Genomic DNA, 144,179 nt, shown 5'->3' with positions numbered 1-144,179 from the left:
ATTGGCCCTAACTAACATGTGGTTGCAAACTTGCCCCATAATTGATGAGCACTAAAAAATATGAAGTGTAATCGTCTCATCATGTGCATCCAAGAGAAACATCCAAAGCCTGGTTACTTGAGGACTGCATTACCAGTCAAACATACCTTGTGGCCATGACACATTTATTGCACATAGGCCCAATGTACAGAGGGAAGGGCAGGGACTCCTGTAAGCCATCCTGTTGTTACAGTATAGTCAATTGATGTGGCCCAGCTATGGTGATTTGCACCAACCATGGAGATGTAAAGCCATGTGCATACACTTGGTGAGCCATCCATATTTGGATTGTGGCTCAACCAATTCCAACAAACATCTTACAATGTTAGCTGAGGGACCTTACACCTTTACACGATGTATTCAAATCATGAACTGACATTTATCCTAAAAGATTAAGAAACAGAATAATCCCACACATTCATAGTACTTCTGTGAACGCTTTCCTTCCACACTCACCAGACTCACATGAGACCAATGTTTGAGCCACTTTGCTATTATAAATTGTTGTGAAGGCAGCACTCATTTTCAGCATCATGTAGTGATTCTAAAGTCAGTCTAGCAATTGCTTCAACATAGTTGGCCTAAATGTTGGTACATCTGTACTTCTCTGTCAATAGTACCCTATATAGACATGATTGGCTCCTATTTTGTTAGCTGTGCTGACAGAAAGGCCGCACCAATTTCCTTCATGGTAAAGTTACCTGTAAGTTTGCTGAGCACGTGCTACCTGACACCTAGCAATTGTGATCCTTGCCATAGTGCATCAATGATCCCCTCATATGTCCCCAAAATTACACACAGTCATCAAGTTAGGTGGCAGACATTGCACTAATCCACTGATGTCACAACAGAGCATTCATTTTTGCACAATAGCAATAGTCGTACTCACCAACAGTGCCACCAATCATGATTCCCAGGTGGTCCAAGAGATCCTGCTCCCTGGTGATGAGGTCAGCTCACCGGTGCTTCAGCTGGTGGTCACTCCTCTGGCTGGCATACACACGCTGCAGGTGAAGCAGCACCTTTCCCCACTGGATTCTGCGTGCCTCTGTTCGGTAGCCCTGTCTGACCCTGCCCCCTGCCTGGATCATGAGCGGCAAGAAATGTGTAACCAGCCAGATGAAGCCCCCCAACTCCTCTTCCCCCATCCTGCCAAGACGTGGCCTACCAGACATACTTATAGAAGAAGATAAGGAATAGGGGTAAAAGAAAAAGAAAGGGGAAATGGGTGAAAGTAGGGGTAAAAAGACAGAAAAAAAGTAAACCTAAACACTAAAAGAGCCCAACTATCCCCAGATTAACACTACCCACAACAGACTCCCACAAGCAATAAATCGACAAGATAAATGGACAAATGTAGACAAAACACAGTACTACAGTATACACAAACAAAATTTATTTCACAAAAGGACTTTACAGATAGCACATAGGACAAATACAGCACAAAATCTCTGGACAACACTCTCTACACAGCCACACAGTCTAGAAGGATCATAGACTGCAAAGTGAAAGTGAAAGTACACCCACTGTACATGATCTGTTAACAGGATATCCTATTACATCACTTCCTGAATGAAAAGTCCCGCCTTTTTCGCGTTATGTGTCATTTTTTGTTGCACAAAACTGTATTTGCGTCATTTGTTTTGACGCACAGATGTGAATATTAACCCGCATCCATATAATGATACATGGACTGTACAAATATCTGGATGCGGGCTATATTTCAATCCTGTGCGTAAAAAAAAGACGCAAAAACAGTTTTGGGCAACAAAAAATGACGCACACCGCTAGGGACGTCAAAATCACAGTGCATTAACTGGTTTGGGGCATTTTTACATGTTTTTTGGTTATTTTACTTTTGGAACACATCAGAGATTGGCTAATTGAAGACAGTATGGTGTTGATGGTGTATGTTCACATGTGTGACATCATACTGCAGCATAACATCATCCACTACACCCTTCACAGTATGTTTATAGTTAGCTGACGTCATAGATGGTCATATGTGTGGCCCACATATATGTATGGCACAAATTGTGCATGTTTGACATAAGGAGAGGATATCAATGTGACGCACATATGTACAATACCTAATTGCCTTTGGCTCAAAGTGTGTGCTTTGACAACTAATTTGTTGGTTGACCAGGTGTGTGTGTACATCACATGAAGCATTATTGTACATTTGGTTGAATGAATGTGACGTCCATGTGTCCAACCCTAAGATGCAAGTAAATATTGTAATGAGCAAGGGCATGTGTTAGTCATACATGTAACAACACAGGTAAAGTATTCTTCCAAGTTTTAGGGTCACGTAGACACCACATGTGACATAGCATGCACCAGATGGATTGCAGACACATGTTCATGTCAAAGGTCCACAATTTCTACATCCTATGTCCTAGAGTATTGGTAAGAGCTTCCTAGGCACTAGTTGATGAATCCCCCAGTGAGTCATACACATGCATTGATGAAGTGGGTACCATGTTGTTTGCACAGACAGACAAGGGTCAATCTCATATGTATGATGACACCACAGTTGAGGTCATAGAAGTAAGCCCCAACTATCAAGTGGCTGTGGTGGACCAGCATACAAGACAGCACGTGTCCACATATTTCCAGTGTTCAATTGCACATAGGTGTCTTGTTCATGTGTGTGGTCCAATGATGATCCTGTAGATTTTTTGGGATGTAATTTGTCACAGTTCGGACCAGGACTCATCATGTGTCAGTGGCAGCTATTCCTGTAACTACTGAGTATCCTTTGTTGATCAATGTGAGTAGAGTAGATGTGGACATGTGAACCAACATGTGGATGGTCCCACCCTGTCACTAAAGACGTGTAATGAGACAGTGTAGTGCTTTCCTCTTATCTAGTTTCTAAGCACTAACATAACACAACAGAAATGCACTTCTGAGGTCAAAGAAGACTTTTATTGTTGTTAATTCTTCCCCAACCACAATATTTATGAATGACGAATTAGTAGCTTTCAAGTCCGCGTTAATCAAACAAAATATATCAGTTTGCAATATACACAGCAGGTTATATTTATAAGATATTGAATGCAAAGCAAAACAAATACTTCACCGTGTGGGAAACTATTTACAGCTTCATCTTTCTAAGGTCTGCAAGCTGATGACCCCTTGTCAGCTGCGAGAAAGAGATTCATCTACCCACACGGGATTGCTGGCAGCTGGCGCCAAGCTCCAGCACGAGGTCCGGCAGATTCGAATCTGACCCTCTGCAGCCTGTTACATTCGTTACAAAGGTGTGCCCCCTCCTCTCAGACCTGGGAAACTGAGCAAGCCTTTTGGAGACTGGCCAGGTCTCCAAGACTACTCCTGTTCCCAAGCTCAAGCGAAGAAAAACAACACCCATGTACTCTCTCTTATCATGTCTAGTCTACTGTGAGAAAAACATCTTGGTTCTCTGGTGCAAAAACACAGCTTGGAAAAATACAGCTTGGATTCTCAACTGCAATGTCTAACTCCACGTTAAAGGCAATGGGCAGCTAACCTAAATATCAAATGCAATGTCTAGTGTCATGTCAAAGCCAATAAGCATCTAAGCTGAATACAAAATGCAATGTATAATATCATGTCAAAGCCAATAGGCAGCTGAGCTGAATATAAAATGCAATGTATAATATCATGTCAAAGCCAATAGGCAGCTGAGCTGAATATAAAATGAAATGTATAATATCATGTCAAAGCCAATAGGCAGCGGAGCTGAATACAAAATGTAATGTATAATATCATGTCAAAGCCAATAGGCAGTTAAGCTGAATACAAAATGCAATATATAATATCATGTCAAAGCCCATAGGCAGAATATCTAATAGCATGTCAAAGTCAATAGGCAGCTAAATTGAATACATCATGTCAAAGCCAATAGGAATGCAATGTCAAAGCCAATAGGCTGCTAGACTGGATACAGCATGTCAAAGCCAATAGGCAGAATACAGAATGTAATGGCTAATGCAATGTCAAAGCCCATAGGCGGCTCAACTGAATACAGAAAGTAATGGCTAATGCCATGTCAAAGCCAATAGGCAGAATACAGAATGTAATGACTAATGCAATGTCAAAGCCCATAGGCGGCTAAACTGAACAAAACATACCATGTGCTACTGGTGAACATTGAGCAACTAATATGCGCAGTGGTGAAACACAAAGTCATTGGTCAAAACAAAATTTAACAAATGGCAGTACATTCCGCCCTTTGACCAATGAATTTTTGTTTCACATATCTCTTGTTTCAAACAAAAACAAAAAACATCAGCACAAAAAAAACAGTATCAGCAAATCAGATTTGAATGATCAAAGCAATCCCTGTAAAGCAATAGAAGTGAATTAACACATTGATCTCATAACCTTTTACATCAGATACATCTATACAGAAAAGACTGAGCAATTTGTACTCTGAATGAGTCTCTAATTCAACAGTGTTAGCAATTTGATGTGGCATGAGTTCTACTCATGTAAAGATGCACGGTCCACCTGAAAGGTTTTCTGGAAGGTAAGCAAAAGTCGGAGTTCCATATGAGAAGGGAAAAAAAAAAAAAACACAGCTTAGTTCCAGTGGAAGAATGCAATCAAACAAGTTGAACTTGAACTGAAGGCGCAGTTTGCGCAAAATGGATCCATGGTGCTGGCACTTTACTCAGCCAGGTTCAGGTTGGGGGTTCGGTCCCTTCCCCGACCCCACACGCACACACCGGAAGGGGGACCACACAGCACACTCAGGGACAGTGGCGAAACGTGGTAGGATCTGCAAAAGAAACAAGTATGACTTTTCTTGCAAATAACATTTTTCATTTAAACTGCACCCTTCCTCTTTCTTTCCCTGTTTTATAATCAGCAGGACGTTTTTGGGGCCCTTTGTTATAATTTCTGCAGGTTTTGGAGGATCACTTGGGGCTTCAGCCCACACATCAGCACTGAGGTTTTTATCTGCTGCACCACAGCTTCCCTTTTCTTGCACTGTCAGAAGGGCTGGGGCAGACTCCTTCTTTACCAAACCTCCATTCACTGCATTTTTGTCAATTTGGGCCATTCTGTCTCCAATTTGTATGAATGAATCAGATTCTTTTCTAGGTATCAGCATAATTTCGATTTTTCCTTGGTAATTTGCAGCAATCACTCTCCCTAAAACCTGATCACTTTGCCATTTCTGTTCTGGTAACTTTCCTCTCCCCAACTGCTCTGTGACTGCTTGCATGACAGGTTGCTTTTGTGCGTGCTGCACAGTTTTTATCAAATCTAGGGGAATGTGCATCTCTCTCATCTCTGCCCACCTGTAAGTGGCTTTTTCTCTCAGCTGTTCACATTTCTGGGGCACCCACTTAGCCATCCCCACTAAGGCAGAATTCTGGGTGAACACTTCTCTCTCTGCATTTTTCTCATTAACATCTGCAAGGTAATTGAACCAGTTAGGTGCTAAAACATTAGCAATGAACCAAAAATCAGTGTAAAAATGACACATCTCACGTAGCTCTTGCTTTAAAATCTGACACACATTATACAACGCTGTTCCTTCTACTGTGCCAGAAAGCAACATTTCAGTCAATGAATCATTAGTAAAACAAACATGCTTTTTATCTTCAGTGGACACGAGTTCAAATGGTGCACTCAACTTCATTGATAACTCTTTTACCTGTGGTACTCTAGCCCTGTCTTGCAAGTACCAGATCCATTGTATGATTCTAGCTAGGGGCACTATTTTCTTTCCTTGTTCTTGAGTTACATGTACATAAGTATTTCCTTCTTGCACTGCGCAAAAACCTAAAGTCTGCATTATTTCATTTGCCAAATCACAAGCGCGCAGCTGCCTATAATTTTTCACAGTGACCATATACAAAAGTGTTAGGATTTCACTCAAATGAGGGATATTCTTTTTCCAAAAATCAAACAAGCTAATGAAAGTCGGCTCTTGCTCTAAAATCTTTCGTTTTACTTGTGCATTTTGCAACGGTAACTCGTAAATCACATTCTGGTCTCTCTCGTCCATGTTATCAGTTAAGGAATGCATTTTGTCTGCCAAAAACCCTGGCTCACACGAAAACTCAGTGCAGCTCGGAGCTGTCTTAACCCCCTCATTACTGGAATGGGACAAGAAAGATTCTTCTAAAACAGCCTTTTTATAACTTTCAGTCGGGCTAATTTGCTCACGTAAATTCCTATTTTCATGTTCCAACTTCCTACATTTCTCCTGCATTTCTCTGTAAGCAGATAAAGGTATCCAGACCTTTCTGTCATCATTACTTCCAAAAGACACTTTTTCTACATATTTACAACAGAAATTATTTCTCAAAACACTATCAGGCATTTTGGCTACACATGCATTTTCAGACATGGTCTGTCGTGCTTCTGTAATTCCCCAAACAAAAAAACAATTTCTGTAATTCTCCAAACAACAAAAACAATTACACTTTTAAAGTGTGCACTTAGAAATCTACCAACTCGTCAACACCCTCTTAATCACCTCTTAATGACCGACCCCACTCCTGGTACCAATTGTAGTGCTTTCCTCTTATCTAGTTTCTAAGCACTAACATAACACAACAGAAATGCACTTCTGAGGTCAAAGAAGACTTTTATTGTTGTTAATTCTTCCCCAACCACAATATTTATGAATGACGAATTAGTAGCTTTCAAGTCCGCGTTAATCAAACAAAATATATCAGTTTGCAATATACACAGCAGGTTATATTTATAAGATATTGAATGCAAAGCAAAACAAATACTTCACCGTGTGGGAAACTATTTACAGCTTCATCTTTCTAAGGTCTGCAAGCTGATGACCCCTTGTCAGCTGCGAGAAAGAGATTCATCTACCCACACGGGATTGCTGGCAGCTGGCGCCAAGCTCCAGCACGAGGTCCGGCAGATTCGAATCTGACCCTCTGCAGCCTGTTACATTCGTTACAAAGGTGTGCCCCCTCCTCTCAGACCTGGGAAACTGAGCAAGCCTTTTGGAGACTGGCCAGGTCTCCAAGACTACTCCTGTTCCCAAGCTCAAGCGAAGAAAAACAACACCCATGTACTCTCTCTTATCATGTCTAGTCTACTGTGAGAAAAACATCTTGGTTCTCTGGTGCAAAAACACAGCTTGGAAAAATACAGCTTGGATTCTCAACTGCAATGTCTAACTCCACGTTAAAGGCAATGGGCAGCTAACCTAAATATCAAATGCAATGTCTAGTGTCATGTCAAAGCCAATAAGCATCTAAGCTGAATACAAAATGCAATGTATAATATCATGTCAAAGCCAATAGGCAGCTGAGCTGAATATAAAATGCAATGTATAATATCATGTCAAAGCCAATAGGCAGCTGAGCTGAATATAAAATGCAATGTATAATATCATGTCAAAGCCAATAGGCAGCGGAGCTGAATACAAAATGTAATGTATAATATCATGTCAAAGCCAATAGGCAGTTAAGCTGAATACAAAATGCAATATATAATATCATGTCAAAGCCCATAGGCAGAATATCTAATAGCATGTCAAAGTCAATAGGCAGCTAAATTGAATACATCATGTCAAAGCCAATAGGAATGCAATGTCAAAGCCAATAGGCGGCTAGACTGGATACAGCATGTCAAAGCCAATAGGCAGAATACAGAATGTAATGGCTAATGCAATGTCAAAGCCCATAGGCGGCTCAACTGAATACAGAAAGTAATGGCTATTGCCATGTCAAAGCCAATAGGCAGAATACAGAATGTGATGACTAATGCAATGTCAAAGCCCATAGGCGGCTAAACTGAACAAAACATACCATGTGCTACTGGTGAACATTGAGCAACTAATATGTGCAGTGGTGAAACACAAAGTCATTGGTCAAAACAAAATTTAACAAATGGCAGTACAGACAGTCAACAGGGCAACCTTGGTGTGCTGAGTGAGATAATGTCTCAATTGTCATGTTCCGGCAGGTGTCAATACAAAATTTGTACACAGGTTGGCCTCTGCATTTCCCACTGCATCTGGGAACATCATAGCCTCTGTGCTGTTTATTCTCGCAGCTATTCAGCACACACGGCCCATCACTATGTTGTGCGCACTGTGATGCTGTGTGTGAACTGTCATGGTCCTGACATTTGTGTATTAGTCATGTCCATTATCAGAGGTTGCTGGTTGTGCTGAAAGCCCCGTACCCAAGCCCTGCCTATGACCCTGGGACACTGTCACACTTTGTCATTCATGCATAAATGCAACCCAGAAAAGGGATGGGCCATGAATTTTGCATTTCCAAGAGGATTTAACTCAAATGGTACAGTTAAAAGGCAGATGATGCTATACAATGTATTTGTGTATGCATGGTAGAAGCCCATGCCCAATACCCCCTGATGAATGGCAGGTTTGACAACGCAAGTGTGGTACATATGTAGACACAGGGATACTTTAGTGTGACGCACTGACAGTTGCCAGTCAGGCTGACAGAATGCAAGATGATTCAGGAGCCAGCTACTGGACAAGTTACATAATCAGTGGTCTGATTGAAACTGTTTGGAGGACAAACTAGACAGTTGACATGTCCATCTGTGTATGTCCTGTGTTTTTGAAGGTGACAAATGAACCCAGTGGCTGTGTTACATGGCTTAATTACTATAAATGGTTGACGATGTATTCGAAAGCATTGGCTACTTCTATGCTGTTCCAGGCATCATCAGGGGCAGTGCTTTTTGTAATGGGTGGTGTGCATGGAGGTATTCACAGGTGTGGGCTGCATCTATTTCTCACCAGTCCTGTAGGTGAGACTTGCATTCTAAGGGCCAACAGACATTTTCACAAGGGGAAGCAATCTACATGTGCTAACAGTGCTTTGAAACTAGGAGACAGTGTATAAATTGACCTGACGTCCATGCAGTCAGATGTTCTTTGACTATGGCATACCTTAGGAAAGGGTGTAGCACACTGGTTTGCTAATCTTGGTCTGTGTTTGTAGAGGAGGTATTATCAGGGTACACATCTTAGTATTCCAGGGACCTCTTACGACAGGTGGGTTGTGACTAGGTGCATGGGTGTGTGATGAGTTAGGAAGTGGGCTGACATGTACATGGAATGTCATGTGTGCAATGCATGTCATATGTGTGGCACTTGTGCTGTCTATGTTCTGCTTCTATGGAACTCTAATCACAGATATTCCTTGCAAATATTGGATGCAGTTGGACTAACTGCTGTCAAGGGTCTTGTCAGACATTCCTGTTAGTGATGCCAAAGCACATTGACTGCCTCATGTATGAGGCTTGTTTCCCCTTATTGAGTGATGGTGTCATGGTTGTGTGCCATATGCTGCGTTGGACCTTGCTTTCAACATGCATGTGTGAAATAGTTGTGGTCCTCTGCTATAGGCCTTCAAAGGAGATATGTACATGATATATGTCATTAAGAGTGTGTGTGTAGGAGGCTGGACTGGCTTGTAGTGGGTACCAAGAGGTACTTACACTTTGCACCAGGCCCAGGTATCCCTTATTAGTGTAGAGGGGTGTCTAGCAGCTTAGGCTGATAGAAAAGGTAGCTTAGCAGAGCAGCTTAGGCTGAACTAGGAGACGAGGGAAGCTCCTACAGTACCACTAATGTCATATGCACAATATCATAAGAAAACCCAATACACAGATATACTAAAAATAAAGGTACTTTATTTTTATGACAATATGCCAAAGTATCTCAGTGAGTACCCTCAGTATGAGGATAGCAAATATACACAAGATATATGTACACAATACCAAAATATGCAGTAATAGCAATAGCAAACAGTGCAAACAATGTATAGTCACAAGAGAATGCAATGGGGACACATAGGGATAGGGGCAACACAAACCATATACTCTAGAAGTGGAATGCGAACCACGATGGGACCCCAAACCTATGTGACCTTGTAGAGGGTCGCTGGGACTGTAAGAAAACAGTGAGGGTTAGAAAAATAGCCCACCCCAAGACCCTGAAAAGTGGGTGCAAAGTGCACCTAAGTTCCCCAAAGAGCACAGAAGTCGTGATAGGGGAATTCTGCAAGGAAGACCAACACCAGCAATGCAACAATGATGGATTTCCTGATGAGAGTACCTGTGGAACAAGGGGACCAAGTCCAAGAGTCACGATCAAGTCGGAGTGGGCAGATGCCCAGGAAATGCCAGCTGTGGGTGCAAAGAAGCTGCCACTGGATGGTAGAAGCTGTGGATTCTGCAAGAACGACAAGGGCTAGAAACTTCCCCTTTAGAGGATGGATGTCCTACGTCGTGAAGAGTCGTGCAGAGGTGTTTCCGTGCAAAAAGACCACAAACAAGCCTTGCTAGCTGCAAGGGTCGTGGTTAGGGTTTTTGGATGCTGCTGTGGCCCAAGAGGGACCAGGATGTCGCCAATTACATGAGGGGACAGAGGGGGCATCCAGCAAGACAAAGAGCCCACTCAGAAGCAAGCAGCACCCGCAGAAGTGCCAGAACAGGCACTACAAAGTGGAGTGAACCAAAGCTCACCCGAAGTCACAAAGGAGGGTCCCACGACGCCGGAGGACAACTCAGGAGGTCGTGCACTGCAGGTTAGAGTGCCGGGGACCCAGGCTTGGCTGTGCACAAAGGAAATCCTGGAAGAGTGCACAGGAGCCGGAGTAGCTGCAAAACACGCGGTTCCCAGCAATGCAGTCTAGCGTGGGGAGGCAAGGACTTACCTCCACCAAACTTGGACTGAAGAGTCACTGGACTGTGGGAGTCACTTGGACAGAGTTGCTGAGTTCACGGGACCTCGCTCGTCGTGCTGAGAGGAGACCCAGAGGACCGATGATGCAGTTCTTTGGTGCCTGCGGTTGCAGGGGGAAGATTCCGTCGACCCACAGGATATTTCTTCAGAGCTTCTAGTGCAGAGAGGAGGCAGACTACCCCCACAGCATGCACCACCAGGAAAACAGTCGAGAAGGCGGCAGGATCAGCGTTACAAGGTCGCAGTAGTCGTCTTTGCTACTTTGTTGCAGCTTTGCAGGCTTCCAGCGCGGTCAGCAGTCGATTCCTTGGCAGAAGGTGAATAGAGAGATGCAGAGGAACTCTGATGAGCTCTTGCATTCGTTATCTAAGGAATTCCCCAAAGCAGAGACCCTAAATAGCCAGAAAAGGAGGTTTGGCTACCTAGGAGAGAGGATAGGCTAGTAACACCTGAAGGAGCCTATCAGAAGGAGTCTCTGACATCACCTGCTAGCACTGGCCACTCAGAGCAGTCCAGTGTGCCAGCAGCACCTCTGTTTCCAAGATGGCAGAGGTCTGGAGCACACTGGAGGAGCTCTGGGCACCTCCCAGGGGAGGTGCAGGTCAGGGGAGTGGTCACTCCCCTTTCCTTTGTCCAGTTTCGTGCCAGAGCAGGGCTGGGGGATCCCTGAACCGGTGTAGACTGGCTTATGCAGAAATGGGCACCATCTGTGCCCATGAAAGCATTTCCAGAGGCTGGGGGAGGCTACTCCTCCCCAGCCCTGACACCTTTTTCCAAAGGGAGAGGGTGTAACACCCTCTCTCTGAGGAAGTCCTTTGTTCTGCCTTCCTGGGCCAAGCCTGGCTGGACCCCAGGAGGGCAGAAACCTGTCTGAGGGGTTGGCAGCAGCAGCAGCTGCAGTGAAACCCCGGGAAAGGTAGTTTGGCAGTACCCGGGTCTGAGCTAGAGACTCTGGGGATCATGGAATTGTCTCCCCAATGCCAGAATGGCATTGGGGTGAAAATTCCATGATCTTAGACATGTTACATGGCCATGTTCGGCGTTACCATTGTGACGCTATACATATGTCGTGACATATGTATAGTGCACGCGTGTAATGGTGTCCCCGCACTCACAAAGTCCGGGGAATTTGCCCTGAACACTGTGGGAGCACCTTGGCTAGTGCCAGGGTGCCCACACACTAAGGCCCTGATTCTTACCTTGGCGGGCGGCGGAGGCCGCCCGCCAAAGTACCCCCGCCAGAACACCGCACCGCGGTCGTCAGACCGCTGCAGTGATTCTGGGATTTCCACTGGGCTGGCGGGCGACCGCCAAAAGGCCGCCCGCCAGCCCAGTGGAAATCAACCTTCCCACGAGGACGCCGGCTCTGAATGGAGCCGGCGGAGTGGGAAGGTGCGACGGGTGCTGTTGCACCCGTCGCGTATTTCAGTGTCTGCAAAGCAGACACTGAAATACAAAGTGGGGCCCTCTTACGGGGGCCCCTGCAGTGCCCATGCCATTGGCATGGGCACTGCAGGGGCCCCCAGGGGCCCCACGACACCCCATACCGCCATCCTGTTCCTGGCGCCAGAGCTGCCAGGAACAGGATGGCGGTATGGGGTGTCAGAATCCCCATGGCGGCGCAGCGAGCTGCGCCGCCATGGAGGATTCTTATGGGCAGCGGAAAACCGACGGGAGACCGCCGGTTTTCCTCTTCTGACCGCGGCCAAAGCGCCGCGGTCAGAATGCCCTGCGGGGCACCGCCAGCCTGTTGGCGGTGCTCCCGCCAACCCTGGCCCCGGCGGTCCATGACCGCCGGGGTCAGAATGACTCCCTAAGTAACTTAGCACCCAACCTTTACCAGGTAAAGGTTAGACATATGGGTGACTTATAAGTTACTTAAGTGCAGTGGTAAATGGCTGTGAAATAACGTGGATGTTATTTCACTCAGGCTGCACTGGCAGGCCTGTGTATGAATTGTCAGCTCTCCCTATGGGTGGCACAAGAAATGCTGCAGCCCATAGGGATCTCCTGGAACCCCAATACCCTGGGAACCTCAGTACCATATACTAGGGAATTATAAGGGTGTTCCAGTATGCCAATGTAAATTGGTAAAATTGGTCACTAGCCTGTTAGTGACAATTTGGAAAGAAATGAGAGAGCATAACCACTGAGGTTCTGGATAGCAGAGCCTCAGTGAGACAGTTAGTCATAACACAGGTAACACATACAGGGCACACTTATGAGCACTGGGGCCCAGTGACACATACAACTAAAACAACATATATACAGTGAAATGTGGGGGTAACATGCCAGGCAAGATGGTACTTTCCTACACAACCCCCCCCCCCAAACGAAGGACAATAAGACTAGCCATGACCTGATGAGTCTTCATTGTCTAAGTGGAAACATCTGGAGAGTCCATCTGCATTGGAGTGGGTACTCCCAGGTCTATGTTCCACTGTATAGTCCATTCCCTGTAGGGATATGGACCAACTCAACAATTTAGGGTTTTCACCTTTCATTTGTTTTAGCCAAAGTAGAGGTTTGTGGTCTGTCTGAACAATGAAGTGAGTGCCAAACAGGTATGGCCTCAACTTCTTCAGTGCGCAGACCACAGCAAAGGCCTCCCTCTCTATGGCAGACCAACGCTTTTCTCTAGGGGTCAACCTCCTGCTGATAAAAGCAACAGGTTGATCCTGGCCCTCAGAATTAAGTTGTGATAAGACTGTCCCTACCCCTAATTCAGATGCATCAGTTTGGACAATGAATTTTTTGGAGTAACAGGGGCTTTTCAGGACAGGTGCAGAGCACATGGCCTGCTTCAGCTCCTCAAAAGCTTTCTGACAGTTTGCTGTCCATAATACCTTTTTAGGCATTTTCTTAGATGTGAGGTCATTAAGATGGGCTGCAATGGAGCCATAGTTCTTTATGAACCTCCTGTAGTACCCAGTGAGGCCAAAAAAGGCTCTCACTTGAGTCTGAGTTGTAGGAGGAACCCAATCTATAATAGTTTGGATTTTCCCCTGAAGTGGTGCAATCTGTTCTCCACCTACCAGGTGTCCCAGATAAACCACTTTCCCCTGCCCTATCTGGCACTTTGAAGCCTTGATAGTGAGGCCTGCCTTTTGCAGGGCCTCCAAAACTTTCCATAGGTGGACCAGGTGATCAACCCAGCTGGAGCTAAAGACAGCTATATCATCTAGATATGCTGCACTAAAAGCTTCCAGCCCTTGCAGGACTGTGTTCACCAACCTTTGAAAAGTGGCAGGTGCATTTCTCAATCCAAAAGGCATTACTGTGAATTGGTAATGGCCTCCAATGGTTGAAAATGCAGTTTTTGCTTCTGCATCCTCTGATAACTTGATCTGCCAATACCCTGCAGTCAAATCAAAGGTGCTTAGATACTTGGCAGATGCCAGTGTATCTATTAGCTCATCTGCCCTGGGTATAGGGTGAGCATCAGTTTTCGTTACCTGGTTGAGACCTCTGTAGTCAACACAAAATCTCATTTCCCTTTTACCATCTTTGGAATGAGGTTTTGGTACAAGTACCACAGGAGAGGCCCATGGACTTTCAGAGTGCTCAACCACTCCCAGTTCAAGCATTTTCTGCACCTCTTGTTTTATGCAGTCTCTGACATGGTCAGGCTGCCTATAGATCTTAATATTGACAGGCAAGCTGTCTCCAGTATCTATAGTGTGCTCACACCAAGAAGTGGTGCCTGGCACAGTAGAAAAGAGTTCAGAAAACTGACCCAGGAGATTTATGCAGTGGTCTTTCTGCTCAGCAGTAAGACAATCTGCCAAAACTACACCTTCCACTAGAGCATCTTGTTCTGTGGAAGAGAAGAGATCAGGGAGAGGGTCACTCTCTTCTTCCTGTCCCTCATCTGTTGCCATGAGCAGGGTGAGATCAGCCCTGTCATAGTAGGGTTTTAGGCGATTGACATGGAGCACCCTAAGGGGACTCCTGGCAGTGCCTAAGTCAACTAAGTAGGTGACTTCACCCTTTTTTTCAACAATAATGTGGGGTCCACTCCATTTGTCTTGGAGTGCTCTTGGGGCCACAGGCTCCAAGACCCACACTTTCTGCCCTGGTTGGTACTGAACCAAAACAGCCTTCTGGGCATGCCATTGCTTTTGGAGCTCTTGGCTGGCCTGAAGGTTTTTACTGGCCTTTTTCATGTACTCAGCCATCCTAGATCTTAGGCCAAGTACATAGTCCACTATGTCTTGCTTTGGAGCTTTTAAAGGTTGTTCCCAACCCTCCTTTACAAGTGTTAGAGGACTTCTTACAGGGTGTCCAAATAGGAGTTCAAAGGGGCTGAAGCCCACTCCTTTTTGGGGTACCTCCCTGTAAGCAAAAAGGAGGCAAGGTAACAGGACATCCCATCTCCTGCGGAGTTTGTCAGGGAGTCCCATTATCATTCCTTTGAGAGTTTTATTAAACCTCTCAACCAGTCCATTTGTTTGTGGATGATAGGGTGTAGTGAACTTGTATGTCACACCACATTCCTTCCACATGGCCTTTAAGTAAGCAGACATGAAATTGCTTCCTCTGTCTGATACCACCTCTTTTGGGAAGCCCACCCTGGAAAAGATTCCCAGGAGGGCCTTTGCCACTGCAGGAGCTGTAGTGGTCCTTAGAGGAATTGCTTCAGGATATCTGGTGGCATGGTCCACTACCACCAAGATAAACCTATTGCCTGAAGCAGTAGGAGGGTCAAGGGGGGCAACTATGTCAACCCCTACCCTTTCAAAGGGAACCCCAACCACAGGCAGTGGAATAAGGGGTGCCTTTGGAGTGCCACCTGTCTTGCCACTGGCTTGACGGGTTTCACAGGACTTACAAAATTCCCTTGTGTCCTCTGACATTCTAGGCCAATGAAACAAGGGGGCAAGCCTGTCCCAAGTTTTCATTTGCCCCAAATGTCCAGCTAAGGGAATGTCGTGGGCTAGAGTTATGAGGAACTTTCTGTATTCCTGAGGAATCACCAATCTCCTAGCAGCTCCAGGTTTTGGATCCCTTGCTTCAGTATACAAAAAGTTGTCCTCGCAGTAAACTCTGTGAGAGTCACTGACATCCCCATTCGCTTGTTTGACAGCTTGCTGCCTTAGACCCACTAGGGTGGGACAGGTATGCTGTGCCACACTCAGCTCCTCCCTGGCAGGCCCCCCTTCACCCAAAAGCTCAGCAGTGTCTGCTTCCAGCTCCTCTGGTGTAGGTTCTGCACAGGGTGGAAATTCTCCTTCCTCAGAAGTTGAATCCACTGTAGAGGGAGGGATAGTAGGTAGTGTTTTACCTTTACTAACCCTAGCTTTAGGGAGTACTTGGTCCATTCTTCCAGGATCCAAGTCACCCTGTCCTTTTTGCTTTTTGGCCTGAGCCCTGGTCAAAGCAAAAATATGCCCTGGAATGCCCAGCATTGCTGCATGAGCCTCCAACTCCACTTCTGCCCAAGCTGATGTCTCTAAATTGTTCCCTAGTAGACAGTCTACAGGTAAATCTGAGGCAACCACAACTTTCTTTGGACCAGTAACCCCCCTCCCCAGTTGAGATTCACAACAGCCATGGGGTGGCTAAGAGTGTTGTTATGAGCATCGGTTACTTGGTACTGGTGACCAAGTAGGTGTTGTTCAGGGTGGACCAGTTTCTTTATTACCATTGTAACACTGGCACCTGTGTCCCTGTAGGCCTGAACCTCAACACCATTTATTAGGGGCAGTTGCTTGTACTTATCCATATTAAGGGGACAAGCAACCAAGGTGGCTAAATCAATAGCCCCCTTAGAGACTAACACAGCCTCTGTGGTCTCCCTAACAAGACCAACCCCAACTAAATTATCAAAAGTGAGCCCAGCTACTCCCTTGGATTGGCTATTAGTAGGTTTGCTCCCACCACCACTGCTATTACTAGGGGCACTAGGTGTAGCAGCAGGGGTTGTAGTGGTAGGAGGCTTGGTGCTTTTCTTTGGACAACTGTGTCAGGATACTTCAATTCGATTTCCTCAGAAGCAGAAGATAACTCCTCAGTCCCGACCCGAGATACTCACAATGAATATTAATCCTTTGTGCTGAGTACCCCGGAGGGGGAAAGGGGAATGGGATGGTAGACAGACTGCCACAGAGATGATGAACGCCAGTACTCAGTCTGCCTCTACACATCTAAGATTGGATACAGCACCTGCAAGAGTCACAGTCGCAATTACTAGGGACATACAACATCAGTTTTTCACTTTCTACTCTCAACACGTAATTCTCTTTAATTCTATTATTTCTTCACTCACCCTGAGTTCTCTGTAGCCTTGCTTCTCTCTATAAATGATAGCTCTTCTTAAAAAAATGCTTATTACTGATTCTGGAAGAACTTCTCAACCTTTGTTAGAGATTGGTTTTATGTTGCTATATATATATATATATATATATAGTTGGTGATAATGCGTTCTTCAAATCAGCTAATGATATTTAATTTCTCCTGCCTTATTGTGACTTCTGTCAATACTTGTATTTGTAAATGCTTGTTTATTAAAGTTCGTTTCTCCTTTCTTACTTCGACATTTGTTGCTACTTGTATTTGTAAATGCTTGTTTATTACAGTTAGTTTCTCCTTCCTTACTTCGACATCTGTCGATAACTTGTAGTTGTAAATGCTTGTTTATTTAAGTTTGTTTCTCTTTTAAACTCTATTTTGGTTTATTACCATTGAATTTGTAAGTGCTTATTTGTTAACAGTTCGTTTCTCCTTTAAACTTGGCCTTTGTTGATAACCTTGACATTTGTAGATACTTGCTCTTTTAAAGTTCGTTTTTTCTTTGACTTTAATATCTTAAACAAGAACCTTGTAAACATAAGGTTAATTCATACATTAACTCTGTAGCCTTGCCGACTTCCACGGGAACGGTCTACTATCAAACTCTTCGAATAAACCTTGACAATATTTATCCGTTTTCTGTAATATAATCTTCAAATGTAATTTTACCTCACAGGAGTTTCTGTTCTGAAGCACGCTCTCTCTCCACACAGCTGATTCCTGTCAGACCTCAGTTGAAGTGCAAGGCTTCCAGCTGGAGAGCTCGTAACCTAGCAACCAACCGATTGCAAGACTAGAACTGTAACTAACCTTCAGGGCTCACAGCGGCCATCTTGGATCTTCTCTTCTTGATTCTTCCTTTGAAATAAGCGAAAGATTACTTTGCAAACCTTCTTCCAGTTTGGGCTTTGCTGTCTCCACTGAGGATATCTCTTTGCTTTTCTCATGCACTTCTTTGATTTGACTTGGCAAGTTTGTGTGGTCATGACAAACTGGGATCTGTTGTCCAATGGCCTTTTATTTTACATAAATAGCACCATGGTTTCTTTTCTTTGTTTTGATTTGAAGAGGATTTGGGCCCACCACCCCCACCAGAGTGTTTTTGTGGGCCTGATGAAGACTCATTTTTAGATTTGTCCCCACCCTTGTCAGAAGACTTACCATCCTTCTTCTTGCCATCCTTGTCACCCCCTGTATGAACTTTTCTGTTCACCCTTGTTCTGACCCATTTGTCTGCCTTCTTTCCCAATTCTTGGGGAGAGGTCAGATCAGAGTCTACCAGGTACTGGTGTGACAAATCAGACAAACAATTATTAAGAATATGCTCTCTCAGGATTAAGTTATACAGGCTTTCATAGTCAGAAACTTTACTGCCATGTAACCACCCCTCCAAGGCCTTCACTGAATGGTCAAAAAAGTCTACCCAGTCTTGTGAAGACTCCTTTTTGGTTTCTCTGAACTTCATCCTGTACTGTTCAGTGGTTAAGCCATAACCATCAAGGAGTGCATTCTTAAGAACTGAACGATTATTGGCATCACTTTCTTTCACAGTAAGGAGCCTATCCCTACCCTTTCCACTGAAAGATAGCCATAGGATAGCAGCCCACTGCCTTTGAGGGACCTCCTGTACAACACAGGCCCTCTCAAGTGCAGCAAACCACTTGTTAATGTCATCCCCCTCCTTGTAAGGGGGAACTATCTTGTGCAGATTCCTAGAATCAGGCTCTTTTGCAGAATGACTATTTGGAATAGTGCTGCTGCCACCATGGGGTCCTAACCCCAACCTCTGTCTTTCTTTTTCTAAATCAAAGGCTTGCCTATCCAAATCCAGCTGTTGCTTCTTGAGCTTCAGCCTGGATTCTTCCACTCCCAATCTATTGAGCTCCCTTTCTAACACTCTGTCATCAGGGTGGGTGGGTTGGGCATGCCTTGACACAGAAGAATGGTGAGAATGAACAGAGGGAGACCTTTCCCTAACAGATGGCACTCTAACATTCTGGCCTACAGAAGTAACACTCCTACTATGATGGGAAGTAACACTCTTGCTGTGATGTGAATTCACATCAGTACCAGCTATGCTAGGTGGCCTGCTAAGGGTCAGGTTGGGAAGGTTCCCTTCCAAATCTTTCACTGGGGGTGCCCCAGAATCAGAGTGGGAACCATCAGCTAATTTTTCACCAGAAGTGCCAACTAAGGTCTTATCTTGTTCAATGAGCATATTAACTAACAGTTGTCTTGAGGGATTCTTCCCTACCCCTAAACCTCTATCTATGCAGAGACTCCTTGCTTCCTTCCAGCTAAGGTTGTCATAAGCTATGCTGGCCAGATCAAGAGTGTGGCCTGTACCAGACATGATAGACAAGAGTTTAAGGGACAGAAAAAGAAAGAAAAAGTTTCAGAACTTTTTAAAGAACAGAAAAAAAAACTTTTGAAACTTTTTAAGAACTTTTTGAAAGTTTAGAGGTACTTTTCAGCACTTAGAAAAAGAGTAAGGGAAGAAAAGCAAAATTTTTGGTTAGGTGTACATACACTGAACTTGTTTTGTATATTTTTCTCTTATGAAAAGTACAATATGACAAAGTGGTAATTAGTTGCAAGTACTTATCCCACTGCTGCACAACCAATTTAGGAGGCTGGACTGGCTTGTAGTGGGTACCAAGAGGTACTTACACCTTGCACCAGGCCCAGGTATCCCTTATTAGTGTAGAGGGGTGTCTAGCAGCTTAGGCTGATAGAAAAGGTAGCTTAGCAGAGCAGCTTAGGCTGAACTAGGAGACGAGTGAAGCTCCTACAGTACCACTAATGTCATATGCACAATATCAAAAGAAAACCCAATACACAGATATACTAAAAATAAAGGTACTTTATTTTTATGACAATATGCCAAAGTATCTCAGTGAGTACCCTCAGTATGAGGATAGCAAATATACACAAGATATATGTACACAATACCAAAATATGCAGTAATAGCAATAGCAAACAGTGCAAACAATGTATAGTCACAATAGAATGCAATGGTGACACATAGGGATAGGGGCAACACAAACCATATACTTTAGAAGTGGAATGCGAACCACGAATGGACCCCAAACCTATGTGACCTTGTAGAGGGTCGCTGGGACTGTAAGAAAACAGTGAGGGTTAGAAAAATAGCCCCCCCAAGACCCTGAAAAGTGGGTGCAAAGTGCACCTAAGTTCCCCAAAGAGCACAGAAGTCGTGATAGGGGAATTCTGCAAGGAAGACCAACACCAGCAATGCAACAACGATGGATTTCCTGACGAGAGTACCTGTGGAACAAGGGGACCAAGTCCAAGAGTCACAATCAAGTCAGGAGTGGGCAGATGCCCAGGAAATGCCAGCTGTGGGTGCAAAGAAGCTGCCACCGGATGGTAGAAGCTGTGGATTCTGCAAGAACGACAAGGGCTAGAAACTTCCCCTTTGGAGGATGGATGTCCTACGTCGTGAAGAGTTGTGCAGAGGTGTTTCCATGCAGAAAGACCGCAAACAAGCCTTGCTAGCTGCAAGGGTCGCGGTTAGGGTTTTTGGATGCTGCTGTGGCCCAGGAGGGACCAGGATGTCGCCAATTGCGTGAGGGGACAGAGGGGGCGTCCAGCAAGACAAAGAGCCCACTGAGAAGCAAGCAGCACCCGCAGAAGTGCCGGAACAGGCACTACAAAGTGGAGTGAACTGGAGCTCACCCGAAGTCACAAAGGAGGGTCCCACGACACCGGAGGACAACTCAGGAGGTCGTGCACTGCAGGTTAGAGGGCCGGGGACCCAGGCTTGGCTGTGCACAAAGGAAATCCTGGAAGAGTGCACAGGAGCCGGAGTAGCTGCAAAACACGCGGTTCCCAGCAATGCAGTCTAGCATGGGGAGGCAAGGACTTACCTCCACCAAACTTGGACTGAAGAATCACTGGACTGTGGGAGTCACTTGGACAGAGTTGCTGAGTTCAAGGGACCTAGCTCGTCGTGCTGAGAGGAGACCCAGAGGACCGGTGATGCAATTCTTTGGTGCCTGCGGTTGCAGGGGGAAGATTCAGTCGACCCACAGGAGATTTCTTCAGAGCTTCTAGTGCAGAGGGGAGGCAGACTACCCCCACAGCATGCACCACCAGGAAAACAGTCGAGAAGGTGGCAGGATCAGCACTACAAGGTCGCAGTAGTCGTCTTTGCTACTTTGTTGCAGTTTTGCAGGCTTCCAGCGCGGTCAGCAGTCGATTCCTTGGCAGAAGGTGAAGAGAGAGATGCAGAGGAACTCTGATGAGCTCTTGCATTCGTTATCTAAGGAATTCCCCAAAGCAGAGACAGAAAAGGAGGTTTGGCTACCTAGGAGAGAGGATAGGCTAGCAACACCTGAAGGAGCCTATCAGAAGGAGTCTCTGACATCACCTGCTGGCACTGGCCACTCAGAGCAGTCCAGTGTGCCAGCAGCACCTCTGTTTCCAAGATGGCAGAGGTCTGGAACACATTGGAGGAGCTCTGGGCACCTCCCAGGGGAGGTGCAGGTCAGGGGAGCGGTCACTCCCCTTTCCTTTGTCCAGTTTCGCCCCAGAGCAGGGCTGGGGGATCCCTGAACCGGTGTAGACTGGCTTATGCAGAAATGGGCACCATCTGTGCCCATGAAAGCATTTCCAGAGGCTGGGGGAGGCTACTCCACCCCAGCCCTGACACCTTTTTCCAAAGGGAGAGGATGTAACACCCTCTCTCTGAGGAAGTCCTTTGTTCTGCCTTCCTGGGCCAAGCCTGGCTGGACCCCAGGAGGGCAGAAACCTGTCTGAGGGGTTGGCAGCAGCAGCAGCTGCAGTGAAACCCCGGGAAAGGTAGTTTGGCAGTACCCGGATCTGAGTTAGAGGCTCGGGGGATCATGGAATTGTCTCCCCAATGCCAGAATGGCATTGGGGTGACAATTCCATGATCTTAGACATGTTACATGGCCATGTTCGGCGTTACCATTGTGACGCTATACATATGTCGTGACATATGTATAGTGCACGCGTGTAATGGTGTCCCCGCACTCACAAAGTCCGGGGAATTTGCCCTGAAGAATGTGGGAGCACCTTGGCTAGTGCCAGGGTGCCCACACACTAAGTAACTTAGCACCCAACCTTTACCAGGTAAAGGTTAGACATATAGGTGACTTATAAGTTACTTAAGTGCAGTGGTAAATGGCTGTGAAATAACATGGACGTTATTTCACTCAGGCTGCACTGGCAGGCCTGTGCAAGAATTGTCAGATCTCCCTATGGGTGGCACAAGAAATGCTGCAGCCCATAGGGATCTCCTGGAACCCCAATACCCTGGGAACCTCAGTACCATATACTAGGGAATTATAAGGGTGTTCCAGTATGCCAATGTAAATTGGTGAAATTGGTCACTAGCCTGTTAGTGACAATTTGGAAAGAAATGAGAGAGCATAACCACTGAGGTTCTGGATAGCAGAGCCTCAGTGAGACAGTTAGTCATAACACAGGTAACACATACAGGACACACTTATGATCACTGGGGGCCTGGCTGGCAGGGTCCCAGTGACACATACAACTAAAACAACATATATACAGTGAAATATGGGGGCAACATGCCAGGCAAGATGGTACTTTCCTACAGTGTGTGTATGTGACCATTGTATGCTAGGCATCACATAAGCTCTGGGATTTTCTGTGTCCTACTCAGTATCTCAGCAATGCTCCATGAGGCAACACTCTTATTCTGATAAGTAGAGATGAAGGTGTGTAAAAAGGAATAGCCAGACCATGATATGGTGATTATAATAGGTGTTTATTTAAAATAGTTGACTAAAGTGGTGAAGGTGATCATATTCAGAAGAAATTATTTACAATCTGTTGCAGCCTGCGTATACCAGCAGCTGTGTTCTGTAGTTCCCCCTCCTGTTGCAGGCCATCATCCTCCTCTTCCTCCTCTTCAGGCATGTGTGGCTCTGGTTTCAGGAGGGGAATGTTTCTTCTGACACAAATGTTGTGCAATATTGCACATGTGAGGATGATCTTACAGACCATCTCGGGGGAATATAGGAGGCTACCACCAGTGATGTCGAGGCAGCGGAACCTTGACTTGAGGATGCCAAAGGTCCGCTCGACAATGCTGCGTGTCCTCCTATGGGCCTCTTTGTATGCACGCTCTGCAGCTGTACTCGGGTTGCCAAATGGTGTCATAATCCATGGCTGGATGCCATACCCCTGATCAGCTGCAATAGAAAATGAATGGGATCATGTTGATGTAGCTGGCACTATTGAAAAGACCTTTAATGGCAGTAGTTTTCTTGTGTTGTCTGTGTCTCTTTTGTGTACTAATGTGACATCCTATGCTTGTAGGCTATACCATCTGCATTGTGTTGTTTCCTTGGCTGAACAAGTGTTTGTCTGCTAACCGTTTGTCAGCAATATGTTTTGGGATTTTCAGTACAGTGTGCCCTCCCTAGCATTGTCACTAGTGATGCAGGTGTCTGTGTGTCTTCGCTGGGGGTGAGATGATAGTTCCATGCAGAGTTACAATTGAAAGTGTTGTTAGCACGTTCATATGAAAGTACCCTGGACATCCCATACCTTTAGACTTAGGCAATGTATTAATGTAAAGGTCACTGGGACACTTACAATTTGCAAGGTGACATTTAGGCAACCACACTCATTGATATATTCACATTAGGCTGTACAGTAAATTCTGATGTGTGACAGGTGCAATGGTGAGTTAAGAAACATGGCTAGCGATGTCACGACCTCAGTGTGTTCCTGTTGACATGTTGCTGTTGTGGTGTATGTGTTGTGTGTCCTAGAGGGTTGCTGTGCAGTGTATATATATGAAGGTTTTTGTACTTACCAACAAGTAGTCCATTGCCATACAGTCCATCCTGGAAGTGTTGATTGATGGTGCAGTGACGGAAGATGTATGAGTCATGTACACTCCCAGGAAATCAATCCCTGGTGATCGACAATGGCCTGCACGTTGATGGAATGTGTGTGCTTCCTGTTGCGGTAGAGGTGTTCAGTTGCAGCAGGTGGCACAAGGCGTACATGTGTGCAGTCGATTGCACCAAGGACGTGTGGGAAGCCACTGATTGCATAGAACCCCTGTTTAGTTTCCTGCTGCTTCGGCAGTGTGTTAGGGAAGCAGATGTGGCAGAGTGGCAGTCGAATGATGGCGTCCAGTACTTTGGGCAAAAAGGCGGAGAATGATGGTTGTGATATTCCACCAACCAGGGCACCAGTTGTTTGAAAAGAGCCACTTGCCAGCATATGAAGTACGGCAAGCAGCTTGGTTTCTGTTGGGATGGTGTGGGGTGTCACCAAAGTGGGGGCCAACTGCTGTTCAAAGTTGCGCAGCAGCTGCTGAATGGCCTGCCAGTTCAACCGGTACCTCTGTATGATGTTGTGTTCCCTGAGGCCCTGAAGGGTTGTTCTTGGGCGGAATATCCTCTCCTGCCTTCTGAGCTGCCTTTGGGGTCCCTGCTGGTGTTGTTGTAGCTGCTGTTGTTGTTGCTGGGCTCTGCGTCTGCGTGCATGCTGGATTAGAATGACCTCCATGGCTCCCTGTTGCTGCTCTGCTGCTCTGCTGTTTGTTCTGTGTGTTCTGATTAAATACAGGTGTGTTTGCCCCATTTTAACGCCTGCCCTGACGCAGGCGTTAATTTTTGACGCAAATCGGGCTGTGCGTCATTTTCTGGCTCCGCCTCCCAGCCGTGCGTCATTTTTGCCCGAAAGCATAAATACGACACACGCCCGTTTAAGCCATTTTTTGGACGGGAACGCCTACCTTGCATATAATTAACGCAAGGTGGGTTGCTGCATCCCAAAAATGACGCACACTGTGGAATTTTGACGTCCGCGGGCTCGGGCGTCAAAGTTTAAATACGGGGCAACGTTTACGCTGATTGTGCGTCAAAATCTTTGACGCACAATCGGCGCAGACGGAGTATAAATATGCCCCCAAATGTCTCTATCCAGGCAGTCCGGGAAACAGCCTCAACAACGTGGCTCAAACCACGCTATGCCTTTAAAGTGAGGCCCGGACCACGAATATGTCTTTACAACGCATTCCTTAACCAAGCAAGTCATTACAACGACTTGCCTTAGGGAAAGTGTTGTTGGACTGATGTTGGACTTTATGTCCAACACTTTCCCTACTGTGGCGCAGACTGGAGTTGGAATAGTAAATTATACTATTCTAAACTCCATGGCTTTCCCCAAGTCAAGTCGTTGTAATGACTTGCATGGTAAAGAAATGCGTTGTAGGGCCACATTCGTGGTTTGGGCCACGTTCTTAAGGCAGGCGTCGTAAATGCCTGCGTTGTTCTGACACACAACCGGCAGTCCATCTATCCCAATACTTTGCGTTTTGGTGGTATCAAATGGTGGTGGTGGTTTCAGGAATCGAGCAGCAAAATACCCATTTGTGGGACTTTGACATTGATATCGAAGTTCTCTCCTACTTCATCTGTTGTCTATCAGGAACTGTTCCATTCACACCACCTGCCAGGCCCTATGACATGCTGGTCTCTGGGTCATATTTTATAACTGTGGGAAATGTGGCCTCTTTCTTGATCTCCATTGGAAGAACAACCTTCTTCTGTTCCAATCACCGCTTCAGGTATGGACTATTCCACAAGCACAACCTTAGGTATATTTCCTTGGGCCACTTTCTGGTGCTGCGATTTGATGACCCTCTCTAATCACTTCTGATAAGCAGATGACCTTTCCTTGTATCTGAATTACTGCGTTTTCAGTCACTCTTTTGCGCTTTTTGACACCTGGTTGATCTCTGCCTTGCAGCGCTTCTGATTGCAATGTTCTTGTGTAATTTGCTATCATTATTTGCTGCACTTTCAAAACCTTCTGCAGTAGCGCTCCATGTACTGTATAGTTTTCCATAGCGTAGTAGCGCAGTACATCTCTGTATGGCCTTGTGAGTAGGTTCTTGGCCTATGAAGCGTAGACTTCTCAGTGAAGCATTCTTAATCTCAACCGCTTCAAACTGGCTGGAGCTGCGCTTTAACTCCACGTAGGACAAACATTGATTCTGCACTTCCATGGAGGCACACATTGCAACCACAAGCAGTTAGCTTGGACCACAGCAAACTCTCTGGGAGATTACTGTTGATCTTTGGTCTACTTATCCCCTATTTTGTCACCAGTTGTAGTGTCATCCAAGCCTGGGCACCATGAGTACGCCAAACATGGAGCTAAGTATTATGGGGGTCATTATGACCCTGGCGGTCGGTGTAATAGTGGCGGTAGTACCGCCAACAGGCTGGCGGTACATACCGCCACTATTATGACATTGGCGGTTTGGCCAAAGCCAAACCGCCAATTTAACACACCGACCGCCATGGCGGTAACGACCGCCCATGGCATTATGACCCCCGCCATCCCCATGGTTTCAGTGATTTCTTTACCGGCACTAAAACCATGGCGGTAGGCACTATCAGTGCCAGGGAATTCCTTCCCTGGCACTGCTAGGGGTCTCCTCTGCCCCCCTCCCCAGAGTCCTCCCCCTCTCTCCCCCTCCCCCTCCCAACCCCCGACAGATACACACACATACATACACACCCATACACACAAGCATACCCACATTCACCCACGCATGCATACATTCATACACACTCACAGCAACACTCACTAACATACATCCAGGCACACACGCAATCAGACAACACAACATGCGCATGCACTCACACCCATTCATGCACACACACATTCACGTATCAAACACAGTCACACACACCCCCACACATGCACACAACAACTCCCTCTCCTGTCGGAGAACCCGACTTACCTGTTTGCAGGGGGTCCTCCATTTGACCCTGGGGAAGCTGGTGGTATGGGGATCTTCCATCTCAGGATTGTCCATTTTCTGCTGGGGTGCCTGCACTTTACTTTGGTTGAAAAAGTCCCTTTTTTCAAGACTCGGATGCAACAGCATGTACGCTGCTTGCGTTCTTGCCAGCAAGAGATATTGGGGGTCATTATGTCCCTGGCGGTCCTGCACGACTGCCAAATTATCACAGTGGAAGTGAACTGGCTGTATTGCACCCAGTCCACCACCTGTACTGCCAGGAGGGTAGGACCGCCTGGCCAAAGGTTGACCACCTTCGACCCGGCGGTCCACCTGACACCGCCCGCGGTATTGTTAGCATCCTTACCGCCAGGGATTCCATGCTGGCAGCCCCACTATGGAATCACTGGTGGTAACGATACTGGCGACAGGAATGCTCATTCCTGTCACCACTGCAGGAATCCCCAACACCCCTCCCATGTAGGACCCTCCCCCCACCCCCGACCCCATCAGAAGCCACCCACCCCAAGCAGTGACACCCCACTCCCCCGCGATCCCCATTCCGAACCCCCTTCCCCATCTTCATTCCGAACCCCCTCTCTGATCCCCATTCCAAACCCCCCTGCCCCCCGTACATCCACGCAGGCACACATCACATATACATACGTACACGCACACTCATTCACACACACATGCACACATGTCCACGACCCCCTCCACCCCCGCATACACGCATTCACACATACACTTGCATACACAGCACACAAACACACATGACAGCCCCCACCCCCTCCATTCACACAAACACACACCCCCATTCACTCTTTGCCGCTCTACTCTACACCAGTGAACTCTACACCACTCCAGTTTAGGCCATACCAATCTACTCTGCACAACTCCACTCTCAGCCACTGTACTCTACGCCACTCTGCAACACTGCACTCTATCCCACTGCACTCTATGCCAATACACTCTATGCCAGTGCACTCTACTCTGTAACACTCAGCTCTATGCCCCTGCACTCTGGACCAATCTACTGTATACCACTCTAATCTACTCTGCACAACTGCACTCTATGCCACTGCACTCTACGCTACTTTACTCTACGCCGTTACACTCTATGCCACTTTACACAACTGCACTCTACCTTATCCCTACCTCTTTTCTAAAACAACCTACTCTTGGCCACTCCACGCCGGTCTACTTAATGCCACTGCACTCTATGCCACTCTACTCTTGATCACTACAGTCTGTGCCAATGCACTCTACACAACTGCACTCTATGTCCCTGCACTCTACACCACTGCATTCTACTCTGAATCACTAAACTCTACACCACTGCTCCATGCTCCACTCTATGCCATTCTACTCTGCAACACTCTACGCTATTTCACTCTATGCCGTTGCACTCTATGGCACTATACTCTACTCTGCACTACTCTATGCTGCTCTACTCTGCACCACTCTATGCCACTGTTCTCTATGCCACTTGACTCTACCCTGCTCCACTGCACTCTGCATCACTCAACTCTATGACACTCACTGTACACCACTGCACTCTACGCCACTGCACTCTATGCCACTCTACTCTGCGCCACACTACTCTGCGGCACTCTACTCTGCGCCTCTCTAATCTGCTGCACTCTACTCTGCGCCACTCTAGCCTGTGCTACTCCATTCTACTGTGCACCACTCTAATCTATGCCACAGCATTCTACAACGCTCTGTAGTACGCAGCTGAATTCAATGCCACTGCACTCAACACCACTATACTGGGCACACTCTACGCCAATGCATTCTACACCAGTCCATTCTAATCTATGCCACTACAGTGTATGCCACTCTACATGACTCAACAATATGCCACTCCAATACACAACACTCTCTGCCACTCCACTCTACAACACTCTATTGCATTCTTCGTCATTCCACTCTATGACCCTCCACACTACTCTTCTCTATGCCACTAACTTTTAGCCATGCTGAACAGCAGTCACACTGGTGTACAAAATGGGGAAACATGTTGGCAAAGCGAATAGCTCATGCATACAGGAGACCTATTTGTTTTGCCAATGTTTGTTGTCAGAAATGTGACTGTCCTGAGCTCCGTGTAGTGGCCGGTCAGACAGCCTTTCCCTCTTTTGTTCCTTTATTTCCCATCTCCTACCAAGGCTCACTGAAATCCAAAGCCTCTTCCTTCTGATTCTAGGAGTAGTGTACTACTCACCGAAAAGCACATTGAAGCATCGTCAGGGGTAGTAAGCGCTATATAAATACAATTACAATTGCAGATCAGAGGCTATGACAGGCAACCTGTGTCCTGCCTTTCAAAAATCCTTTGTTATGATTGGTAAATGCTTTACGTTTGTCCCTCCTTGGGACAGTTTTGTTACCGCCCTGGCCATTGACCCTGTTACATGGATAAGTGCACTTTTGCCAATAACTTTGACTGCGAGCAAACTTATTTTTCCTTTTGTGTATCTCCTTGGCGCTCCCACTCATGGTGGCTGTGGTGCTTAGAATTGGATCGCTTATGTCAAATGTTTTACTTTTTATTTTCAGTTTGTTTGGCAAGAAAAGTCCAGTTAGGAATTTACAAAGCTAATAGCTCTAACTCAAGCAAACGTGAGACCCATTGCACTGCAAATGCTTGTTTTACTTACAGGCTGAGATGTACGTTTTTTCTGTTATGCCCTGTTTGTAGTGACGCCAACATGTAACCGTTACACTTGGTAAGGTAAGGGGTTTCCAGCTCAGGCCTAAAATCAAACGTATGCAGCACCAAGTATATCAAACTTTAATTTTTGCAGGTCTTAGCCTAGAAGGTCTTCTTAGGTACTCTTAATTCAGTGGTGCCTCACTCAAGTAAATGGAGAGTCATTAAAAATCTATGTAACATATAGGCTGCTGTACTTTTGACGAAAGTTGCCCTAAGCATTATTCCTCGAGCACTCGGGCCTTTTGGTTGATAGTTCCCATGGTAAAGGGTTTGTCCTTAAGTATTGATTCCAAGGTATGCTTTCTGCTGAAACCTGCGTTGTCTTAGTTTTTTCCATCCATCTTTACTCAGCATACATTCACTGTCAAACTGTGTTTTATACAAGCCTCCCTATTATGGGTAAGAAGCATCCAATGCCTCATCTTTGGTGTTGACAAAGAATCACCCAACTCAGTTATTTGAGGTTTGAATGCCACCTTCTTTTCTTATAGCTGAATACATCTAAGACACACCAGACAAACTTGATTTTAGACACCAGAGGTTGAGCCATGTAATCAGCAGTTTAGTGACCTGTTATCACCATTTCTTTGCATATTTTGTTCTGTGACTGCACTTTTATTTTGTTCCACGTTTATATTTCACACACTTTATTATGCCTGGCATCTCGTACTGCTGCACCATTGAGTCACCACATGAAACGTTTAATGAATTCTATACACATGTCTGTTCCTCCTTTACGTTGCACGTCTATATATCTCAAAAAGAAAATGAAGAAGAGTTGAGTGGCATTTTTAACTCAAGCTCATCTGCTACTAAATATGTAGGCCATTGTTAGAAATGGGGTCTTCGGTTGGCATTCAGGTTACCCCCTGTCCAAGCAAGGACCCTCACTCTAGTCAGGGTAAAGGAGAATCACCCTCAGCTAACCCCCGCACACCCCCTTGGTAGCTTGCCACGAGCAGGCAGGCCTATCTTCAGAAGCAATGTGTAAAGTATTTGTACCAACACACACAGTAGCTCAGTGAAAACACTACAAAATGACACAACACATGTTTAGAAACATATGTAACATTTATCTAAACAAAACAAGACCAAAACAACAAACATCCAACATACACAAGTCAAGATATGAATGTTCAAAAGAATAAGAGTCTTAGGGCCAGATGTAGCAAGCAGTTTTGCCCATTATGTGTCTATGGGAAAATGTGTTCGTATATATGGCCCATAATACTTAGAAAACAGTTAGAACGCTGTTAGCACACAAAAGTACCTGGGTAGTGTCAAACTAAAGCCACACAGGCGAGTGTACGTCGGAAAAGGTCAGCGATGTTTGATTTCTCATTCGCAAGCGAGAACGTGCACTGTTCCTCCTCCGGTCGGGTCAGCCTGTGTTGTTTCTTGTCTCCCCTAAGAGAGCGATGCGTCGATCTGGATGGGCACCTCAGGTCTGGGCAGGCTTTGCGTTGATTTTTCACACCCAGCAATGTTGCGTTGAAAATCCGGTCGCATGGTATTAGAAAACCGCGCTGCCTGGGGTTTGCGTCGTTATCAGCCTTTGTTAGCGGGTGTTGTGCGTCGCTTCTCCAGCTGCGTTGCGTCGATCATCCAGCCGCGATACAGGTGGAGTGTTGATTTCAGCCTCAAAGTCAGCAGCGCGTTGTTTATCAGCCGAGTCACGGAAGGTGCGTCGAAAATTTGGGGGTCTGTGCATGGATTTTCAGTTCACTTCCGCCAACTTCACCTTTCAAGAGCCCGGGAACTGGATAGAGCACCACTTGGCATGGCAGGAGTCTCAGAAGAGAGTCGCAATGCTGGCAGGGGAAGTCCTTGATGGCCCTGAGACTTCAACAACAGGAGGCAAGCTCAGTTCAAGCCCTTGGAGATTCTTCTCAAGCAGGAATGCACAACAAAGTCCAGTCTTTGTCGCTTTTCACAGGCAGAAGCAGCAACTGCAGGATAGCTCAACAAAGCACAGTCACAGACAGGGGCAGCACTTCTCCTCAGCTCTTCTCCTTGGCAGAGGTTCCTCTTGATTTCAGAAGTGATCTAATTATTAGGGGTTCTGGGTGCTTTTCTTATACATCTTTCTGCCTTTGAAGTAGGCCGACTTCAAAGAGAAGGCAGTTTTGCAACGCACAGTAACGTTTGTGTAATGAAAGTCCAGAGCTGGGATCCTGGCATTCTACAGAAATGGAGGGCAAGAACAGTAAATTGGGGATCTTGCATTTGAGCCAGTGACATAAATTAGCGATCTTGCATTTGAGCCAGTGACAGATATGTTGTGTGTGCCAGAAGACTGGGAGGAAAGTGATAACACATATTAGTTGTGTCCCTTTGTAACCAGATACTTGGGCCCACATTTATACTCTGTGCGCTGAAGTAGTGTCATTTTTTTTTACGCTAATTTAGCGCAAACTTAACTCCATATTTATATTTTGACATTAGACTAGTCTAACGTCAAAATATTGGAATTTAAGTCATTTTCTGGATGTGTTAACCCACCTTGCGTCAATGAGATGCAAGGTAGGCATTCCCATCCAAAAAATGACTCTAATGCCCTAATGCCTTATTTATCCTCCTGTGTAAAAATGGTGCACAGGAGGGAGGTGGGCCTAAATAATGGCGCTAAGCCTGTTTACCGCCATTATTTAACGTCTGGGTCTGGGCAGGCGTTAGGCGACCTGTGAACCCATTTCCATGGCCAAACACCATGGGAAGAGCCCACAGGGGCCCTCCCCAAGCCAAAGGAACAGTCCCACCCACACCAGAGGGACACCACAGGATGGGGGACCTCATCCCAGGTAAGTAGAGGTGAGTATTTACCTTTTTTTTAAAGTGCCAAAGGGGGATCTGAAATGGGCTCCCCTACATGACACTGGGTGCAGTGGCCATGTCCAAGGGACCGTTGTCCCCTGTGCTGGCCATTGGGATGGTGGGCATGACTCCTGTCTTTTATTAGACAGGAGTCATGTGGTATGGATGGTTTTGTGTCAAGAAATGACGCTAGGCTGGTTAGAGACATCTTTTTTTACTCTAACCAGCCTAACGTCACTTTTTGGTGCAAAACACCATTCTCCCAAACTGCCCCCTCCCCCGGCTAACGTCATTTTCCATGATGTTAGCCCACCCTTTACGCCGGATTGTGCCATTCCATAAATTTGCCACCCGTACACGTACTGTAATTGCTCAAGCTGGTGCTATACTTTTTGATGCAAAACTGTGCAAACGCAGTTTTGCGTCAAATCGTATAAATCTGGGCCTTAGAACTCCTGTCATCCTGCATGCTACATACCTAGTAATATGTCTGCAAATGGAATGGCGAGCTCTGTGTTTTGCTGAAGTAGAGGATGTGACCGTCGTAAGTGCATTTAACACAATAAACACTGACCCAGTCACGCCCAAGATGAAAAGCTCCTTGAAATACAACTGAAACAGCTAATTAGAAGGTGGCTATTAAACAGGGAAAAATCACGAAAACTGCGTTTCCTTTTTAAATCTACAACTAAGCTTTGAATATAATATCACTTTTTGATGGATTATAACGTTGAACTCTCATGGCTAAGAGCGTCACTGCAGTCAGCTTTTCCAGAAACAAGTTTGGGCTCTTCTCGGTGGTGTCAAGTTTGGGAAAACTTTATGAAGAGGCAAAACTCTCAGTTGATGAAGATCCAAGAAAGGTATTTTCATGTCACTGAAATGTATCACCAGCCATGGTTCCTCCTTTCTCTGCAGTTATCCACTACCCTCCAAAGAAAGCACTCTTCACCTTCCTTAGAGTCCTGCAAGATGCCACTCATCAATCGTTTGCCTCTATGCCCTACGTTCTGTTGATGTTAAACATCTGAGGAGATGTTCTGAGTCAAAGATCTATATAGTGGTGTACTGCCCTTGGCAAGGCCTTGCAACGCTATCAGAATTTTGGTACCTTCATGTCCTGATCTCAATAAATCTGTGACAGACCAGGATTTGTTTTTTGTTTGAGCTGACTCATCAATAGAATGGATGTGTTGCTTTTGTTTATATGTTTGATTGTAATTATGTTATAGCCAGAGTGGGTTTTGGTAGGTGTAACTAGAGGTATTTTCCGATTCCAGATGATCCTTCCAACAAGTATACTCAGAGGGGCATATTTATACTCTGTTTGCGCCGAATGTGCGTCACAAATTTTGACGCACAATCGGCGCAAACCCTGTCTCATATTTATACTTTGACGTCCGACCCCGCGGGCGTCAAAATTCCACCATGTGCGTAATTTTTTGGAAGGGGGAACCAGCCTTGCGTTAATTATATGCAAAGTAGGCGTTCCCTTCCAAAAAATGACTTTAAGGCCTGTGCCCCATATTTATACTCTGACGTCATTTTGACGCACAGGAGGGGGTGGGCCTTAAAAAACGATGCACAGCCTGATCGGCGCAGTTTTTTAACGCCTGGGTCAGGGCAGGCGTTAAGGGACCTGTGGGCTCAAGAAGGAGCCCAGAGGTGCCCTCCCCTGCCCCCAGGGACACCCCCTGCCACCCTTGCCCACCCCAGGAGGACACCCAAGGATGGAGGGACCCATCCCAGGGAAGTAAAGGTAAGTTAGGGTAAGTATTTTATTCAGATATTTTTTGTGGCATAGGGGGGCCTGATTTGGGTCCCCCTACATGCCACTATGCCCAATGACCATGCATGACTCCTGTCTTTGCTAAGACAGGAGTCATGTCAATGGAGGTTGGGGGTAAAGAAAAATGGCGCAAATCCAGTTTGAGGCCTGAATTTTGCCTCAGACCTGACTTGCCCCATTTTTTGACGCAAAACCCCCATTTTCCCATACGCCGGCGCTGCCTGTTATGAGTAATTTTTTTTGACGCACACCAGTCCACAGCGCCGGCTAACATCATTCCATAAATAAGGCACCCGCATGGCGCGTTGGAATGGCGTTAGCCGGCGGTAACATTTTTGACGCACAACTGCGTTGGGGCAGTTGTGCGTCAAAAAGTATAAATATGGGCCAAAGTTTCCTGGCTGACAGCGATAAACCAGATTTTGATCAGCTTTTTGACCTGCCTACATACTCAGCTAGGATAAGGTGTTGGTGGGCTGGAGTTGCACATTGACTGGAAAACCTATGTCAGTCTTCTCCAATGCATCCTAGTAAATGCATCTAACAGCAATCCATTTACTCATAGCATTCATAGTAATTGCTGGAAAGCACGGAAAGTGCTGTGTTCGATGTGACATGTTTATGGTCCCTTACAGAATGGAGTAGTCTGTGTGTGTGCGGAGGAAGAGTTCTGCAGTCATTCCAATAGGCACCATTATATACTTCAGGAAAAGCAGGAAGTTGTATTAAAGTCCAATGGGATGGGGTACATTGTGAAATAAGCCACCATGGGAGCACATATTGATATAGCAAAAACATATATAATGGTACATCTATGTTTCACCAGTTACAAGTTATAAGAGAACTGTGTATGCTTTAACGGTGTTAACCAGTGAGTACTACTTGTACCTTCCCTCAGTGTTGCTAACTGGGGATAAGATTAGGAACTGGGGAAGTAAGGGGTGTATGAAAGAGATGGTGGCGGCAGCCCATTATTGCCAGGATAATGATGTGTTGTGTTCGGTTTGGAGTTAGCAATGGATGTGGTTGGGCAGAATCCGCAGGGTGAGTTGACCTACTGGGGAAAGGGAGTGAGGATGGAGGAGAGGGGTCTCCCAAGGAGTCCCTCCCATCACACAATTTAGGGTGAGTAAAAAGCAGTGTAGCTATCTAGTATTTCAGACAGGGCTCCCCCCGTATTGCACGCAGGGCAGGTGATAATCACTGGGATGGTCCGTGTAGCTCAATCGGGGGTGGTTGTAGTTTCTCACTGTCTGCAGGAACTGCACGACAAAGGTAGCCTGTTGATGGGAGATGGGTCTTTTGCGGAGATGGAGGACCTCCACATAGCGGAAGGCTTTCTCCTCTACCCCATCCCCACTTGTGTACTGGCCCACACCAGGCCACTACCGATGGGGCTGTTGGCAACCGCCACTGGAGTGTAAGTGTGCAATAATGAGGAGAACAGCAAATGCAGCAAATCGTGTGTATACTTTATATTGCTTCCTGCATTTAAAAACTGCCTAAGACACATCATTCCCACGTGTGGAGATCAGGCAATTCCGTGACCTCCTGTAGGGTGTCATGTACAAACTGACAGTAGCTTTGTAGAGCCTGACAGGACCATAGCATATGTGTGAGGTCTGTGTCAGGTGTCTAGCTGGTCAGCTCTGCAGTAGAGAAATACGCTCTGAGTAAGATAAAGAATTGAATATTTTTGAACCAGGAGTTCCAGGAAACCTGCTGGGGGAACTCTAGTGCTTGTGTCCACTCCTTGTCATGTAGTACTGTTGTAAATGGAACATCCGTGAGTTTGCGGATAGCTTTATCCAGCCATGTGATCAGTTGATGGTAAGTAAGGCCTGCAACATCGGATGCATGGTAGGTCCTGCTTCCGACGTACCCCAGAGGATTCAAACAGTGATGTGGAGTTGTCGGTGGGTAAGTAATTGTTCTGGTGGGAGATCATGGTCCACTGTCAGTTGATCGAAGGTGAGACATTAAACGTCAGAGAATAAGTCTTCCACTGTGCGCAGCAATTTGTTAGTCCAGAATCTCATATCCCAGGGCAGATAATAACCCAGGAAACAGGGGAGGCCAAACAGGGGTATCACCGGTGCATACACCAGAAACCTGCTTGCAAGACGATACATTCAGATCATCAAGCCTACTACTGCCACTTGTAATGGCCAGGGGATTGAGGGTAGGACTTTCAGGAGGATAAAGCCCCGGATTATGGCTACTGGTATGATCCCTCACTCATCACTGACTTCTTCCATATAAAACACTGCAGTCCACAATGACCGCCATTGTAGCTGTGCTGCCAGAAAGTAAGATTAGAGGCTTTGATGAGTGGGCGCTCAGCCCTACTTTATCTATAAGGAGCTGTAGCTTTTTGAGGCTGACTCAACAACGCCCATTGCCCCAGATGCGCGTACACAAAAATGAATCTAGTTCATTCAAGAATGACTTGGGCGTACAATGAGTAAATTTGCGAAGTAAAAGGCGAGGCAAGAGGAACATTTTCCCCAGTGCATTCTTTCCAATTGGGGCTAGGGACAAGGGCTGCAAAAAATGCACAAGTGATCTGATCCCAGCTAGGGCCCTGCGAATGTTTCCTTCATAGAGATCAGATGAGGTATGATAAATGCAGACTACCAGATAGAGAAACGCCTCGCCAGCAAAGTTGCGCTTCATGGAGGCATATGATTCATGGCAGATGGTCGGTGCAGAGAGGATAGATTGCTGATTTCTTCCAGTTAATTCAGAGTCCCGTGGCCTCAGCAAAGGCAAACAGGGTGTTGTACAGCAGTGTGAGGTCATATGTCACATCACTGAGGTATAACAGGAGGTTGTTGGTGTATAGAGATAAAGTGTGTGACCTGTCTACTAGGTGCATACCCCACTGCTGACCCTCTCTGCACAATCGTATGGCAAAGAGCTCCATTGCCATTGTGAAGAGAAGTGGGGATATCGGGCACCCCTGCCTAGTACCAAGGCCTACCAGGAACAGGGCGGAGATGAAGCGATCCAGGCAGATCCAAGAGGATGGGCTGGTATTTAGTAGTCTGGTATAGGTGAGCAGCCTCTGTTCAACTCCCATACAGGCTAATACCAAGAACAGGAATTACCATGTCAGCAAGTTGAATGCCTTCTCCAGGTCTAACATGAGGCAGGTGGCATGTGGGGATCATCCCTGGACCTGGTCCAGTACATGAAAAAGATGTCTTATGTTTTGGGAGGTGCTTCAGCTTGGGACAAACTGGTTTTAGTCCATGTGTATGAGCTCAGGGAGGATCTGGGTGTACCTGGTGGTGAGAATCTTTCTCAAGGTTTTACAGGCCACCGCTAAGATGGCCATGGGGTGATAGGACCCTAGTGTGTCTATCAGGTTTGGGAATTGAGACTAGGATGGACTCACCAAGGTGGATGGCTGTTTCAAACATCTCTGTGTGACGGTGGGGTCAAGAATTGATGAAAAAGTAGCATAATATTTTAATAGAAACCTGTCAAGGCCCAGGGTTTAATCATGGGCTAGGTCCTTGATTGCTTGTGTGGCCTTGGACGTCGTAATTTTACCATCCAGGGTAAGTCTGGTGGTGTTGGCAATACGCAGAAGGGGAATATTTGTAAAAAATTAGAGTGACGCATCTGCTGAGATGACCAATGGTGCTTGGTAGATAGAGGAGTAGTAGGTATATAATGCTTGCAGTATCGCACTCTGTTGCGTGCCAGTGCTCCCAAGCTCCTATTTCTGTGATGAAACTGATGGAGATCTCCTGCTTGATCAGCCAGGCTAGTAGGTGGCCAGATTTATTTCACTCTCTATGAACCTTGGCTGTGTAGGGTGTAAAGTTAAAGTGCCTCAAGTGCTCTAGAAAAGCTGGATACTCCATTTTTGTTGCCGCGAAGGTGGGAAGGGATGTGGGGTCACGGTCCGCTGTTCTCCCCAGATAGGCAAGGTGTTGCTTTGTGATTTGTTTTTGTATAGTGGCCTACGGACACCCACGGTTTTCTGTATACAGGTACCTCTCATTACCACCTTGATGGCATCCCATTCAAGGGTTCTAATGGAAGCAGTGTTGAGATTTTCAGCAGAGTACTGCTAGATATGTGTCGCTTGTGTCTCAAGAAAAATGGGGTCTTCTAGTCAGTCCTGTGGGACCCACCATGTCAGTGTTGGAGGGCATGGGGGCTGCTATTGCAGGTCCACTATATGGACATTGTGGTCTGAGACTATACGCCCTAGACAGTCTGAGTGACGGACAAGTGTCATTAAGGAAGTTGAGCAAAGGAAGCGGTCCAAACGCAGGCATAGGCTATGGGGATCTAAATTAAAAAGGAGTAGAGTTTGGTTCTAGACATCTCCAAGAGTTGGAGATAGACTAGTGGTGTGCCCAACTCGGTAACCGGTCAGCCTATGCATAAGGGGGGAGCGCAGCAGAGGAGCTCCCTGATCTACATTTGAGTCATAAATGCTCCCTATGAGTAAGGATCTGCCATCCAGGCGGCCTCCGACAAGCACATATCTGTCGTCCATCTCCATGATCACGTTGAGCACTTGAAAAGGGATTCTGGGTTTGACCCAGATCAAGGCACCCTTTGCATACGCTGAGTAAGTAGTAGCCTGGATGGTACCCCTCCAGAGCCTGTGAAGCTGCGCCAGTTCCTCCTTTGCTGTTTGTAATTCCTGTAAGAGAACTATGTGGGCCTATAGGTGTTTGACGTATGACTAGACGGCGTACCTCTTCCCAGCCCTGTACATTCCATGAACATTAAGGGTGAGGAGACAGATATCAGGTATGGGATCCATTGCTGATGCAGGGGGTGCCATGTGCTTGGTGGGGAGTCATATAGGGAAAGTCTCATCCCCTGAGCCACAGAGCCAATGCCCTGCCAGGAAGGTAAGGCCTGCTTATCATAGCTAGCCATGAATAAAGGGGGAAGGGGAGAGGATAAGTTTAACTTTGGTGTGAGGAAACAAGTAGTGGAGCCTACTACAACTATCAGTATGCCCGAACGATGCATTGTCACAGAAGAATTCTAATGTAACCCAGAGGTGTGGCCTGATTCTGGAGTTGAGCATGGTGTCCAGTATGCCCTGTGTAATCAGGGCTGTGTCATGTTAGACCTGGCAGGGCCACCTTTGGCCCTGGGGCTGATTTGAAGAGGTGTGCCGATGATGGTGAGCATGGGGGGAAGCTGTGGACCTAAATGGGTGTGTCTCATCCTCTGGTAGCAGGCCATGAAAGTGAAATTATGGGAGCTTGTGGGGCAGGTCAATGGGTAGTGCTGTGCTAGGTAGTAGGTGCATGTGAGATATTAGGCATTGCCTACAAATTGGAACATGCAGCAGGATGATAAACAGTGCAACAATGTAGTGATGTGCAGCATGCAACAATGGTCTCAGTGTTCAAGACGGGAGGTGGTTAAATGAGGTTGTCTGCTATTGGTGAGTCACCAGTGGGGGGTTTTGGGGGTCCTGGTGTGAGTCATTAGAGGGGGAGGGTGTCATCCTTGGATGTGAAAATGAGTAGGCACCTTTCGTCTGTGGCTCCCGCGCTGTTCCCAGCTAAGCCGCAGCCTGCAGGCCCACCTGTGATCATCAAGGATTTGTTCAAGGTCAGGTGAGTTTGAGGAGGTGGGGTGGGGGTGCGGGTTCTTTTTGTGATGTCTGCTTGCTCCGTCGACATGGTTTGGGTGGGCTCAGGTCAAGTCAAGCCCACTCCAACATTGGTTCTCCAGCATGTCAATCCCAGGCGTCTTTAGGATTCATGAACAATGTGATGGTCTCATTTGACATGACTTTAAGACGTGCCAGGAACAGCAATAAGTGCTGAACCCCCAAATGGTGGAGGCCTCGTTTAACCTCCAGGAGGGAGAAGCGCTGGCATTGAACAGTGCAGGTGTGGTCCAGGAATAGCATGACAAGTTTATCCTCCACCCAGAGTGGGCCAGCTTTCCTGGCAGCACGCAGGATTGCGTCAAGGTCTCTGAAATGTAGGAGCTTAGCCAGCATGGGGCAAGAGGGGCCCGGGGGGGAGGAAGGGAGGCGGGCTCGCACTCAATGGGCCCTTTCCATGGAAAAGAATGAAATGAGATCTGATGGTGAAATAAAGGATTTGAACCAAGCATCCAAATAGGAAAGGGGGTCATGACCTTTGATGCCCTGTGACAGTCCCAAGATTCGTACATTACTCCATCACGAGCCTCCCTCCGCGTCTTCCGTCCTATCCTCAAGGAGACGGACTCACGCCTGCAGATCTCAGATTGCTGCTTGGTGTCGCTTGCCAGAGGTAGTAAGATGGCCAGAGTCTGTTCCCCATCTAAAACCTTGTCTGCGAGCTTGCGATGGTCATCATGGAAGAAGCAAAATTCTGTAGATTAGAAGTGAATTCTGGTCTCCATGGAGACTCTGGAATGCTCGACGGCCTCCAACACCTTATCCGGTTTGTTCGAGATGGAGAGTGATGGGGTGGTGCCTAATAACAGTGTGTCTCGGATGACTGAGCGTGGAACCGCAGATGCTGGAGGTGGCGTGGGCGTAGCAGAGTGGAGTCTACACATCGTTTGTACTGTCGGCGGTCTGACGAGGTGATTCAAAACAAGGGTTGTGAGGGTTGTCTGCCAGGATCAGGAGGGCAATGAACCCCCAGGAGGAGGGAGAAGGAGAGGCAGCTCCAAGTGTCCATTGGCCTAGGGAGGCCAGGTAATTCCAGGCCAAGCTTCCTGGGACACATGTACTTCTGCACCACCCGTCTCACACCCTAATGCAAGCGCTGACCCTGGGAGAGCAAAGGGAGGAGGTCAGTTGGCCCACTAAACCGGGTAAATCTAGGTCTAAATCGGTGGCCCTTTGGTGTGCCTCATTCAGGGGATTTTTGGGGAAAGAGAAAAGGGGGAAGAGAATTCCAGTAAATTTCTGGTTTAATGGGATCAGAGTCAAGAGGCACAGTTTGTGAGGTTTCTGAAATCGATGGTATTGGCAGGCCTCATGTCAGTGAGGGATTGTCAACTTGTTGTGCACTACACTCTACCCCTATGCACGTCAATGCTGGTGGTGGAGCTGAGACTGCAGGCGAGGACTCTAGGAGCAGTTCAGGCACTTGTGCAGGTGAGGCAGGGAGCCTCAGTGAGCCAGCACTAACCAGTGTTATGGAGCATCTCGATGTGGACCTCCCAGGTGTTGCTCGGGTACCCACCCCGCAGAGATGCCCAGCAAGATTGAGCAGCCCCGGCACTGGCAAAATTAGGCAAGTCCTGGGCAAGCATTGGGGGTTGGGGCCTGAATCCGGACTTGTGGGGGGAGCAGGGTGGGTGCTTTCACCGGGCAGTCAGAGCTGCTTACTGGTAGTAAAGAGCTTCTGGGTCTGAGGTCTCCAGTGGGATGTCACATGTGGTGTACACCTTCCACCTGCACCACGATCCAAGCACTGATGCGGGGGGGGTAGAATTGTGGGGGTAGGTTAGTAGGGTAGTGCCAGAGACCCAATTTTGCGGTGCTGTTTGTCCTTGTCCCTCTGGACAGCAGGTGTGGTAATGCTGCAAGCCCCTCCAGTATCAGTTAAGGGTCCTTGGGCTCCCAATGAGTGGCTCTTGGCGTCCCTCACTGCAGTTACCACTGGGGGCAAGAGGGGTGGAAACACACAGCTAAGGGCCCGGATCCAGCTTGGGCCCAATGTGGAGGCGTCTTGGCAGTCAGTGCCGTGTCAGCTAAGGAGGTCGGCCACAGGTCTTAGGGCTGGTCCTGGGTACCAGTGGGAGTGTTGTCCACCCCACCTGTCTCAAACTACACAGATGCAGGGGGAGTGAGCGTGGCACAAAGTGCAGTCAGGCCATCAGGCAGGACCTGTTGGTTACCTTCTTAGGCCGGCTGTTCTAGCAGTGGTCCGGCCATCCAATGTAGGCCTCTCCTCAAGTTGTACCTAAGTGGTGAGCAGAATGATCTATACAGGTTTCTCATCTTCATTGCAGTACATACATAAGTTTAATCTCACCATCTTCCTAACTCCTTGATTGCCAAAGCCCCAACCAGGTCGTATTAAGAAAACCTGGCAAAGCTACCATAATCATATCATCAGTGAAAGTATCATTTTAAGCAATGGAAAGGGAACATAGAAAGAGGTTGGCTTACTTCTTACCTCCCCTTCAAAAACGCTGCCCGTCATATCTGCTGCTGAGGAAAAACAAACCTATTATCAAGCACGACTCTCAGGATGCTTTTGAGGATCTATAGCAATCTGGTATCAGCAATACTCCCTACGAGGTCTCTACCTCTTCCCTAAGACTTATGAAGACTGTATGACCTTTTTTATCAATAAAATCATTAGCAATCTATCCTGCCTTCTTGATTCTGTCTGGAGGCTTATGAGTTTACCGCCTTCCAGAATAAGGGTAACCAAAATGGTGTCCACCTTAAACATTGACACCAAAAGATATTTGCAATTCCAAGGTAGCCAACCTCTTTCTCTCACACTTTGCTCCTCTTCTCACTCCATTCCTCAACTCTTATGGCAATTGGAATAATACAAAATTCAAGAATTCCATCAACACATAACTGTGGTACAGACCAAATCACAATAGTCACCTTCTTGCCAATATTATGCCTACTCTGCTGTGCCACGATCCCTGACACAACATTTGCATGCAATTGTTAATTCACCTGGAGTCATAAGCCATCCTAGATCATTTTCACTATAGCATCTCTGCTCATCTAGCAACAAATTAAAGATAAGGGAAGAATTATTTGTCTACCTGGATCAAAATTAGGGGGCATATTTATGGCATCAGTTGAGTTGCACTTGCACCACACAACGTAGTGCATGCACAACGCAAATCTTAAGGAAGATTTATGAAGCCATGCAAGGCCACTTTAAGGTGGCCTTGCATGGCTTCATAAATCAACAAAATCACTGTGTTGCGTTACTGTGTCCTGGTAAGGCATCCCATAGGCACTGTATGGGTGTTCCAACACAACTACCATGGCTTTTGATGCATTTCCAGGTTTACCAGAACTAATAAACCTAGAAATGACCACAATGCTACACCTTCTCATGGGAGGAATAAGGAGGAGAAATATGTGTATTTCTCCTTGTTACTTCCCCTTTCTATGTGTGCTGCATTCTGCAGCACACATAGAGGAATATGCCTCAGGGAATTGTTTTGTGTATGAATGTGCCCCCTACTGCACAAAACAACCCTGCATGCAATGGAGGCACCCTAGCACCATGGCACAAGATTGTCTGTGTTGGTGCTAGGCAACCAAAAGGGTGTCAGTGCAGGGGAAAAGGAAGGAATGCGCCACATTCCCTTAAATATGGCACATTCCCACCCTTTCCCTGTCGCACAGTGCAGTACAGCAAGGTAACTTGCTGCGCTGAACTGCATGACTTGTCCATAAATATGGCACTAGTTCTGCACGCTCTTTTTACTGGACTCAGCAGCATCCAACATGATAGACCAAATATCACTCTTCAACCATCTGGGGTCACGTGTTCAGGTATTCAGAACAGTGACACAGCTCTTGATCAGTTTGCTTCGCCTCTGGAGAATCGGACACACCAAGAGAAGCTTTCACATTCCTTTTCAAAATGATTTCCTCCTACCATCCCCACAGGTGCTAAAAGGACCACTAATTTACCCCAGCCTATTTTATTCATCCTTTGCTAAAGGAGCACACATTAGTATGTCATACATCTTTGGATTTCTGGTGCTTGCTACAATTCTCTGATGTATGTGAAGTTTCAAGAGGGTTCCTGACTGACAGTAAATCAGACTTAACCTGGCAAGCATCCCAAACATGATGTATCAGAACTAGCTCTACCTTTGCGCCTTCAAGGCATATATTCTGCTTTGTGGACCAACTGATGCTTCTGGCATTTTATTTAGCTGTACTTTGGAGGACCACAATCCCCCTCTGAGAAATCGAGGTACCTTTAATTTCGATCTGACCTTTGGTCCCCCCAAGTCAACATTGTTGCCAATAGGTTCTTCAACAGCTGCACTTATCACAGGGATGTCCCTCCATGCGGACCCTCCCAACCAGATTGCACTAGTGGTTGTAGAAATAACACCGATCCTAGACTGTTATGAAGCCTCTTATGCTGGGCTTAGCACTGTCCTGCTGGTCTCATCTTTAAATTGCAAAAAGCAAACCACATTACCCCAAAGCTGAAGGCCCTACACTGGCTGCTGATAAATCCACAAAAATAGTTCTATAATCTCATACATTATTTATGAGAGCAACTTCCCTGTTCTCCACAACTCTAATTCAAGAGTGTCCTATGTAGGTTCATTACTACTATATTTATGCAAGATTTTCAGAATATCCACATAAGATACATTTACATACAACACAAAAGCAACTCATTAAAATAGTCAGTGGTTATATCGAAAATCTTCCATGGATCCAGTCCACCTTGACCTTCTTCAGACAGTTAAAAGTATAATTTATTTTAAGACAAGCACGTGATTGGACTGGGAGAGGTCACTGTCTGCAAGTGAAGGGTGTAATAGCTCGATAATTTCAAAAAAGCAGCTTTTTAAAATTGAAAACCGTTTTAAGAGATTTGTGACTACTTGTAATGCTGGTGTTTTTAATGTGACTTTTTTAGGTGTTATTTTCTGGTCTTCTGGCTATTGTAACGCAACTGGCACTAAATCTCTGACCAGCAGATGATCCCACTGACCGTTGCATTATTGCCAGGCAATCGCAGAATACCAGGCCGAACAAAGGTATTTTGCTTATTCCCAAAGGACCTAAGCGCTGCTTGTTTTTAGACCTCTTTGGGCCGTGAGCTGCAGATAAAGCAGTTATACTGCCTGTCAGTAAACACTTTCCTGAAATCTTTAGCAGTCTCTCGGTGGTAAGAAATACTTGGTTTTGTGTCTCTGGTTTCTCTTATACCTTGAGAGGCTGCATCAACAAAACCTAGGCGGTGGCAATCCTATAGCTCCCAATATCTAGCCTACAGCTAGAGTCTTGTCTCATACACATGTGCACATGCCTTAGAGGATAGTGTTAGACAGTAATCGAGGGCGTGTTCTTCCATGAATCAAAGGCTATGTCAAACATCAAGTTGTTACTAATGATATAAGCAAGCAATAGTTAAGATCAACTTTGTTTATTGAGTTTATAGAAATACACATATACCAGCCTACATCCCAACGACAGCGGCACCAATAACCACAAGAAATATCATTGCTGGTTATTAGAAAATAACGGCTAGCTGGTCCCCGTACCCTTCAATAGGATGCTGAAAAACTCAACCCAAAAGAATAAAAGCACATATTCAACTAGTACTACCCCTAAGCCTCCCACCAACCAAAAGTCCACCCCCAGTCAAATCTGTTTCATGCTCAAAGCAGCACAGCACGTGAGTCTCTACAAGACCAGTAAGTAAGCTGTATCTAAACTGATCCACCCTCCGAACGGAAACAAAGATTAGACAAGAACGGGCACCCTAAGGCTCCAGGGAACACACATATGTGCACTAGCCGTTTGGTAGATTGACAGTTATCTAGAGACTAGTGAAGGAACCAGCCCCCAAGCAGGGGACAGCAGAAATGCACCAGCCTCTTGTCCCCGCACTAGTGGCCTGAAACTCAGAAGGTCAACTATAAAACTGTGACACTTATTTGTGTCTTACAGCCTGTATATTAGCAATGTTGGTGTTATTTATCTTGGTTGAAAGGTATATGTCGATTTAAAGGCTGGACTCTGGGATTTCAATGTTATAGTATGTTACACAAACACCATTTGAGGCTTAAAGATATGATAGGGATTTATGATACTGTCAATTTAAAGTATATACTAAACTCTGCTGAACAGCATTCACACTGTACCATATGCCAACATAAATTCAGATATAACGTGGTGGCCCCAATGGGAGCTAGCTCTCTTACCCCACAGACACACTAACACATCTTAAACGACTCTTTCAATTCCTCTTTTTATTTAAAAAAATAAAAGAGCTGATTTTCAGCAGTAAACAGGAAATGGCATGGTCCAATATTGCTTTGACTTCGTAGTATTAGCAGTTCAGAAACTGAAACCTTCTACCCTACACATGGATGAACCAAAGAGTCCTGGCAGATATGGGCCAAAGTTGCCTGCTGGTGGTGCGCAGTTCGATTGGCTATGGGCTGGGCTTTTGGAAGTGTCTGCTGTGCACACGGTGGATGAGGGTGAAGTAGTCCTCCCCAGGCGCAATCGGAATGTCAGGAAAAGGGGCTGGGGGAGAAAATTCATCCTTCTCCTGAAACAAAGAGAAGGAACAACATTAAAACGCACGGTAGCAGAACAAAACACTGGAAAACACAGGACCGAACTAATAATTAAAACTGAAAAAACAATGTAGAATTGTCTGATAAATTACATAATCAGAACTAGGAATATGTGATCACGCCCCCAACACACTTACATATTAATATACTAGCTAAAACCATGTGTGAACTAGATTACCTTTACAATAAAAAATCTGGGTTAATCCTGTAGTGTTTGAAGAACAATACTGTGCTGCTGCATAGAAAGCTTGCAGGCATACCAAATAGGTAGGTTTTAGAAGAAATGCCATACACCTAATACAGACAGTAAACCAAGGGCCATATTTGTGACCTGGTTTGCGTCGCACTTGCACCACGCAACGTGGTTCAACAGCAACGCAAACCTTAAGTGAGATTTATAAAGCAACGCAAGCACACCTTCCGTGGTCTTGCGTGGTGTCATAAATTTTGAGGAATGTAACGCAGCGCAAATCACTATATTACATTACTGTATGCCGGACAGACATTTCCGTGGGTGTTCCCATGCAACATCCATGCATTTTGACACATTTACCATATTTACAAGTGCTTGTAAACCTGAGAATGCACCAAACAGATATGCCTCCCCAGGAGAGGTAATGAGGAGAAATATGTCTATTTCTCAAAGTTATTTCTTCTTTCTATGTGGACAGCATTCTGCAGTACACACAGCAAGAGGCAAAAGAGTCTCAGGATTGTTTTTATGCAGGAAAGTGTTCCTTCCTGCACAAAAACAATACTGCACGCAACAACAAGCACCTTTGCACCATGGTGCAAGGGTGCCTGCGTTGGCGCTAGGCTGCCTAAAGGGCGCCAGCCCAGGGTAAAGGACAGGAATGTGCGGTATCCTTTTAAATACCATGTATTCCTGCCCTTTCCCTGTGGCGCAGGGCAGAGCAGCAAGGTGACTTGCTGAGCTGCCCTGCACCACAAAGCCAATAAATATAGGCCCAAGTGTTCTTAAAAATTAAAGTCTTTGAAACACGAAGAGAAGACTAGCAGTTATTAAACAGAAATGAAGCACATACACAGTGAACTGGAAGATCCACTCTCAATTGAAGAAATACAAAATTACCAAGACCTTGTTAAAAATAAATCTGCAGATCTGATGACTGACAACCTAAAATGTACGCATTGTGTGCTACTTCACTTTCACAGCTAAATATTATGCTTTGCCCATATTCGATTTTGAAACTAAATTGGATAATAAATGATGTACTAATTTTCAAGCCACTTTCATCATCAATGTAGATGAGAATCTTGCAAACGCCTATGGTGATAGGGAATTAACAAAATAAGTTAACAGAAACAGTAAAGGTATGGGTGATCTTAGACACCTCATTGGTGTAATCACTTTACCAGCAAATGCAAAAGACTATTTTGCTGTCAAGAGATTTGGAGAAAGCTGTCCGCCAAGTAGAGTGATTCTCCTACAGTGGAGGACCATCATTTAGAGTTTCGTTTGAACTAAAGATCCTCCAATTCCTGATAAATGTAACTTGTGGAATCTACTCCACATTTAGAGTGTCCTCCAAATTTTGGAAGATTTTCAGTTCCCTCCAAACTCTAAATGAGAACTTTATAATTAGGTCTACATGTAATTTCAGGAATATTATTTCTAAACTATAGTATGCCGCATGAGCATATCCTAAAATAAGAATATAACCTCAGAAAAAAGAATATTATCTCAAAATACTCCTGGTTTAACCAAAGTAAGAGACAGCACTATTCTCTCTCTCGCTAATCGTCTTTGAGTTTGACATAACACCTCTGACAGAAGCCATTGGTAAAAAATAAAACGTCCTCAAAATGGGAAATAAATCAACTCATAGATAAAAGTAATGCAGGTGGCATTCATTTCTTTACTGCAAGGGTCCAACACACAAACCCCACACATCTGGTAACAATACAACGTAGTGCTGTGTCTAGACACAATTCTGATGCTCCTGAATAACCCAAAAACAGCTAATGACATGAGCAGCAAAATGAGATTCATAAGATATTGTTTACAAAGATCTGTCTAAAACACTTAGGGCCAGATTTCACAAAAAAAGCCGGTGCGTGGCGCTGCACCAAATTTGTCAGCATCACGCACCGTCATTTTCAAAACGCAGCGATGGGCCGTTTTAAAAAGAATACAGTGCACCCTTGTGTTTCCCCCTGTGCCCGCGCTGTATTTGCTGCCGTGAGCCAATGCATTAACCCTTGCACCATTGTGGAAGGATGGCTGCGTTGAGGGGGAGATTGTTTTTGTGCAGGAAGCAACGCCTTCCTGCACAAAAAAAGTCTTACAGGGCGATTTGCTCTATGTGTGCTGCAGAATGCAGCACACATAGGAAGACCAAAAAACGAGGACAAATGAAAGCATTTCTCCGCGTTGTGTCACTTTAATGCCACCCCTGGGGTGGCATTAGATTTTGGCACTGCCTCAGGTTTACGAAAACTCGTAAATCTGGGGCAGGGTCAAAATGCAATGGGTGTTACTGTGGCACGCCCACGCCAACACCCATTGCACGCCCCTTCCACGCAAAGTGCTGTGTGTGAAAGGGGCGTATTTACAAGGTGGCGTTCAGCCACAAAAAGTGGCTTAACCCCACCTTGTAAATACGGTGCAGTGCAGTGCATAGCGCCACGCTCCGGTGGCGATAGGGGGCTCTTAAATAAGCCCCTTATTGTATAGTGGGCTTCATTCAAATTATTGAGAAAAATGTTAGCAAACTGTACCCAGTACCCATATGGTGCCCACCATTCCTTCTCCAGCTATTTCCAACATGCTTATTTTGAGTACGGAATGCAATGTGGTGGTGATAGCATACAACAACAATAACATTACATGCTGGTATTACCTCTAGATTTAGACCTTGTGGGGAAAAGAATGGCCCCTTCATGGCTCAGTGCCGCTTGCGCTCCTGTCTTAAGTTCCCCAATGCAAATTTCTGGCCCTTTGTATTATTTTTGGCATGAACACAAGAATAATGTATGGAGACGGAGAACTCAATACATGGACTGAGACACAGAACAGGGTTCTGTCGTCTGGTGTGGTGCACCAAGGACACTTATCCTCTACTGAGTGCCTACTGCTTTCTCGCTAGATTAAGAAATATTAGCAGGGTGGCAGCAATTGATTATAAATGTCGAAAATGGCAGCTGCCATTATTAAATATACACGGGGAGAGGGGCATCAGAAGGACCCCCATTCCCAGCCCATTTTGGGACCTCATCCCCTGGGACAGGGTGTATTTATGGAGAGGGACCACGCATTCGCCAAGATGTTTTCAGCCTCGGGGACCCCATCCTCAGGGCCCAAAGTATTATTTAAAAGGATGGGGCGAAGTGGCCCCCTCCCCAAGCATTAAAAAGGCCCTAGGGATCCCATTCCCCAGGGTCATCATTTTATACGAAAGGGAGGGGGGATGCATGACTCCCCCCACCCTGATCCTTTCATGGCATTGGGCCTGATGCCTTGCTGTGTCCTGTGGAACCCACCCCTGGGACACAGTAGTTTCCTGCCCACACTAGGGGGGCAAGGAAAGATGTGTTTGCTCCGACCTCACTGGATCATTTTCAAATCTCATGCCAAATGAGAGCAAATACGGAGTCTGCTCCCAGTGGGTGGGAGCTTTAAAAATGCTCTCTCCAGGTGGGAGCAGAGATGAGATCTGTTTCCCTGCCCACAGGGCAGGTGGTTAAACAGAACAAATATTGTGCCTGCCTGGAGAGACCAGCACAAATATTTGCTCCTTCCTAGCAGGAGCAATGCCAGCTCTCAAACCATGCGTGGAGCCAGCTGGGGCTGCGGCCCCCAATTTTGAGCTTGGTGGGTGCCCTGGGTGAGCACTGGGGCACCCACCAATATTAAAGGTAGACCACGGAGGATGGGCTCCCCGGGGCCATACTAGGCTCGGGGAAGGAGAGCTGTGTGGCTAACCTCCCCCTTTAAAAAAATACAACCCTGAGGAATGGGGTCCCCAGGGGCTAGAGAGGCTCAGGGAGGGGGCCACACAGCCCCCACCCCTTTAAAATAAATATGGCCCTGGGGGGTGGGGTCTCCAGCACGTAATGAGGCTCAAGGAGGGGAGCCACATGGCCCTTCTTCCCTTTAAAAATAAATAGACAGCCCTAGGGGGAGAAGTCACTGTGACCAGGGAAGGCTCCAAAGAGGGCTGGGATGCCCCTTAAAGAAACATACACAACCCTGGGGATTGGGCCCACAGGGCCTAATAGGGCTAGGGAGGGTGGGGGGCCTCCCCCTTTTTTGAGATGTCATCAGAGATGTCATACATGATGCCCTAGAACATGTTGTGAGTGATGTAGTATGTGAGGTAATAAGCAGTGCATGGGGGTGTAGGTTATAGTTCACTCTGCTAACTATAACTGGTACATTTCTGAGGCTTTTTGAGTTCACAAACGTTAATGTTGTCATTGACATATTCACCTAACTATATTACTTTAACCCTTAATTTTTCAGTGAATTTCTTAAATTTAAAAAATAATAAGAAACATCTTTTTATCGCACCCAGCGATAATGTTACTTTAACATTTGTTTATTTTTCAGTGACTATATATATATTCACATAAAAAAACCAAAGGTTACAGGGACATTCTAGTTAGGTTCTGATTTTGCTCGCACAAAACCATAGAAATTCAGAAGTTATAGTTATTTCTCTAACTATAACTTGCGCCCTTAGGTAACTATAACTCGTGCCCCCGCCATGCACAGTTTTTTGTGTTCAATAATTTGACTGTTAAAGTTTCATTTATACTTTTAATGGCGTTATAAAAGTTGCCATGATTGCTGTAATATCTTGGGTGATTGGCAATGCATGGCGAGGGCGCGAGTTATAGTTACCTTAGGGTGCAAGTTCAAGTTACTTAAAATTACTCTACCTATAACTGCTGAATTTCTTTGGTTTTGTGTGAGTAAATTCAGAACCGAACTACAACGTCCCTGTTCCCTTTAGTTTTTTAAGTGAATTTCTATGTTTTTTAAAATTCTATTTCCTAACTATAATGTCCCTGTAACCTTTGTTTTTGTCAGTCAATTTCCTTGTTTTTTTTACATAAAGTAATTTTAATTACTATATGTTTATCCAAACACCACCACGCATGGCCTGCGGCCAGGCCCTGCAGCCAACACCCTATAACCACCCAACTCTGTGCTGCGCACGGCCGAAGGGTCTATCTCTCTGGATGTGAGAATAGGTGTGAGAGGGTGTCTCTGGGTGTGACAGTGGCTGTCTGGGTGTGAGAGTGGGCAAGTGAGGATCTGAGTGGTTCTGCGGGTGGATGTGTGACCTTTTGAGTGGGACCGTCAGTGCCTGAGTGGGTCTGTGAGTGGCTAAGTGAGGGTCTGAGTGGGTATATGAGTGGGTGTGTGAGTGTCTGAGTAGGTCAGTGAGTGGGTGCATGAGTGTCTGAGGGGGTCTCTGAGTGTGTGCATGAGGGTCTGTGTGGGTCTGCGAGTGGGTGTGTAAGGGTTTCAGTGGGTCTGTGAGTGGGTGTGTGAGAGTCTATGTGGGTCTGTGAGTAGATGTGTCAGTTTCCTTGTGGGTCTGTGAGTGGATGCATGAGGGTTTCAGTGAGTCAGTGAGTGGGTGTGTGAAAGTCTGACTGGGTCTGTGAGTGGGAGCGTGAGGGTCTGAGTGTGGTTGTGAGTGGGTGCACGAGGGTCTGAGTGGTTCTGTGAGTGGGTGCGTGAGTGTCTGAATAGGTCTGTGAGTGGGTGCTTAAGGGTCTGGGTGGGTGTATGAGTGAGAGAAAGAGATTGACAAAGAGAGAAAAAAATAGTGAGATGGAGAGAGATAGAGAGTTTTTTAGGCTTTGGTGAATGATATACTTAAAAGAAAAATATATTTGTCAATTAAAAAGAGTGAGATCACCTTTCAGTATGAACCTTAATTTGAAGTGAAAAGAAATTAAAAGAGCTAAATGATCAGAGACACACCTAAAATGGAACATTCAACCTTCGGTATGGGGGGTCTGAGACCTTAACCACTAGGACACAGGAGAATAACATTTGTACCAAACATCTTGCTAGTCTAACTAACTCTTTGACGTCATTGCATTGATAGACCATGCAATGACAAGCTCTCTCTCTATATTGGGATGGGAGAGAGAGAGAGAGAAACAGAGAGAGAGAGAGAGAGAGAGAGAGAGAGAGAGAGATAGATAGAGAGAGAGAGAATGGCAGGACCACAGGGGGAGCCTCAAGGCCCCCGAGGTCCTAGCCGACTCACCACGTCCTGTTGGAGACAGCATTGCTCCCACAAGCAGGGAGCTGCTTTAAGAAGCAGCTCCCTGCATGTGGAAGCAATGCTTTCATCTGTCTTCCCTACACGCAGGGAAGTGCAGGGAAGACAGATGAAAACTCCGCTTTCTGCAATAAGAGCTGGTTGACAGCTTTCTCTTGCCTTGCAGAAAGAGGACTTTGCTTGCTTTTGCTTGGTGGGAGCTGTTAGCTCCCACCAATCAAAAGAAAACAACTATGTCCCAGGGATGGGTACCCCAGGACATTGCAGGAAACAGAACGGGGGGTGGCGGTCCCCAGGGCCATCTGTGGCTCCTGGAGGGGGGCTGCACGATGGCCTCCCTCCAACAAGCACAGCCCCTGGGTGTTGGTGGTCCACAGGGCTGCAGGGGAGGCTGCGCGGTCCACCACACTCTATTTAAATATAGGCCCCCGGAGGTGGTGGTCCCCAGGGCTGCAAGAGGGCCGCACGACCCCCCTGCACAGATTTCTAATTAAGCCTCAGGAAGGTGGTGGTCCCCAGGGCTGCGGGGGGCTGCATGGCCCCCACACTGTATTTAACTAGAGCCCCGGGGAGGTGGGGGTCCTCGGACTGAGGAGGTTCAAAATGAACCCTTTCATTTTTTCTATTTTATCCCCGGGGAGCTGGTGGTCTCCAGGGGCTCTGTGCACCCGCCTCCTTATTTTTTTACTTTGCCCCCGGAACCTGACCTACCCAGGGCTTTAAAAAAAACACAAGCGCAGGAGCTTGCGCTTGTTTTTGTTGTTGCTGCAAATTTAGCTGATTTGCAACAAAAACATTCAAAAAATGCTTTTTTGCCCTGGCAGGTCTGTTTGGGACCCCAACACCAGAGCTAAGTGGTCAGAGTGTCTCTACTAGGGCCCCTTTTTTGCATTTTTTTTAGGGACTCTCCTGAATCCAAGTCCCAAAATGGCTGCCAAGACTTCCTGGTTGGAGTGTTAGCAGCCAATAAGAGCCGTGTATTTCCCTGCATGAGATTATCATTATTGGCAAATACATTGTGAAAGATCCGGGTCCCTAGATAAACAAATTTATTTTCCCTTTAATATCTCAAAAATTACTGAACGGATTTACACCAAAAAAGTGAAAGCGTAATCTCCGTACCGCAAGCTAGCTTTTTCTCTGGCCCCTGCTTGATGGATCACCCAAAAACTTTCTATGTGCAACAAGAATCACCAGCACACCTTTTTGGGAAAATTTTGTAAAGATTTGTCAAACAGTGCCAAAGATATAGGCAGGTCAAAAAACGCTTTTCCTATAGAAACATGGTCCTAACTATAACTATCTACTGGCGACGCCACTAGGTAATATATCCAAAGACACCACACACTCAGGATTCCTAAGCAAATCTTCATGTTTATTGACACCAATCTATATCATATACACCATTTTTTTTTAGTAAAATTCAAAAGCTGTTAGCTAACGTCTGACCTAAAAATGGTTCTGGCAGTCCTTTCACCAGGGTCCCTTGCTTGATCTAATTAAATCAATGTATATCACAATCGCGAATAATGCATTTTCCCCTGCATAATAATCATGCCAAGTGCCACTCTAATCAGTTTACATTTGCAGTTGTATTATGTTTTGCTCTACTTATAGCTTTTTTTGGCTTTTTTTTGTGTCATCTGGATGGCAATCACCTTTTCTTCTCCCCACAGAACATCTGCCAGAGACTATACTTCTACTTTCACTACAAACAAAAGTTAAAACTTGCAACACTTTTATGATGAGGTGGCTTCTCAGCTCAGTGTCATTAAAGAAAAGATACCACTCAATCAAAAATATTGCCAAAGTACGCCTCATTCTTTCACAAACAAATCATACAGATTTTGCTTGGTTGGTAGATTGCTGCTTTCACTTTACAATTTGGTCTACACATTTTTTTAATGTATTTACTTTTTTTCTTTGATGTTGTGAGATGTTCTACTGATAGCATTTTAGGCATATAAATTCCCGAACGTACAGATAATCCTGGTTATGGAAAGCTTGGCAAAATTATTTTTTGATCTGGATTTAATGACTGGCAACCTAAGTGCACACTTAATCGCGAATGGGCATATATTCAGCCAAGTATCTTAGCTAAATTCAGGAAGTCCACAAATGTACAAATTATTAAAGCACCTTCGATGTTGACTTTACCAACTTTCACTTCCATATCTTTAATTGCTATTTGAAAGCGGAATATATTTTTCTCTAAAGAAGACATTTAGTTTGCGTCATTCTGTATATTGGTATTGTAAACTAGTGCCTCAAACACTACTATACACCAGAGGTAAGAGATAGCTGTTTCTTTTATTATTCCTTCTCCTTGCTACAAATAGTCTCAGTTTTCCGTGATTACATAACAATGTCTGTTGAGACAAAACAAAATAAATGAAGAAAGGGTAAGTAGATCCTTTGGCCTGTCCCCGTCTAGACTTGGACTAGACCGTCACCATTGTGATTCATATAGTGTTTGCGTTGTAAATAAGGGGCATATTTATACTCTGTTTGCGCCAAATTTGCATCAAAATTGTTGACGCAAATTCGGTGCAAACCTAACACCAGATTTATACTTTGACGCCCGACCCTGCGAACGTCAAAATTCAGCAGTGTGCATCATTTTGTGGATGCGGGAAACCACCTTGCGGTAATGACATGCAAGGTAGGCGTTCAGGTCCAAAAAATGACTTTAAGGCATGTGTGCCTTATTTATACTCCCGCGTCATTTTGATGCACAGGAGGGGGTGGGCCTTAAAAAATGGCGCACAGCCTGATTTGCGCCATTTTTAAACGCCTGGGTGAGGGCAAGCGTTAAGGGACCTGTGGGCTCATTTCCATGGTTTCTGACCATGGAAGCAGTCCACAGATGCCCTTCCCTGCCTCCAGGGACACCCCCATGCCACCCTTGCCCACCCCTGGAGGACACCCATGAATGGGGGGACCTATCCCAGGTAAGTTGGGGTAAGTAATTTTTTTTTTTTTTTTTAAGTGGCATAGGGGGCCTAACGGGCCCCCCTACATGCCACTGTGCCCAATGACCCTGCCCAGGGGACAGAGGTCCCCTGGGCATGGCCATTGGGCAGGGGGGCATGACTCCTGTCTTTCCTAAGACAGGAGTCACTTCAATGGGGGTTTTGCATCAAAAAATGGCGCAAGTCCGGTTAGAACCATGATTTTTTACTCTAACCGGACTTGCACCATTATTTGACGCACAACCCCCATTCTTCCCTACGCATGCGCTGCCCGGTTAGAGTCTTTTTTTTTTACTCTAACCAGCCCGCAGCGCCGGCTAACGTCAATTCATAAATAAGGCACCCGCCTGGCGCATTGGAATGGCTTTAGCCGGCGGTAGATTTTTTTATGCAAACCAGCGCCGGCGCTGGTTTGCGTCAAAAAGTATAAATATGGGCCGAAGTGTTTTGAATAATGCTCAGCTCCCACCAACAGCCAATAAACACAGGATGCGGAATAGTGAGGTGAAGCACCGCTTTATTATGGACTTCCGTTAACTGCTACCAACTACTAAGGCATGGAAACACAGGGGAATTCACACTTGCCTTGGCCGATGCCTGAGCCATGACTGACCAGACCTCCCAGGGCTCCTCTCTAAGCTTAACGCTCAGGCTTCCACAGCATTCTTCTCCCCCATCGGGTCTTCACACTCCATCTGAGTCATCCGCGCTGCCCTGGTCTCCCAGTCTCCTCCTAGCAGCACGCCTTTCTCCTCTGTCTCCGGCGTCTTCTCCTCTGTGTGTTCTTCCTGTTCCAGTACTCTCCTCAGCTGCTCGGTGATGGTCTTTTGAACTCCGTCGCTCCTCCCCTCATCCTCGACAAACTCGCTCTGCAGGTACGTGTCACCTTCATGCTCTAGCACTCCACCTGCCTGATGTGTCAGGCTCTGTTTGTTGGCCATATTGAAATTCCTGGCCTTCATGTACAGGCCAGTTCCACAGGACTGTAGACTTGAAGAACAACTGAATCAACTAATTGTAAAAACTGGAAATGAGATGGTAGAATTCAAGTGGATGGCATCTCTTGGTATGTCATCTGGCATATCATTTGGTATTGTGACCTTTAGCCATGATCTTGAGCCGCTGTGACCTCTAGCCTCTCATACTGTGGTCTTGACCTCTTGCTACTATGGGGGTCATTCTGACCCTGGCGGCCGGTGGCCGCCAGGGCCACCGACCACGGGAGCACCGCCAACAGGCTGGCGGTGCTCCAACGAGCATTCTGACCGCGGCGGTTCAGCCGCGGTCAGAAGCGGAAAGTCAGCGGTCTCCCGCCGACTTTCCGCTGCTCGTTTGAATCCTCCATGGCTGCGGAGCGCGCTCCGCAGCCATGAGGATTCTGACCCCCCCTACCGCCATCCTGTTCATGGCGGGAAAGCCGCCATGAACAGGATGGCGGTAGGGGGGGTCGCGGGGCCCCTGGGGGCCCCTGCCGTGCCCATGCCAATGGCATGGGCACAGCAGGGGCCCCCGTAAGAGGGCCCCGCAAGGTATTTCAGTGTCTGCCTTGCAGACAATGAAATACGCGACGGGTGCTACTGCACCCGTCGCACCTTCCCACTCCGCCGGCTCGATTACGAGTCGGCATCCTCGTGGGAAGGGAGTTTTTCCCTGGGCTGGCGGGCGGTCTTTTGGAGACCGCCCGCCAGCCCAGGGAAAAACTCTTAATACCCTCCGCGGTCTTCTGACCGCGGAGCGGTATTATGGGGGCGGAATTCTGGCGGGCGGCCTCCGCCGCCCGCCAGAATTAGAATCAGCCCCTATATGTTTATCAACTGATATTATTTCTTGGAGTTGGCCATTTTTGCGCTAATGAAGCAGATAGATCTGTTTTGATGCTGATGGTCTGATGTTTCTTCCACTTACTCATGGATGGAGGAGAGCTTTCTATAGTTGTCACAACCCTATTTCTAATGTTGAGGGATAAATCTGATCATTTTCAAAGTATCTAATCTAAAAGGCACCCAGACCCCAAATTTTACCAATTTACAAGACTGCAGCGATCTTATGGATAAGATCTAACTTACCACCTATCATTCTTCACCTCACAATGGTACACATACTTCTCACACTTTCATTCTAAGCGGTGCTCTGCCACAACACATACACAGCTGTGTACAAGCTTCCTAGTCCATCATCTTTCACTCGGAATAAAATCCTTTAAATGATGATTCTTACTCATTTGTATGTATATTTCTGTTTATTATAAGTTTTGAAACATAGAAATCTATTACTTTTCACTGATACAGTGTTTCACTGTTATACAGTCAGTGTTGCACTACTGTTTTGGTTAGGTGATCAAAAAGGTTTGTATACAGATTTACTAAATCAAAGATACAAATACACTTTTATATTGTGACTTCGCTCTGGTTTCATTCTTTTGCATATTTTGTCTGATTTCTATATTGCAGTAGCTGAATCCTGTACTATGGTGTGTTGCTGTTCTCACAAAAGCTAATTTCTACAATCATGGTTAGGTCATGCTCGTAAACACGTCCATAAATGCCAACAGAAGTTCAAGATCACATCATTCAAATTTCACTTTTGCTGCAGAGTACTGTGAGTACTACTTAGCAGAGAACAACGGCCATTTCGTCAAAGACGAAGAAAATTATGTTTTTGTTTCATTCTCATTTGAAAATAATAAAAAGAAGTTATAAAAAAACAAAGATAAGCAGAAGCCTGCAGTATGCCACCTGATGCAGCGTACTTGTTGCAATGTAGCTGTTCACCCATAGTTGTCCACAGAGGATCATATGAAAATGATGTACCAGGGGTACACTGACCTGTTTCAGGAAAGTCCTTTGACCTCAGAGCAGGACTAGAAGCTGCCTGGTAGCTGGAGGGGCAGTGATCTGCAAGTAGGAGAAGTGACTTGCAACTTGAAAGATTTTGAAAGGGCGGGCATGGGACCTGTTGTTGGTGTGAGAATGATCTGCAGAAGTGATCTGTGAGTGGGAGGAATTTAACATGTAAACAGGGGTGGTTTCTCTGTTAGAGCGTAAGGGGCGTTGCCCTGATCCTTGCAGTGAGCCATGCATCTAACTGTAAAATATTTAAACTCACTAATTTATTCTTGTCCCAATGGCCTGACCGCGTCGCTCTTTCTGTTGTGCCAGTCAGGTGTTGTCTTTCAGGGCAGGGAAAAGGCTTGCAGAAGACAGGCTGCATTAAACATTATTAATGTTGGGTTGGACAGTTGTTTTGGTATGTCCAGCCCGACATGCGCACTTGAAGCCTCTCAAATCCACGCTGTATTAGGAGCCGGGGAGAACACAGATGCAGCTTCCCAGTCTTCTATGGAGCATTGGAGTTGCCTGACCACACCAATCTCAGTGCCTCTCTCATGTTGTTTACTGCTATAAACAATATCAGAGCAGCACCAGTATTGGTTTTAGAGGCTGGCCTATGCTCCCATGGCCCGGGCTAAAGCGGCATCACGGGGACAGGAGAATTGCACAACATGACCAATCACTGCGTGGCTGTTTCGAAGCCATACAGTGATTAGCCATTTGCCTGTGACAGTCTCTCTCTCGCTCTCTCGCAGCATGCACTTTCCCTTTACACTGCACAACACACAACATTGTATGAGCTCCAAGGGTGTGAAAATGACAGCACTGCCACCGAGGGTGACGCCTGTTGACCACTGTGTTTGCTTTTGCTTGGTGGGAGCTAACAGCAAACAAAGTCCACTTTCTGCAAGGCCTAATTAGCCATTCAGCATGTCTGGTCCAACTGCAGCATGTGAGTTTAACTTCGTAACTTCTCCATCTATTGAATACAAAATTAAATTATCAATGTGTTTTAAAGCTGAATTGAATTTCTTCCACGATGCTCTCTTTAAATCAGTGATTTTTGGACTTCTGAGAAACTATTGTAATTTTTGAGGGGCACTTTTTTCTTTTTTTTAAATGCCTTCATTAATACAGTCCGGGCACTGCAGGCACAGTTATGAGTGTTTGACAAAATCCGAAGCAGATACCATTGTTTGTTTTCTTCCTCCTACCTTAATCTTACTCAGCTGCTGGTCCTTGTGTACAGAGTATTTAACCTTTCAAACAGGCCATTTTCCTCTCTTTCTGATCTTCTAGTGACAGATTTTGTTTACTTTGCTTTAGAGACAGTTCTCACAACTTCATATGACTTCTGCTTGTCCAGATTCTTTTGTGAAGTTGTTTTTTCTGCACCTTAACTAGACATGGCTGTGCAGGGTATACAGGCTTGCACACTAGCGTAGCAGATAGTTTTATTAATTTCTGAGGGCATTTTGTTAAATGCTGAGCCAACACACAGTATGAAAGAGTTGGACTGTTTCCACGCAATGTTTATTTTGCAGTAGCAGCATGTCTTTTCTCTCAATACAAATATATGAAGTGAGCACTTATAGATATTTTGCACGGGCTGCTGGGAAGAGTGAGCCAAGGCCTGCACACCTGTTTATTAATGCTGCCTGATTGTACAAATGAGTTTTAATTGAAAAACTAGCCATTCACAATAGGTTGTGCTTTTAAATCAAATACTTTATCAACATTTGTTGGAAAATGCATCATTTTGTCCTCATTAATACCTAGCATTGGCAATAGGAATTTCTTGTTTGGCTCACTTCATCGACCAACCACTTTTACGTCCCACCACTTTCAAAAGTCACCATCCGCCACTGCGTGTAAATGTAACTTGCATTATTTGTGAGTGAGAGTAAAATTACCTCTATCATGGAAAGGGTATCAATTTATGAGTGAAAGGGAAAGACAGCGTGATTTTTTGGGGATACTACATTATGAGTGGATAATGCAAAGACCTATGAGTGGGAGAAGCTGGGTACTGTAAGTGAGGGGTCATGACCTTTGAGAGGCAGTGACCTGTGTGAGGGGTCACGATCTGCGGGGGTGAGCGGCTGTGACACGTGAGTGTGGAGGTCCATAAACAGTGACTGTGAGGGTCCAGGAAAGGTGACTGAGTACGCCGTGACCTGAGTGATGTTGTAGTGACTTGTAAGTAGGAAGGTGTATGCCATGTGAGTGGGGCGCACTGACTTGTGAGAAGAAATGGGGACCTGTAAGTAAGGGGGCATTGACTAGAAGTGACTTTTGAGTAGGAGGGCAGTTACTTTAGAATAGAGAGGCCACAAAATGAAGTGTCATGGTCAGAAGTTGTGGGTGGCAAGGACAGAAAAGTGGGAGGAGCAATAATCCTTGACAGGGATGGGCAGTGACCTGTGAGTGGAAGAGGAAGTGACCTGTTTGGGGAAGGGGCAGTAACATGTTAGTGTGAGAAGTCATCCACTGTGAATAGGCATGGTTGTGTTCGGGGATCTTTGACATGTGACATTTATGAGGTTCTGAATTCCAGGAGGCTGCAACCTTCAAGTGGGAGCTGCCATGACCTGCGAGTTGGAGCAGATAGAAAGTACATTGGGGGCGTATGACCTGCGAATAGGAGGGAGTGTGACCAGCCAGTGGGAGTGCAGGCGACAGAGTGGGAAAGGGCATGACATGCAAGTGTCAGAGATCGTGACCTGCATGTATGCAGGGCCAAGGCCAGCCACCTTTGACCTATAAGTGAAGAGTGCCATTGACTGTAAGCGGTAGGAATCATGACCTGTGAGCGGTAGTGTTTATGACCTGTGAATGTTAGGGGCTGTGACTTGTGACCTAGGAACACTTTGGTCATGATCTGCAAGTGGCAGTGCCAGGACCATAGAGAGGGGGGGTCTGTGACCTGTATGCGGGAGGGGCCGTAACCAGCAAGATGGAGATGGAACAATATGCATGTGCTGTGTTTTGCAGCTTGCATGTGGGAGGGGCTGTGACACTCATGTGGTAGGGCCCATGACCTGTGACCTCTATGGTCCGTGGCCTGCAAGCGCTATTGGCTGTGACTTGGAAACACTAGGGACCGAGATCTGCAAGTGCTTAAGGGCAGTGACCAGCAAGTGGCTGGGGGCCTTGACTTAGGAGGACTTTGGTCCATGGCCGGTAAGTTTATGGCGATACATTTGGGGCACGAGTGTGAATAGGCGGGACCATGACATGCACGGGAAATATCCTGAGTGGGACAGGCATGACCTGTGAATGCTAACAATCGTGTGGGGCAGGGTAGTAATAACCTGCCGTCTACGGCTGGGGAGGAATTTCAGAAAAGGAGGAAGTGACCTCTGAAAAGGGACTGAAGCGACTGACCTCTGATTGTAAGGAAATTACCTGTTACTGACAGGAAGTGATCTGTAAGATGTAGATTGACCAATGACCGGAAGGAATTTGCATTTGTCTGGTGGGAAATTACTGGTTATAGAACGGATGTGCTCTGTAATAGGGGACTGGCCTATTAGAATGGAGGAAGTGAACTGTGGTAGGAAGAAAGTGTTCTATGACATGAACAAAGTTACCCAAGATAGGGTTGAAGTTATCTTTGACAAACAGGAAGTGGCCTCTGACAGGGAAGGACGTGGCCTATGAAAATAGATTGGGGTGACCTATGTCAACAAGGAAGTGACTTAGAAAATGACCTATGGCTGGGGTTCATGTGCCCTGTTACGGCGACTCACCAGTGACCGGAAGGAAGGAGTTACCGAAATGGGGTGGAAATTACCTATGAAATTGAGAGGAAGTAACCTTTGGCAAAATTGAAGTGTGTTATGACAAGTTGAAAGTGATCTATAACGACAATCAAGTGTCCTGTGGCAGGGAGTAATTCATATGTGACAGAGAGGCTATGACCTTCAGCCGAGAGGAAGGGGCGTCTCAAAGAGAGAAAGTGATTTATCATTGGGGGCCAGAGGTCGGAGACCGGGATGTTGGGAGCTGTGTCACTTTATGACATCGATATGCGGCCTGGAGGGGCAATGGTTATGCGGGATGCGTTATGTCCTATGCTGCCTGCTTTCTAGGTGAATATATATTGTGAGCATGTGCTTTTCTTCGTTCGTGTATGTCTCTTTATTTTCGCTGTGCTTCTACTAATTTATACTTTATACAATCTTAAAAGTCCCTGGTTTGATGACAAAGGTATACATGGTCCTATTTAGTGAGTTTGACATAGTTTGACATACTGAAACACTTGTTTCTTTCCTAACTTACACAATACAGGCTACATCAAAGTTAAACAAGTACATAATACAGTGAGCAGCATTGAACACCCAGAATACAAATCTGTACATGAAGGCCTGAGATCAGAATTCAGGTTTCCAAATTGACTTTCTTTTTTGCATATACCATAGGTCACAAATACCAAGCATAACATTCTGGTAGTAGGATCTCAGTCTCAAAAGAAGTGGATATTGAAGAGCAGGGTACTAGTGGTTTTAAATTGTCCAGTCACATATCTCCGTCTTGAGCCTTTGTTGAGAGGAAGCCACTTCTTGTGGTCGTCCGTCTTTGCTTGGAGCAGTGATGTGGTTAGCGTTAACCCCTTTCAATTCATCTGTGCAGCTGAGTTAGAATGAAGAGTGATCCACCGACATTTGCTGAGAGTGGGCCATAGACTCCGGTCGCAGGGTAAGGAGCAAATGCATAATGGTATAGTGACTCGTAGCCAGAAGTTTGAGTTCGAGCAGAGTAATGCTGTGACTTTCAGCTGGAAGAATGGTGGTTTTCAGAAGTGATTCAGTTGGAGGAAGAGTTGGGAGAGTGGCAGTGTTTGAATTAGGAAATAGCCTTGGAGTGGGTCCTCATCACCAGCAACTAATACTTGGTGTAAACTGCTTGATAATTCTACTCCAGTCTTAGTGGTAGACTTAACGCAGGAGCCACATTTACAAATCCTTTCTTCTTCACAATGTTCCAGCTACATCTATTTGTCGTAAGTCAGAATCTGCGGCTGTGTATTCTGAGTTGTGGATGCATAACAAATAGAAGAACATCAGGGTCTGATGACAATCAGTGCCATCAAGTCTGGAGGAGCAGGAGTGCTGTCATCTTTTGAAACAGTAAATAAGATGTTCTCTAGTTTTAAGACATTATTTGTGATTAGCGTTGACATTGGTCACTGCCCCTTATAGAATCTTCTCCGGAGTGCCCTGAGCGAGGAGAGTATGGGATAATTGTACGCCGATACACATAGTTCATGACGTCATCAGTCTATGTTGCGGTCCTGTGTTACTTAAATATCTATGTGCTCTTGCTGGAGCTCATCTTGACTTATCATTCCTCAGTGTTTCCACTGTGCCTTCAGCACTGATCATCAAATATTCTTAAAATTACCACCTTCATGTCAATAGTTGTTGAGGAGGCTGATAGGGTAACAAGTGAATATCTTCTGCAAGTGCTTGAAACCCACCCTGTGGTTTTGACATTCATATAAATCAGATATTTTTCTACAGCAGCCTTTTCAATAAGCCATGATCCTAATATAAGGACACACTGCAGAAGCCAGATAGGAATTTGTTTATTTGTCGAATTAGAGCGTAGTCAGACCCAGAAAGCGTTCAAGGGAAGGCGGGCTACATGTCAGAATTACACAAACGAGAGCAGGCCCACCACTGGGAATGTTAAGTTAATGGTGGTCATCTGATATGATCTTCAATCCTATCTTTGTTTATTTGTTTCTCATACGTTCTTTCCCCAAATTATAGCTTCTCACTATAGGCTCTTGTGGTTGGCATTGAAGTCTCTTGTCACAATCATTTCTGTAAAGAGGAATAAAGGAGGTTGTTGTTGATCATCAATTTGATTCCCTTTCTGTTGGAGCTTGTTCCTGTATAAACTACAACTACATTAGTGGGACTCATCCACTGTAGTGTGGGTGGGCTGACAATACAGGGAGGAAACATTTATTCCAGACCGCGAACCATTTCAATAACATTATTTGTTAATCATAATGTGGCACACTTTTATGTTTGTCATCATTCTTGAAATGTTGCCTTTCTCTCCATGCTACCTTCCTTCCCGTGTGTGTAAGTAAAGGGCAAGCCTCATGGGTTTAGGTGGAACTAGCAATGTGTGATTGTGAGACCCTGGCATTTAAGGCCAACATAGAGACACAGTTTACATTTTTCTTGGCAACATTTACCTTGCTGCCTTATGCGCAATCTCCTCATGCGTGTATTTCTCCCCCTTTCTAGGGATGAGACTGGTTATGTCAGTAGTGCTGAGGGTGCATTAGGTGTTGGCAAGAAGGAGGTTGTGGGAATGCCGGTGTCTGAAAGACTATGAGTACCAAAGTGAGCAGATACTGTGGAAAGCAGCTCCTGGGGCACACTCTTAACTGCATCCCACCAATTAAAGGGCAGATTCGCCCTTTTTGTACCCTTTCTAATCATGTTTATATGATTACGTTCATTTGTGGATTGTGATCAAACGTTTATTGCACATCTAGGGCTCAGATGAAGTATACAAGTATAAAAGGCACAAAATTAGCATTTTTATTGATTTGAATAATAATATGCACGGTTTGCATGTAACTCTAAAAGTGTGTGTTTGCAGAAATCTACTAGCTGCTTATTGGTATTTATTTTCACAGTACAAATTCCACATTTATTACATATTTTCTGAAATCAGAAGATCTTGTTTGAAGGAGCCGCAGACAGGATTTGATAGAGGAGGTCGTCGTATTGTTCATGGAGAGGGCAATGTTGTGATCATGCATTGCTACATACAAAGGCTAAGGCACATTACCCCAGATATCTGTGATTTTATAAAGCAACTCAGCCTCCTGCCTTGTTCCTCTGTTTCGTTACAGAGATCCTCAGTGTGTTGTGATGTCGTTTTCCAACACTGCAGACTGACCCAGTGGCTGGAAAACTAAAGAAGCCGGATTCTCCACTAGTTGAAAGACTTGGCATATCAATGGTTGCGGGTGATGAATCGCTACTGCGTAGGGGTATGTTACCCGAACATCGTAACAAAAATATCATCTAAAAAGCAGAAATATTGTGTTCTAAATATTGTATACAAACAATCGCTCTATTGAATATATTGTAAATTATATTTAGGAGATGAGAGTTTTGGCAGATGATATTTTTGCCAATGATACAAACCTAACTGATAAGTAGCTGTATCTCCTTGTGCTGCTGGACATCTAAGTACTAAGGGCAAGACATAGAAAGCCATTTTTGCCGTAAACCAAACTTTAACATTTTTGGTCATAGACAAACTTTTCTGCGACCCTTTCCTAGCCTAGATTTACTGAAGTAGCCCCCTCTTCCAAGGTAGGGTGGTACCCCTTCAAACTTTTTAAGGGTTGTGTAAGGGAAGTACTTTCTCCTTCGATAAAAACGTTTTCTCCTGGGAAAAGTTAAAATGGTGTGCCTTTGCACAACATGCTGCATTTACACTTCTGCGGAGTGTGTCTACTGCATTAAATGTATATTTCTTTTCGAATCTGGCAAGCAAATTCAGATGTCTGCACGGTGTTTAAATACCGGGACTTCATCGCCATCTGCTCATGGTCCTAGGTATCTAACGCTACAGCTATCACTGTCCAGGGTGCTGAATGTTCACACCCTAGGCGTGCAGCCTATTGAGGCAGGCTCTGTCCATAGTTCTGAGACGTCCACCACTATACAAGCAATCACCATCTGTATTGTTGAACCTTTCAGCACAACAGGTGCAGCCTTCTCTCTCCGCAGTTGTGACTGGCTTGATTTAACAGCTGTCTCCGTCCACTTAACTGAAACGTGCACTTTTCTATTTCTGCCGCCTCTGCCCAGGCCTGCAGGTGCTTCGGTTTCTGACCATGGTTTTGAACCTTTTAAAACTAGAGGTGCAGCTTCCCTTGTCCATAGGCTGAACCTTTAAACACTACAAAACTACTGTCCCTTTTTTTCTGTCCCATTATTCTGTGGCACAGTAAGGCATATTTTGTGGCACAGTAAAAACAGTATGTGGTACTCGTCTATGTATATTCCGTTGCACAGTAAAGGCACGTTCTTTACCAGCCCTCTACCTGACATTAGAGAAAGGTAATTGTAGATAGACATGTATTGTAGCCATCACACCCGCCCAACACCCATAGAACCTGTTCATGGGAGCATATAAGTTAAGTACAAAGGGAATCTCAACCTGGCTGTCTGCAACACAGAAGGCCACAGCTGTGCACAGCAATAATATGGCTGATGAAATATTGACTACCAGAAGCTGTTTGAACTTTGCTGTGGCCACTGTTCGAAGTCAGAACTTTGCTGTGGCCACAGTCACCTATTCCACCTTCATACACACCCTGGAGTGTTGAACGAGATTCAATAGAGATGTCCTTTATTAGTTCTCCTGCTACCTTTCCAACCGACACCAGTTTGTTCACATGGGCACCTCCAGGACTCAAATGATCCCTCTCACTTGCGGTGCACTCCAGGGTCCAACACTGTCCCCTGTCATCTTCACGCTTTACATGGAGCCACTTGATGCTCTACTTACAAACACATGAAGCCAAATTCACTAATATGCTGAAGATAAACAACTCTACTTGAAAAACACCTCACCTCTGCATTGGACATCTAGCACTTCAAACACTGCCTGCAAACTATCCAGACCTGGATGACCTGCATCTACCTGAAGCCTAAACCACTCAATACAGAATTTCTGTTAGTTGCCAAGAAGAACAAAGAATAAACAGTACAAACCTGGCTCAATGCTACTGAATGCCAACATCATCCCCAAAGAAAATGTTGCCAAAAAACACCATCCTGATACCAGCTCTCTCTTCAAAAGAAAGTGAAACTATTTATTTCAGAAAACAACTTCAGAATTGCTGGTCAAGGCCCTGAACTCTCGCACTTGGATAACTACTGTTCTGAAACATGGCTTTCCAGACTCCACACTGGCATCCCTTGAGGACATCATACAAGCCTCAGCATATCTAATCCATGACATAACGATATATAATCACATCACCCCATCTTAATTGAATGACACTGGCTCCTCTTACTAACCTGCTGCATCTTCAAAACTAGCAGCATTTTTAAAAAAACTGCATCCCCTCTTATCTTGCAGACAAGCTCACCATTTCTTGTGGTACTCTGACACCCACAGCCAGGACCCCACCAGACTGCAGACTAAGAAGTGTAAAACAGAAAAAAACAAGGCCGCAGGCATTTTCCGTCAAAGCACCCAGGATCTGGAACAACATATTTGTATCCATCAGGGCTGCCATGACTCTGGTCCAATTTACAAAACAGATGAAGACCGCACCTCTTTAAAGAGCACTACATCACAATGCATAAACTGTCCACATACCAGCTACTTCTCCTATCACTCTTTAACAATATGTTTGTCTTTGACCCTGTACAGCAATCCACAGCCTTTTGGCTATGTTTGTGCTATAACACATGTATACATACATGGCAGCCGAGGGTCTTAAAGGATGTGATTGTGTCATGTGTCCCCATTCTGTTCCCTTTGCTTCTGAATAAAATGGAAGATAGGGTATGAGGGTTAGTTCTCCAGGAAAACACTAATTAACTCTGTGCTGGGATTAGGTTTCAATGACCTCTCCGGAATGGCTAAAATCAAAGAGATGGCCACTCAGGTCGGAGTAGGAAAATCCAGTCAAAGAAAGCAAGCCGGGTGCGAGGTTGCCACGTTTTCATTAAAGCACAGCAGGACAGCATCCATTCACTGCACATAACCCAGCACTAACACCAGAATTAGATTACCTGAGCTGGTTTTACAGACAATTCTATATTTGATATCGGAAACTTGTGGATAATCAGAAGATGCAGTTAAATATAGATGTAGTTAATAGTGTTCAAGTACAATTTCATTAAATGATGGAACATCCAAACTGCTGAATTCAAGAATATACTGAATTTATTAAACCAGTGTAGTCACCTTGATTGGGTGTCTGGAACTTAAACAGCATTCCTAAGGGATTCAGAGAATGTGAGTCAAACCTGCTAACATTGACTAGATTTTAGAATTTACATTCCCTACTGGAAAAGATTTGTCTTTAATTCAAGGGTCCATCTCCGGTAATGGGAGCAAGAGAAGAATATGAAGGCTGTTCAGAAAGCTGGTCCTTTTCTTGCAGGACGTTTTTCTGAATAAATATGAAATACAATCTTTGGTGTAAACAATTTTCTCGTAAAGGTACAATACACATTGATACGCAGAGCACTACTTCGCTAGGTGTTCAGTGTTGTAGGTTCACAAAAGCCCTGGACCAGTCCTGGACCAGCCAGTGCCTAATTTAGGTATTTATGCCCTATGTCTGATGGACCCAGCCAGAGATGCTTCCTGAGCAAGACTCAGAAAGGCATCTGTCCTTGCTGCTTAAAACTCAAAACAAAGGTTCCTTAGTTTTGTTACCCAAAAGAGAAAAGAAGGCATTTAGTTGTTCTCTTTCCAATATATTTTCTCCCAACCAAGAAAAAATGTTTGATTGTTGGGCTCTACTAAAGTGCCTAATGCCCTGGTCCACCAACAGTGCAGTGCCATTATACATGACTCCTACTGGAAAAGAGGATTTATAAAGCCCCTCTGCTGAACCACGTATCTGTGCCATCTTACAGCTGCCCATACACTGACACTGCTCCACCAAGTTAGCATTTCAATAGAGTCCAGAAGACTTTGTGAAGCCAGAAATGGCACCCCTTTGAGCCCCAACATTAATGTATCTCTTTTGTTCCAAGGATCTGGTTATAGACAAGACTAAAGATCTCAATGTAGTGTTATCTGAGGATTTCCTGCATCACCCCATTTCAATGAGACCTCAGAGTGCCTTGTTTAACCATAACCCAGGCCCAGCTCATACAGGACTTAGGGACAATAACCTCATTAAGCCCAAGTGCAATAGCAAAATTTATTCCAGGGCTTCAATCCTAGCAAACTTGAAAGCCTTCTGCAGGCAGGAGGCTATCAACAATTGCTTAGCTCCCACCTCTGTATTCAAGTATGTTAAAGAAGGGTGCATTCCAGTGACAGTAGTCTTAAAGTGAATGTTGGTGGCCATACCAAACGTACCATGATGCAGCAGAACCTTGCCTTCTACAGTTCGCAAGTACTCCCAAAATAACATACATATATGTCACAGTGGCATGTCAAAGCGTGAAAACTCATAAAGCTCAAATGCATTCTTATCGAGCCAAATATCATGCAGGAAAACTTATTATAACAAGTATAGCCTGCAGCCAACACACCAAATGCACAAGATGGACCAGTCTGTAACAAATCAGGATTCAGTAGGGCACATCCTCGGAACCAAAGCCCTTTGTATGAAGGCTAAAAATGCAAAAGAATGGAAACATTTGAAAAGATGCGATGGAGCAGATCACTTTCCAGACAAAGCAATCAGTGAACATTTACTGTAAGTGGGGCACTTCTTTCACCAGTTATTCATGAACTTAAAAAGGACCATCAGTATTCATGTTCTTGGAGCCTGAACAACAGACTATGGCCATATTCAGCCCAGGCACAGGCATGGACAATATAAGTGACTATTTGTTCTTCCCTAAATTATCATTGTTAACACAACTGCATTTTAAGCTATGCAAATAGTGATGAGAGTACCAAATACCAAGCTCTAACAATAGCAAATAACACTCTCAGTGGTTGGCTGATGTATCTTTATAGGCTAGGATGTTTTATGCAACAGGGAAAGACCTCCCTCTTTAGAGTATGGTGTTGATATATCGGAATATTGAAATTCTTGCAGCCATTTAATGTTGATGGTTCAGAAGTAACAGGAAGGACATCTTTTAGACTCCTGAAAGCATTCTGGCACTCTTACTTATAATCTTGTATCTCTTGGGTTCTGTGGTCAGAAAGTGAAGTTCCCCAGCGCTCCTGTCTGTCATTTCCCAAAACAGCTTGTGTTTAATATAGAAGATACATAATTAAATCTCTACCAAAATAAGGTTCAAACCTGTAGCATCACAACACTTACTTATCTCGGTAGCCAAGTTAGGTTCATGATACATTTGAAGAACCTTTTCTAGGCATGGAAGGCATTCCTCCAATCTTGTGCTGAATACAACTTTGTAAGTGTGAGAAATCATGTGTTTAAAATGAAGGCTTTTCCTTCATTATAGAAATTTGCCAATAGCCGCCCATTGTGCTTTCACACCTATCAGTGTATAGCTGAGGTAGCTCATGAATATGAGGTGTGAGATGCAGTTTAAATACCTGAATTGGGATTGCTTTGAAAATGATGAATTCCATTATCTCAGCCCCATTACCACGAAGATTCTATCACAAAAGCTTTTATTTTACGTGTGTCTCCTCTGCTGTTTTTAACTCAGGATAATTCTCCTCCTCAGCCTTTCACTGGATATCATTTGATGAACCATCTCTTGATGATATTGTTATCTTACCGCAATTTCTTCAGGTTCACCGCCAGGTGCCATTCCACTGAAGATTGTAAAAACTATGCATTACAACATTCTTACATCCATTCACTCAATTTGTTGCAACCTACTATCTTTAGGTCAATTCCCCAGTTCTTGAGACCATGCACTGATTATTCCCCATCTTAGGAAGGCTTCTTTGGATCCAGTTACACCCTCAAACCATAGACAACATCTTTCCGGCTTTTCTTGCCAAAATAATTGAAAGATTTGCTATCAACAACTTAACACCTTTTCTAGAACCATGTGCACTCCTGAACAAAGAACAGTTAGGCTTTTGCACTGGCACAGAGACTATGTTGATAGCACAAGTTTAAAGCAGCCACAAATTACATCAGGCTCCCCTTGGGTGTGAGTGGAGGTGCCATCCTTGTCCTCCTTGACCTTTCTGACACCTTTGACATGGTTTCCTATGATCTTTTGCTTACCAGTAACAACTATGCGAATTATGGGCTATGTATGGAGCTTTTTTCATTCTTTCTTGAGAGGACATACACAGGTGGTCTCTTTGGACAATTTATGATCCACCTTTAGATCTGCTCCTTGTGGTGTTCCTCAGGAATCACCTCTAAGTCCCATCCTTATTATCCTCCATATTGCCCTGCTCCCTCATTTAATAGCTTCTTTTGGATTGTCGTTTTTTGTATATGGTGACAACACCCAAATAATTTTCAAGGTTAAAGGCTCACTTTCTGAAATTCAGTCACATGCAAAATCATGTTTGGTTGCATTGTCAGCTTGATGGAAGACATCTCCCTACGTCTAAACACCACCAATAGAGAAATTCTAGTCTTTGGGAAATCAGGCTTGTGGTCTTCTCAACCATGGCCCATATCCTTTGGCATTCAGGCAAAGCCAGTCGAATCAGCAAATAACTTGGGAGTGTTCTTCAACTCAAATCTATATTTTAAAAATCAAGTTTCAGATCTTATACTACTTGCTACTTCATTATGAAAGTATTTATAAATATTACCCCCGAGCTACATTACGACTCTCAAAGGCTTCTATTCCAGTCCTTAATATTAAGTAGACTGGACCATTGTAAGTTTGTGTGGACGAGTCTCCCCAATTCGCTTGTTCATAAATTGCAACATGCACAAAATGCTGCAGTTTGAGTAATCTAAATATATCTCAGTTTTCCCGCTATGGCGCTCTCTACAATGTTTAACAGTACAAACCAAATTATCTTTTAAGCACTTTGCATTTGATATAAAGCTCTGTTTTCCACATGCCTTAATTCTTACATGACCACTTTATTTACTTTTCATTAGCCCTTGCGTAATCTCAGATCTACACCTTCTTGAACTGTGCATTTCCTCTATTTAAAAAAATCTCAAACAGGAGGACAAGTGTTTCCATAGTCACTGCTTCCTTATACAATAATCTTCCTTTCAACCTCTGCGGGTTACTGAACCGTCTTCAACTTTGCAAAGAACTGAAGACGTCCTTCTCTCTATCCATTAGTTTGTGGACAATGTTCTACAAATGCCATGACACCTCTGGGTAAACACATGCTTTATAAATAGACCTAACATAACAAGATGAAACACCCTCTTTCTCCCCGTGTACTACATACCTAAAGAGGTCATTTAGGCCTCGCCTTACTCCCAATCCCCCACAATTATAGCTATGGTTATCTTAGGAATTGGGTCATGGTAACAGAGTAAGAGATTTTTATGTAACGTAGCTAAATTAAAGGTTCTGCAGCCTGTTTGAAAATACTGGTTAATAATTGCTGCCTTAACAATGAATAGCTAAGGACTAGCCCATAGGTTAAAGGATATGTCAAACGCCCTATGCAAGAATCTTGGCCAGTGCATGTTTGGTCATTTTCCAAACGTCATCTGATGGTCTGTGCTGCTTCGCCTTACCTGGAAAATAATCTCTGGTGTCAACCTTGTGTGCAGATGAACATGGTCAGCCTCCTGTCAGGAAGGACAGGTGCACTTATTTATGGGCATCGGCTTAGAGGAAGATTCGGTTATTAGTATGGAACAGAGGTTTATCCTCTCGACTGAGTAATTTCCTCTCCTCAAATTGGGGGTGGAACAAGCTCCATTTGTTGACATCTTCCTCTTCTCTTGACAGAAAAAACATCTCAGTGTTGCCGTAGCTATGATAGAGCTGAATCTCCTTCAGTTATGCCATTGATGTGACATACCAATTGCCCCTCAGCCCATTAGGCAGTGGCTAATGTGTCACATTAGCCTGTAAATAAAAAAGGTCTTGCATTTTGCTGTAAAAGAGCAGATATCTGGAAACATAAACCAACTATGTGGGCTAGGCATAATTTTTGATGTAAGAGTTGATTGGAGTCCTCCATTTCCACTACTGCTATTATTATGACTAGGTTCATGATATCAGCTTTCATCATAAGTAAAATGGTTCCAAAAATATCAATTACCCCTCAGAATCAAAACACCACTGAATCGCTGTATTACACATTCCTACTTACAGAATGTGTTGTTGCTATCTCCTCCAGATGAGGACAGTACAGTTGGCCAAAGGAGCTCAATGAAAATGCCTGGACCTTTTGTAATGTTTGAGTAAGAGACCATTGAGAGATCCATATCACTATATCAAATGACAAAATTTCGACCTGAAACCATATTGAATCCAGGACATCAACAACCACTAGATTGTCAAGGTAAGACTAAATAGAGAGAAGTGTTATTATTCTTACTCCACATCTGTGTACCTTGAATATATGCATATTGTCAAAAGGTATATAGATGTGCAGGTAAGAATAGTAAATCTATACTTACCATTACATACTTACCTTGACAATATAGTGGGAGTCAATATACTGGAGTCATTGCTTCTGCAGATCGATATTCTGCATGCGATATTATGAGACCCCATAACCAAGACTTCATGCCTACAGCTGAATGATAACCTAGAGGAAAGAGAGCCTGTGCCCACAGCAAAACCCACAGAACAGTGAAGTGAGATCTTAGGGTGAAATAATGGGATGTAAGACTCTTACCTTATGTATGTAATATGGTAGTATGATAGAGGCCTCTGATTCTCAACCTATCATACTGCAGACAGCTGGAAAATGTAACTCTTTGCCCATGGCTAAAGAGTAACAGAATGGTGTAACTAACTTCACTCATAGGAGATATTAAACTCAAGTCTGTTGTTAAGCAGTAGAATGGATGACTTGACCCAGCACCAGTGTTCAGACAGGAGGGAAAAGGACTTTAGTCCTATCCCCATGGGAAAGTAGTGAGAGAAAAGACATTAGACCATTACTATGCTGCACAAGTGGAACACAGTTGTCTTACCCGAGGTACATTGTAAATAAGTAGGATAGTGAAGTCAAACCTATGTGCACAGTGGAAAAGCATGGAAAGTGAACTTCTACTCCATTCCAAAGTCATTAGTGAAACATTGATACCCCTAACGGGTTAACCAAGCTCTCCTCTCCCCCTTCTCAACCTATAGTCACTACAATTGTCTCCACTATCCAGATCCTGATTTGGTAACCTTTAAGTTCTAGTTTTAGACCTTTGGCCTGCACCTGGCATTGGCGTTTTTAGACGTGGCCATTGCCACACACTTTTCTTTCACCTTAATGTGGGAACACCTTATGTGGGACAGGACATTATTCTCTTTGGGGATTTAATTGTAAATGCACTACAATCCATCCATATGTCTTGATTGCACAACCCCTGCACCTCCATTTTGATGCATTGCCTTGTCCAAAAAGAACTAGACACCAAAAGAAGAAAGCACAATTCAGACTCTAGGCCAATATATATATATAAGGGACATAGAGGTCCTAATCTAACAGTAGATCCACTCCCAGTCACTGTGAGTTGAGCACAACCTTGCTCAACAAAGCTACTCAATAGCACACTCAATGGGAATAGATGCTATCTTCTTGCTATGTCCAAGCCTTTCTCAACAAACCTACTATAATAAAACTGTAATACTGCCCCACTTAGATCAGTCTGACAAAGATACGTATCTGACCTCAACTAATATACCCACAAACAAATCCAAGTTAGCTACCAATAGCACATGCCACACAAAATAAGTGTCAGGCAGCCAAAGTCCATAATGCTATAAACAATCTCAATGGACTGTTACTAGTCCAAGTTTCCTCAAACAAACCTACAGAGGAACATTTAAATTAATACCCCCTTTTCAACCTAAATATTATCTTTATGAATTATGTGTTGGGATTATAAAAATGACATAGCCACCCAGCCAACCAATCTCGCCTAATGCTAACTCTCAACACAACACACCCAGCCCAACCCAACTCTCCCATGTCCACTTGTCTACAATACTTCAAAACTCATCCTCATACAATCTAGCGCCAGAAACTTCAGTTAGTGTAATACCACCATCTTGGTAAAGGATTTAGGAAAATCCTTGATGAATCCTCAAGCAGAGAAAATTGCCTTCTAAAAAACCCAAAAAGTGTGCATAACTACTCCAGAACCCCACCTTCCCTTCTCTAGGTTTAATCAAACCTACAAGATCTATGAATCACACCAACAACTCCTTGAACCCTGCTTCATACTCTTTCCCTGCTTATATTGTTTTCAACCCAGACACTAGACTAAATTCACCCATTTCCTCTGGGACAACATCCTGTCCAGGCAGCATTGAAACACACATGCATACTCATTGGCCTGAACACACCTACTGCAGCAGGCCACTGAAAGGGTTCAAGACCCACTGATGTGACAACAATGTGTGAATCTGGGCCCTTTCTCCTCTCTCTCATATCGGTCCTACCATTGCCCCATCTTACACAAAATGTATTTGTTCTCAAACACTAACCTGCTCAGAAAAAATGTCTCCTGTCATTCTTGCACAGATGACACTTAAATCTAATGTAAGACCTGCAGCACCACCAGACAAGTTCACCAGTGTCACAGAAAGCTCAATCGATCATGATAAAGGAACTTCTTTATTGTCCTGAACAGCTCTCTTTCTAACTACTTTGATCATTCCTACTCTCTATTTACACCTTTACTCCACACTCTCACCCCCCTCTCTCTTTCTCTCTCTGTGTCTCTTTCCATGACCGATTATGTTATGGCCTTATTGAACTACACATGATTCAATATATTATATCACGCAGGCTTCTCTTCTTCTTGCTCCTTAAGCACTTTCATCTTTCCTTCAGAATCTCACCTTAGAAGTGGCCGTGCCATTGTTCTCAGTGTTTGGACATCCTGGGACGTAGGTGAAGTCTGCACGTTGGTCATCTAAGCGCCTGCTCTGTGAGTGTGCCAGCATGTCCATCAGCTTGTTCATCTCAGGTGGGGGACTGTCTGGTGCTGGTAGGAACAAAGAGAGGACCGAGCGGTTACTTGTAGGTGAGCATACAAGAGCATATCCTGAAAAGCTTCTTGCAGTTCGCATTGTTTGCAATTTTTTTAAATAATCCCACCTTTCATTGTGATAGAAACTTTGACAGATTCAAACACCCTTACTAAACTTGCAGTATTTATATCTTAGTTTCTTTTAGAGACAACAGCAGAAAAGATACAAAAGAGTGACGTGTGAGAGGCGGTCCGTCAATCAAATTGTGACGTTTCAGCTAAAAAAAAAGAGAGAAGTGTCCATAGGTGCACCTGGAAAGTCATGTCTTTGGGATTTTATAATACAGAAACAGCTTCAAAGTTTTAAAATATGGTACTATGTACTGGAGCAATTTGGCTTTGCTACTAAATTTATATCAGGCCCAAAGGCTTTTGAGCCTTAGAAAGCAAGTGGGTTTAGCGGTGAAATGTTTGCCTACTCCATTCGCAAATTGCCTTTTTATGGTGAAGCTTTCCTTTTTTTTCAACGGCCCAACCCACCTATTAGGGAAAATTATCAAAAAGTCTGTAAAATTAGAGAAACTAATCATTATGGAATAAATATGAGTATGCTGCCTTATTAACAATGACTTTATGAGGCCTCCCAAGAGGATACATTATGAAGACGTCTTTGGTCTGATCCAGCTACACACAAACATTTGAAGAAAATGAGCACTCTTCTTAAAGATACAGACAATATTATGGTAACTTGGCTGCCTCTGCCAATGTCTCACAGTTTTTCAAGTTTGGGGCACTGTGAAGAGAGTCCTCTTTTTAAAACACTGGAGTAAATGACAAAACGGGATTATTTCAATAACTCCTATGATAAATATATACTTTAAAAACCAATAGCTGTCCTGGGGGACACTTGCTAAGAATTTGAAATTGATTGGCAGACCTGCTGTCCACAAGGTCGTTTTAAAGAAAATCCGGAAGGAAATACTGTTCTAGTTGGCATGGGAGCTGCTTATAGAGTCTTTTGGTATTGGTTGACATGTATGCAAAAGCGCTTTTTCAAAAATTAATGCAGCAGACCGGCAGTGGCAGTTTCTGAGCTCTTAAAAAGCCAGAAACTTTTTTAAGGGTTGTGATTGGAGGGATGGAAGCATTTGAACCGTAGGTGGGGAGGGGGTGTTATGCAGAAGTCAACAGGGAGCAATAGAGGGGTGGGGGAGTAATAAATAAACATCGGGTCGGGCAAGTAATGGATGAGCTGGGGAGGAGGGAGCAACACAGAGTGTGCATTGGGGGTGTTGGGGGGCTAGCATCACTCGAGGGCGAAAGAAAATACATGCAATTTCATAGAATGCTGAAATAAAAAGAAAAAAGTAGTTCCTTGAAGATGCAAGCAGTAGGTGGATACAAGTCATGCAATCAAATAATTGGAAAGCAGCTATGCTCCAGGAGATGGCCAAATACAAGATCAGGAATGAAATCCATAGGAAAAGAAGCGAGCAAATGAGAGTGACAAGAATGCTAACCATTGGTAACCAGTAGGTTGGTCCTAAGCCCCCTGTAAGTTTTTGGTATGGTCCGCAAGAGGTCTTTCGATAACAGACAACTGAAAGCTTTCTGTAGGTGTGACCTAAACAGTACGGGAATGGTTGCTCTAGTACGAAAGGAAGCTGTTTAGGAACACCTGTTTATTTGCCTGAAGGGCAATTTTTGGACTCTAGGGAGCAGAATTTATACTTTTTCACGCAAAACTGCGTTAGCGCAGTTTTTCGTGAAAAAGTATAGCACCGGCTAGCGCCATTCCAAGACGGCGGCCAGGCGTCATATTTATGGAATGGCGCTAGCCGGCGCTAATGCCCTGTTAGCGTCCTCGGAAAGGACGCTAATAGGGCTGGGGAACCGTAGGGGCAACCGGGGCTTATGTGCCGAATTATGGCACTACATTGTTTAGAGGCAAAAAACTGCCTCTAAGCAGTGTAGTGCCATTTTATGAAGCACAACCCCCATGGACATGGCTCCTGTCTTAGTAAAGACAGGGGCCATGCCCACCACCCCAATGGTCATGTCCAGGGGATGAATGTCCCCTGGGCATGGCCACTGGGGCCAGCGCCGTGCAGGGGGCCCCAAGTCAGGACCCCGAGCAGAGATGGGGGAAAAAAGAAAATACTCACCGGGACTTACCTGTGATGGGTCACTTATCCTTAGGTGTCCTCCTGGTGTCGGTGTCCCTGGGGCCAGGGAAGGGCACCTGTGGGCAATTTCCATGGTCTCTGGCCACGGAAATATGCCTCCAGGTCCCCTTATGCCTGCACATACCCAGAAGTTAAATAATAGCACTAAGCAAGCCTAGCGCCATTATTTAAGGCCCCCATGCCCCGTGCTGGATTTTAGCCCAGGGGATAAATATGGCGGGAAGGCCATAACGTCCTTTTCTGGACAGAAAACGCAGAGCTTGCATCTCATTGACGCAAGGTAGGTTTTCCCCTCCAGAAAAAGTTAACTCCATAACTTTGGCACTAAACATGTCTAGCGCCAAAGTATAAATATGGAGTTAGGTTTGCAATGAATTAGCGTAAAATAAATGACACTAATTCAGCGCAAGTATAAATATGGGCCTAGGAGTGGCTGTGCCAATAGGCATGAGCCATTTACGGACTTTTACGAATGGGTGTGCTACCTAGCATGCCCGCTGATTAGAAATGGTTTAGTAATAGTTAAACTAGCAAACAGAAGGGCTGCTTACAAGCTGTTGAGGAATAACCTCATTAGATGGCACTGGGTTGTTTATGGATAGTAAAACAATGGCTGCAGAAGTAGAATCAGGTACCGCTCAGAGACAGTGAAGGGGGTGACTGCACTAGCGAGCATTGGGGCTGTTTATGGACAGTAAATAATGGGTACTTTCCTCCAACATTACAGTTACTCCTCCTAATATCCCCACATCCTTCCCTAGTCTAATGTCTTGAGAGCTTTCTTTCATTCATGCCTATCTGGCAAAATCATTCTGTGAAACTATCAATTATTTCAAAATTCACTTTGTGACAACTAAAGTAACATTTTGATGATGTGTCTATATGGTATGAGAAATCGAATTCAATGAAAATATTAACATACAAAATTGTAATTCAGTGGTTTAAATGAATGAAAAAGGAAAGGGGACTCTAAACGTGTCCAGAGAAGAAATAACTAGGAAACCTTTACAGGGCTGTGGCTTACCCAATCAATGGCATGGTTTAAAACATGTAAACTAAATTCTATTGCACCACCTGTCCAGTATTTGGGTGTCGCTTTTTTGTTTTTCATCCAGGTGTACCACACAACTATGAATATATATGCCTAAAACAAGCCAGTCCCCTGGCTTTGTCAATGCTTATCAGCAGTATTAGATAGGTAACATCAATGATGTAGTGAATAATTTGAATTGAAAAAGTTTCAGTTCCGAAAATATAATGCTGTATATTAAATACTACCAAGGTCCAAGAAGGAGTAATGATCTCAACCACATCTGTTCTCCCCTTCATGCCACTTTCCTCTACAGACTTTCTCTCTGTTAGACACTTGTGCCCTTTCTCGCCCCATATTTTCTGGAATCCTCTAACTGCATACACCAATCATCACCTCCTTCCTCCTCATCACTGTATTTTTACTCTGTTCTGCATGTGTTTTCTTGTGTGACCTCCCCTTTGCCATGCCCCTTTCAAGGGACGGGTACTCCATTAGGGCAAAGGAGCATCGCCCCCCCACCCCCGCCAGCAGTGGTTGATGCAAAACCTTTACCAAAAAACGATAATAAACTGAGTTTATTATTGTTTTCTGGTATGGGGGCAGGGTCATGGGGATGACAAGCAGTGACCACTGTGCATGTATGTTTGGCCAGCTGTCTCGGGCCGGCCAAACATACGTGCGCAGTAGGCTCTCTCCAGCCCGGTAACACAGCTGCCAACCTGGAGAGGGCATGCACAGGCTCCCAGTCTGCCTGGGAGCGCCCTGGCTGGGTGCTCTCAGCCAATCCTGACGCTGCTCTGAGCAGCATCAGGATTGGCTGCAGGGCAGGCTGGGAGCCTGTGCCTAGAGCCAGCAACGAAGCAGACGAGACGGAGGAGCAGAGCAGCGGGTGGTGTTCAGGTAAGTGTTTTTTTTTTTTTTTTTTTAAGAATTTGATGTTTATTCTCTCCCCTCCACGCGCCACCCTGCCCCTTCGGCGCCCCCGAGCCGTGACTGCCCCTTTCTCAATCTCTCTCACAACCACACACACACACAGAAAATCTCTCTCGCTCTCTCTCTTCCTCCTCTTCTCTGCACCTGTCAACCTTTCCTTTGGCGCTGTCAATAGTTGAGCAGTCGTGTCAACCTCTTTCGAACACTTCGATATAAAATGGCAATTACAACTGGCAAATATGTGGCAATTGCTCTGTGTGCTCTGCAGAGAGGCCAATGACTAGATGAGCATGTAGTTTAAACTACTTTATGACCCACTGACACATACCGGGAGACACTTGCACTACCTTCAGTCACAACTACAGTGCTCTCCAACGTGCCCCATAATTAACACCACCCCACAACCTGTACTCATCCAGCTGCCTTGAGGCAGCCCATTACTGCTGGGTCTGGGACCAAAGAGAATCTGCCACACTTAAAGCCCTGCTGTCATTTAAGCACATTCTACAATCTGGTGTTGAGTTAAAATGTTTGTGCCCAGTTCCACAATCTGAGTTCAGAATAATTTACCATTGCGAAAACCATCAGGTATTACCGGACAAAATGCAAGGGAAAAGTCTTGGCCAGTGAAAGAGTGTGCAGTTTTGCTGGTTGCTAGTTTCCTTTCCTACTGGGAAAACTATCACTGATGCACAAAAACTGCCTCGGTTATCCATGTCTGTGCAATACTACTTCCCTTAGGCAGTTTTTGAACAATATTTTACCATATGCCTCAGAATGGGCAGCCATTTATTGAAACTTCAGTGGAAAGAGGTTGCCACCTTTCTTAGAAAAAAGTTTGGCCTTTTGTTTACGTTTTGCTGTTCTAAAAAGACCAAAGGATGGTAGGAAAAAAGAATTCAAGTATATTGTAATTGTACATTTTATTTCTGTAGCGCTTACTTCCTCTGACGAGGCACTGAAGCTCTTTGCGTTGAGCAGCATGCTACTCTGGAAACCAATATGAGTGTTGAAGTTATATAGTTTGTACATTAGTAATATGTGCTTTCTTTTTTCCTTGTGGATTAGTTATGGTAAATTTGTTAATTCTGTGCTCTTAAGTTCTCGTATGTTTAGTAGTGTTTTGAATAGGGATAGAATGATAGGAGGGGATAATAAAAGGTGATATTCATGCATATATATATATATATATATATATATATATATATATATATATATATATAGCTAGATAGATATAGATATAGATACATATATATAGATATATACACTTGTCACTTGGCAAAATTTTAGTAGATGCCCAGATAACTTGTTAATGTGTCTGTTTTACTCCAGGATTATCCCATGACTTATGGATGGGGATGTTACTCCAGGACGATCTCATGAGTAGTACTTCTGGAATGTTTCTGCTATATGTGAATGTTAATAAATCTATTTTTTTGTATTTGCCTGAAGAGTAGATCGATGGTGGCTACAGAAAACACCCAGAACTGCTTTACAGGTGAACTTCAAAGATGGGTTGGTTTCCTGCCCATATATGGGAAAAACACTTGCCAGGCTGCCTGCACTACTCAGTACCACAAAACGGTCCAGCTAGGCACATCTACACTGCCATTCTATAAGGGTTCACAGGAGCCAATCAGAATGGTCCACCAACAGAGACCTGCTTAGAGTTGGTTGATGGCAGCCAATCAGATGTGCTGAACAGAAAGCTGTTGCGTTGTTACACACTTCTGAGAAACTGGTAATAACTCTTTCTCTATCTGCTGATCCCATCAGTCTGCCAAAAGATTGTATTGACAGGCAACCAATCTTGCAGCAGTTCATGGATGTACCTTTTCTTAGCACTGTAAATAAAAGAGGATCCAGGAATGGGAGTTTCCCGCTTACCATCCAAGATTCACCCCACCTTTCCAATGAGGACTGTTTTTGTTACTGCTGGACAAAATCATAAATAATTCAAAAGGATCTATGATTGCCACTCTTCCTGCTACAATTTAAAAGTGCTAAAGTGTTAAATTATGCAATTATCAGTATTCTTTTGAAACACGACTACTACACCTCCGATTGCGCTTTGAAACAATTTAGACAACTCTAAGGTACTTTTTAAACACATTTCTGTGTGTGTCTGCTGTTTTAGGTGTGTGTTTCAGAAGAGAAACACATGACTTTCAATGTTTTGAAAATAACCAGCCAGGTAGCAACCGTAAACAGGTTTGTGAGTGTGTGCTGAGGTTGCTCGTCTGCCGATGCCTGTAAAATGGGGACAGTCAGGAGACACCCCCATCCTCGCTGGGTACTCAAACTGCAAAAGACTGAACACCTCGGAGCCCCCCACCCCCCACCCCACAGTGCGACCAGAGAGCCGTGACTTACAGTGTTCCTCGAGGCCTGTACTGCCGCCTTTGTTGTGTACAATCTGGATGTTACAGCGCTGCTCGTCGATCCTCGCCCCCTGAACATGGCTGAGGAGGTTAAAGAAGCCCTCCTGCTCCGGGGGAATGTCCTGTCAGCAGAAACAAGAAATACCATCGATCACGTGAGCAACAACATATGGAGAGAGGGGAAGGGAAATGTCAAGGCGCACCATGGTGGTCATCTTGTATATTGTACAATCCACCATAGTTTCACCAATCACATTATACAAGCAAATTATACACTATTTTATAAACAGCAGTTATGGAAAAGAACGAAAGGTGAGTATGAAATGCATGCGAGACAACATAATTACAAGTTTTACATACCGGGTGAACCGTAGGCTGGTCTCTCAGCAACAACAGCAGTTCCGGTTTAAAGGCCACTGGAGTTATCCCTGTATATCCGGTATCGCCAGATCAACCCTGACATCTCTTCATATTCCCATAATGCACATTAAATTGTGAACTTAAATCTTAATAGGATTGAGATAGACGCCCATAGCATAGGCACGTTCTACTATTTTTACAGAATAAATCAGCATAAACGTTCCCTCCATTCCATTGCTGCTGCCTACTTAACGCCCCAAAACTGTTTCAACCGCTCACCCCAAAAGATAGATACCTCAGCAAACAAATTGTGAAAATTGAGTCAGTACACTTCGCACAAAGAGTCTGCAGCTACTTATTTCACAATATTTGCCAAAAGCAATTGGAGACCAAGTTCCACATCATGTTTGCATGACCACAACACCCCATAAAAGCAAGTGCTGTCAATCGAGAACTCAAAATGTCCTAACATAGGTAACCTAGTATAGACTCACGCACCAGCAAACGTTGAAGGCTCATAAAAAACACGTCTTACACAGCAACATAAAGGAACCAACACAACAATAAAATTGGAACAGAAAACTTGGTGATACTGAGTAAAGCTAAAAAAGAGAGGTGTTAGACCTGGCATCCTTGGCATGTTCTCCTAACCTTTTGCCTCTGCTTCCCAAGTTGTTGACTGTGTGCTGGACTCCGTTTTTGCTGTTTTTGTTACTCTAGGTGCTTTACCACTGCTGACCAGTGCTGAAGTGCAAGTGCTCCTTATATGAAATTATTTGTGTGTTTGACTTTCCCCTGATTGGCATATTTGTTTTACTAGTAAGTCCCTAGTACAGTGCACTAGAGGTGCCTAGGGCCTATAAATCAAATGCTACTAGTGGGCCTGGAGCACTGACTGTGCCACCCACATGAGTAGCCCTGTAAACATGTCTCAGACCTGCAACTGCAGTGTCTGTGTATGCAGTTTTGCACTGTCAATTCGACCCGGTAAGTGTACTCACTTGCCAGGCCCGAACTTTCCCTTTTTATACATGTAAGGCACCCCTACGGTAGGTCCTGGGTAGCAACATGGGCAGGATGCAATGTATGTTAAAGGTGGGACATGTTCTTGTGCGGTTTTACATGTCCTAACAATGAAATACTGCTAAATTTGATTTTCACTGTTGCAAGGCCTATCTCTCTCATAGGTTAACATGGGGTCTGCCTTTAAATATCCTTAAAGTGCAGTTTCCCTTTGAGAGCAGATAGAAATATGGAGTTTGGGGTCTCTCAAATCACAATTTAAAAATGCATCTGTTAGTGAAGTTGGTTTTTAGATTGTTAGTTTGAAAATGCCACTTTTAGAAAGTAGGCATTTTCTTGCTTAATCCTTCTGTGACTCTGCCTGTTTGTGGATTCCCTGTCTGGGTCAGCCTGACAGTTGGGCTGTTTGTGAATCTCCTCTAGACAGTGACACAAAATGAACTGGGGTGTAGTAGGCATATCCTGATGAGGAATCTGGGCTACAGTGGACGGAGGAGTAGTCACTTACACCTGAATGGGCTATGCCTGCCCTCACACAATGCAGTATCTAACCCCTTGTTGTGTGTCTGGGGCCTGACCTGGGCAAGGCAGGATCTTGTAAACAACAGAGGCTTTTTTTTTTAAGTTGGGCAACTTCAAAGGCAGAAAGTGGTATAAGTAGTGGACACAAACCCCAGACTTTTAGATCATAGCTGGATTCAAGAGGCACCTCTGCCAAGGAGAAGAGCTGAGGGGAAGTACTTTCCCTGCCTGTGACTGTGCTTTGTTGGGCTAGCCTGCAGTTGCTGCTTCTGCCTGTGAAAGGGGACAAAGATTGGACTTTGTTGTGCATTCCTGCTTGAGAAGAATCTCCAGGGACTTGAACTGGGCTTGCCCCCTGTTCTGACGTCTCAGGGCCATCAGAGACTTCCTCTGCCAGCATCTGGACTCTCTACTGAGACTTCTACCCTACCAAGTGGTGCCTTATCCAGTCCCTGGGCCCTTGAAAGATGAAGTTGACAGAACAAGGACTGAAATCCATGCACAGAACACCGTGAGGGGTTTTTGACGGGTCACCTGTAACACGTCGACTGGGAAATCAATGCATCACGGCTGGAGAAACGCCGCAACACCCACTTGCGGCTGCTGATAATGATGCAAACCCCACACAGCACAGTTTTCTAACACCGTGCAACCGGATTTCTTATGCATCATCGGTGGGCGTCAAAGTCACTGTCAACCTGCTTGGGTCCGAGGTGCTCTGTCCGTAAATCAATGCATCGCTGTCTTGCGGGAGAGAAAAACCACACATCACTGACCTGACCGGAGAAGAAACAATGCACAGCCTCACTTGCAGGTAAGGAATCGATGCATCGCTGACTTTTCCAATGCATGCTCGCCTATGCAGCTTTATTTTTTATGCAAACTAGGTACTCTGTGTAAAAGCAACGTTTTCATTGTTTTCTATAGAGTAAGGCTCTTATTCTTTTGAAAAATCATATTTTGACTTGTGTATGTTGGATTTTTGTCGTTTTGATCTTGTTTGATTAAGATAAATATTGCCAAACTGATGTGGTGTCCATTTTGTACAGTCTTCACTGTATTACTGTGTGTTTGGTACAAATAGTTTACATATTGCTTCTGGGTTAAGCCTTTCTGCTCGTGCCAAGCTACAAAGGGGGTGACTGGGAGTTAGCCAGGTGTGTTTCTCCGTTGCCCTAACTAGAGTGAGGGTCCTTGCTTGGACAGAAGGTAACGTGACTGCCAACCAAAGATCACATTTCTAACAAGAGTTAAAATATGTTTCAAATATAAACTGCTAAAATGCAGATCATTTATTAAATGGGAACACGCCATACAGTTAGAAACACCTTCACACTTGATCTCATGGTGGGGTGTCTCTGGGGACATGCACCGGCAACAGCTACAAAAGCAGGAGTGATACATCAACTCCACACTGAATGTATGGATGATGTTGGACATCATGAACTATGTTGACATAGAGAACCTGCAAAAACAGGCCTCAACCTTATAGAAATGCAACTGTGCCAACCATACACTTTTATGCAAAACCTGATGAGAAGGAAGAAGAAAAGTGGGGGTCTGCAAATGAGAAAGCTCCAGGTCTACACCAACTAGGAACTAGGAATACATTCAGAGATTCAGACACAACAAAGGCATTATCAGTGTTTTTCTACATATAATCACGGCTTACCTCAGACCCAGGAAATAAAGGTGGTCATTATGACCCTGGCGGTCTTCCGACCGCCTGGGTTAATGTGGGGGTATCACTGCCAACAGGCTGGCGATGTAGATGCCACATTTTGAGTGTGGCGGGTAGGCCATTGCCAACCCGCCACATCTAGACTCACACCGCCATGGCGGTATGAACCGCCGGGCCGGAAATGTTCATCTCTGACTCAGCGGTCCACAGAGGACCGATGGCGCTATTAGGAGCCGGCCTACCGCCATTGTTACAGCAGCTGTAGCACTGCCACGAAAACCATGGCGGTAGGGTTACTGGTGACAGGGAATTCCTTCCCTGCCACTGGCAGACGGTTCCCCCACACCCCCAGCAGCCACCTGGCCCTCCCGCTCCCCCTACAGTCACAGCACCACCTACTAACATAGCACCCCCACTCATTTAGCACCCCCCTACTCACACAGTGCCCCCCCACCCCTCCTACACACAGTGCCCCCCTCCCCGCATACATGCACACAGACACCCACACGCACCACGCATACACCCTTTCACCTACACTTCCATAAATGCATCCACTCACACTCATCCATACACGCATTCATTCACACTCATCCATACACACATTCACTCCCACATATTCACACGCGTTCAGGCATGCATACACACAAACATCCAAACATACATACTCACACGCCTACACACTGACATGCCCTCACTTTAGCATTTATACATGCATTCACTCACATGCAGACAACCATGCATACACCACAACACTCACAATTGCATTCACACACGCACACACACATTCATACACACACACAGACACCACACACTCACACACAATACCCCCCACCCTCATACTCCTCTCCCCTGTTGGACGCCCGACTTACCCTGTCTCGCGAGGAGGTCGTCCACTAGGGAACGGCAAGGGGCTCTGCCACCGCCGGCAGTGCCCCGCCAGGCCGTCTTAATGATCTTAATACGGCTGGCGGCATCCCACTGGCGGGGCACTAAAGGTGGTAGCAACGCCAGAACGCCACCGCCCGCCAGCATGGCTACTGCCGGATAGCTGCCCAAAGTGTGGCAGAAATCCGGCACTAACCATTATATGGCAGGCGGAAGACTGCCAGCACTGGTGGTCTTCTGGCGCTAGTGGCTTTGGCTGTCTCGCTCAGAGACTGCAAAAGTCACAATGAGGGCCAAAGTCTTTTTTCTGAATACAGAGTTGTAGAATATTAACCTACAGAGGGATTGTGCAGGTGATATTAAAATCCTGATATTGTTGTAGCACACTGGAAAAAAGCCTCACACAATGACCATGGAAACCCAGTTGCTTGGTATGCTAAGCTACTACATTTTTGGTGGCTACAGAGGGTGACCAAAGACACAATTGGCATCTTGAAACCATTTGCCTTAAAGGCAGTATGACAAGTCACCACCAATACACACAAGTCCCATGTGACAAGACGCACCTCTTCCCCCTGGACACCACAGCAGATGCAACAAGCACAGGTGACATTCCATATTACTGTCTTCCGAGTCACCACAGCGCTGTATAACAGCAGATGCATAACCACTGTGAAGACGCACAGGGGTGCCTTCTGCTACATGAACTACAAAGTACAGAAAGACCTTAAAATTTAGTTGGCACATAATTACAATGTTAATTTAATTGCAAAAATCAAACACCTGCTAATTCATGGTATGATGTAGCCACCTTGGACAGCAGTCAACTTTCTGCAAGAATCCAAAGGCACAGATCGTTCACTTCTGTACACTATTGTACTGAAGTGTAACATTTATACAGAGCTTACTACCCCTCTGTGGGGTTCTAAAGTACTTGTCTACGTGGGCAGCACACTGCACCCTGTATGGTGTGTAGTTGGAAGTGTGTTGTCTTTGTTTTGAATCTATGTGGGAAGTGTTTCCATGTTCTGCATGTTGACCACCGAGCTGTGGTTGTCCTATTATGGGACACAGCGCTTAGCAGTGTGATAGATGAAAAAGTGTGAAAGAGAGGTGCACAGAGCATGGTTTCCAATCAGATGGAGCCTATGAACAGCTCTGCAGGTCCCTTTATGGCATTGTTTATTGTCATAATTCACTTATCGGGTTATTGCACTGGGTTGTCGATTCTGAGATATTTTATTTAAAAGGTATGATTCTGGACAGGCATATGTTAGACTGAAAAGTTAACTTATGTATTTAATTAATTTCTATAATAATGACTTTACAAGTGTTGCATGCACACATTTTAAATATGTGTTTACAATTTCGTCGAAGATGCGATTAGCTAGCGGTGTTGACTTAGAGCAGTCTCATTAATTGTTATGTGATGAATTCAATGCAAAGTTGAAGAGGTGTGACTGGGAAGTAGGTGACTTTATGGTGATGAGTGGGTCCGTTTGTGATGATAGGGGGGCTGAGCTGAACAGATATTTAGTGGAGGCTGATTTTGTGGATTTACTAAGCTGAATTGGAAAGGATGCAAACTTTTTATCATCTTTCAAGGGGGTGGGTCGCTCCTCATCAACTACCGATTATTTATTTGTGAACTTATATTTTCTTAGTTGGTTTTCAAAGGGGCAAGTTTTACAGACAGAGTGGGGTAATCACAACTCCCCTAGTGCCCCAGACCAGTTGCCTCTGAGAAGGTCCCAGAGTGATATGAATACAATCTCTATTTCCCAACATACGACTAATGGTCTAAGGCTTGTTTGCCATCTCAAGAATCCAAATGTCACAATGGAGGTGCTTTTAAAACATGTCAGGGAACTTTTCTTAGCTGCCTATCCGATGCAGGGAATAAAGCTGTGGCATCATATTATAGTAGCTTAATTCTACAAATAAAACAGGCTCTGCTTAAACCTTCAAGCCCTGGTAAAGGGGTACCACTGGCGGTTGGATGAACATTGCTCCGTGGCCAAACGTAGACTGTGAAAGGTGTTGGCGGCTGTTCCCAGGGGACTGAGGTCCGAGACGCACGTGGAGCATATAAATCTGCCATTAAATTCAGGAAAAATGCATTATATAAAAAAGACAGAGAGATATTGGAAATTGCAGCAGTAAGGAATAACAGCAACCAATTTTGGAATTTGGTAAAGGAAGTTAGAGCGAGAAACGCCCCAGTCAATGCCCTTTTCCAGTGCAACATTCTTGGCTCCTCCTGGGTTTTGTGATTTTCTGCCATCTGCGACCTGGAGGAGGACCAGGTCTTGATGCATCCACTCTGTGACAGGCTGCTGGACTCCTCTCCCTTGCATATTTCATTATCAGAAGTGGTTTTAGGAATACAACAACGTTGAGGAGGGAAGGCATCTGACCCCGACATGGTCACAATGATATATCTTAAAATGTATGCCTGATTTATGGGGACCCCTGATTACTAATGTTTTTAATAGCTCCCTAAATGTAAAAATCCCATGTTCCTGGACTCTGTCCACTATAGTCCTAATTTTAAAAAAGGGTGACCGCTCATCCCCAAAGTACTATCGACATATCTCACTTATCGACAGCACAATTAAAATTATTGGAAGAGTGGTCGACAACCGTTTGATAGATTAGGTGCCAACTAACAATATTCTTTCGCCCTTCCAGTCCGTTTTCGCACAAGAAGGGGCACGGTTGAGCAGTGCCAAAATTTGAGCCTGGTTGTCAGTAAATATACCTATGCTAGGTGTTCTCCTATCTACCTGGCATTCATGGACTTCAGTCAATTATTGCTGGCCTCAGGGCTGGACTTGCCACTAGTGAATTTGTTATATGCGATGCACTGCGAATTAGCAGCTGGAGTGCGCTTAAATGGTCAATGTGAACTGTTCCCCGGGTTTTCTTTAAAGGGGGGATGTACTTCGGCACCTTTGTTGTTCATGCTTTGTATTAATGATTTGTGTGCCTATTTGACTTCCAAACCGGTGGACAACCCGAGGATTGCAGGCGAGCATGCGCCTGTGTTACTTTATGCTGACGACGCGGTCCTGCTGGCTATCTCTCCGAATGCTTTGAAGATACTGGTTAAATGTTTTGTCTTGTTTATGAATAGCTAGGACCTCACAAGCAACTATAGCAAATCACACATCATGGCTTGTTGTCCAGGTAAGTCAAGGTTGAACTGGCTTATAATTAATGTCCAGTCCCTAGCTAGCATTAGTGATTTCAGCTATTTAGGCCTAACCTTCAGCTCTTCCGGGTCCTGGCAGTCCCATATTAAGAACTCCATCCGTGGTGTCAGCTCCTATTTAAATTTCCATCTTTCACACTGGGACAGATCACTTCTTTTTTGTTTCAGATCAGGTACTATCGGCGGCTTCTTTATTTTAATAGAATGTTTGATTTAGAAGGGGACGTGGCATTGTTTTGCCCCTGTGAAAGTGTATCAGAGCAGTCCCTACTACATTTTATTTTATTTTGTTGTTTTTACAATTGTCCTCGTAAACGTTCTTTGAAGCCTTTATTAAAGAAGCTAGGGCATCATTCTATCTGCAATTGTTTAATTCTTCCGAAGAGTGTTTCAGTGCAAGTTCCTTTTTTAATTCAGCAATTCGTATAAGAAAGCCAGTGGGTGGGTAATTGTTTGATTAGTATGTATTCACATACTTTGAGGATGGAATTTGAGTAGGGACCTGTCATCTGTTTTATTACAATATGTTACTGACCATTGGATTGATTGAGAAGTGGTGGAGGAATCTACTAGGATGGCCTTTATTAATAAGATTACATATGATCGCTACTGTGAGTAGTCACAGCCTGTAGCTTGTTGGGACCTACAGCGATGGACTATGTTAAAGTTCTCAGTTAGCCAGTGCCTTGTGGCAGATCCCTTCAGTTAGTCTATGTCTTTTCCTTTGGTAGCTGATTGCTATGGACTAGTACACTACTGGGTGATGGACATGACTCAAAGCAGTTTTGTCTTATGTGAATGTAAAAGAGTCAAGAAATGTAAGCAAACTATTATACAGCCTGTATGAATTGCAATTGACTGCTAGGTGTTACTGTATTAGTGTGAGGTCTATATATTGTATTGCACTGTAATTGCATTTATACATTGGTTACTACCACAAGGCGTTGATGCGCTTTACGCTGGGCAGCATGCCGCTATGGAACCCAAGACTAGTGGGTTTTTTTCACAGTTGTTATTATTGGTTATTGGGATTAGTCTTGTGCTCTTAAGGAAACCATGCCATGCATATACCCCTATGTGGTATATTAAACTAATAGGAATTTGATGTGATCTGTAGTGGGAGGGGTTGTGTGAATTAATACAAAGGTTGGCAGTAGTAATAGATGAGCTACAGGACAGTATGCATTGATAGGTTGCAGGGATATGAATATTAAAGCAAAGTTTTGTGATCTTTGAAATGAGGTGTGTTCCATTTGCAGAAATACAATAATAAGGATTAAGATTAACATGCATGTGACACAAAGTAGGCTCTACTCAGAGAGAGGAGGTATGCAGATGATGGGAAGTAAGGAGAGGCTCATTCATTTGAAAGAAATGAAAAGACAAGAACTGGAAGTTCCAGGTCAAGATGAGTTTTCATAGGAATACAAAGGAGGCTTTTTTCAGATTGCATGCAATGTGAAGATGCAAAATTGGAGAAAGAAACAACACTACATGCATGTGCTGTAGTGTTATATTAGGTGCATTAGATAGGCATTAGAATCAGGCGAACAGTCTATCCTGTGAAAGGCTTCTATCAGGCCACTACGTCAGCACGGATAGCTGATCCGCTCAGGGCAGTGCAAGGTAATGGCTTGCTGCATATATAGGGAAATATCAAGAGCTTTAGGCTGCGCTCAAAGCAAGCTGTAACCTCAAATCAACGTGATATTATATGCAGGGTAAATAATACCCAGGTTTATCCTGCATATCCCAGTAATCATGAAAGTCAAGTGCTCCCAGTGCCTGAATACCAGAAGGGAGCTGGTAGGCAATTTCCTTACCGAAGTACAGGTAAAAAGTCCTGTACCCCGGGTTGAGAATCAATCTACCACCTCGGTCAATCCAAACACAGCCTAGGTAGAGGGGCAGTAGTAACCCCCACAAAGAGGGGTGCAATTTAGATGCCCTTTGACATCAGATTCTAGTGATCAGTTCTCTTAGTTGAAGAAATGGAAGAACTCTCATTGGGCATGCATAATTTTTTAGCTCACTCTGCATAAACACACAGGGCCAGGTAGAAAACAGGCAAGAGCAGAGTGGCACAGGTTTACAGTGTCATGCAGTGGGCTAGGAAAGTGGTTATTGTACTGGTATCGAATCACAGTTTAGCATGCTAAAATGTTTAGCTGAAAAACAGGCAAGTACATTCTTAATACATGCTTGCTTAGTGGAAGAATGGCTAGAGAAGAGCTAGTGCATAGATGTGCTGGGCTTCAACTGAAGAAAGAGAGAACCTGACTCTGCCACTCTGTCTTCACAGTGCAAGGATACAGTAAACGGTAGAACAAAACAAAACGTAACATTGATAAATTGCACAAATTATCATGCATGATGTTTGAGATTGTGCATTAGAAAACTACAGCAAAATGTCCTAGTGCATGCGTAGCACAAGTTGATAGAAAGAGATGCAGAGTTTTAGCAAAAGCATGGTGGCACATTGTGATAGTGCTGTAAACGTCTTAATTGGTTCAGCCAAATACAAGGTTCCTGTGTTCATTTTCTTGTTCTTCATCTGTGGTTTGATAAAAGTACTGTGGACAATGTTTCAGCCTGTTCTCTTTGTCTGTATTGTTGCCTAACTGGGAAAGAAATGAGCTTCTGAATCCTTCTCAAATGAATGTGTGATGATTCAGTGCATATGATGGTTGCTGATTACCTCTTGTTTATTCCAGATTAATACGCTTTCCTTGCAGTACATTTAAAACAAAATAATAATAATCATGTATTGTCCATAAATATGCGTTTTCACCTTTTGGAAGTGACATGGTATTCACACTTGGATTGTTGCACGAATGCTAGCCCAATAAAAGGACTTTCAGCACAGTTTTACATTGTATATGAAGGTCTAACTGAAGTATTTGAAAACAAGTATTTTCACTTTTTTTGCCCAATCCACATAATTGCTTGTCGAGGTAGTCATTCACATGAGAACAAATTGATAATATTTGGCCTCACTCTGTGTTATGGACAGTGCTTAATTGGTAAATATAAACGTGCTGGTGCCTAAAGCTCTCCTTTGAAACGTGTCTGCTGCATTTAAATGGGTGAGCACATAATACTGAGGCAGCGAAATCCTAAAGCCATCTCGGGCCTCTTTAATCCATTTACATCCTCTCTCTGCCCCTTCAGCTCACTCTTGCAGCTTTCTCCCTTTGTGGCGCTTTTTCGTTTCTTCCTTTCTCCGAGTTTCCCATATGTGTCTTTTGGTCGCAGTAAATGTCTGTTGCAGAAAACTAAGTGCCGGCCCTCAATTATAAGTGCTGGTGCTCAGCACCGAAAACCATCGGCTCAAATTAAGCACTGGCTACGGATTGTAAATTATTTTGTAATTTGCTCAATTACATAATTCAGAGAAACTAGTGTAGCTTGCCTTAAGCACCAGATAGAAATTAACCCACTTTTGTTTCAGGTGATCGCTTTTCCAGCTGAGGATACACTCAAGACCTGCATAATTTACCTTGCTTCACCCAAAAAAGGGGCCATATACCATCTATACTAGAAATAATGGCACAGGATCCAGTTACTGTTCACCATACACGCATCACCAACACACCCCGGATGATTTGAATGGCAAAATCATAGTGGAGCTGAGAATACACAGATGCTGGTAGCAGCCTTTGTCAGAGGCAATGACGCTGCCTGGGATTTCCTTAATTCATCTGAAATACCACAGAGGCCAACCCACTTTCACCTCATGGAACTCGCCTTTGGGATGCATCAGTTGTTGCACAAATCCAGAAGATAAGATGGCATAGTAATATTTCCATCAACAGTGGTTACTAATGATTACCACTATGGTTTCAACTGCAGCACAGATTTAGCAACTACACAATCAGTTGGCAGAACTACTGCGGGTAGCACCCTACTCCATAAAGCAAAGTTAGTGGTTAACCAGGTGGTTATTAGTTTTTGTTGTATATTGTTGGTTAATGTGTTAGTCGTGTGCTCTGAAGAAACTGTTTGAAGTATTTCCTCCAGTTTCTAGTGGTGGATTATGTTAACATGGTTTAGCTGTGACTATCAGAGTGAGTTCTGTGTCCATCAGTAGATCAAAGGTCGTATATTTATGTTTGTTCATTTAACTGGTATTTGTAATCAATTTAGGTGCAGTAGTTTTCTTTTGTGGAAGGATGGGTAAGTATCTGGGTTGTCACTGGCCTTATCCATTGAGAGCTCTTTGTAGATATGTTGTTATTATTGGCTACATGTTGTTCTTTGTGTTTATGGGAAAGTGAGGAGGTAGGATGTGCAGCTGGGGTGATGGTACTGGGATTGAGGCACGTCTTGACTTCAATATTCTGATTAAGTAGGTTTAATTAGAGATTTCATGAGGTTGGTATTGGAGCGGGAGTGAATCAGAGTGTGTTTGTAAAACGAAACGACTGTTGGTGTAGGATTTTATTTTGGTGATTATGTATAAAACAGAGTTGAGGTCTATTGTAATGTAGTATGGGTTATGGGAAGCTTGTGTGATTGGTTGTGCTCGAGTTTCTTTTTCGTTTCATGGAAGTGGAAAGGGTATGAGTAAAGAGTGGAGGGCCGTTCAGTTTTAGTGCTCTAAATTCAGCAATTGATGACGTTCATAGACAGGTGTGAGCAGCATTATATAAAAATGGAGTGTATGAGGACTGTGTACACGATCAGAATATAAAGTCCTCAAAATCACACAAAAAAGATGTGTCCTTATTTTCTTGTATAGAGTTCTATATAAAGAGCTGCAAAATAAATGGTAATATCATTAGGCAAGAGCTGGTAGGCCTACACTGAACAAACCATTTGCTCCTCAATGTTGCCATCTGATAGCTCTTTGGTGGCATTTATATAAGAGGCAAAAGAAAGAGTGACGCCTAATTTCTACTGTTATATTATCAAATATACTACATTTTGTCAGACTGCCATTCACAGATTTAAGGGCCGTAAGGCCCTCATTCTTAGCTGCTTAGAATTATATTAGGCATAAATGCAAGGGCAAATGCAGTTACTGCACAGTGCCGTTTTCTCCGAGGGCGTTTTACCTCGTTACTCCACTTCTTTGCAGGTATTTAATGAAAGACAAGTTGTAAAAACAGTCTTCCACAGAGTAGTAAACCATAATTTCCCTTGTTCTGGTCTGTTTTCCCAAGCAACTTCTTCCAGTTAAAACCTTCGGATTTTTGTGCTAGGATAAAAAAACACAGTATCTGATTTCAGTTTCTAGGAGCAACAGACTGATTAGATTGTTCAGTGCCTACAAAAGGTGGCATAAGATTCTGTTTTAGTCACTCTACGGGTGGGTAAATGTGGCTAACAATGTATGCCACCTCAATATTGGGTAATTCCTACAGATTGTAGATCATACACTTCTGACTTTACCTGACTAGATCACCATTCAAGATGAAATGAAGCACATACAATTGGTCCATTTGACAGTACCTACAGGGTCCTCTTGGTGGCATTTAGGATTTCCAGAGCCAATATTTCCTTTTAAAGGCACAAGACAGATCACCTTAGATTTAGCAACATCAGCTTGGAGTGCCCCGTTGTCCATATATTTTATGTAACGGGTAAGAAGAGGCTGAAGTTCAACAGGTGTCCTGTCTTGTAAGGAGAGCATCATCAAAATATTGTACTGAAGTGATAGAACATGAACCAATTTTACGAGGATTAGTGCAAACTCTCTCCAATTTATCTGCCAGACAATCAGCACAGAGGTTGATAAAAAGTAAAGGAACCAATTCACAGCCCAGCAAACGAGGCGAAAGCAGCAGTTCATAGGCTGTCTCAGCTACAAAAGATAATAGTATTGAGACTAGTGTGTTGATAGATTAAGAAAGATTAAGATGGAGAGAAAGTGCTACAACGCACGCAGCAGCATCCGTTTGTGTCTCCCATCTGGCTATTAAATAGAACTGAGTGTCTGCCCCTGCATGCATCTTGACTATTTCATTTACAGCTCTGGTAAACCAGAGGATTCCTGCTCAGATAGCCAGGTGTGCTGGCACACAGAGAGAGCATTCAGTAAAAAGCCACCATACTGCCAATAACCACTGATGGCTGGTGGATCTTGATAGTGGTAGGGTGGAAAGTTGAGATCTGAGTTGAATGCTGAAGCAAACAAACCTGAAATGAAAAAGATGTGCAGGTAGGGAGACCGGATGACTCCATGTCACCGGGTCACCACTTCTCCATTCCAGGACTTTGTTTTTACATATCATTACATTCTGGGAGTTGTAGTCTCAATTCATTGTAACTGAGTGAGTTGGACCAACATGTCTGATAACAAAGCTGCACCAAGGCACAGGCCAGGAATGGAAAAGTGAAGTCCCAGTTACATGGAGCCATCTGGACATCCTACGTCTGGAGAGATTCTCCCTGCAAGAACATTTTTAAACAAATGGGGTAAAGTAGTACATTGTAAAGCATACATTTCAAGAAACCTTATTAGAAACAAACAAGTTTGCTAGCCAAAATACCTAAAGGCCTGTTTTTGTGTGTTTTTTTAATGTGACATCTACCAATACAGGTAAAGGAGCGAGAGAGAAAACAAAGGTGGAGGGTAGTCAAGAATGGGAAAGAGGAGAAGAGGACTGAAGAGAGGAAAAGAGGAACAGAGTGCAAAGACTTATATGGGAGCCCTGCTACAAAGATTAGGAGAAATGAGGAAAGCAGAGACATGGAATGCATGGAAGTACTGTGAATGGGAGAATAGTCAGGAAAAGTGAAAGGAAGGAAGAGTGCAAACAAAGAATGGGAGGAGAAAAAACAAGCAAGGTAGAGAGGTGATAAGACAGTGACAAGAAATAGAGTGACGGGACAAGGAGGGGAGTCAGAAGACAAGATGTGAGCGATGAGTCATGGAAGATAAGCAGGAACATGTAAGGACGAAAGCAGGCTAAGGTAGGAGGTAAAAGGCAAGGTAGGTTGAGAAGTCAGTGGAGACAAGAAAGGCACAAAATAGACAAGAAGGAGACTGAGGGGACGAGAAGTGGGAGCAAAGGGCCATGGAAGTGAGAGAGCAGACACTGAAGCAAGTGACAGGTCTGTAAACTGAAGGTTAAACAGAGGTCTCTTTAGCAGACGTATTAATCCACTAAGTTATTTTACAAAGATTGTTAACTGTTAAATGTAGGCAATGCACAATGCTTCTGCAGACGGGAGTAGCCAGAAAATTAAAATACCCCCACTTTGAAATAAAGCTTTGATTGCACCAAGCAACTCAATCAAGTGTATTCAGTCCTCCAGAGAAAAGCACCACTGTATCTTCCATCCAATCATCTATCCATTCATCTTTTCTCCCTTCCATTGCTATTTCACCATTACTGTTTGTCATCCATTTATTCTTTCATACATTCTTCAAACTTTCCCCAACTCCATCTATCCACTCTGCCACGCATCGATCCTCGCACCTACTCTGCCAGCCACCCATTCTGCCATTGATTCACTCATCCATCCAATCATCTTTTCACCCACTCATCCATCTCTCTATGCCATCTTTTCACTTATCCGTCCACCTATTCATCCATTTTCACTGCCATCCTTTCACCTGTCCAGCCACCTATCCATCCTTTCACACTGCCGTCCTTGCAGTTATCCATCCATCTATCCATTCACTCACTCCTCCATCCCTCTCTTTACTCTGACATTATTTCACCTGTCCAGCCACCTACCCATCCTTTTACGCTGCCGTCCTTTGTCACCCATCCATCAATCCATTCACTCACTCCTCCATCCCTCCTTTTACTCTGCCATCCTTTCACCTGTCCAGCCACCTATCCATCATTTTACACTGCTGTCCTTTCAGTCATCCATCAATCTATCTATCCATTCACTCACTCCTCCATCCCTCCCTTTACACTGACATTCTTTCACCTGCACATGCACCCATCCACCCATGTACTCTGTCATCCTTTCACCTGTCCATCCACCAGTCCATTCACTCACTGTTTCCCACATTCACCCAGTTATCCACTCATTCATCTACCCACTCATCCACCCATCATCCATTCAATATTCCTTTCTTCTTTCCCTTTTCTATTTGTGTGTGTTTCGTTCCTCCTTGCTCCTGGTTGCTCTTCCGTAGATGCTGAGGTCCTTTACCAGCAATCTGTTGCATCTGGCCCTCTCTAGACCCACTTCCTCTCTGCTAACTGGAGACTATATAGAACCTGAGATCCTGTACAGAGGAGGAACCCATTGGCCTCCCCCCGTTGTTCAGTGCAGGGGAAACATTACTGTTGTGTATCTTACCTGAATGTACGTGTGTGCCCTGACGCTTAAGAGCGGAGCTACAGGCGTCTTTAATGGCCGGGTCACTGCTCAGCAAGCCTGGGCGAGGAACGAGTTGGTGGGCAGTGGTGTGGCCCAGGGGACTTTCTCCCACGGACGAGCCTCACTCAGACTGGGGCAGTGGAAGGAATCTGGGAAATGAAAGCAAGCAATAAAACAGCGCAGGCCCGGGCAGCAGAGATATTAACACGAAGAGCAGGGAGGCCCTGTCGCAGCACCGCGTCTGATCCTGCAGTTAGCAAGGCTGCAGCTTCTAAATATAGCCAGGCAGAATCGCTGCTCCTTTTATTTTCCAACCCGTGGTCAGATGAAGGAGCACGGTAGAATGGGCCTCGCAGCACACTCAGCTTACAAATCTTTGAAAAACGGCGCAGAGCCCGTGAACCATGGCAGAACTAGCTTTGTGCGTAGGTGCTGCCATCCAGACTCCACCCGAGGCCCTCCAGCCTGTCTGAAAGAAAAACGTAAAGCGGGTGTTGCCACAAAGCCAGAGCCTCCATGACCCGCAATATTTCCTAAAGAAGGATACCCTGACTCCGCCCTGGGCCACATAACTCAGCGCCCTAGTTCAGAAGATTATTGCGGCGTTGAAATAAAACCTCACCCCACTGATGACGCAAGTATCCTAGCTTGGGCCTCAAGGGCGAATATTATATCGCCCATCCCGGCACATGCGCATTTATACTCATCTCCCCCAAAAGGCATGATTTTCAGTATCATGCTCCGATGCTGGCATCAGTGCTGAACTGCGCCTGCCAATCTCCTTCTCCTTTCTCCTCCCATGCCTGGCAGGGCACTGACCCATATGCCCATGAATACCAGCCGTCCCTGCCAATAACCCTCATCATCTTCCCACACAATGACTGCCCAGCATTCGGCGCAAAAGTGACACCTCACAGCTCACACTAAATCCCCACTGCTGTTCAGTCTTCCCGCACCAGATTCAGGGCCTTCAAAGCACCTAAATGACAAGCTCGTGTCCCTGAACCGAAAGGGGGATAACAAGACAAGTCAACACACGACCAACATACTAATTGTTATTTATGCAGCCCTAAAGGTGACAAAGCATGTGTGATGATCTCTAGTCCAAAATTGGAGTAAGTCACGCACCACACACAGTCACTACTGCAACACACTCTGATAAAAAACAAAGCAGAAAGGGAACCCAATAGGAAATCAATTTAAATTAATCAAAATCTATCTCTCTACCGATTGATCGATAGATAGGTAGATAGGTAGATAGATAGATAGATAGATAGATAGATAGATAGATAGATAGATAGATACATAGGCTACTGGTAGCAGCAAGGCAGAAGAAGACGGATATTATTGCAAGATTATTTCATACTTTCATCCTAGATGCAAGCCATTAGAAATTGATTCAGGAGTTGGTTATGCTAGGAGCTAAGAGGGTGTATTAATTCACCACCACAACAAAAGTTCCCATAGAAGGCAAACAGTAAACATTATTGGATTTGAAAGAAGCATGGAAACTATTTGCATCCATCATGGAGCAAGGACCCTGCTGGCATTGACAGAGATCCCAGACAGGGCCCAGCATAATCGATAACAGGAACAGAAAAAGGAGTTGAATAAGATACATCTTTCCATTAAACCGCAGATTCCACTATTGGAGAATGACTATAAAAGACCTCTTGAAGCCTAGACAATCAGACATAAATAACTACTATTCAGTAACTTGTGGTAGACAAATCCCTAGACTATCATATCTGTCCCTCAAATCATACCTGTCCTTCAAACACACATACAAGGCAACCAGACTACAACAAACTCTGACAAAGAATACATATTGAACCCAGCCATCAAGTATCACTGAACACACCACTATCATTCTTGGGCTAAATCTTGTTTATTGGTTATTCCTCACTATTTGGAGATTGATGAAATTCTAAGTCACACACACCAATTTCCTTATGTGGTGTAATCGAATTCCAACCGCAAATCTGTATTGCCTATAGCGCATGTAAAATATACCAACGTTTATTGCTGACATGCAGACTTCAAAAAGAGGATTTGGAAGGCAGAGGGTGTACATTCTAGTTCTTCCACTGATCGCTATGGTGTTCTGTGTTCTTCAGAGGTCTGTACTGGGAATCGATCTCTTTTCCTTAAGTACTGTTCCATTATTCTGTATTCCATCACCTAAGCTTTTTCATTATCAACTTTACTTCCTTTTTACTATTGCACATAATCTGGCAATTGTGTTTAATTCAATCTCTTGCCTTTCTAGATCGCATCTTTGGTTAATCCTCACCACCTCTATTTGTTTAACAACCTCAGACATTAGCCTTTCATCCCTTGCCGTCGTTGAAGCTAATTCTGTAAATATTATTTCTGTCAGGCCTTATCTATTGCTCCTCACTGTAAGTTGGCCTTCCTAAGCTTCTGATTTATTCAAAATTCATGTGCTCATCTGCTCTTCTCCCTCCCTCCCTCCCTCTTCATTCTCATATAGCACCATACATGTGTCAATTTCGCTGGTTAGCTGTTTCATTTAAGTGTAAGTTCAGTTTTCCATGCATTTCTGTGCAATTCATTCAAATGTGTTCCTACTCTGGCACCACCTGCTCTGATTTTACCGCCTGCTTCTCTGGCCCATGGCACTTTCCCATCCTCCTTGTGCTCCAACTGTTTTCATTCAGTTGCCTCTATGTTATGGAATTAAATCCCTCTTCCTGTGAGGAGTGCTAATAGCTGAAAAGACCTTTAAGAAGCTCCAGAGAGAGTTGCCATGTACTGAAGGCTGATCCTTCTGGTGTTGGTACTGTTTACTTATCTAATTTCCTTGTACTGCTTTATCCATCTTTGCTCTGCATCGTGGTCATAACACTGAAAAATCACTGAATAAAAATTCAGGGAGGTTAACAACTTCAAACTCGACCCCTCAAAAATTAAGAGTTTGATGGACCGCTAATCACCCACAAGTTCAAACAATTCAAGTTTCTTTGGGTTCGGTTTATCCAGGATTACTCCCTAGGCGCACTCCCCGTAGCCTTTCAAACACACAGATATTACCCGCTCCCTACGCCAAACTCCTTTATCCAGCCATTCTGCCCCCAAGATCACATAACCCAAAATCTTAACTAATCCTATCTGGACCTCCAAACAAAACATTTACCTGTGCCCTGCCTTTTGTTAGAGTTGAGTTAGCCCCTTTGGGAGACACTATGGTTTGAACTGAGAAACACCATTAATCTGATAAAAAGAAGTATGTGCTGCACTAGATTTTTATGCAAATCTGGTGTACTGACTGCCTCAGGAGAGGTACACTAGATGAACTATATCAATAGATACAAACGCACTTAAATAGAACTATGGACGACTTTCAATAATCTTTACAATGAATCTAAATTACTGATTGTTATTGAAGGAAAAGGAAGCATACAAGGGGTAACTGGCACATTACTCCAGAGCTTTTTACCTAAGAGCTCGAGAAAGATTGATCAACAGACCGCAGTGGGTTCAGAATGCTGCGGCGAGGATCACTGTCAATCTGCCACGCAGACACTCACTGAGCCAGACATTGAGGAATTTGCACTGGCTCTCAGCCGAGAAGAGAATTCTTAACAAGCCCCTGCTTTTTACCTTCAGGGCCTTGCGCACTACGAGACCGACCTGCCTCCATGCGCGTTGTAAGGAATACACCCCCACACACTGCGCTCAGCCTCTTTAGACCTTCTGCAAATTCCCAAGATCAGCAGAGCTAGGAAGAGAGATGGCTCCTTTTCCCTCCTGGTGGCCAAGGCTTGGAATACCTTACCGTCTTCTTAAAGCAGGCCCCTACTGTGGACATATTTAAGGAAAAGCTAAAAACGCATATTTTCAATCTTAAACCACTCGCTATCTCCTTCCCAAGCTCAGAGCGCTGGGATGCGTATTAGGGAGCATCGGTTGCGCTATACAAGACTTTCATTCAGTCATTCATTCAAGATCACATCACGCGAAGAGGGGATATACTGAAACTAGAATGAACATGGATCCTATGCAACCACACTCTAATAACTTCAGATAATAATCAGATGGTCATGCAGCATAACAGAATCATTGAATGCTTAACAATTTTCTTCAAAAATATATGGAACGTATCTCATAGAAGCAAATTATTAATTATTGACCATTTAACTAAAAATACATTGTGTGTGTGTTTGTGGGCCTGGGTGTCAATGCTTCATAATGCAGCATTTCTACATTTTTTACAAATATGTTATATCATGTACAATTGTCATTATTCATAGTTTGTACATACAGTGGAATGTATAGAACAGTCGAAAGAGGTCACTAACCGTTATAAAAAGGCCAAACCTCAAACAGTAAATAGGAATGTGCTTTCTACTTACCCCATCTTGCAGTATTTATTACAATATCACGCCACACTACCTGTCCTGCAGCACTGGGTAACATAAACACTAGGCAACAGTTCAATGTTTGTTAGGATTTTTAAAAACCTAAGATAAGGGAAAAAAATCCCTGCTGTTTCTAAAATAGCTTTATTGGGCATTCTAGAGGGCATTAACTTTGAGACAATTTCCGTTCACACTTCTTATGCATCCGGAACTTTGTCACGTGTATGCCTCCATCGTGCACCTCTACGTAGCCTGTCGTGTTCTCTTTGCGCTCCGTGCTGCCTCCAGGGCAGACCAGCTCAACTCCAATCTTCAGCTCCAAGTTGCCCACATGAAAGAGATGTGGGGAAAGACAGCCACACACTTAGCAGAGAAACCCTTAGTTTTCAGTGACAAAAAATGACAGGAGAATCATCTCCCAAAAATATTTTTAATGGTGAAAAATTACACCTCAAAGAAAACAGAAAGAATCTGGCAAACTGAGTAAAATGGCCAAAGTACGAAGTGTGTCAGCTTCTCCCAATCACAGGGGAAAGTTTACAGGTTCGACCACGCCCCTGGCTACCAGTGAAGAGGACGGCAGCACCGAATATGCGATGTGATCATAAGGTCTGCCCAAGTAATCCCTCATGGCACCAATATGTATACGTCCTCCAATGAAACAACACGATGGCCAAATTTTACAGCATCACCGGACTACACACTCCTGGAATTGCTACGCGCTATAGGGAGCTATCGAGCTTCATGCGCCTGACATTATGGTACTTATTTTCTAACCATTCCATCTGTATTCATCCCTAGTTATGTTTTTGCTCATCCTATTGACTTGTAGCCATGTTTGTTTAGTTTTTCTGTGGAAAAATAAGTTTAAACTAAAATAGGCACCTATTTAATTAAATGATACTAATGCTCTCACATTTGGATGCCTGTTGGTTTTTCACTATAAACAGACACATATATAACACAACAGTTCATTTTAAGTGAGAACATTGGCACTGTAGTTCAAACACAGGTGTGCCTCTGCGATTATTTAAGGGAATCATGCCATTTTGTATCACCCTATGCTGTCAATCTGCACATATATTGGCCTCACAGTCATGACTCAAAGAAGGAAGAGTCATTCAAAAGAATTCCTACTGTCTGTATATTTCCGTCCTCAAAAATAAGTACAGGCAGGGAAAAGCATTGTTTTATTACGGAAATCGCTTAAAAGGTGGCTCTCTGAGCACAGAGTCCTTTATAAATGTTGTGGGTACTAAAGATTTTTAGGAACTTATATCATGCTCTGTGAAAAGCTGTTTAAGAGCAAGGTTTTATATAAATTAACAAGCTTTTACAAAAGAACCAGGTTTGGATGGAGACATGCCCTAACACAGATGAAGGAGACAAGGGTAGCGTATTTAAGTAAGTAAATGAGTAGATAAGTCACTCACCATGCCTGGGGATTGTGACCTCGAATCAGATCCCTCATTTTGGTCCATCTCGGTTTTTACTTCTATAGTGGTCATTTCCGTGTTGGCAAGAAGGAGCTATGGGGTTCTAGGCAGAACCCTCAAATACACAGCAACCCCTCTGTCTTCCTGGCACTCCCCTCCAGCGAGGCCGCCCCCTGAAGGTGAATGATTGCGCACGACCCTGCGACAGGCTTCCTGAGATGCTGATTAGAGTGGTGCGGTGGGCTAGTGTGTCAGCGAGTCTGGACATTTATAGGACACAGAGTTCATCCTCCCACCAGTGGGCACAGTGCCACTGTATAAAGCTAGCCCCCTCCCTCGCTGGCATCTCCCTGCACCTCCAACCAACCACTCCCCTCCAATCCCTTCACCCAAAGGATCAGCAACAACAGCAAATCCATATTTTAATAAACGCAGCCAACAATCTGCTCCATTTGCATCAGATCGCCTTAATCTGTCATAAAGATTATCCTGGATAATTGACAAAAAGGGAAGCAACTCTCCTTACTCCACCTTGTAATGGCTGCTAGGAGCGCTCACCCTCCCTCTCCCTAGTGGAGAAGAGCGCACAGCTTGATATATCAACAACATGGCCGACAAATATAGCAGGGAATCAAGGGCCTTGTTCTAAGCCGGCCACTCAACCACGACAGTCAGCGGTCTAGTGCAATCTGAACATGTCATCCTTGGGCAGCAGGAAGACTCGTGCACATGTTGAAGTGGAGCAGCAGGAAAAGCTGCTCACATGTCAGGCAGGGCCATCCGACGGAGTCATGAACATGTAAACCTGCCCAGGAGGTGGTGTCATGTACACTATATTGGTTTAGATGGAGGGGATGTGGATGTTGTACTGGGCAGTGTGAGAAATCCTGACTTGTCATGTAGGTGAGGAAGGAGTTTTTGTGAAAGTTATTACAATAGTGTTGGAGGATTTGTGTGGATTGTATTTTGAGCAGTAGAAATCAGATGCATGCAATCCTGGAGACCCCCAAAGTGTGACAAAAGGAGCTGTGCACGTTATCTGGGGTTCCAAGAAGAGTTGTGCACATCATCCTTCAACATTAAGAGGAGATGTGAGCATGTTTTGGTGAGGCAGCACGAGGAGTTGAGGGCATGTCACCCAAGACAGGAGTGTGGTCAAGTTATCTTCAGGTCGAAAGAGGAGGTGTGCATATCTCAAATGGAAACAGAGTTTCCGCCTGCCGGCCCAGCAGGAATGTCGGCCGTAACATGGGAGCCGGCTCCTAATGGAGCCGGCGGTGTTGCGGCTGTGCAACGGGTGCAGTTGCACCCGTCGCGCTTTTCACTGTGCGCTGTGCAGACAGTGAAAAGCAGGGTGGGGCTGTGCCTGGGGGCCCCTGCACTGCCCATGGGCAGTGCAGGGGTCCCCAGTGGCCCGCAACTCCCCTTCCCGCCAGCCTTTCCATGGCGGTCTCTACCGCCATGGACAGGCTGGCGGGAAGGGGACTCGTAATCCTCTGGGCAGCGCTGGAGGATTAAAACCGCCGGGACAACCATGGCGGTAAACCACCGGTCCCGGCGGTGCGACCGCGGCGCTTCTACCGCGGTCGTAATGAGGCAGATTGTACCGCCAGCCTGTTGGCGGTACAATCGCCAAAACAACCCTTGTAATGAGGCCCATTATGTCACTTTAGCAAGACTTGTATTCACAAAAAGACCCTCCTACTGTACTCACATCAACCAACCCCGAAATACACCTGTTTGTGTGTCTGGACCATGAAGAAAAACATCACTCAACTGTGAACACCCTCTCCACCAACAAGGGAGTACTGTGATCCAAAATCTTGAAGCTTAGAATGTTTAACCCCACCCAACATCTTGCAAGACAGCATTTGTTTCTTCGTGGTCATCAGTTAACACCATGTTTGCCCCCCTTGCTCACGCCAGCCTTAGCCTAAGAAACTTGTGGAATATCGCCCCTCATATGTTAGTGCACACAAGTTTGCATTCAGGCACATTAGGATTGGTAGCTCACTAGATCCGCCTTGTAGCCACATCTGTAACGATTCACTTCTTTGTCTCCCCAATGCCTAAAACTACCCCAACTACCCCTTTCAGCACGAGTGTGCTCTCTGCATGACTGGAAGTACCACTCAGTTGTATGTGTGCCCGCTGCGGAGACCTTTGTAAGGCTTAAATTACACTGCTCCAAATCTGGGCAAGATATTTCAAAAGAGTCCAATGAACTCAAATAATGATCCACCCTGCTCCCCTTTGCATCCTCTCCTGTTCCCTGCAGTGCTTTGAAGCAATCTACAGGGCATAACATCATGTTATTTCTACCCATGCCTTGCTTTCTTCTCCCTATCCGCGCACCTACTGTTCGACTGATTCATCATCTGAAAAAGAGAGGCCATTTGTCCTGCAGAGAGCTCCACTGCCTAAGAATGGACCAGAGAATACATTTCAAAATACATTCTGTGAGCTTGAATATTTTCCAATGGCCAGCATACTCCTGCTCACCCTATTCACCCAGAAAACATGGAGCTATGGAAGGTCCATACAACGAGGGAGGGAGCATACCACTGGAACGTGCCTCGGGCTGGTGGGCCCTAGGCCCTGCCCCAATCTGCTGGTACTGATCAGACTGATCACTTCCCTCCTGCCCTTTAGAAGGGCCTCAACAATGTTCCTATTCTGCCAATGAGAAGGTATCTGTTGTTGCTCCCAGTGTTCATGGCTTTGTTCTTCAACAAGAAGCCACTTGCCGCTCGAAAAACTTAACAAATAGTAAAATAAATCAAGAGCAGTCTACCTGCAATGACATGATCTGCATCTATGGGACTGCTGGAAAGTCATTCGGGAGGGCAGTCACTCTGCCTCTCACCATACAGTCAGGCTCAAAAGTCTCTGTCTTCGCCATATTGCGCCTCTCAGTCTCAAGCAAAGAGGCACTGTACAGATAACGTTAAGATAAGGAAGAATGACATCACTGACAGCAATGGGTTCCCATGCCAATCTCTACAGCAACAAGATCCTTTCATACCATACAGGTTAATGTTAGATACATAGGGCAGATCTACAAGAAACGCAGGTATGTGCAGTATTTACAAGAATACTGCACACCCCTGTGTTTCCCCCTGCGCCAGCACTAAATTAAGCAGCCTTTGCCAACGCAGGCATCCTTGTACCATAGTACAAGGGTGTCTGCGTTGAGGGGAGTGATATACAGTGGCGATTTGGCACTTCAATGTGTGCTGCAGAATGCAGCACACATTGAAGGACCAAATGTCATTTTTGAATGATTGTTTATGTGCAGGAAGGAACACCTTCCTGCACATAAACAACCATTCATGGCCTTTCGTGCTTTCTATGTGTGCTGCAGAATGCAAAAAATGGGAAAAGCAAAAAACAAGGAGGAATAACAGTATTCTTCCTCGTTGTGCCACACTAACGCCACTTAGTTTTTGGCGCTGCCACAGATTTACGCCTTCTAGTAAATATGTGGCAGAGTCAAACGCAATTGGTGTTGCGGCTGAACACCCATAGCAACACCCATTGTACGCCCCTCTGACGCAGAAAACTGCGTCGGAGGGTCCCACATTTAGAAAACAGTGTTAAGTCACAAAACGTGGCTTAGCGCCACCTTGTAAATGTGATGCAATGCACTTCGCCACTGGAGCGTCTTTGTGATAAAATGAATGAATATATACTTTACTATATATACCCATATTTTCATATTTCGATACACTTACATTTTTTTCAAAACCCTGATGAATTGACCATTGTTCCGGAGACACGTGTTGGCATTTAATTGTCAAGTGGAAATTTCATGGAAATCAAATGGAAAAACCTTACCATAAAGTTAGTGTTTCAAATGGAACACAGAAGTGGTACTTTCTACTCAGATTACCTATTTGATCGTGAGAAGTCCCATTAAACGTATTGCGGCAGAACATAAAAGTGTAGGTACTCTTCCTACTAAATTAAAGGAGTGCAGCTGCCCACTACCAGAGAGTACCTGCCCATTTAAAGCATTGTATAAAGTGAATCAAATAGACATATATACAAACTGGATCCCCTCTTAACTCCTAAGTCTTCTTAAATCAGAAATAGTTTTAAATTCAGAGGCACTCTGGAGAAATGTGAGTTGGCTTGAAGATGATGCGTTGTTAGGTCCCAATTCAGATCTTTTGTCTTGGGGAGGTGGTCTCAGTATAAACCCCGTCCAGTGGAAATTATCAGGGTATACCCCAAATAACAAGCTATATGGGGTGTTTGTAAATCATTTTGGTATCCTTGGTTTAGTACGGCCCTGGCAGCAGGGTGGACCTAGCAACCAAGAAATGTAAAATCGCGTTTTCAAGCAAAGAGAGAGATCTTAATCCATCGTTACATATATATGCACTGAGGAAAAGATAGTGGTATCAAAGTTTAAAACCATAAGAGTTCACATGCATGGCCCTGGCACAGCTGGGGATGGTGAGAGAGCTGCTGCAGAGCCAGGGCACAACAGACAGGGAAGGACGCAGGCAAGGGAGGTGTTAACTCCTCGGACTAGGCCTTGAAGCCTGTGGAGATGACATTAGTGGTGGTGTGAGCGAGTCTGTGTTCATTTGTCTGTGAAGGCTCAGGGAGGAGAGGAGTCAAGAGTTAACTAAAGCTGTGAGGGACACAAGGAGGAGGGCTATAGAAAGGCTCTAGGTGGGTGTCCAGCTCAGTGGTACCAACCGCTACGGTTTGCCACTTTTCCCCGAGAAAAATACCGTCCATTTGCTCACTTTTTACAATTCTGCCAAGGTGCCTGCAGGATAATTAAATAGATCTGTATATAAAACATATTATAATCTTTTTTAACATGGCCTTTCTGTCTTTGTTTATTTTAATAATCAGTCAGAGATGGTTACGGAAGCTCTAAAACACATTTTAAAGCGCTTCTGTTCTATCGAAATTGTATTTATATAGCTCTGACTAATCCTCGGGATTCTTACTATTTAAGCGAATTTACTATAAGGGGAAACATACAGGCTTTAAAGTGGGTTTCCCAAAGAGGACTCTGAAGGCAGGGAGAGGTGGAAGGGGCCTTGGCCAGGGTAGGATGTGAATACACAGAGGGCAGGTGCCAGGGGACTTCCGTCGAGGCTTGAAGATTGTGGAGGACAGAGGGCGAAGAGGAGACAGGGACATGGAGCTGCTCTAGCAGTCCGTAGACATGGAGGAAAGAGGCGTCGAGAGGGCTAGGCCTCAGCGTTAGCCTGTGAAGGGAGGAGAGGTGTTAGGGGTCTGTGGCCTATTGTCTGTAATGAAAGGAGAATTGCCATGGTCCTGGGACCAACAGGCCCTGAAAACCCGGGGGTTACCAAGAGACTGTCCGGAGAGGATCAAGGAGGAGTTAGGGACGGACAGGAGGCACAGCAGACTCTGGGGGCCGCAGGGAGGGAGGGGAAATGGTACCGGGTTCTGCAGGCTTTAGGGACACAGGAGAGATAGACCAGCCTTGCTGTTCTCCTTTGCCTTTCCCCACACCCTTGAGCTGTTATGTCACAGCCAAGGAATGCCCTGACAACAAGGCCAGTGGCCCTGGCTCAGAGCCTCAAATCCAGGCTTGGCCCAGCTGGTCCCGCCACCTGGAAACCAGCACTTCCCCTTCTGGTGCCTCGGAAGTGAAGGGCTTTGGTGCTTCCTGGAAAGGAATTAGAATAATTGACACTGAGACTCACAGAGACAGATGTTCTGGTCTGTCCACTGATCTGTTTTCAAACACCCGATTTTGTCCCCTCCCCCTAACTTGCTCTCCCCTGCAGTGCCGGAGATCAGGCAACGCCTGTCAGTGAGAGATGCACAGAACGGAGAGCACTGCAGGGCTATGAGCCAGGCACGAGAGGAGGCAGGAGGATGCAGACATGAGGAGAGGCATTTTATTTATGTATTCGTTGTGTTATATAGAGAAGGCAGGGTTTCAGAGCGCTGTTCAAAAGAGGAGAAAACCCAGGCAGGATTCAGGGATTTACAGAGGATTTCAATACAAAAGTAAGTGTGCTTATTTTAGATACTGAAGCGTCTCTCTTGAGTAAATCAGATTATTTGTTATTAATTAAAAGTGCACGCTTTAAAACATAAACTGGGAAACAATTCTGCGCCCGCACTACGAGGGAAGTCAGAGGTCATGCGTGGCCTGCATGTGGTCGGATTTTTATCTCAATCGGAACATTGTAAGCAATTAAATGAAAACGAGAGGTTTTTGTACAGCGCACATAATGAAGTCACAGGAGGCACAGAAATAAAATATTTGCCTCTGATCACACATTTTGGGCAAGAAAGAAATCCAGGATGTTCCCTTAAATCTAATGGCCCTACCTATACTACTTAATTTACATCTTTATTAATGTTATGTATTGCTCATTTTAACACCAGATGCTTGTTTTACCCATTATAAAATTAGATGAAAAGCAGAAAAGTATTATCCTGTGAATGTCCTAATAACAGTTCTCCGAAAAACACTGGTGCGTATTTGTATGAAAACGAAAACCTAGAAGATAACTAAATGGTGCTTATTTTTCACCAATTAGCAAATAATTCCGTAATTATCAATAAGAGTTTAATTTTTTCTAACAAAAATGAAACCAAAACAGACAAAGGCTCTTGAAGTAATGAGCAAGTCCTCCTCAAATAATCAGACCCAGTTTAATCTTGTTAGTGCCTATGAAGTAATCTGATAGTCATCTTCAAAGCATCATCACATCATCAGCAACAATCTCAGCTCGGGAAGCCATCAGCTGCTCATCCTCAGGTCATCACAAATAACTTGTGAAGTCATCAGACACTCATTTCCAAGTCATTCTCAAATCATCAGGCTCACTTTTCTAAACGCTGCTGATGACTTCTAGAGCTTAATTGTAGGAGGCTGGCCTGGCTTATAGTGGGTACCTGGTGGAACTTACACCTTGTGCCAGGTCCAGTTATCCCTTATTAGTAGATTAGAGGTGTTCTAGCAGCTTAGGCTGATAGAGGTAGCTATAGCAGAGCAGCTTAGGCTGAACTAGGAGACATGCAAAGCTCCTACTATACCACTTATATCATATAGCCCTATATCATAAGAAAACACAATACTCAGAGTTACTAAAAATAAAGGTACTTTATTTTAGTGACAATATGCCAAAAGTATCTCAGAGGATATACTCCCTTAGGAGGTAAGTAATATACACCAAATATATACACACACAAACCAAAATCAGGTAAGTAACAGTTAGAAAAGTAGTGCAAACAATGTAGAACACAACAGAATGCAATAGGGAGAAATAGGCCTAGGGGCAACACAAACCACATACTCCAAAAGTGGAATGCGAACCATGAATGAACCCCAGGCCTAGTGTAGTGTGTAGAGGGTCGCTGGGAATGTAAGAAAACACTAAGGGTGTCCAAGATACCCCACCCCAAGACCCTTAAAAGTAGGAGTGAAGGTACCCTACTACCCCAGTAAGACAGTAAAGTCGAGATAGGGGATTCTGCAAGGACAACAACTGACTGCAAAACACTGAAGATGGATTTCTGGACCTGAGGACCTGTAAAGGAAGGGGACCAAGTCCAAGAGTCATGCAAGTGTCCGGGGGGCAGCAGCCCACTAAACCCGGTATGAAGGTGCAAAAGGGCTGCATCCGGGTGGAAGAAGCTGAAGATTCTGCAACAACGGAAGGTGCCAGGAGCTTCTCCTTTGGTCAGAAGATGTCCCACGGCGTGCTGGAGGATGCAGAGTTGTTTCCACCCAGAAAGACCGCAAACAAGCCTTGCTAGCTGCAAGAGTCGCGGTTGAGGATTTTGGGTGCTGCCAGGGCCCAGGAAGGACCAGGAGGTCGCCCCTTGGAGGAGGAGACAGAGGGGGCGCTCAGCAACACAGAGAGCCCTAGCAGAAGCAGGCAGCCACAGCAGAAGCACCTGAACAGGCACTTAGAAGATCTGAGGACAACAGTCGACTCAGAGTCACAAAGGAGGGTCCCACGACGTCAGAGTCCAACTCAGCGAGTTGGGAAATGCAGGACGGAGTGCTCGGGACCTGGGCTAGGCTGTGCACGAAGGAAGTCTTGCAAAAGTGCACAGAAGCCCGAGTAGCTGCAGTTCACGCAGTACACAGGATTACTGTCTGACGTGGGGAGGCAAGGACTTACCTCCACCAAATGTGGACAGAAGGGCCACTGGACTGTCGAAGACACTTGGACCCAGCTCCTGTGTTCCACGGACCACGCTCGTCAGGATGAGAGGGGACCTAGAGGACCGGTGATGCAGAAGTTTGGTGCCTGCGTTAGCAGGGGGAAGATTCCATCGACCCACGGGAGATTTTTTCTTGGCTTCCAGTGCAGGGTGAAGGAAGACAGCCCTCAGAGCATGCACCACCAGGAAACAGTCGAGAAAGCCGACAGGATGACGCGCTACAATGTTGCTGGTAGTCTTCTTGCTACTTTGTTGCGGTTATGCAGGCGTCCTGGACCAGTCAGCGGTCGATCCTTGGCAGAAGTCGAAGAGGGAAGTGCAGAGGAACTCTCTCTGGTGAGCTCTTGCATTCGTTATCTGGTGAGATACCCACAGGAGAGACCCTAAATAGCCCACAGAGGAGGATTGGCTACAGAGAAAGGTAAGCACCTATCAGGAGGGGTCTCTGACGTCACCTGCTGGCACTGGCCACTCAGAGCTGTCCATTGTGCCCTCACACCTCTGCATCCAAGATGGCAGAGGCCTGGGACACACTGGAGGAGCTCTGGGCACCTCCCCTGAGAGATGCTGGTCAGGGGAGTGGTCACTCCCCTTTCCTTTGTCCAGTTCCGCACCAGAGCTGGGTTGGGGGGATCCCTGAACCGGTGTAGACTGGCTTATGCAAGGAGGGCACCATCTGTGCCCTTCAAAGCATTTCCAGAGGCCACAAGAGGCTACTCTTCCCAGGCCCTTCACACCTATTTCCAAAGGGAGAGGGTGTAACACCCTCTCTCAGAGGATATCCTTTGTTCTGCCTTCCTGGGACCAGGCTGCCCAGTCCCCAGGGGGGCAGAAACCTGTCTGAGGGGTTGGCAGCAGCAGTAGCTGTAGTGGAGACCCCGGAAAGTTAGTTTGGCAGTACCCGGGCTCTATGCTGGAGACCCAGGAATGCATGGAATTGTCCCACAATTCCATGATCCTAGACATGTTACATGACCATGTTCGGAGTTACCATTGTGACGCTACATATAGGTAGTGACCTATATGTAGTGCACGCGTGTAATGGTGTCCCCACACTCACAATGACCGGGGAATTTGCCCTGAACAATGTGGGGGCACCTTGGCTAGCGCCAGGGTGCCCACACACTAAGTAACCTTGCACTTAACCTTCACCAAGTGAGGTTTAGACATATAGGTGACTTATAAGTTACTTAAGTGCAGTGTAAAATGGCTGTGAAATAACGTGGACGTTATTTCACTCAGGCTGCAGTGGCAGTCCTGTGTAGGAATTGTCTGAGCTCCCTATGGGTGGCAAAAGAAATGCTGCAGCCCATAGGGATCTCCTCGATCCCCAATACCCTGGGTATCTAGGTACCATATACAAGGGAATTAAAAGGGTGTTCCAATGTGCCAATGAGAATTGGTAAAATTATTCACTAGCCTGCAATGACAATTTTAAAAGCAGAGAGAGCGTTAAACACTGAGGTTCTGGTTAGCAGAGCCTCAGTAATACAGTAAGCCACCACACAGGGAACACATACAGGGCATAATTTATGAGCACTGGGGTCCTGATTAGCAGGATCCCAGTGACACATAGGCAAATACAAACATACATACAGTAAAAATGGGGGTAACATGCCAGGCAAGATGGTACTTTCCTACATTGATGATGTCTGATGATAACTGCAATGGCTCTGGGATGGCTTCTAGAGTCATCCTGTTTGACCTGGGTATGTAATGTAGGTAATAGTGTACTGAAATGATTACAGTGCAGTGACAGATTTACAGAGGATTACAGTACAGAGACGTACAAATTAGGTAAAGGAGCATTAACTAGATGTTTACAGGTAGCACTCTGATTGAGGCTCAGGTACTTTGCCAGTACAATTACCCTGTAGTACCTCTCAAGGAGGGGCACAGGTGATTAATTACCTTTCAGGATGTGGTTTAAGAACAGGGCGGTGCCATTTAACTCTGGGGTGTGGATAAAGGTACCTCTCAGGGCAGAGTACGTTTACCACTCCCTCCCCCCCACACAAAGATGCCTTTTTAAGTTTAATTGCCCCATAGGAGGCCAACGTACCAGCGCAAACCAAGAAAACACTTGTACAAAACCACCATTCCTGCTACACAAGCTCAATTAATATAGCACTATGTTTTAGGGCCTAAGGTCGCAGTTCAGGGAGCTTCACATTCTCTGGCCTCTGACTGAGCCTCCACAATTGACATCAGAAAGAGACTGCTACCTGAGCGTAGTTTGGCTCAAGGGCCTGCTGTGCCCACAGCAGACATTGGGCTACCAAGGGACCAGAAGGGTAGAATCTCCTGGTGTGACCCACCTAATTGTAGGAGGCCGGGCCCGGGCCAAGGACTATAAAAGAAGCTACCATCAGCAACTACTATGTAGACACAAAAGGCAAGTGCCTCCAAACTGAGGACATCACTGTGGCCTTAAAGGACACAACCTCTATGCCTCTCGGTTTCAGCTCTCACCAGCTTTACACATTCACCAAAAATCCAAATCCGTATGGGCTGCCTTACAGGGTGAGATAGCACTGCACATGTGGTCGAGTGCCAGTTCCGCAAGGCCCACTAGGGAGAGTGTCGGGACGGGGAACAAAGGTAAACACACAGGCTCAAACACTACATCAGAAATGCAGACACGCTTGTATGACCACACATGATGGAACACAGAATCTAGTGGCGGCTCAGCAATGCACACATGGTCAAGTGGCTGTTCATGGCTCAGAGATACACCTGGGGTTGAGTGCCAGCTTACAGACCTCTCTGCAGCTCTCTCCTCACACCCTTACTCTGGTTTGTAGCCACTCCACTCAACTGAGGCAGCACTCACACACACACCTAGCTTCTTGGCATCAGTACATCTCCTGATTTGTCCGCTGTGTTTGATACAGTTGATCATCCTTCTCTCTTAACTGTCTAGGCATCAACAGTTCCACCATAAAATTAAACAGTTTGCCTCTTTATCTCCCTGATAGATAATTTTTGGCTCTCTGAGAATCCAAGTCATCTTCGTACAGAGCGCTGCCGACTGGCAGCTTTCAGGGCTCAGTCCTGGGTCCACGGTTCTGGAGGCACACACTGCCTTGGTGACATCATCACTTCTTTTGTCTTCTCGTACAATATTCTTGCTGAGGACACCCAGATATTTTTCTCTTTTCCAACTGTCTTACCCCGCTTCTGATCATGCATTGCAGACTGTCTCAGCTCTTTGCCACTGTATCTCCCTACAGTTTCCCATGCTGAGCTCCTAACACAAAGGTCCAATACGTTCCTTCCTATAATACACCCATCTGTGTACCATTTCCTATTAACTTCCATCCTGGTGTCCTGACATTTGACTGCTCTACCATAAGTCTTGGTGCTCTCTTTAGTTCGTTCATGAAAGTGGAAACCTTCATCACCAGCATCTCTTGCATCCCGGTCTCAAAATATCTACCCCTTCATCACTTTCCATGCATCCAAAGCATTGTGTTTTGGAGGACCATGTTGTCCGTGCCACTGTAGGCATTCACAGCCAGTACACAATTCTGCAAGTGCACGCTATCTCCCTGACACGCACTATAATCCCTCACTTAAAGACTGAGATCCTAAACCTCAAGTTAAGACTAATTTCTCTTACTGATCTAGAAATACCAGGTTACCAGGTGATAAGAAGAACCGAGAGCCTCACAGATGATCTTTGTACCCAGTGTTGGAAATATATTGCAAATACCTTTCACCCAACTGTTAGAATATGGTTTGTCTGACTTGCTTTACTGAACAAAAAAAGTACTCTACTCTTTGTTTCTCTACTAGTCTCACCTGCGTGGAGAATGTCATCTTTGTACCAATATTGCTAATGCGGTTCTATACAGATGCTGAAATTGCTCACGGCTAATACGCACTTTACAAAACTTAAAAAATCACAAATACCAGCATGGGGTTGATCCAGAGAAAAAAGGCCTGAATTCCTCTAAAGTTGACTAGCACCTCCCTGTGTGGGCCCCTTCCAGGTGAGCAGGATCATGGTCTTTTTAGGTCTTTGCTCCACCCTCACGCCAGATTCAAATAATGCAACTAAACTGCTCTGCTGCTCCAGCTCACTTGCTCCAAGGGGCGAGTATGACTTTGTTGCTTATAGAGGAATGAGTAGTAAATACTTCAGTTTAAACTCTTGTATAGAATTGTGGGGCCAATTCAAGCTCCATGAATAAAGGAGCCACACCAGAGTACTAGACATAAGAAATTACAAATTCAGGGTAGTACGTTACAGTCTGCTCTGAACAGTACTGTTCACTTTTTTCTACCTTCATTTTGTCCCTAATATTCCAGCCTTTCTATTTGAACATCAATATCACAAATACCCTTAAAGCTTTGCAGAAGTTGAGGGAAATGTTTTATACTTACACTCTGAATAGAAGTTGTTTGAAGGTACCCCGAATGTGTACTTTTAGTGTACATAATTAACATGGTGCAAAATGATGTTTTTCGGTGGTATTGTTCCTCATCAATGCCCCGAAGGGTACACATTTCCTCTAGGTGTTGGTTCTTCAGACCTGTGGGTCAGGATCACAGTGGAATGGAACTTAAGGCTACAGCTACAACGGGGGTGCAGTGACACCCAGATTACTTATCCATATGTGATTTATTTTATTTTAGGTACTATTCCAATGAGCCGCAGGTACTTTTGGCACCCTTTTCCATGCTTTTAGATGAGGCTACATTAAGTAATGGTTTTTCTTTCCTGAAGTTGTAGGTCACTAACTAGTTTGTGGCCACACTCTCTAATTGATAGGTGTTGTGTTGTGTGAGTGCAGCTGGTGAGTACATCAGAAAACCAGGGTTGTGGTTGGGGTTGGACTGAACTTCCTTCTGTGTCTGGGATGGCGTCTTGCTCCATATAGGTAGTTTTATGGGCTGCAGCTCCAGGAGGTTGTGCAGGCATGGCCCGTCTCCTTCCAAGAGCATGTTTCTGGCTGAGCGCAGTACATTCCCATAGATCACAGACTGACCTGAGTGGTCAGGATTAACAGTGAAATTACCAGTGTAGACAATGTAGACTCTCAAAGCATGAGAAAATGATGCTAGATGTGGAAAGCATAAGCAAAATCAGGTAAAGACTGATGCAAGTCCATGTGATCAATCAGAAACTCTTAGATGCTGCATTAAGGTCTGGATAAAGAGTGCCTGCTCTATGGGGACAGCACTAGTGCAGTGGAGTAAAAAAGAGGCTGCTGGGGGAAGTGCCTTATTTTTACCTACATGACTGATAAGTGTGGTGGCCTTAAGTTTTGTCTAGGAGCTGCTGCTGGTGCTTTCCAATGCCAGGGATGCGGAACACCAAGAGAACTTAGTGTTGTCCAACCTCATGCCCCTTTCTTCCACCAGTCTAAACTTCTTGTGTCTTTATGTCACTTTTGCAGGTTCTTTTTCATTCCTGCTTTCTACCTTTGGCACCATTTTCCTATTTTACTTCTCTTTCTTTCTTCCATTTTTGCCTTTGTCTCTCTTGCTCTCGGTCAAAGACTGATGAGGATAAATAATGAGAACTAGTGATCCCCACCTGCAACAATTAAGCATTGTATGGGAGTATGAGTGTATTCTCAGAAAATGTGACATACTGTTTTAACGACTGACTATATATGATGAAGATCACTGATGGTGGGGTTAATGCAGTAGTGCATGACAAAGGAGTGTTTGGAAGAATGGATTGAGTGCCTACACAAAGAACAAGTCTTGCTTTTAAAGAGTCCCCTCTTTCACTGCTGATGGGATAACTACAGTGGTTCTAGCCAGCAAGTAGATTCCATTGCATTCAGCCTCCTTCCAAAAAGACCAGCAATGTAAGAAAAGGTATTACTAATTAGTGTAAGTGACTTCACCCTCAAGGAATAATCACAACCCTTGCCATGGTGAACTCTTAAATTGCTAAATTAAACTAAACTCAACCTCCCCCCCCCCCCGGTAGCTGCGGCACAGATCACACAGGCCTAACTTGGGGCAATGTGTAAAGTATTTTTGCAGTACCAAAACTGTGATAAAGTCAAAACAGCGAGCAATAAAAATGCCAAACCAAATTTGAAAAATAAAGTAACTTTTAATAAATAAAAGGAGACCAGTACAACAATAATCCAAGAAGGGTTACCAGAGATATGAGTTTTTAAAGTTTAAAGTAAAAATAGTACAAAAAAGCACTAGGCGCCAATGCAGGTCAACCGGTTGTGTTAGACAGAGACCAAGGCACAATGTCAGGCTTACCTCAATGAAGCACTAGCCAGATACACCAATAAAGTTCAACCTGGTGAGAGGTTTCACCTTGGGACTTAATCTCAAAAACTGAAGTCAAAATCCCTCAGCAGGGTAATGCAGCAGGTTGTACGCATGAAGGGCTCTACAATATCGGATATCTATTGGACGATTCGCAATGAAGCCATTAGGTTAGGTGGGAAAAGCTCAGAGCAGGAAAAATTAGAATTACATGGCTAGGAAAGTCCTCTCACAGGACAGATTACTTTGGTGCCTTCACCTGGTCAATATTTCTGTGTTTGTACTTAGTATCTTATACAGAGCTTGGAATCTTTCAGTGGGGGGAGGATGTGGGCCCTATCCAGTGAGGGCTCCACAAGGCTAGATATCTTCTCGCCAAGGTCCTGCTGAATTGGATTTGTTGCTATGGAGAAGCTCTAGGTGGGAAAGTCTTGTTTCCACAGCCCACAAGAAAAGCACCTTGGGTAAACTGGCTTGGCTGGTTAGTCCCGGTCCTGTGGAGGTCTTCAAGTCCAAAAAGCTTTAAAGTCCTAGGTTTTCAGGGGTGGCAGGAAAAGTCCAGCCAGACACAGCCAAGGGTTCCAGGGCCTCAGGAACAGCACCTGGGGGGGTCAGGATGCACTACAGGAGAAACTACCAGCACGGTCCAAGACAGGTCCAGTTGGTAGTGGTCAGTGGTGTGCTGCAGGAAAAGGCCTCCTTGTATCTTTTTGTAGGCCGGTAGCCAAACAAAAGGTCAGCCAACTGAATCTTAGCACCCAGATCCTTGTCCTGGGTACAAAAGGGATGTCCAGTCCTTCAGGGCTTATCTTAGGTCACAGACAGCAGTTCCAGTCCTCCTCTGTTCTTTTTCGGGTCCAGCAGTTCTGAGGAGAGTGCCAGGGATAGGGGATGCCACATTCATGTCTGGCATTGGCTTGTATGTTTGGGGGTGACTCCTGGTCCCTTCCTAACCAATGGGGTAAAAGTGTCCAGGCATAATACTACCCACTTTTGTAGCAGTTCTTGTCTACCCTACTGCAAACAATCCCACATTGTCTCACTCCTAAAATCCAAAATTGTGAAATCCTTCTCCCCTTGTGCAGACCTGGGTAGCTACCCAAAGGTGTGACCAGTGTGATGAGACACCCATCCTTTGTGTTTACTTCAAACCAGACCCGGGCAGCTCTCCCCTCACTGGGTTTGGTGCTTGCCTGACTGGGAGCACAAATGAAAGAGGCTGCCTAAGGTAGCTGACATCTGCTTGTGACTGGGGAGCACACTTTGAACTAAATTAAGTTTAGTTCAAAGTGGGCTCTGAACCCCCACCCCAAACCCCAGGCCTTTTTCTCTGCTCTGGACAATGCTTAATTTGAGCCATTGGTTGCTGGTGGGGGGCAAGACTCTCATTTTCGGGGGCTATTTTCACGCATCAGACCACGCATTCACTGAGAGCAAGAGAGAGAAAAACAAACAAATTGTAAAGATGGAGGAAGAGAACAATGGAAAAAAATCACAAAGTGAGAAAGCAAGAATCTGCAAGGATGAGATAAAGGGACAGGGTCTGTCTGGTGGTGGATTGAAGAGGCATCAGGTGGATTCAAGACTACGCTGCCTTGGTAGTCAGCCTGCTGATATTTAATGGCATTGCCCCACTGCTTCTGAGCAGAGCTTTGGCCATCGGCACATGTTCTTTTACAATTAACCACCGGCTCTGGGAACAGTTTTCACACCTCTTTCAGGGACATTCACGTGCTGGGTGATAGTTGGAAAGCTCATGTAAATTAGCCTTTAAGAGTTTTAGACAGGAAAAATGTAACTTTCTAAAAGTTACCTTTCCTTCATTTATAATAAAAAGTTAACTTCACCAATAAATGCACTTTTGATAAAGATTAAAAATAGTGGTTTAATCATCTCTCTAGCTAGTCCCTTCCCTGAGATAGCAGAATAGTTAATATACGTTTCCGGTGTTTCACTATGGGCCAGCTAGCCTTCCTACATTGAAAATAGCTTTTGGGTGCAAGTCATTGTAAGGCCATGTTAAATTGAAATTCTACATGTCCTACTTTCTAATACCATGCACCCTACCTTGTGGGATACAAGGGTGACATATGGGGACTTATTAATATTCAAAAGGAAGGTTTTTACCAGTCAAAAAGGATTTGGGTTTATTCTGACATGCTGCAGTGCACAAGTTGCCCTTTTACAGTCAGGCTACGGTGGTAGACCTGAAGCCACATTTGTACTGTAACTATAGTGGATGGCACACTAGGTGTTACAGTCAACTACCTGCATTTAACTTCCATGCCCTGGGTACATGCTAGACCATATATTAGGGATTTATAGGCAAGGTACAAACACCAATTAGGAGTATGGCAATGTAACCATGTATAAAGGAGGTGCACAGTCGCTTTACTACTGGCTAGCAGGGGTGAAGTGCACAGAGTTCTAAAGCCAGCAAAACAGATAGGATGAAAATCGGAGGGGACACAACACAAACGATGTGCACTTCCTACAAGGAACATTTAACATATCAACTTATCAGTGATGTCATTTGTGATGTCATTGTCATTGATGGACAGTTAAGGCTGACTTTCATTTTCTCTGCTGATGTCATGACTTTAGTTACCCTCACAAATAAAAATAAAAACTTTTCTGTTTGAAGGGGTATTTCTGGACATGTAGACAAAGAGAATTGTCAGGTGAAGGTCTATTTTAATGTGTCTTTTATATTGTTTCTGCTTTTAATCCCTTGCTTTTAGATACAATCTGGTGTTTTCAATTTTCCAAACATGTAGTACTCCCCATGTCAGAGTCCCTGGTAATTCTGCCTACAGGTGCATTATTGTAATGAGAGAAGATTCTACTGCACCGATTTTACAATGCGTGCTAGGTTCAACCCTGATTATGTGGGCACACAAGAGCATCTATTTCCAGATAATGCATAGTTTTCACAGCCATTGCCGGGTGGCATTTGGCTGTTCTGTAGGCGTGGAAAGGAAAGGATTGAGCAGGGTAATTTCCCTACTAGGCAGGTAAGAGGCTGCACGTCTCCTGCAGATCAGCAACCACTACTTTCACACTATAAGCATCCCATCCTACATCCTGCCACCTGTACTGGCACCTTATGTTGTATGACACTCTAGCCCTACCACATATCTTTCTACTGCGCCTTTAGATTAGGAGAGCTATCCAATCTGACCTTTCACTGCCACTCCTACCACACCCACACAGCCCTGACCACAGTGCACTTGCCTGTTCAGACCACCAGCCTGCCCCTGCTCACTGCTACTGGGCCCTTAGCTTCATAAGTGGGCAGTAGTGGGCACAAGAGGTAGTGCTTGCACAGAACCAGTTACATGCCAGGCAGGTGCCTGACTTGAGACCGCACAATCACCCTGCAGGCTCTTCTGAGACACTGTTCATAAAGACCCACCATCGGGTTCCATAGAGGCTATTCTGCCTATCCTCACTCATACATCAAGACTAGCAGGCAATGAATGCTTATTGAATTATTGTGGTTTATAGAAGCATTTTATCTACAGCCCATGCCAAAACCCCTTTGAACCGCAGCTTGCCAAGTTTTTGGAAGATTGTTCAGCTTACCTGCCTCTGTCTTCTGTCCCAGCCGGCCCTTGTGTACCGGGATTTTGCATCGCTGTCTTCCAGGAAAGCAGTGGGGATGGTCTCATAATTCCTTCTGCGGTGGTAGAGGGCACTCAGGGTTCTAGTTAGGGGTCTCCTCACCCCTGAGTTGCTCTTAATTGCCTACAACAAGACACAAAGCATTAGGAAGCAGCAGAGCAAGGCCTGAGATGTGAATGAAGCTGGTGGAAGAAGAGTGACTTGGGGCATGCTCGTTCCACAATGATCTAGACAGCAGGAACATTACTCCACGGAACCATCTTACAGCTCTCAGTTACATTTCAGATGCTCCACGGGCTAAAAGCTCTGAAAAGTTTTCACAGAGGTTAACACATGTTCAGCCTCCAGGTGAGACATGTGACTGACTCTACATCACCCTCTTTGTTGTTTAGAAGACATTGGCCTATTTGTGAATATATTTACCGGCTAAAGATGGAGCGCACAGCAGGGCATTGTACAGGTTGGTGACCTGCATTATCAGTTCCGCAATTAGGAGGAAAATGAATAAACCAAAGCACATGGTAACAAAGAAATGTGATGGCTGTTGATCTTTGTGCAGCTTGTCAGCCATGCCCTGCTTGAAGAGGTGTGAACAGGTCTGGTGGACACAACAGCTTCATTCCATTAGCAACTTGGGCACAGGATCAGAGTATTTGCAGAGAGGAGCAGGACCTTTGAATAGCGAGGGCCCAAGGGCAGCAGAATGTTTAATACCCTTGCACTGTGGGAATAGGTAAAGAGACTGGAAATGTAATGAGCCATTGTCTATCTGAATCCCACTTTGGCTTGCATGGGCTGACACCTGGCAACCACTTTGAAGTCAAAGTCTAGTAGCAGAAGGAATTGCTGAATCTCTCCATTCCTGCTGTCCCGGTTACAACCATCAAATGGCAGTGCCACTGTTTGGTTTGTATGAGGAAAACAGGGAGGCTCTTGAGAGCACTCTAGTTTATTCATTCTGTTATGTTTCCTCAAGGCAATCCAAACTGGAATTTCTACAGTTCCAGGCCACAGTACCATAGATATGTCCCAGTGAAGTGATGTTGCTTGCAAAAAGGCCTGTTGATGGGCTTCCTTGTGCTCCTGGACTATCTCAGATTTGAGACCAGTTTAGGTAAATACTGTGCCTTAGAACTCAACTTGCACCTCACTGAGGAGGCCTAACAGGGCCACACCGAATGGGTCTGTTTGGGTTTCCATTCAGGGGCACATTGCCCAGCTGTTCCAACCTAACTGCCCCTATGGCGCGGGGCCAACACTAATGTGCCTATAGTTGACGTGTGTGGTGGCACAGACCAGGAATGGAATATGGCTCAGAATAATGTGGCCCTGAGTAATTACCCATGGCCGAGAACAACTGAAACATCCTATCCATCACTTTTTTTGTGCCTGCATAAATATAAGACCATCAAGAACACATTTGACCTTAGTGGCATGGTTGTGAGACAGCATGAATAACAGCAATTTTAGTTGTTATGGAAAACTGCAGAGAAGGCAGGAGGCTGGAAATGTATTTAAAAACTCTTAGATGTCAAGCAACTCACTCTGAGGTAACCACTCTGAAACATCAGGTCAGAGTTGCAGTAACTTCCTACCCTACTTGCACGACTATCTTTTTTCCATGCACTTCCCCAGACTGCTCGTGGGACTCAGCTACTCAGAAGTGATGGCGTTTGATGAGCTTCGAGATTGAGCCACTATGCTTTTACAACCCTAATGTTTTGGACCATCCATCGTTTGCCCTCGGGGGGCATAAGGGGTCTTCTTGGGCAAGGAGGAGCCCCTGCCCTCTGCTATAGTTTACACCCAAAGACTCGTTTTATTTCAAACATCTTTCCTTTGCGCCAAAGGAATCCACACACTTTTTTAAAACATACATTTTCTTCTCACGTCCCCTACCTGCCAAGCTACATTGCACAGTCACAGGCACAAATACTTTTATGAATAGTTGAAGTGGCTGATTTCCACTTCGGGACTTGTCCTTTAGTAAAGCTATGCAATACCCTGTATAATTCTAGATGTGATATACTCATTAACTTCTCTCCCAACATTTCTTCTCTATTAGACACAAATACTTCACCCAAGACTAGCCAAGTTTGGAGCTGCATTTTGGGCGAAGACGTGGTACTTGTGTTAATTGCTAGAATGCCTTAAGGCCTAGTGTACCCAACCATGATATTTCCTGGAATGCCGTAATCCCTGGTGCACCCACCATGGTAGTTTCTCAAACCTCCTTCGACATGGTGTACCCACCATGTTATTTCCTGGAATGTCTTAAGAACTGGTGTACCCACCATATTACAAATACCTAATAACTTACCGGAGGAGGCATTCTGTGTGGAACTGCTACTGCAGCCTTAGGACAAGGAGTATCAGAGGCAGGGTTGAACCCTGTAAGGCAGTCAGAGGCAAATGGATACCTAAGACACGATGGTGAATTCTGATAGGTGGACGATTGTTGACATCATCCTAGAGAGTGTGTCATCCCAAGGCACAGAAGATCAGCTGTTGAGAGAAAGCGAGGCCATATCTGAAACAGAAAGAAGGCAAGCATATGCTATGATCTAAAAGATTATGGGGGTTATTCTAACTTTGGAGGAGTGTTAATCCGTCCCAAAAGTGACGGTAAAGTGACGGATATACCACCAGCTGTATTACGAGTTCCATAGGATATAATGGACTCGTAATACGGCTGGTGGTAAATCCGTCACTTTTCCGTCACTTTTGGGACGGATTAACACCTCCTCCAAAGTTAGAATAACCCCCAATGTGAGATCAGAGGCTAGGAGAGTGACAGAGTACCTGAGAGGAAAGTGATAATACGCCCGGCTGTGTGGAACAGTTTCTGAGTCACAGAGGAACGCCCAGTGACAGTTCATAATAGATGGCAGTCTAAAGCAGTATCTAAGTCTTACCTGAGAACAGCTGTAATGGGTAACAAGATATGAGCTCCCCGCAGCCCCACCAACAACCAACACAGCCTCTGCTCGTTCAATTATTGCCTCGTTTTTGGCAACGTCATGACCTATGTTTAAAAGGCAGATAGGGAGTGTCTATAAATGGTGGGGTGTAACACAATTAGATGTTATGGGTAACTAACCCTATTGTGTGGCGGAAACATAAGCAAAGTAGCAAGCAAATCATAGATGTCAGGTGTTTGTAGGTTTGCCTTGGACACAGTCCGGTGTTTGCAGGAGGTCCTGAGAACAACATATTTACATGATATGATATGTAAGTGCCCCATTACTGGGTACAGTTGAGTCAGGACTTCAGCATGTAAATGTGATTTAAAGGTGGCCTGGGAGGTTTTGAATGTTTTTACCTGTGTGGCTGTGAATAATAAAAATGCGTTTAAGTTGGGACAGAGAATGTGGCTGTCGAGATGTTTGGATAGGCCATAGTTTCCTAGTGGCAGGGACTTCCGAAAGGCATGTGCTTGAACCATGAACCAGGGGCCTTCTACATGACTAGTCGTAGACATAGGGGTGGCTAAGAGTCCACGCGTGGTATTGCTGCATCAGGTATGCATATTAATGAAAAATAACGGTTCTTTACGTGGACTAGTTGTGATCATATTGTATTCTCCACCCAAGGTATAAATCATGGATAGAGGGCAGTACTGGGCAAGTATGCTGATAATAGGCTGGACAATTTAAAGTGCCTGCACTTAAAATAAACCTCCATGTTTTTTTGATCGTGAAAACCAAAGGTAGATAAAAACGTTAATGGGGGAGAACAAAGGAAGTGAAGGATGGTGGTTGCACGAGCTGTCAATAGTGCAGAAGGTGCAGTGGCTCTCTGTACTTCTATATCAATTTATTCAGAACCTAACCAGAGTATGGGGGGGTCCATTTTACTTGCTACATGTGGGCACTTGGCATCCTTGCTATGCTACTGTTCATGAGGAGCGGCAGCTTACGGCTGGGAGGAATGCAGCACACATATAAGTAGCCAATCCTCATTATTTAATGATTGGTTATGTGCAGGAAGGTCACCTTCCTGCACATAAACAATAATTAATGGCGTTTTTGCTCTTTCTGTGTGTGCTGCACAATGCAAAAACAAGGAGAAATTAAAGTATTTTTCCTCATTGCGCCACTCCAATGCCACCCCTAGGGTGGCATTATTTTTTGGCGCTACCTCAGGTTTATGATTACTCATAAATCTGAGGCAGCTTCAAAATGCAATGGGTGTTGCGGTGCAACGCCCACAGCAACACCCATTGCAGGCCCCTTTTGCGCAAAGTGATGCGTGTAAAGGGGCCGTATTTACAAGGTGGCGTTCGGCCACAAAAAGTGGCTTAACGCCGCTTTGTAAATATGGTCCAGGGCATTGCATCACAAGAACGTCGGTAAAAGTGACGTTCCGGTGGCGCAATGCCCTTGTAAATTAGGCCCTATATTTCTTTAACATGCAGAAGTGTTTCATCTTGGTACATCAGATTATATCACTTCATAGACAGACATATATTAAAAGTGATAGAGGCTTATTTACAGAAGTCCTGCTGTGACAGAGGGTCACTTTTTTAGATCCTCTGGTGGCACAGGCATCTCAAACATATCTATGAGGTGATAGAAAGCCACTCTGTGGTTTTGCATGGCCTCATAGATATGTAGTAAGACAATTCAGTGCCCATGCATTTTGACTCTGCCCCAGATTTACAAAATCACGTAAACCTGGAGCAGAGCCAAAGACTTATGCCTCCGTAACAAGGAGAAAGTGTTTTAATTTCTCGTTTTTTCCTCTTTCCATGTGTGCTGCATTCTGCAGCACACATAGAATGAGAAAAACACCTTCTTGGATTATTTTTGTGCAGAAAAGTGTCCCTTACTGCACAAAAACAATCCTGCTAACAGCGCAGACACCCTTGCATGTGCAAGGTTGCCTGCATTGGTGCTAGGCACCAAATTGTGCGCAGGCTGAAAGGACACAAATCCACTGTATCTCGTAAATATGGTGCATACCTGCCCTTTCAAATTGGCGTAGGGCAGCACAGCAAAATGACTTGCAGCACTGCTCTATGCCAAATCTTTGCAAATGAGGCCCATAGTTTTTAGAAACATTCATGGCTCACACCCAAACACCTCCACCATCAATGTTGTTAGTGACCTAAGAGGCAAGTCAGTAGCCATGTAAATCCAGATGCCCAGATTTACTAAGATGTTGTATTTGGGTTGCATCACTTTTGTGACAAAGCCTCCCCATGCAAAACCCTTTTTGCCATCCACTAAGCCATGCAATTGATTTGCGAGGCTTTGTATGCTTTAATAAATACAAAGTAACACAGAGCAGCACATAGTACTGCCTTGCTTTAATCTGCATGGAGTAGGCATTACATAGGTGGAGCATGGGCGTTCCTATGCATCCACCCATGTATTTTGACGCAAACTTAGGTATACAAAGACTTGTAAAAATCGGTTAATGCCAAAACTGTATGCCTACCCGACAGAGGCATAGTGAGGAAAATATATTTATTTCTCCTCATTACTTCCTCTTTCCATGTATGCTACAGTCTTCAGCACACATAGAAAAGGGAATATGCCTCTAAGGGTTGTTTGTGTGCAGGAATGTAGTCCTTCCTGCACAAAACAATCCTGCTGGTATTGCAGGCAACCTTGCATCATAGTGCAAGGGTGCCTGCAGTGGGCCTAGGCAGTACATTGTGTATCAGTGCTGGGAAAGAGCAGAAGTGCACCTTGCCTTAGTAGATATGGTGCATTACTGTTCTCTCTGTTTCACACAACCTAGCAAGTTGCATTGCTCCGTTTCGTGAAAGAAAAGTAAATTCATCCCTAACTGTGGTCTAAATTCTTATGACAGATGGAGCAAAATTATAATCAGTTAAATCAAACATAACAGGTGCTTGTACAGCACACATCCTGAGCTCAGGTATTTAGTATGCTCAAATGTGATAACAAAGGAAAAGGAGGCTCTATGGAATAAAATATTTGCTTAGGAACACACAATTTGGGCAAGCAGGGAAGCAGATATTGATACCAGGTCATCTGGTTTCACATTTTGAAATTCAGCCACCAGATGTATCTCTCTCACTCTCTCTCTCCTATTTTACATCAAAGGTCACTGTTTTGTCTTTCATTCTTGGCTCAAGATATGAAAAAAAACAACACAGAGACAGCAGACCCGACTCAGGGTATACACTCCCAACTACCAAGCCAAGAATGCATTTATTTGGGGGGTGACACACCCCAAACATCCCCTGTAGTTACGCCCCTGGCTGTGTTTTGTCCTTCGTTGGCTTCATGATCATCAGCACTGGTGGCCCCCCTTTCTGGCTCAGCAGGTTAAATCAGCGAAGTAGTGTCGTCCATAGACAGTACCCCGCTCAGCTTCTTGTACCAAGATACATTGCATGTGATCAGGGTGCCTCCTCGTTGTGCTGACACCAAGGTCCTTTTTAGGCCTCTCCTACACAGCACATGTGCTATGCTGCAAGACATATTCTTTACAATTCAGTGGGCTTACAACCTGCCCACAGCATAGCGTTAGTTTTCGTTGTCACTAATTTGAATCTTTCGATTGCTTAGCTCCCATAGGCTTCCCTTCCTTTCTTTTGTTAGCTCCTCCCTGGAGCATGGACCAAGTATGTGTTCTTTCGCATCTTTATTCTTCCTCATCTTTTTGCAACACACTAATTTTTTTATTGTATAAGCATTTCAATATTATTCCTGGATGTGCAATGTGCTTTCCTACTTTTAACACAAGTATATGGCTTCTTTTTAGGTTTTGTCTAGGCAGCACATGTGCTGTCTCTGCGTGACATGTTAATTACATATAGTAGGCTTACAGCCAGCCCATGGCTTCCTATTTGTTAGCTTCGGTGTCACTTTCATTTCCTTCATCCCCATTTGTGACGGCATGAGGGCGTCATATCCTCTTCTTGTGTTTGGCTCTCCTCTGAAGCATGGACCAAGTACTCGTGTCTATCCACTGCTCTGTTTTTGGAGCTACTTTTTTCTTTTTCATCAAGCACTCCATATGAGTGCTTGTTTTCTGAGTTTGTCTCCCATATCCCTGAACATGTATCTTCTATTCCCTCCCACCCATCCCCTGTCCATGTTGCTTCTTTTCCCTCCCGCCCCCTGCCCTGTACTTGATGCTACTGTACTCTATGCCATTACACCCTACTCTATGCCACCACACTCTATCCCACTGCACTCTAATCTGTACCACTCTATGCTGCTGTACTCTACTCTGCACCACTCCACTTTATGCCACTGCACTCTACGCCACTCTACTCTACGTCACTGCACTCTAAACCACTCTACTCTATATCACTCTGCTCTTCTCTGCACTACCATACACTATGCCACTGCACTCTGTGCCACTCTACTCTGCCCCACTATATGCCACTGCACTTTACACCACTCTACTCTGCACCACTCTACTGTATGCTAGTGCCCTGTGTGCCACTGCACTGTGTGCTATTGCACTTACTCTGCACCACTCTATGCCACTGCACTCTATGACACTCTGCTCTGCACTACTCTACTCTATGACACTGCACTCTACTCTGCACCACTCTACTCTAGTCTACTGCACTCTACGCCACTCTAATCTGTACCACTCCACACCACTGCACTTTATGCACTCTACAGCACTCTACTCTGTGCCACTGCACTCTACACCACTGCACTTTACGCCACAACACTGTACTCTAAGCTACTGCTCTTTACACTACTGCCCTCTACGCCACTCTACTCTGCACCACTCTACTTTATGCCAGTGCATTCTACACCACTGCACCCAGCACTTCTCTATTCTACACCACTACACTCTACATCAATGCACTCTATGCCACTCTACTCTGCGCTTCTGCACTCTACTCTGTGCTACTGTACCCTATGCTACACTACTCTACTCTGCAACACTCTAACCTATGCCACTGCACTCTATGCCACTCTACTTTGCACCACTCTACTCCACTGCACTCTGCACTAGAGTACTATACACCAATCTACTCTAAACCACTCTACTCCACTGCACTCTACTCAAGTGCACTATACGCCACTCTGCTCTAATCTGCACCACTACACTCTAATCTATGTCACTGCACTCTACACCAGTCTACACTACTTTGTGCCACTCTACTCTATGCCACTGCATTCTATGCCACTCTACTCTGCACCACACCACTCCACTGCTCTCTGCCCCAGAGTACTTTACGCCAATCGACTCTACTCTGCACCACTCCACTCTACACCACTGCAGTCTAGGCCAGTCCACCCTACTCTATGCCACTCCACTCTAATCTATGCCACTCCATGCCACTCCACCCCACACAGTACCACACTATGTTGCTCTACTCCAGTCAATGCCACTTCATGCTAATCTGTGCCACTCGACTCTACTCCACTTCACACTACCCTTCTTCATTCTACTCCTCTTCAAGCCACTTTACTCCACTCTATGCCACTTCACTCCACTCTAGTTTACTCCACTCTACACCATGCCACATCACTCTATGCCACTCCACACCAGTCTATTCTACCCCACTCCTCTCTATGCCACTCTACTCTAACCTCTCCACTCTATGCTACTTCATTCTATGTCACTCTACATCACTCTACTCTTTGCCAATCCACTCTATACCACCCTACTCCACTCTAAGCCATTCTACACCACTCTATGCCAAGCCACGCCACTCCACTGTACACTACTCCAATCAACACTGCTGTACAACATGGCTAAAAGACATTAGCAACGCCAATAGCTCTCAAGTATGTGAAACCTATTGGCTTTGCCAGGTCTTATGTTGCTTTCACCATATCTGCCGTCCTTCTGACGCTTTAGTTACCTAATCCCATAGCTGTACTACTCTACATCACTCTATTCTATGCTACTCCTCGCCATTCCACACCACTCTAAGTGACTCCACACTACACCACTCTACTCTATGCTCCTTCAAGCCGCTCTATGCCACTCCACTCTATGCTACTCCAGTCTGTGCCACTCCACTCCACAAAATGCCAGCCACTACACTCTTCTCCAGACTTCTCTTTGTCACTCCATTCCACTATACTCCACTCTACTACATGCCTCCCCACTCTACACCACTCCATTCTACTCAATGCCATGCCACACCACTCTCCTCTATACCACTTACCTCCAAGCAATGCCACACTATGGTACTCCATGCCCCTCTATGCCACTCTACTCTACCCGACTCCCTTTACTACATGCCACTCCACTCTGCGCCACTCTATTGCACACAGTGTGATTTTACACCACTCTACTCTATGCCACACCACTCTACTCCACTGCACTCCACTTTACACCCCTCCAGTCCACTCTACACCACTGCACTCTACTGTAAGCCATTCTACTTGACCCCACTTTATGCCGACCTACTCTATATCACTCAACTCTACATCACTGCCCTCTACGCTCGACACTCCATACCTCACAATGCCAGTTGTCCACACTCCACTCTACACCACTCTATTCTATGCCACTCTACTCAATGCTACACCATTCTACTATACACCATTCTACTGTACGACATGCTACTCTAATAAACCACTCTGCTCTGTGCCACTCTATGCTATGCCACTCTACACCACTCCACCCTATGCTACTGTACTCTATGCCACGCTCCTGTACACCACTCCCCCTCTATGCCACTCCACTCTATGCCACTCCAATCTACATCACTCTATAGCAAACTACCTTATACCACTCTACTCTACATTACTCTACTACACTCCACTCTACTCTTCGTCATTCTACTCTATGCCACTCTACTCTCGGTAACTCCAGTTTATGCCACTCTACAGTACTCTAAAGCACTCTACGCCACCCTTTTGTACACCACTCCAGTCTATTCCTTTCCACTCTAAACCACTCCGCGCCTCACCACTTTATGCCACTTCACTCTCCTCTACGCCATGCTACTAACTTTTAGCCATGCTGCTACCCAACATGGCTAAAAGACATTGGCAAAGCTTGTCATATTCTAACATCATGCATGTTGCTTGATTTACATGCCAATTATTTTCAGGACTGGACATGTGCAAGGGCTCTGTGAGCCAGATCCCTCATTGGCTCTGCTCGGCTTGTCTCTCCTTGATAATGTGTTGTCTCACCCATATCTAGATATCCTTAACCTCTTCAGTGCGGGTGTTGGCCACTGGCTGACGCCCGCACTACCTCCCTGGTGTGGGTCACGACCACTGGCCGACACCTTGGAGGAGGTTAAAAAATCCGCGGGTGCATTGCACCGAGGATTTTTTTTTTATTAAAAAAAAACCCAGGAGACACGGAAGATCTTCCGTGTCTCCACCCACCCCTTTGTGACGTGACGTCACTGTTTGTTTTCTCCACCGGAGCAGGAAGTGGCCTTGTGGCCGCTTCCTGCTCTGATGGGTAAAACAGGCCGAAACCGCCTCCCCGACATTCGAGAAGGCCTCGTTTGAAAGGGGAGATTCTCCCCTTTCATTCAGGCCTTCCTGAACCTGTTTCCTGGCCCTCGATCGCAGCGACCAGGGATTTCACTTGGGGGGTCGGCACCCTCAGAAAACGAGTCACCCCCTGCCCCCACCCGGGGGCATATTTTTTTTTTTAAACTGGTTTACCCCTGGGAGGGAGCGATCGTGCTCGATTGCGCCCCCCACGGGTATTTTTTTTATTTATTTTTTTAAAGAAATTGACAGGAGGACGCCTGTGAACCGGGCGACACCCTGTGGGGGCAATTATTTTTTTTAATAGATGTATGGTTTTCCTGGGGGCCACTATGGACCCCAAGGAAACCATACAGCTGTTAAAAAAAAAAAAATATATATATATATATATATATATATATATATATATATATATATATATATATATATATATATAGTGATCACTTTTGTCAACGCGTGTGTGGTTTCCCTGAGGGCTGCGATCGGCCCTCAGGAAAATCACACCCACACATAAAAGTGATTTTAAAATATATTTTATATGTATATATATCTCTCGTTGGATTGAATGAGTGAACCTACAAATATTATATGGGATACCCGATCCCATATCAAGACCGCCATAATAGAGCCTTGGTAAATCGGGTGCTCGTTTTTTGATATATATATATATATATATATATATATAAAATAGATATATAAATATGTATTCGCCACGAGTTCTCTTGCAGTTGCAACTTGCGTCTTCAAAGCAATGCACATACTTCAACTGACGCGTTTCAACTGTAGTTTTTAGGCAGCAATAAAAAAGTCAAGTAAGTCTTGTGATTATGTTTCTGCTACAAAGGGGTCTGACTTTTGTCTAGTGGCAGTCTTGATGCCAGATAGTAGCGCAAAAGGTTTATATACCTACTGCAATGATCAAATCTGTATTTTATGTAAATAGCTGAGTAGATTAGTAAAGTCAGCCATTACCTGCGCTATAATACAAATTAAATGTATGTGCGGGGGGGCTATGGAGAGATGTAGGGCACTTTTGCTGGGTGGTAGTGAGGGAATCTGAGGAGGAGGTCATGGCAGTGGGAACACCAATAACGCCGAAGGCGCGCCAAAGGCAAGCCCGTCTGCGCCCATCCGTGCCTGGACCGCGCCCAGCGCCAGAACCCCTGGCCCCCAGCGCTCCCAAAACCCCCAGCACTGCTACGACGCCGCCTCCCTCCACGCACTCAACCCGGGACGTACCACAACCTGCTATCAAGCCAGCCCGAAACGCACTCATGGACCCTTCGCCTATCAAACCTGCAAGCAAACCTTCCACCGTGACTGCACCCCGTCCACGCGCCAACAACCACCTCAAGTGCATCCTCATCAACGCACGCTCTGTCCACAAGCAGGCCATTGAACTATGGGACCTCCTGGATTCCACCGCACCGGACGTTGCCTTCATCACTGAGACCTGGATGAACGCTTCATCAGCCCCCGACATCGCCATAGCCATCCCCGACGGCTACAAGATCGCCAGGAAAGACCGCACCAACCAAGTCGGGGGAGAATCGCCATCATATACAACAGCTCCATCAACGTCACTACGTCCACCGAAGACACCCCCCTCGCCGCTGAACACATGCACTTCCAGATCCACACCGACCCCAGGACCACCCTCAGAGGAACTCTCGTCTACAGGCCCCCTGGACCACGCGCCCTATTCAGCGAATCCATCACAGACTTCATCTCCCCGCACGCCCTAGCCTCGCCGGACTACATCCTCCTCGGAGACCTGAACTTCCACCTGGAGCAGAACAACGACACCAACACCACCACCCTGCTCGACAACCTCGCCAACCTCGGCCTCAAGCAACTGGTGAACACCCCCACCCACATCGCTGGACACACGCTCGACCCCATCTTCTCCGCCAGCAACCACGTATCCTTCAGCCACTCCTCCGAAATACACTGGACCGACCACAGATGTGTCCACTTCACCTTCAGACTCAATACTCTCCACCTCCGCACACAACCGATCTCACACAGACCTTGGAACAAAATCTCCACAGAACAGCTACTCTCCACTCTCAACCACAACCAACCTACCATCACCTCCGACGCCAACAACGCAGCCCTCAGCCTCACACAGTGGATCACCAACTGCGCTGACAACCTCGCCCCCCTCAGACGCCTCCCAAGACAGACCAACACCAAGAAACCTCAATGGTTCACAGACGCACTCAAAGAATCCAAGAAAACCTGCCGTACCCTCGAGAAAACCTGGCGCAAAGATCACACCGCAGAAAACATGTCAGCCCTCAAACTCGCCACCCGTGAACACCACCAGCTGATCCGCGCCACCAAAAGAGCATCCTTCAAAGAGAGACTGGACAAGAACACCCACAACAGCAAAGAACTCTTCAACATCATCAAAGAGTTCTCCAATCCCAACGCCAGCTCCAACTCCTTCACGCCCTCACAAGAATTCTGCAACTCCCTCGCTACCTTCTTCCATCGAAAGATCACCGACCTACACGACAGCTTCGGTCCACAGATCCCGCCGACCACCACGGAACCCACAGCCCCAGCCGTCACCCTCAACGCCTGGACACCCATCAGCGCCGAAGAGACCAAAACTACCATGAACACCATCCACTCCGCTGCCCCCTCGGACCCTTGCCCACATTACATCTTCAACAAAGCCGACGCCAGCATCGCCCCCTATCTCCAGACCATCATCAACAGCTCGTTTTCATCTGCCACCTTCCCCGAGAGCTGGAAACACTCAGAAGTCAACGCTCTCCTGAAGAAACCCACGGCGGACCCCAGCGACCTAAAGAACTTCCGCCCCATCTCGCTCCTCCCCTTCCCGGCCAAAGTCATCGAGAAGGCCGTCAACAAACAACTGACCAACTTCCTTGAAGACAACAACCTGCTCGACCCCTCCCAATCCGGTTTTCGGGCCAACCACAGCACGGAAACCGCCCTCATCGCAGTCACCGACGACATCCGAACCCTGCTGGACAACGGAGAAACAGCCGCCCTCATCCTCCTCGACATCTCGGCTGCCTTCGACACCGTCTGCCACCGCACCCTTATAACCCGCCTCCGCTCCAGGACAGGTATCCAAGGACAGGCCCTGGACTGGATCGCCTCTTTTCTCTCTGACCGCTCCCAAAGAGTCTACCTCCCGCCTTTCCGCTCGGATCCCACCGAGATAATCTGCGGCGTCCCACAGGGCTCCTCACTCAGCCCAACTCTCTTCAATGTCTACATGAGCCCCCTCGCCGACATCGCACGCAAACACAACATCAACATCATCTCCTACGCCGACGACACCCAGCTGATACTCTCCCTCACCAAAGACCCAGCCACCGCCAAAACCAACCTGCAGGATGGAATGAAAGACGTCGCAGAATGGATGAAACTCAGCCGCCTGAAGCTGAACTCAGACAAGACGGAAGTCCTCATCCTCGGAAACTCCCTGTCCGCCTGGGACGATTCCTGGTGGCCCACGGCCCTGGGCAGCGCACCGACCCCCTCAGACCACGCACGCAACCTCGGATTCATCATGGACCCCCTTCTCACCATGACCAAGCAAGTCAACGCCGTTTCGTCTTCTTGCTTCCTCACACTCCGCATGCTCCAAAAGATCTTCCGCTGGATCCCTGCCGACACCAGAAAAACTGTGACCCACGCCCTCATCACAAGCCGCCTGGACTACGGAAACACCCTATACGCAGGAATCACCGCAAAACTTCAGAAACGTCTTCAGCGAATACAAAACGCCTCTGCACGCCTCATCCTCGACATACCCCGCCACAGCCACATCTCCGCCCACCTGAGACACCTGCACTGGCTACCCGTCAACAAAAGGATCACCTTCAGGCTCCTCACCCACGCACACAAAGCCCTCCACAACAAGGGCCCCGAATACCTCAACCGTCGCCTCACCTTCTACATGCCCTCCCATCAACTTCGATCCACCAGCCTCACTCTCGCCGTCCCTCGCATCCGCCGAACCACTGCAGGTGGGAAATCCTTCTCCTACCTGGCAGCCAAGACGTGGAATTCCCTCCCCGCCCACCTCAGGACCACCTAGGACCACCTCACCTTCCGGAGGCGGTTCAAGACCTGGCTCTTCGAGCAGCAGTAACCCCCCCCCCCCCCAGCGCCTTGGGACCCTCACGGGTGAGTAGCGCGCTGTATAAATATGATTGATTGATTGTTGGACTGGGCGCCAGAGGCGCTAAAGACTGTGATGATTGGTATGTGACAAGGTGAAGTAATAGTGTGTCTTTTTTTGAGTGTCTTGAAAGAACGTGCTGATTGAGGGAAGAAGCGAAGGTAAGGTGACCTCTACTGTTGCACGTATCACACACACACACCCACCAGCAATTTTGTGACTCTCTACGTAGGCTAGTGTTTTAGAGCAACAGTTTAGCCAGTAGCAGAGATTGCATCTCATTGGATGACTGTTGCTCAAGCCCTCACTTGGGTTATAGAGGACAGGTCTGACATAGGATCAGAGACTGAGACAGCAGATACTCAGACAGCATCTGAGGGATAGGACAATGGCGCAGACTCTGGGAGTGATTTTTCAGTCTGAGGAGTCCCATTCGATAACTCCTCTTCCATTGATTATGAGGGAGGTGATGAGGACAGTCTGCTGTCCCTCCGCAAGCACGGTCTGTGCAGCAGCACAATAGCAGGTTAGCCCAACTGAGAGAGCAGGCGCATTCGGTGGCAAGCACAGAGACAGTGCTCTCTTGGGAGCGCCCCAATTAAGTTCAGCCCCAAATTCCACGGCCCAAATCATATTGTGGAGACATCAAAATTATCTTTCACAAAACAACCTGTTTTTTTTGTAAGGCAGGCACCGGAGTTTTTGGTCCTGGGCTCAGCGACCATATAGGGAAACCTGCCAAACCCAGACATTTCTGGAAACTAGACATCCAGGGGAGTCCACTGAGGTATGACTTGTGTGGATTCCCCAATGTTTTCTTACTCAGAATACCCTGCAAAGGTGAAATGTTGAATAAAAATTCAAATTGTTCTTGCATTTCTGTCACACAAACTACAGGAATATGCTGGGATCTACAAAATTCCTACCATCCAGTGTTTCCCCACCTGTCCTGATAAAAACACTACCCCACTGGAGTGCCTGTACCTCGTGCCTGCGTCAGGAATGGATCACCCCAAGGTCAACAGTTGCCCTCATGAAAGGACCAACATTGACTGTTGTGTGATCTATTCCTGTTGCGGGCACTAGGCTTACCCACACAAGTGAAGTACCATTTTTATCAGGTGACTTGGGGGAATGCTGGGTGAAAGGAAGTGTGTGGCTCCTCTCAGATTCCAGAACTTTGCAGCACCGAAATCTGATGAAAAAGTGTTTTTTTTGGAAAAATGTTGAGGTTTGCAAAGGATTCTGGGTAACAGAACCTGGTGAGAGCCCCACAAGTCACCCCATTCTGAATTCCCCTAGGTGTCTAGTTTCCAAAAATATATAGGTTCGCTAGGTTTCCATGGTGAGCTAGAGGCCAAAAACCACAGCTAGCCACTTTGCAAAAAACACGTCCGTTTTCACTGGAAAAATGTGATGTGTCCACACTGTGTTTTGGGGCATTTTCTGTCCCGGGCACTAGACTTACCACACAAGTGAGGTACCATTTTTATTGGGAGACTTGGGAGAATGCTGAGTGAAAGGAAGTTTGCAGCTCCTCTCAGATTCCAGAACTTTGCAGCACCGAAATCTGAGGGAAAAGTGCTTTTTTTGCCATGTTTTGAAGTTTGCAAAGGATTCTGGGTAACAGAACCTGGTGAGAGCCCCACGAGTCACCTCATCCTGGATTTCCCCAGGTGTCTAGTTTTAAAACATGCACAGGTTTGGTAGGTTTCCCTGGGTGCCGGCTGAGCTAAAGGCCAAAATCCACAGCTAGGCACTTTCTAAAAAACACGTCAGATTTCAATGTAAAAATGTGATGTGTTCATGTTGTGTTTCCTGCTGCGGACTTTAGGCCTACCCATGCAAGTGAGGTACCATTTTTATCGGAAGACTTGGAGGAACACAGAATAGCAGAACAAGTGTTATAAGCCCCTGTCTTTCTTTACAGTTTTTTCTTCTAAATGTAAGACAGTGTGTAAAAAAGACGGCTATTTAAGAAATGCCCTGTAATTCACATACTAGTATGGGCACCCCAGAATTCAGAGATGTGCACATAACCACTGTTTCTCAACACCTTGGGGGTCCGCCAGGGCCGCGAATGACGGAAGCACCGCCAACAGGCTGGCGGTGCTTCCTTGCCCATTCTGACTGCGGCGGTAAAGCTGCGGTCAGAAAACCGGGGCCGGCGGTTTCCCGCCGGTTTACCCCCGGCTGGGCGAATCCGCCATGGCGGCGCTGCAAGCAGCGCCACCATGGGGATTCTGACCCCCTTACCGCCAGCCTGTTTCTGGCGGTTGTCACCGCCAGGAAGAGGCTGGCGGTAACGGGTGTCTAGGGGCCCATGGGGGCCCCTGCACTGCCCATGCCACTGGGCAGTGCAGGGGCCCCCTAACAGGGCCCCATTAAGCTTTTCACTGTCTGCTTAGCAGACAGTGAAAAGCGCGACAGGTGCAACTGCACCCGTCGCACCGCCGCAACACCGCCGGCTCCATTCGGAGCCGGCTTCTGTGTTGCAGGGCTCCTTCCCGCTGGGCCGGCGGGCGCTACCTTGGGTAGCACCCGCCGGCCCAGCGGGAAGGTCAGAATGGCACCAGCGGTCTTTTGACCGCAGTGCGGCCAAATGGCGGTTCCCGCCAGGCGGGCGGCAACCGCCGCCCGCCGGGGTCAGAATGACCCCCCCTTATCTTGTGCCCATTTTGGAAATACAAAGGTTTCCTTGATACCTATTTTTCACTCTTTATATTTCACCAAATGAACTGCTGTACACCCGGTATAGAATGAAAACCCATTGCAAGGTGCAGCTCCTTTATTGGCTCTGGGCACCTAGGGTTTTTGATGAACCTACAAGCAACCAGAAGAGTCCAGCAGACGTAACGGTATATTACTTTTGAAAATATGACATCGCAGGAAAAAGTTCGAGTAAAACGTGGAGAAAAATTGCTGTTTTTTCCACCTCAATTTCTATATTTTTTTGTTTCAGCTGTTATTTTCTGTAGGAAAACCTTGTAGGATCTACACAAATGACCCCTTGCTGAACACAGCTAAGGGGTTAATGCCGTGGCACACTGGTTGCAGCAGATTGAGTGGGATCCCTTGATTTCCCAAGCATGACAGATACTAACAAAAGACCTCTGTGATTTGGAGACACCATCTATTTTTTCCTTCACTGGAAGGTTCATCAGTTCTATTCCAGACTCCAATAAATCGCACCAGCACAAGAAGTATAAATCTTTCGTCGTCGGCTTACCTGGGGAGTGTAGAGTTGCCAGACCCTTCCTGCCAGCCGATGGTCACTTTACAAATAAGCACTGTAGGAAAATGTACAGTTTTCGACTAGGCACGATACCTACAGCACAGCGATGGTTTGAGTCTGAAGACTTCACTGGAAACACATAGAAGTAAAATGAAAACGCGCCCCACGTTGTCAGACTTTCCGTTCAGGCCTGTTTCCCTGGGCGTTAATTACCGCGAGTGAGACGTGCTCCCCCAGGAGGCCCTGCCTCACCATGCCATGGCGCGCTCACAAGGACTCCATACCAACCACGGCTCAGTGGCCCCTGGGGACTCCTGCCCTCCGCTGAAGGCCCAAACTGTCAGGGCTCACCAGAGTGGAGAGGACCGCAAAGCATTATAATGCAGTATTAACACAACAAGGCGTCCCAGCACTGTCAAAACACTCCAAAGGCCCTACACTCGTTCCCGCCATCTTACCTCAGCGAATCCTGGCCGAGAATCACGCTTGTCTACGTGTAACTGGCGCTCGTGAACCCACCATGCACAATGCATGCTGCCTATGTAGCAAAGAGCGTCAACTTTCCATATTGGGGAATTAAGCGTTATATAAACACGACAATGCAATACAGAAAGCGGTCTGAGCAAAGCATATTGTCATAGACGCCATAGTGGGGCTGAGCTGCCCCAACACCGAATTTCCGCACTACCATGGAAAATGTAAAACACCTTACAGATAAATACTTGACTTCCTTCCCCAAATAGATTACGATAGCGAACAGAGGCTGTTAGGCATGCAACGAGGAGCGGACGACGTGTTATTGAACAAGAACTGGAAGAATGGGAATCCGAAACCGATTTATAAATGAAATTATTGAAGATATGCTAAGGACTGGGGAGAAGGCAAGCTATAGAATAGGGAACAGAAGGTGTGCTATACACTTGTATAAAATATATTATGGATTGGGAAGCAGAAGGCGTCTCACAAAATAGGGAGCAGAAGGCGAGTTATAAATGAGAGCACTAAAAATGTATTAAGGAATGGGAAGCAAAAGGTCTGTAATATAACCGAAATTAGAAAAAAGTGTTATAGAACTGGGAACAAGGCATGATATAGAACGGGGAGCAGTAGATATTACAGAATGGGGAGAACAAAGTGAGTCATACACAGGGGTGGAGAAGCCATGTTAAGCAGTGGGGAGCAGAAGGCGTGTTATAAAATGCATAGCAAGGTATATGATAAACTAAGTGCAGAAGATCTTTTATGGACAGGGGAGCAGAAAGCGTCAGGGGAGCAGAAGACGTCAGAGAATCAGCGGTGGCTCCTTCGCAATGGCGAAGGAGCATCACCCCCCTGGTTAAACCAGCAGCTGAAAGGTATAATGATATTGCTTTATTGTTTTATCTTTCAGCTGCTGACTCAGCCTGCAGCATGTGCAGGGAGGGGCAGACTGGGCCACTGGAGGTGGGAGGAGTGCACCTAAGTGCGCATGTGTGTTTGGCTAGCCGTCTTAGGCCAGCCAAACACACATGCGCACTTAGGTTTCTCCAGCACGGCTGTGTTGAACAGCCGGCCTGGAGAAACTGCACAGACCCAAGGGTTGTGTCTGAGCGGCAGTCCAAGCTGCTCATACCAATCCTGATGCTGCTTTCATGCTAGCTTTAGCATGAAAGCAGTGCCAGGATTGCTGGGGAGCCTGTGCGGGTGTTTCAGTGAATGCTGGGACACTAGAAGAGGATCAAGGTGGCAGGTGGTAGCGGCGACGAAGGAAAGAAGTAAGTTTTTTTTTCTTTATTCCCCACCACATACTGCCTCCTAACCATCCCTCCCCTTCAGATTTGCGGCAGCCACCGCTGCATAGAACATGGGACCGGATGTCTCTTACCAAAGGGGAGCAGAAGGTCATTTATAAACTGGGGTGCAGAAGGCATGGAATTTATTTATTTATTTCTGCGATTTTATATAGCGTGGATCTTACCCAAGGCTTTTAGAGCGCTTTACAATAGAACAAAGAACATTACAAGAGAAACTGAGAGTAACACAGTAGTAGGAAACAAAATGTATAGTTACTGGGGTTACTCATGACAAGTTACTTATTTACATCATACCTATTACATAAAATATATTTAGAGAAATTACTAATTAGATGCAAGGTTATAGAGAATAATACTACATAGTTACAGAACTAAATCCAGTATAACTTAAAATGGGATACTTAAATAACAGAGTTATAGCTGTCAATATAGTTAATTAGCAGTTAGGGACATGCCAATAAAGGTGGGGGTGAAGGCCTAGTATGGTTCTTGACAAGTAGTGGTATTGTGAAAAATAACTTTGGAAGAGAAAGGTTTTGAGGTCCATTTTGAAGGTTTTGAAGGAGATGGAGGTGCGAAGGTTTATAAGCAGTGAGTTGTAGATTCTAGTCACACTACCTGAGAACAACTGCGCCATGATCATTCCCTTTTGAAAATAGGAGGTTGGAGCAGCAGATTTTCAGCATTTCGTGAGAGTCTAGAGCCACCACATAACTTGAGTTTGTTTACTAGGCAACGAGGGATGGAAGTGTGAATGACTTTATGTGCGATGCAAGCAGTCTTATGTATGGCCCTGGCATCAAAGGGAAGCCAGCAAAGAGTTATCAACATAGGTTTGATATGGTCATTTCTTTTGGCCCCATAGACAAAAAGCGCAGTCGAGTGGAGAATAGACTTTTGATGAACTAGGTGAGTCTTGGGGTGACCAGCAAGACGAGAGTTACAGTAATCAAGTCTGAAGAGTACCAAGGATTGGACAAAAGTTTTCAGGTCTTGCTCAGGAATGAAACGTCAGATCCACCCGAGAGGTCGCAGTTGAAGTCATGCATTCTTGGCTTTGGTGTTGATTTGGGATTGGAGGTTGAGTCTTTTGTCAAGGATGACACTAATGGATTTGGCACTGTCAACAATGGTAGGTTTGCTGTAAAGAATGTTTAAATTATCCATCCATGTTTAAATAGGAGGTGGGGAGTTTGAGGTAGAGATGAGAAGGAATACAGTTTTAGAGGGATTCAGCTTAAATTGATGAGACGCAATCCATTCTTGAATGGAATTAAGGTTGGTGGCAAGAAGTGAGATGTGTGCGAAGGATATCTTGATGTAGAGTTGGGTGTTGTCAGTGGAAAGGCGATAGAAGATCCCGGCTTCTTTTAAAAGGGTTCCTAGCTGTTCAATGTACAGATTGAAAAGGGCCGGAGCAAGGATACAGCCCTGAGGGACACCTTGGCCAACAGATCTTGTAGTTGAACAACTGTTTTCAATTCTAATCATCTGCGATCTCCTTGTGAGGTAGTATTCAAACCATTTAACTTCTACACTTTCAATACCCATTATTTGTTTTAGTCTGTTAATTAGTATGAGATTGTTGACAGTGTCAGTGGCTGCAAAGAGGTCAAGAAGGATCAGCAGACAGGAGCTGCCGGAGTCTAGGACTCAAGGGGCATCATCGATAATCTGTAGCAGCGCTGTTTCGGTGGTGCAGCCTTGACTGAAGCCAGATTGAAATTCATCAAGAAGATTATTGTCATTGATACGCTGAGTGAGTTGCTCTGATACACATCTTTCAGTGATTTGGGCTAGAAAAGGGAGGTTGGTGATAAGTTGGATATTGTTAAGGTCAGCCATGTCCGCGGAGGGTTTCTTATGTAATAGGGTCACCTGACCAGATTTAAGGGCATCAGGAAAGGATCATTGGCTGAGAAAGAGGCTAACCAGCTTTGTC

At 45.3% G+C, this 144,179-nt stretch overlaps 1 protein-coding gene across 4 annotated transcripts; it reads right to left on the bottom strand.

The window, feature by feature from the left end:
* Positions 1 to 45,230: 45,230 nt before the first annotated feature.
* Positions 45,231 to 140,561, bottom strand: PCP2 (Purkinje cell protein 2). 4 transcript variants are annotated; one of them, XM_069230359.1, is made up of 6 exons: positions 140,439 to 140,561; positions 124,944 to 125,128; positions 122,585 to 122,746; positions 82,767 to 82,896; positions 76,111 to 76,256; positions 45,231 to 46,374 (listed from the first exon to the last, which is right to left on the bottom strand). In XM_069230359.1, the coding sequence occupies exons 2-6, from the start codon at positions 124,953 to 124,955 to the stop codon at positions 46,255 to 46,257; spliced, it is 570 nt and encodes a 189-aa protein (XP_069086460.1). In that variant the 5' UTR covers positions 124,956 to 125,128; positions 140,439 to 140,561; the 3' UTR covers positions 45,231 to 46,254. The 4 variants fall into 4 exon arrangements, with proteins under 4 accessions (XP_069086460.1, XP_069086461.1, XP_069086462.1 ...); XM_069230362.1 differs by lacking the exon at positions 45,231 to 46,374 and adding an exon at positions 57,883 to 64,305; XM_069230360.1 differs by lacking the exon at positions 140,439 to 140,561 and having other exon boundaries at positions 124,944 to 125,131.
* Between the last annotated feature and the right edge of the window lie 3,618 nt (positions 140,562 to 144,179).

Source organism: Pleurodeles waltl, chromosome 4_2 (assembly GCF_031143425.1).
Source record: "Pleurodeles waltl isolate 20211129_DDA chromosome 4_2, aPleWal1.hap1.20221129, whole genome shotgun sequence".
NCBI lineage: Eukaryota > Metazoa > Chordata > Amphibia > Caudata > Salamandridae > Pleurodeles > Pleurodeles waltl.
The sequence above is the reverse complement of the archived record's forward strand: the minus strand, read 5'-3'. Positions and strand labels throughout refer to the sequence as shown.

Coding starts and splice junctions, on each gene's coding strand:
- PCP2 (XM_069230359.1), bottom strand. Junction 76,257..82,766: donor TACAGGCCTCGAGGAACACT/GTAAGTCACGGC, acceptor TGTTCCTACCAG/CACCAGACAGTCCCCCACCT. Junction 46,375..76,110: donor ATGGCACGGCCACTTCTAAG/GTGAGATTCTGA, acceptor TCTTTGTTTCAG/GAGAAGGATGAATTTTCTCC.